This window comes from Xenopus tropicalis, chromosome 4, assembly GCF_000004195.4.
Source record: "Xenopus tropicalis strain Nigerian chromosome 4, UCB_Xtro_10.0, whole genome shotgun sequence".
NCBI lineage: Eukaryota > Metazoa > Chordata > Amphibia > Anura > Pipidae > Xenopus > Xenopus tropicalis.
In genome coordinates, this window is record NC_030680.2 from 21,802,115 (window position 1) to 21,946,293 (window position 144,179).

A 144,179-nucleotide genomic window follows, 5' to 3' on the forward strand; every position below is an offset into this window, starting at 1 on the left:
ACAGGAAGGTAAAAGGGGGCATGGCCGGCCAAACAGGATTGTAAAAGGCATTGTGCGTAGCGCAGACTGCCCCCTGGCCTTTCTCATAGTCTGTACAGGGGGTTGCTGCCATATATCTATGCCAGCATAGGTACCCCATGTATTACAGTACCATTTCATTGGTCTGGGCAGTCCCCAAATCTAATTTATCTCTATGATCTTGAACCCTAAAATATCCCTGCTAACTACAGCTTCAGGGCCAGCGAGGCACTGGGAGAAAACCCAGAGGCCTTCGCCAGCCCAGACCTGATCCCTGGCAGTGCTACCCCGCTGACCTCTGTCCACCAATCACACTGAAGTTTAGTAAAACGTATGTGCACTTGGGGGGAAGGGGGTTGGACAGGCAGCAGGGGCCCCCCGATCATGCCATTTAGTTAAATGTACACCTAGTTGGGGGTTAGGCGTGGGCACCTGGGGGGTGCGAATGCTCGAGGGCAGTGTTGGACTGAGATGCCAGGGGCCCACCAGAAAACCTCAAACCACAGGCCCATTCTCCAAACTATTTTTCTTCCTGTTCTCATTTAACCTTTGTTCCACTAGTCTATTTTCTTTACATACTATAATCTATTCTTCAGTCTTTTTGTTTCCAAGCAAAAAAAAGGGAATGGCCATAAAAGACCAAATGGTTAGAGGCAGGAGGGCCCACCGGGAGTTTTCCTGGCAGGGCCGCTGGCCAAATGGGTGCCCTAAGCAGAAATTTACTTTTGTGCCCCCTCCTCCAAATATTACGGAAGTAAAAATAAAATAATAAAAAAAAACAACTTCTATAGGGGCTCCACACACAGTGCCCCCATAGACAATGCCCCCATAGTAAGTGCCCCCAATAGCCCCCATAGATTGATTGAACTATCCGGGACAGCGGGATGCGCTATAAAACCCGGCGGGACAGTGTTGGGGGGTATGTTATAATATATAAAAATGTTTTTTTTTGGAGCAGCTGGGATGGTGCCCCCCTGGGAGTTGGTGCCCTATGCAGACTGAGTACTCTGCTTATAGGGAGCGGCGGCCCTGTTTCCTGGTATCCCTGTGGGCCAGTCCGACACTGCTCGAGGGCACAACCCAGTCCAACCCTGATTTCGGTTATGAGCTTAGTATCTGTCGGTGCCAGGGCCGGAACTAGGGGTAGGCAGAAGGGGCAGCTGCCTAGGGCGCAACGATTGAGGGGCGCCAGGCAGGAGCCTCTCCTGCCTTCCCCTAGTGCTACTTTGTCATTGCCTCCACCGCTTGTCATTAGCGGCGAAGGCAATGACCGATCTAATCGCCCCGCCCCCCCCTGCACTGCTTCCTGTGCGTTCGGGGGTGGGGAGGTGGGCGGAGTTGGCCGACCGGGTTGCCTAGGGCGCCCGGTCGGCTTGGCCCGCCCCTGGTCGGTGCCAAGGTTTATACAAATATACCAGGGCTGATTTACAAACACAGTTGCTAAGTATATGCAGTGGGACAGTGACAGTACTTACAGGTATAGGGTCAGCAGGGCCCCCCAGGTTTTTTTTCAGGTTCCCGCCAGTCCGGCCCTGGCAGAAGGTGTCCTTAAATTACTGATTACTGTGTAAAAAGGTTGGGGATTAGTATAGACCAAATGGCTACAAACTAGAGAGTTTAAGATGAACTACAGCAGTGTGAATAATATAAATGATGATGTGCTACTGAAATGCCGCACAGAAAATAACCCATAGCATGTCTTGAAGGGGAAGGCAGACAGAAGCAGAAGGAAATATTATATTGTGTAACAGCTGTTATATTGTTTAGATTGTCAGGATACACATTGGCCAACCCATGGCCCTCTAACTGTTGTGGAACTGCAATGCTTCCATCCCACCAACGGTCTCCTTCTTCAAACAGGGCGCCTTGAACTAAAGAGCAAGACAGTAAAGTGAATAATAACCACACGTTCTAGAATGCATTTACCCACCCTATTACATTATGGAGGATGCTGGGAGTTGTAGTCTAGCAAATGTGGGGACATGATGATTCACTAGATATCATGGGCTCCTTATATAGGCATGAAAGCCAGCCACAAAGAAATCCTGTGGTATGTAGATTGGTTATAGAGAAGCAAGAAAATGCATATGCGAGCAAAGCAATAGGGATGACATCAGAAGGAAGTGAGATCGTATGATCATGACTGAAAGAAACCACAAGTGTGTTAAAGAGTGAAGCTGTGCGGGCTGCAAAGCAAGAGAAGGAGCCCTGCCACAAGCATAGGAGGGGCCCACCTGCAATTTACAGAGCAGGAGGCTGCCAGGGAGGGAATAAAAAATCTATACTTAAGGGCTGTGACACACGGGGAGATTAGTCGCCACGTGACAAATCCTTGTCGCAGGCGGCTAATCTCCCCGAAATGCCATCCCACCGGCTAGAATGTAAATCGGTGGTGGGATGGCATACGCGGCGCAGCGACTTGCCGAAGTTGCCTTGAGAGGAAACTTCCGCGACTTCGGCAAATAGCGGCGCCGCGTATGCCATCCCACCACCGATTTACATTCTAGCCGGTGGGATGGCATTTCGGGGAGATTAGCCGCCTGTGACAAGGGAGATTTGTGGCGTGGCGACTAATCTCCCCGTGTGTCACAGCCCTTAAGGAAAACTATACCCCCAGAATAACCATCAGATAGTTTGTATCATATTAAGTAGCTTATTAAAAAAAACTTATGAAACTGGAATATATATCAGGAAAATATCAGTAAATATTGCCATTTTACATTTTTTCCATTGAGCTGCCATTTAGTGATGGGCTGTGTGCTCCCTCAGAGATCAGCTGACAGGAAGTAATGCAGCTCTGACTGTAATAGGAAGTAGTGTGGGAGTAAAAGACAGAATTCTGCCCATTAATTGGTAGATGTGCCCTAGCATGTATGTGTGCCTTGGCTTGTTTGTGTGCACTGGGAAATGTATGACCCCAGGGGGTGGCCCTTAGTACCTAAAATGGCAATTTTCTATTTAGGATTACCCAGTGGCACATACTACTAAAAAAAGCATATTTTTTTATAAAAAATATTTATTTAGATGAAGCAGGGTTATACATGAGCTGCTTTATATAAACTGCAGACCTAAATGTCCAAAACTGGCTCAGACAACCCAGGGGTATCAGAGTACATTCTGAGGCTGCTTATGAGCTTGGCCTATATTCCAAAAAGACAAAAAAATATTTTTATGATATTTCAAATAAAATTGAGCATATTGATTAAAGGGAAAAATTCAACAACAAATGTGACATATATGGTTGAATCCAATATCACCTTGCTGGTTTGATAAGCTCTGATGTGCACCATGTAGTAATAACAGGGGACAGTGTTGGAAGCTTTTATAACAGTGATTATTGTTGACATCAGACATGTTTGTTCATTAACAGCTTTTATTCCATTTCCCCCATCAGAATCAGACAGGAAGGCAGCAAGAACGTGGCTCTAGGGCTCTTATTTTATTTATTTATTGTGGTTTTCAAGTGTTTTGTCTTTCCTGTCTTGCTAACAGTTGGGTGACTGATGGCGAGGATACATTTTCATGATCCTTTCTCGTGACTTATCATTCTTTTTAGATTGTATTTTTTACTTTTTGTAAAAAAACAAAAATGACTGGTGGGGTGTAAGGGGGCGGGGTGGTAGTGTAAAGGGGGTGGAGATTAGGGAGAATTGTGAGAAGCAAGGACTGGTATTAGGTTGGGCCTCAGGCATAACTGGGAAGTCACTGAAGGAACTTGGCCCTTAGACGTGATTGTTGTTATTTATTGTGGTTTTCAAGTGTTTTGTCATTCCTTACTGTTGTGTTCTAGGGTCACTGACCCTAATAACCACTAGGCAGACTTATGGTGAGGATACATTTGCATTATATTTTTGTGTTCTACTTAAAAAATAAAAATATAAGGTGTAAGGGGGTGGGGTTAGGGTTATAACTAGAGAGGAAGCAGACCCTGCAGTTGAACGGGGGCCCAGAAGTGTAGATAGGGTTGCCCGGTTTTTGGAAGGCCTGGTTCAATACCTCCTGCCTGGTTTTTCAAATTCGGCAATTGGCTGATTGCTGCGGCAATCTTCATAGCCCTGCCCCCCTGACAGCAGTGCCCTGCTCCGTGATGTCACTATCCTCCCCGTGTTACATCTCCACCCGCCCCCTGGCCAGAGAAACAAGCCGGCAGAGGTGGCAACCCTAAGGAGCACATTTACTAATCCCCGAATCCGAATCCCGAAGGGGAAAAAATCGGATTGGAAACGAAAATTTTGCGATTTTTTTCATCGCTGTCACGTTTGTTTCGTATTTGTCATGACTTTTTCAGCACCGTCGCAACTTTATCGTATTTTGCGCGATTATTTTGTTGCCGTCGCAATTTTTTTGTATTGCGCTATAGTAAACGGCGGAAAAACCAATCCGAATGTTTCGCGACGGCGACGAAAAAATTGCCAAAAATATACGGTAAAGTCATAACGGTGAGGAAAAAATTGCGCAACATACGAAACAATCGCAACAGCAACGCAAAAATCGCAAAAATACTGATCATTACGAAAAAACGCTTTCGGTCCGTTCGTGGATTAGTAAATCTGCCCCTAAGGGGCTGATTTACTAAGACACGATTTCGAATCCGAATTTGCGACTTTTTCGTATTTTTTGCGATTTTTTCGGCGCCTTTACGTCTTTTCGGAAATTGTCGCGACTTTTTCGTTACCAATATGATTTGCGCGAAAAAACGCGAGTTTTTCGTAGCCATTACGATTCGCTCGTATCTTGTCGCAACTTTTTTGTATTGAGCGCTCGTAAGCGGCGGGCGAAACTTTCAGACTTAGCATGATTTTGAAAGCCTCCCATAGGGCTCAATGGCACTCTGCAGCTCCAACCCGGCCCAAGGAAAGTCTCCCATAGGGCTCAATGGCACTCTGCAGCTCCAACCCGGCCCAAGGAAAGTCTCCCATAGGGCTCAATGGCACTCTGCAGCTCCAACCCGGCCCAAGGCAAGTGTCCCATAGGGCTCAATGGCACTCTACAGCTCCAACCCGGCCCAAGGAAAGTCTCCCATAGGGCTCAATGGCACTCTGCAGCTCCAACCCGGCCCAAGGAAAGTCTCCCATAGGGCTCAATGGCACTCTGCAGCTCCAACCTGGCCCAAGGAAAGTCTCCCATAGGGCTCAATGGCACTCTGCAGCTCCAACCCGGCCCAAGGAAAGTCTCCCATAGGGCTCAATGGCACTCTGCAGCCCCAACCCGGCCCAAGGAAAGTCTCCCATAGGGCTCAATGGCACTCTGCAGCTCCAACCTGGCCCAAGGAAAGTCTCCCATAGGGCTCAATGGTACTCTGCAGCTCCAACCTGGCCCAAGGAAAGCCTCCCATAGGGCTCAATGGCACTCTGCAGCTCCAACCCGGCCCAAGGAAAGTCTCCCATAGGGCTCAATGGCACTCTGCAGCTCCAACCTGGCCCAAGAAAAGTCACCATACTGAAGCTTGAATGAATCCGAACGCTACGAAAAAATCGCAACATTTTGCGCAACTTTCGGAATGGCTACGAAAAAGTTGCGATCATTTTTCAAAAAATCGCCAAATACCGATCATTACGATAAAAACGCAATCGGACGCATTCGGCCCGTTCGTGGGTAAGTAAATGTGCCCCTAAGTGTAGAGGCCCAGTAAGGCTCTAATTAATAAGAAACTTCAGTATATCTTGGTAGAATAGGTCAATATACCAATAATTTGTGGCCCTAAAGTAGAATTGCTGTTGGGCCAAGTAACATCTATTTATGCCACTGAGCAGGGTAGTAGGTGTGAGGATTAGGGTAAATTGTAAACTGGCATTAGGCAGGATTGCAAGTATAACTGGGCCGATGGGGTAGCCTTAATTAACTGCCAAATACTTATTTAAAAATAATTAGAATACATTTTTGCCAATGATACACTGGTCATGTGGCAACCCCATTATATGATGAAATGCACTGGATCTTGCAATTACTTTATGAAATCTTCAGATTAGATTTGATAATAATTTGATATCATGCTTATCTTTCAGTTCAGTCCATCTCCTACTTGACTTCCAGGCGGCCATTCAGATCCCTCCCTGTTTGCTAAGGTAAGAGGGACCATAGCAACTAGATCACAGTTTTAATTCCAAACTGAAAAAATTAAATTGTCCAGAAAACTCGGGGAACGGAATATGACCAGTTGAAAACCATCATCCTACACTACAGAATGCTAGAAGTTCATGTTAAGGTGAACATCCCCTTTCAGAATACAATACACAGGAAGACTACAGTATGTACTAAAGGTCAGATCTAAACAAATGTTCAGAACCAATCAGGAGCCTGCCCCAGAGAAATAGAGCCTGACTCTCATGTATTAGGCAATAACAGTGCACTCTTTTTATTTCCTCCCCTAGGGACCCAGGAAGTGGCCAGTAGCATCTGTCTGTTACCAGTAAATGTACCAGCCCCCAAGCTTTATCTTGGGGACACTGAGTTCACTGATTAAAGATATACATAGTAATGTAGGTGATGAGGCTGAAAAAAGACATGGCATGCCTTTTGCCCACAAAGTAACATTTTTTCATAGAATTTCAAGGTAAATGGACGAAACTGGACCACCAAACACAGTTGTGGGCATTGCATCATAATGGTCGCTACTGTGCATTTTTGACAATTATGTTAAGTGGCGACTGCAGAGGGTTGCCGCCTTTTGAATACTAGAATATTGCCCGGGGTGGGCCACTGATGTAGCAGGAGTAGGCGGGTGATGTAGGACTGATGGAACAGTGATGTAAATGGTGGGCCAATGCAGTGAAAGGGTGGAGCAATGATGGAGCAATAAGCGTACATTAGTACGTCTGACACTGGCCCGAGCCTTGGCTGCTCCTTTACTGGCTTAACAAGCCCCATGGGGTCTGGGCCCTGTTGCAGTCACACCCCTGCCCCCCTGTTTTTGCACCATTGGCTCTCACACCATCTGATTCTCCTGTAGTTACCCTTTAGCAACAGCAGAATATTTCAGAAATGTCTTTTTTTAAAACTAGGAAATTTAACGTGAAAACTCGTGTTTTCCTTTCAGCATTTCCTAAAAATCAGTTTATTTGACTGTTACCATGAATGTGTTTTGTTTATTGTCTGACAGGCCTAAAGCAACTGCACAGCCATTACACAGGGGGTTGCTTAGTTATTTATATTTATACTTATGGAATGGAGCTTAGCCCTGGGAACAACTGGTACCAACTGATTGTTGTTTCCTAGTATAAAGCTACCCCCCCATTCTTTCCATAAACACATGAATGAATTCACTCAGTGTTCTCATTTACTTGAATTCTACAAACATATACTGAACTGCTCATCAATCAGAGCCGCACAGGGCCCTCTGCACCCTTGGGCCCCCCAGCAATCACATAATCTTTGTTCTGTTCCTGATTTCCAGCCTGTGATATAGTTGACTAGCGACAGTGGCCAGCTGGCTGTAACATATTTTAGTGTGTTTTAGGAATAGGCTGGAGGCGGCTTTATTTCACAGACACAGGGCAGCACCACAGAACATTCTTGTGGCTTGGGAGCTGCTGCTACTGCCACATGTTAAAATGATCTTATCCATGCCTAGGGCTTGTGGGTCTTTTGTTGCTTAGTGCTGAGCATCAATTAGCCACACCCAGAATGGACACACCAGCAGAACCTCGTGTTGCCACCACGTCGGTATAACACTGGCCTGGTCGTTAAATCACAAGCTAGAGCCTGGGTCCATAATACAAATTTACCCAGCGATATAGTCATGGAACTGACCTTCTCTCATATCATGTAAGCCAGGGGTGCCCAAGAGGTAGATCGCGGTCTACCAGTAGATCACTTTAAAGTTTTTGGTAGACCACAATGTGGGATGCCAATGCCATCCCACCACTTCTTTTTTCCCCAACATAACAGAGCTTTTGACTGCAGCCATACTGCTGTGTTGACCCTTATATAAAGTTATTGACACTTGTATAATGTTATGTAGGCATTATATGTGAATTTGACACTGCATTTATATATATATATATATATATATATATATATATATATATATATATATATATATATATATATATATATTGCTATGTGTATTTAGGTATTAAACATCAACTATTTTTATTAAAGTAGATCTCATGATGGAGGCCAGGTGGCAAGAGTAGATCACAGGGTGACAAACTCTGGGTACCCCTGATGTAAGCACATATGGCTTTATAGTCTGCTGTAGGAGGCATATAGCGTGGAATTCTCCAAAAAGAGACAGGACCTATTTTTATTTGGTATTGTCTCAATGTAATGATCCTACAAATCAAATATAACCCCATATTCTATAGTCTCTGTTGTCAACCTGCCCTCTTTGGCTCTCCTGTTCTTACTTTCTCATTAACGTTCTCCAGTGGTTCCCTTCTTAAATGTAGCCTTCTGAAGTATTCTAGACCCATCTCATATCCTCCACTTCAGTATACAACCTCCTCTGGCTTCCTATATACTCCTATATACTCACAGCCATCCACGTCTAAGTACAGACCACTTTTTCTTCACACTGTGTATAAGCTCTTCACACTATGAAAAATCCTTTAGACTTCACATCACAAAGGGCCATCTCCTTTTTAATGGGCTATTACATCTGCAGAATTATGCTTACTATAGGGATATACCAATGCCACCACCTTTTTGCCAGATATGAGAAAACCAAGTGTTTGTCCCTCTATGATGAAAACCCTTTAGAGCCCCATTTAGCAGTACACAGTCCAAAAATGCCATGGCACACCACTGACTTCTTCTAAGGGCATTGCACAACAGATTAGAGAAGGGAAGTGATAGATAAGCTAGCTGCCACCTAGCCTGGCAAGCAGGGCAACTTTAAAGGGCACTATTACCCTCAAATTGTTTCCCCCACCAGAGGTATGGGCTAATAAAGCCCCAACTTAGGTTGGGGGAAACAATAGCTTCTTTTGAAAAAAACAGCCCCTGCCAGTGCTAGGCTGTCCACACCAGGAGGGAGGTCCTGGTACAGTCAGCCATGTTGTGACACTCACATGTGCATATTGCGCGAGTGCCACAACTTGCTCATTACCTGTGTGTGATGTGGTAGGGTCCATTGGTTCCGCCACTCACGCACGTAATAAGCAAGCGGGGAGACGCGATCATTATGCATGAACACAGCAAATAACATGGCTGCCCACACCGGAATGGGGGGGCAGCCTAGTAATGGCGGGGGCTGTATTCTTTTTAAAAAGATGTTTACTGTCCCTAACTGGAATACGGGCACTAATTAGAAGAAACAATTAGAGGGTGATAGGTGCACTTTAAGGTACTAGGGGCTCAGGGCACAGATCTAAGAAATTTGTGGCAGAACTACCCTCAAGTAGGGGAACTTGAATACAATAAAACTGAGCTTTTCGCAGGAAGACAAATAAGCAGAACCTCACAACCCACCCCTATGTGTGACGCCGCCAACAAAAAGGTCTAGTAACCCTTAGGACAAACAGGATGTGTGTTTTCAAGTGGCTGACCAGTAAATGTTAGTTGGTTGCTATGAGTTACTAGACTAGTAGCAAACTGTGCACCTTCAATTTAATAACTCCTTAAAGATATAAGCTTGTGCTTGGCTGCATTAAGAGCAAATTATTAATACACAACTTCTAAACCAAAATTTGTTAAAGAGCCCCACACAAAACATAAATCCCTAATATTTCTATCACTGTAATCTGTTCAAAAAATATGAATAAATACCATTTTCATATGCTGAAACCCAGCTGCAAAACAGTTCTTCTCTTTCTGCATCATTTGAAATCCTGTCAGGGGAGGAGGGACTAAAGCATTGATATTACAATTTAAAAAAAGCATGCAGGACAGTCGACTGCTGTTAAGGTGATCATTCATATACCAATTACGATCTTTCCTGTTCCTCCATTGACGTCCAGGGCTCAATTGTCAGATATGGAGGTAGAAACAATAGGGATTGTACCTCCACCTGACGATTCAGCCCTAAGGGCTCTGGTACACGGGGAGATTAGTCGCCCGCGGCAAAACTCCCTGCTTGCGGGCGACTAATCTCCCCGAGTTGCCTTCCCCTTGCCATCCCACCGGCGAACATGTAAGTCGCCGGCGGGATGGCAGGCGCGGCGGCGCGATTTTGCGCAAATCGCCGAAAAAGACTCGCAAGGCTTTTTCGGCGATTTCCCGAAATCGCCCCGCCGCGTCTGCCATCCCGCCGGCGACTTACATGTTCGCCGGTGGGATGGCAGGGGGAAGGCAACTCGGGGAGATTAGTCGCCCGCGAGCAGGGAGTTTTGCCGCGGGCGACTAATCTCCCCGTGTACCAGAGCCCTTAATCCAGATATTGCTTGGGTGCGTGCGTGTATGACCAGCTTTAATTTTTCTTTTAAGTCTTAAGCTGGCCATACACGCACCGATAATATTGTACAAAACCTCATTTTGTACGATATTCAGTGCGTGTATGGCAACTCGGCTGGTATCGCAGGAAGCTGCTGATATCGGTCGACTCGCCGATCGGCCAGGTTAAAAGATTTTGATCGGGCGCCATAGAAGGCGCCTGACCAAAATCTGCCTTCAGCGCTGAATCGGGAGAAGGAGGTAGAAATCCTATTGTTTCCATAAGCATTATTTTTACTGGCCAATTAATGCACTAATAGATACATGGGTATATTGCATGACTGATGCTGGACATACCATTGTGTGCTCACTCTCGGTTAAACTGGAATAATAATAATGCTGCATTGCGGGTAAGAAATACGGCAGATTTTAGACAACTTTGCAGCTGTAAATGAGTGATGGCTAAAGCTGAGTTAAATCTGAATGTCTGGATGCACAGTGGTACGAAGGTGTGAGTGTTAATAACACAATAGCTCTCTGCACACACACACTCTTTACTTGAAGCAGGTAGGGGTTTTGTACACTGTGGATTTGTACTTTGCATTTTGCATTCTGCAACGTAAAATACAGAAGTATGAAAAAGTCCCCAAAACCACATCCTACTGAACTGCAGCGAGGAGGAGGAGGAGGAGGGTGTTGGGGGCACATTGTGTCAGAGCAGGAAAAGGAGAGGTGCAGCACCCTGACAACATAAGACAACAGGGCACCCACAAGGACACAGACAGGAAGAAAGGGGGCTATAGAATCACTGGGAGAGTAAGGGAAGAGGGGAGGAGAGGGGATGTATATGCCTTAGGCTACACAGCTATACAGAAGGGATACACACAGCAATATGCTCACAGGAAACCGAGAGATACAGCTGAAACACACACCACAACGGCAGCACTAGAGCAGACACTCTGTCACACTCAGCGACTAGGCTGGGAGACTGAAAGCAAGAGAAAAATCACAAACTTGCAAACCCGCATCACACACATCTGGAGTCCATAGCCCACGTGACGCACAGGGAGTCACCGCACCCTCACACACACACACACAAGCTCACAGACCTTGATCAAAATCACATGCACACAGTGACACCGTGACACCTCACTGATACAGCAACATGTCCGACAATGAAGAGGTTCTGAGAGAGGAGGGGTGCCAGGAGCAGACGCTGGAGGAAAGGCTGGAGGAAACCCAAAGGTAAGATGTCCTTTTATATATATAAATATATTCATTCAAAGGCGTAGGAGCAGATTTATCAGAATGTTCTGCGGCTCACTGCAGAAAATCCGCCCACTTTCTATTCATTCCTATGGGATTATTGAGAGTGTATGTATCAGTGGGTGAAAGCAGGAGTTTGCCATTTATTAAATAGGCTTCTAAATATCCCAGAATGAATGGGAGAGAATGGGTGAATTTGTCTGTGGTGAGCTCGAATCTCACATTTTGATAAGTCTGTCCTTAAGTGTCCATATATAAATGAAACGTATAAGTGCTGAGTCTGTATATGTGGGTCTGATGATCTGTTATCCATAATGCTTGGGACCTGGGGTTTTCTGGATAGGGGATCATCCTCTAATGTTGCATGAAGGCAACTAAAACCATGTTAACATGAAAAAACCCAGTGGGATTGTTTTGGCCCCATTATGGATTAATGCAGGTTAATTACCCTCGAGTATAAGGTACAGGTATGGGATCCATTATCCGGAAACCCGTTAACCAAAAAAGCTCCGAATTACGGAAAGCCCATCTCCCATAGACTCCATTTTAATCAAATGGTTCTGAATTTTAAAAGTGATTAGCTTTTTCTCTGTAATAATAAAACAGTACCTTGTAATTGATCCCAACTAAGATATAATTAATCCTTTTTGGATACAAAACAATCCTATTGGGTTTAATTAATGTTTTATTGATTTTTTAGTAGACTTAAGGTATGGAGATCCAAATTACAGAAAGACCCCTTATCCAGAATTCCCTCGGTCCCGAGCATTTTGGATAATGGGTCCTATACCTGTACTGTTTTGTTTTTTTTTACAGAAAAAGTAAAATCATTCAAAAATGAACTTTTCTTTTGTTGAAACGACACACTACAAGAAATGGCTATGCAATATTTTAGAGCTATTTGTTTAAAAGAAACACTATGAGAAATGGCGATGCCATATTTCAGACCTTTCTGGGAAACAGGTTTGAGAATATCACATCCCACTCCTACAGGTATGGGACCTGTTATCCAGAATGCTTAGGGCCTAGAGTTTATTAGATAAGGGGCCTTTCCGTAATTTGGACCTTTATACTTTAGGTCTAATAAAAATCATTTATACATTAAATAGACCCAATATGATTGTGTTGCCTCCAATAAGGATTCATTATATCTTAGTTGGGATCAAGTACAAGGTTCTGTTAATACTGAGAAAAAATAAAATTATTTGCTTAAAATGGAATCTTTGGGAGATGGCCTTCCCCTAATTCGGAGTTTTCTGGATATCGGATCCCATACCTCTATGTTTCAGAGTTACAAGGAATCCAGAGATAGGTCAAATGGGAAGGGGGAATGGAAGTCCGTCAGTCAGTGGTCTGGTATTTACAGAAACCTCGCCCATGGCGCACATTTTTGAATGGGTCACATGATTAGAATCGCCCCCTTGCCGCTTTAAAATCAACACGTGTAAGGGGTTAATAGGCAGATAGCAATATACTGTATATAATGAAGCATACATAATGTGGGCACAATATTTGCCCTGTCTAAGGGTTTAAATTTCTCTTTGATTTGTTGGGATTTTTGGGAATATAAAGTCTGATTGTTAAGGTGTGAGGGGGCAACGCTTCTGATTAGCTATTAAATCTTGCAATAAAAATATGATATCTAAGGAGAATATGTACATAAATATATAGGTTACAACAAGAGATCTTAATTAGCCATGTTAACTCTTTGTGCTACTGGAATACTGTACCAATTTTAGGGTTGAGTTTGTTTTTCTTATAACATGGACAGGAAATGTGCCGGGCGCCTGGTAACGTTAGCTTGGGATAAAATCACCCGGAATACCCACGAGAGAAGCTTTCTGGGGGAACATACATACTTTAGGTATGCATGGTATTACTCAGCAGGGGGGAGGTTTCATCGAGGTGGGAATACAGTTAGTCCTGAAGTCTCTAGCAAGAATTAAATGGATCAGCAGACTCTTTCCAATACTAGATCCAAAGTGTAGAAGTCCCTTTCATTCTGTTAGGTCAGGGGCTTCAAACGGCTGGGCAGGCCTCAAAGCTGTTAATGGGGTCTGTACCTGAAGGCCAGTTAGGATGACACTTGGGATGAATACTTCTCTGTAACATGTCATAGACAGTCACTATTTATTGGGCTGGTGGGGGGCTGTTTGGGCCTCTGTGTACTTGAAATGCCACGGCCTATTTTGACCTGTCTCGATGTATATATGTGCAGGGATCCAAAATAGGCCCTGGCATTTTAAGTTCACAGACCCAAACAGCCCCAGACAGCACACTAAATAGTGACTGTCTATGGCATCTTACTGCAGCCCAGCTTGTGTGGAAGGGAGGGTTCTGGGCAAATCACCTTGAGCCAATCGGGTGAGATTTTATGTGAAAACGTATCTGTTGTAAAAGCTATATACTGTACTTAACCTATAGCTGATTAGACTACTGTTATACATCTGCGTCCCTTATGAGGAAAGGGAGGTCTAATCAAATGTTAGACCACAAAGGGAAGCCAGCAGGCAAGACGGCTGGAAAGCATTTTAAGCGGAGATTGACAGCTCACAGAATGTCAATCTACCCAGATCGGAAACTGGTTGATTTTTTTTGGTTACACCTACTCAAGCTCTGGATTCTGGTAAATGCCAGAGGGGCTGCTGTAAGATGCCATAGACAGTCACTATTTATTGGGCTGGGGGGGGCTGTTTGGGCCTCTATGTAATGCCAGGGTCTATTTTGACTCCTAGTCCAGACCTGCACCCACTTTCTGTTCAGATGAAGCCCAAACCAAGCCTGCTTTGTTCCTCCCCCCATTGTGGGTTATTACAGGTAACGCCTGACAAATCTAGGGGGGGGGTCTTTTGTATTGTAGAAAGGGGTTAACGGTGCATTCTAGGGTTGCCAACTTTTCCGGCTCCTTACTCCGAGCACGGAGTGATCTGCGATTTCACAGGGCACAAGCAGGGGCGTTTTCAGGTCCTGATCCTGAGGCGGCTCCTCTGATGCCGCTCCCCATCACCCCCCCGGCGCTTACCAGTGCCAGAGGGGCCGTATCGCTAGTTTAGAGAATGCAATGGCGCTCGCTACACTAGCAAAGGCGAATTTCCATTTTAAAGAACAGAAATAGCGTTTTTTTTGCCGCCCCTGGTAACTTTGGGGGCGCTGCTGCCTGAGGCGAGTTTCTCAACTTGTCTTATAATAGCAGCACCCCTGGGCACAGGGAGGGGGCGGGTGGTGTCATCACAAGGCTGGGGAGGGGCAGGGCTATGATGTGGCAATCGTTGATTGGCCTTCGCCGCATCAATCTAATTTGGAAAACCAGACAGGCAGTTTTGACCAGGAAAACCCTTCTAAAAACTGGACAGGTGGTAACCCTTGTGCATTCCAATTTCAGGCTTAAAAAATTGCTAGCGCTCCAGTGACATTATTTGGGCTAATATTACCCATAATGCCCTTGAGATCTGTCTTGGGATAATATTGTCCCAACTAATAGCAGGACTAATCCTGCAAGCTTTGGGCCCAGATTTGGTTACGCAGGGGGTTACAAATAACTTATTTTTCCCCGACAGTCTCAGAAACAAAAGATAAGAATCAGTGGTTAGGATTTTGCTGTGAATTCCACTGCGTTTATTAAATGGTGTTCATACTTTTTTGCCTGAATTCTGCATTTGCCTCCGTTTTAGTGGGTACAGAGCCACAGGACTAATTATGCCTTGGACTAATTACTACTACACATGGTGCCTGTGTTGCAACGCGCTGGAACGCGGCTGACGGAAACCACAAGCCAAAACACTGGGGCTAAGGGGCCTGAAAAATTCTGCAGCTAAATACAAGTTTATAACAGTGTAGCTGCCTCAAAACACACGCATAAATAAGTAACATGTCTTAGTTTATCAGTAAAAAAAGGAATGTAGTTCATTCAGTGCAGGAAGCCTTTCTTCTATACATAACATATTATGTGCAGCAGTCGCAATGCTGCTCCCTCTGCCGAGGTACAAATCAAACATCATGCACCCAACTCAATGAAAGAGTGCCCCTAGTGGTCAGATTACCAGGAAACTGGCAGAAAGGGTTGGAGGGTGACATTTATGTTTAGGTTGGCTTCCAATAAAAGGCCTTACATTTTAAAAATATATTAATGTAATATTTGGGAGTTGGTTCCTTTATGGCAGTGATCCCCAACCAGTGGTTCATGAGCAACATGTTGCCCCCCAACCCTTTGGATGTTGCTCCCAGTGGCCTCAAAGTAGGTGCCATTTTTGAATTTCTGGCTAGGAGGCAAGTTTTGGTTGCATAAAACCCAGTGTAAAGCCAAACAGAGCTTTCTATAGGCTGCCAGTCCACATAGGGGCTACCAAACAGCCAATTATAGCTCTTATTTGCACCTCCAGGAACTTTTTCCATGCTTGGGTTGCTCCCCAACACAATTTCCATTTGAATGTGGCTCACAAGTATAAAAGGTTGGGGATCCCTGCTTTATGGGGACACTAAGCCTTCTTAAATCTTCTTTATTCTCTGCCTATGGATATAGCGCGTTGGCTTTACCAAACTTGCAACGTGTCTCCCCATGAGAGTGCCCTTGGCTTTATTAAGCAGGAACTCTGGGCAAAGCACAGTCAGACATGGGCGTGATCTTGTTTCACTTCTATTGCTCTTGTAATACATTTCTAATTAGCCATTATATTATTATACAGCACAACGGCTGAGAGCTATTCCGGCACTGGGGCTGGGCTGATATCAGCACTTTTTGAAGGATTTGGTATCGACTGAGCTAAACTGAAACTGAACCCTCAGCGTCATGAGTCTTTAAAACTCTGGACACCTAAAAAGCAACCATTTTTGTACAATTTCATTTTCACATTTTAATATCTAAATTAAGGTTCAGATTTGGTTCTGAAATTTCCAAAAATGAATCCATAATGGTGGCTTCCCTATCCACTACTGTCTGGAATTATGTACTTGCTTGAAGCTAAAAGATCTACAAGAGGTCTAGTCACCAAACAAGTGGAGATTGCCCCCATTGGTGGGCCAGCAATGGAATCAAGTGAAGGGCAGATCAGAGGAATTGGGTATGGGGCCCATTATTGTCCCTGACTGACTGGGATTTCTCCTCAACCCAGGTGACATCGTAAAAGCCCAACGAGATATCAGGAAATGGGATTTACTCCAATACATGGACTAATTCAGTGCAAATTCAGTTTATCACTTTAGTATGGCACAGGTTCCTAAACCTGTGGAAATGCCCCACTTGGGGGCCCAAAACAACTAATGGGACAAAACCTCAAAACCATATAAGGTGAGAATTAGTATTTGTTAGGCTTAGATCAAGAATGAATTCTTACCCTTGGTTTTTCTGGAAGCCCATTTGAAAATCAGGTAGGGAAACCATGGAACAATGTAATGGGCCATTTGAGGCTTTACTAATTAAATTTGGGAAGGGGCTTGGGGTACTGCATATGCAGTGTTGAGCAGAACATTTCAGCCCTTGAGCTGTAATAGACAGCATTCTCTGGAGTAGTAGGACGAATCATTCTATCCTGGAAAATATATTGTTAAATCTTATAGGATCGGTAATGTTGAAATGACCAAGACATGATAAATCGCCCCTGAGACTTTCTATTATTTAATACATGAATTTGTTCATATTCTGAATGCTACTCAATCAGTCCTTTGGCTTGTTCTGATGGGAGCCCATCCCATGTATCCACTGCGTGTAACAGGAATACTACTTCCCCAATGAGGGGCTACTCCCATCTTATAACTGCAAAGCATGATCTTTCCTGCTGGCACTTCCTTTTTATGAAATCCACTTCTGTAATGTATTATGTAGGATTGTGTTTCGTAATCTGTTAACCATTTGTTTATCTGGAGCTTTGATAGCCATTTATAGCCAGAGGGACTCATTTACTGATTAGACAACACTAGCCAAGACTGCCCTGGTGCAGAAACCTATAGCAACCATCTTTTATTATTCAACCAGCAGTAAACTGGTCAAAGCTTCCGGCTGACAGGTTGTGCAAATGTGCCCACTGCTAGTAAATGAGACCAACAACTATATTGCAGAATGCATGTATAGAATGTCCTGCATACACATACCGGTACCTCCCAACTGTCCCGATTTTCGCGGGACAGTCCCTCTTTTGACAGCTCAACCAGCAGTCTTGGATTATTACTGAAAAGTCCCTCATTTCCCTTTGATCTCCTGCACTGAAGCTAAAAAAGATACAAATTTAATTAAAAGTAGCTTTTGGCAGAGAGCCTAGAAATCTTAACGAGCGTCACCTGCACTTAGATACATTGTTTCTCACATTTAATTAAATAAAGAACAGAAAGGTAAAAAGCGCCCCCCTGCACTGAGATACAATTGTAACTAATAAGCTAAACAGGTCTCTTGGGGGAACCGAAACTTGCAGAAAAACTGTAATAACACATAAAACAGGACCCCAAAACCCCCAGAAATGTGTCCAAACTTTAAATAACCTGCCAAATTTAGTCAAAGGGGGGCGGTATTTAGGGGGTGCGGTCACAAAAATGGGCAGGGTCAAAAAAAAATCACTGCACGCAGCGCGCTGTTTATTTTTGTCCCTCTTTCCGTTTTCAAAATGTTGGGAGTTATGCATACATAATCTGTCTATGACAGCCTGGCTTTGGAGCTTGGAAATTCTTATGGTTGCTAACTGGCTGATATTTCACCGGCCTAGTTGTTATAAGTTACAGTTAATGTATTCGCCTGTAAATTTGTAATCCCTTATTGTTCCACCCCAACCTACTCCTCATCTGCCCCATTTCCCTCGCCCAATTGCCTCTTTATCCCAGCTCTACTAAACAAATCCCTGGTCTGTCCATTTACTTCACTGCCCAAACCTCTATTCTCTCTAGGCTGGCAATACCTTTATTTTATTGTCCTGTGTAAATTTCAAGATGGATATTTTGACCACCCTTACACCTATTGAAGTGATTGCTTTCCAGTAAATAGGGGCGACTGTGCCCTCATTGCCATTCTGAGGCAACCTGCCCTATGCAGCCCCCCCTCACCCACTGAGCTAACTTTTTCCACAACTTTAGGCACAAGGAGGGGCCACATTGCTTGTGCAGAGAGTGCAAAAGTCAAAAAAACTGAATTTTTGGCATCCCTGGTAAGTTGCAAAGTTGCTCGTGCAAGTTTCTCAACTTGCCTTGTGGCTAGGATTGCCACCTAGCCAGTATTTTACCAGCCAGGCCGGTAAACATGATGCTTGATGCTATAGATAGGGAAGGATAAAGGTATAGGAAGGCCGGTATTATATTCCAGAAAAGGTGGCAACCCTTATAATTATTGTTCTAAAGCTGACTGGGTTTAAATATAGACCCTGGGATTTCAAGTACACAGAGGCACAAACAGCCCCCCCACCAGCACAATAAATAGTGACTGTCTATGGCATCTTACAGCAGCCCCTCTGGCATTTGCCAAAACCAACAGCCTGCCAGTCCAGGCCTGAGAATAGTGCATGGGCACCATTGGCAAGGATGCTCTTCACATGGATAGCTGCTGGCATGGTATCTGTCCGATCAGCCCATGGGATACTGTGGTGGATCGGCCAGTGTATGGCTGCCTTTTGCACACTATACAGGGATGTACGATGGCAGTGCAGTTGCAAGAATGGTCAAAGCTGACCCCTTGTGGTGCTGTGTGACATAGGCAAGATATGTATGTACCAGAGCCCTGCCCATGTGTCATAGCTATAAGGTATCACTAGTCAGGGAGAGGGTATGTAAGGGAAAATGCTCCCTATTAAAATGAAACTTGTCTTGTGACAAAGATATGTCAGACTCTGTTTAAATAAATGTGTTCCACAATAATGTCCTGTGTTCAGATAAAATGCAAGTCCCAAATATAAAAAGCTCCACTGGGTGGAATAAGTAAAATAGAGCCCCAATAAAAAAGACTGACTAAATCCCATATCTGGGCATGCCCCCCATTCACCCCAGCCAAACCCCATTATACTTATCCCATTAGACTGGCAATCTGTGGGTTCTGGAAAATGCCAGAGGGGCTGCTGTAAGATGCCATAGCCAGTCACTATTTATTGGGCTGGGGGGCTGTTTAGGCCTCTGTGTACTTGAAATGCCAGGTTCTATTTTAAAATCCCAGTCCAGACCTGACCCCACCAATTCTCCCACAAGCCTCAACGCTACAAAGTCATTTACATCTCTTGAAGCCCCCCTACCTCTGCAATGGGGCCCTGATGGTGACCTTAGGGAGCTCAGAGGGAGGACAGAAGTGTACATGCCAAGGTAGAGGTTTTCATGGACTTTTTGCTCTCATACAGGAGATGGACATGTCAGAGAGTCTCCAGAACAGGACTTGTTAAATATATATATATGGTGTGTGCCTAGCAAACAAATGTAGCAGGATATTATATAAAAGTGTATGAATAGCAAATGAACATACAGTATATAGTTGCTCACTACCCCTAAATCCTCTACCTGCTGTTAAAATGCACAGGCTAATACACTTTTGACTCTCTGCTGCCCACTGCTGGTCAGTACCAATATTGCACCCAAAATGTCACATATATCATCAACATTTCAGACAACAGGTTTCAATATAGGAATAGGCACTCTGCAGCCCTACAGTATCCCATCAACTGTACTCACTTTATATTGGCATGTTGTATATTCAGAGGGGACCAAAACACAGGGACAAGAGCAGAGGTATTCAGATTTTTTGGGTTTAGGCATCCTTTTAAGGTCCAACATTTGGTCAGGGACCGCAGCAAATTTACAGATAAATGAAAATATTGTATTTAAGAGTTTCATGGATACCCAAACTAGAAAATAGGCAGTTACCCTGAAATTTTATTCTGTAGTCCCGGAAACCCCAATTTGACCCTGCTTTTACACCCTTCTCTACACATTTTGCACCAGAGATTCAATTTAGTAGAGAAAAATCTCTTTTTTGTATAGAACTGTTATTCATAGCAATGTTGGACTGGCCCACCAGAATACCAGAAAAACTCCCAGTAGGTCAAGGTATCTTAATTATCAGGCCTATATAATTGTCATTTTCCACTTCTATATGGGTACAAAGAGGAGAAATAGATGGTGAAATAGATGATACTCATAATAAACAGGTGGAGAAGTAATGGAAGAAAATGGATTTGCATTGGGGGCCCATGGGCTAAGGTTTCCTGCTTTATATTGACTAAAAGTAGTGCAGTTCTCCTTGCTGTACCAATGGCTAGGGCTAGGCTTTTTGATGCAATGCTCTGGGCTCCTAATGTGCCAACAAGAATAGTCACCTTTGCTTCCGATTAGTCTCTGCAACTTTTTAAAAAGTCTTTTGCAGCGACTAATCTCAACTATTTTTCTGCCATAGGTTACAATAGAAGTCGCTGCGACTAAACGCCTGCAACTTGCCCCGTGTGTCTTCGCCCTTAAGGTTGGGGAATACTAGAAGGACAGCACTATTGGTGCCATGGTTAGCAGTGGTGTAACTACTGGGGGAATGGGGGTGCAATTGTAGCCAAGCCCACACCCCCATGGGGCTCCTGTTACTGGTGATTAGCATTAGGTGCATTGAAGTACTGGGTTCCTAGGTTTGATTTCAGCCGGGGGAATTTTTTCAAGGTGTTTGTATTTGCTCTCTGTGGCTTTGTGGGTCTCCTCCTGGCACTGTGAATGTGATAGACACCATAGAGTGTTAAGCTCCACTAGGGCAGGGACTGGTGTTTAAGCTTGACTGTTAATGATGGATGATTATAATGTTTGCAACTTGTATTTATTAGAAGGGTTCCTGATTTTTTACTTGAGTGAGTAACCTTATGGTGTGTGCGTTACAAAGGGGAAACTCCCTGAGCTATGTTTGGTAGAAACAAGATCCTGTTTATGGCCTTGAGTAAAAGAAAAAGTCTGATTATCTCGCCTATTAAATCCTTTCCCCGTAGCTGCACATTTTTCTGTTACGCGTAACTCTCGACAGTGGCAAAGCCTATACCCTTTCATTTACCCCAGAATATTTTCTAAGACTAAATTGATTGCAGTTGGTTGGCTGATTGGTTATATTTATTCCACCTTACATCAAAATGTTTTTAAGATCTAAATCTTGCCACTGGAAAAGTTTTCCTGAGTTGACCAGATTGGGATGGTCTGACCATTGGGTCCCTAGGTAGGAGTCAGATCATACAGGGGCCTATGCAGACCTGGCGAGAAAGAATCAACGCACCTATATGTTCTTCAACCAATTAGATTTTCTAAATGACATTATAGACTGGCCAGTGTTCAGCCAGATATTGATTGGACAGGTGATCAAAAAGGCCCCCTATAGCCTCTACTGGCCCATGTATGGCTAGCTTAACAGAGCTTCCCCTGCAATTAAACTTCCTATATTTAAATCTGACAGTTTCAATGAGGATCCAAATCCAACCATAAAGCTGTCCCACTGCACTCCCTACTCCTCTATAAAAGTTATACATGAAATAATCAATGAAAATCCTACTGATCAAAAACTTCATTATAGGAGCAAACAAATCCACCAATGGGAATGCTCATTATCATCATTTTGTCACCTAGCAGCTATCTTTCATACAGAGAATATAGAGTTGTTTTTGCTTCATTATATTATGCTGAAAATCAAACAAGACTACAGCTCCCAGTATGCTTAACCTTGATAATATGGTAAAGTTTGCTGGGATTTGTAGTCCAGCAATATCTTGTATATTATTAGCGTCCCTCTTCCAGCCTCTTGCACATTCTTCAGTTAACTCTGTGTGTTTGAGACCCTGGGAAAGACGCACAATGATGTTATATTGGGAAGGATGATCCATGGGTGGGTCGTGCAGGGAGAATGGGACATATCCTCACATCTGGACACCCCCTCCCCATTACACACTCTGACCTAACCAATTATCTCAATGGCCCTGTGCTGCCACTTTAACTCATTCAATTCTATCTCATTCAGGCTAATGGCTTTGGAAAAACAATGTCAGCTGTGCCAGTGCTTTGCTTATACTTTTCTACATGTTAACCCCCATTCTTCTAAGGATAACATGAGGCCCCTGCATAATAGGACCCCCTATATTGGTCAGTATTTGTACATACTAAGCCCTTCCATTGTATAGCACTGTAGAATATGTTGGTACTTTAAAAGTAGAATTAATGTTAGATCAGGTCTGAACTGGGATTCAAAATAGGCCCTGGCATTTCAAGTACACATAGGCCCAAACAGCCCCCACCAGTCCATTAAATAGTGACTGTCTATGGAATCTTACATCAGTCCCTCTGGCATTGCCAGAATCCACAGATTGCCAGTCTAGGCATGATAGATATCCCTCCTTCTACTGTATATTGTTTTGGTGCCCCTGGTGGCCAATGAAGGTGTAACAGAATCTAAAAAATATAATTATTGGTATAAAATGAATGGAAATGGTCCCTTAATTTGTAGATATCTAGACATCAGGTTTTCTAATAAGGGATCCCACTTGTATGGGAACCATGTGTATAAATTGTATTTATAATTATAGCCTATGTCTTTATGCTGTAGCTCTTAGTAAGGGGATCCAGCCATTTAATAAAGAAATAGCAGAATGGGGTGCATTATTGGCTGTTTGCATTATACTGTTGCATTCTGTGAATTTAAATCTCCAAGCTTTTGTGTGACGGCCATGCACCCACAATGCACTACACCCAGCACCTATTTTATTCCTATCCCTTGTGTTATACTTAGTAACGGTCTCTCTCTGTCTGTGGCATGCATGACGCTTTGGAAGGGGGGCAATTTAAGGAGATGCTGAGATGGAGGGGACATCTGTGCCTGCCTGTGACGGACAGTGACATAAGGGCCGTTGGCCAAAGGGGTAACTTGCCAGCTCCGCAGATCTGAGCTCTGTGTCCTTACATGGAGTGGGGGGGCGGCAGGTGATGGAAGGAGGGTCAGGACACACTTACATGCTTGAGGCAATGGGTAAGGTTCTATAATTTCCCACTCCAGCTCATGTTTTGTCTTGTTATGAATATGGGTAGATGATTGCACCAAAAAGAAGTTGGATAGATTATAAGCTCTGCAGCACAGACCCTCCTCGCTCAGTTGCAAGTTTGTAAACCTAAAATGATTAAACTCAATATATGTCTGTCCCCTCTATTCCCTGCACTGCTGATGAGTTGTAACTGATTAACAGGCTTGTGAAGATGCATGCAATGCATTATGGGAATTGGAGTCTTAGCATGACTTTTGCTTTATTGTTCAGATCCAATGATATTCCCAAACAGGTCAGAAACCATTTAAAATCTGTATGGAATATATATATATTGGAAAATGGCCTAGAATTACATGTTTTTCCCTTGAGAGACATCCTATTCTTGATTTTAAGAACCCCGCTTGTAAGGGCACACCCACACGGCGGAGGAAGAGTTAACAGAAACAAGAAATAACTTCACTTACATGAATGTAATAATGGCTGAAAAGGAGGCTTCTATAAAGCCTTGAAGAGGTTAAATGGATTTGGCCATCCATTTGGCCCAACAGATGGTAATGTTTAAAAAGGAATAACAATAATACATCACTTTCTAAGAGCAGCTGTCCCAGCCCGGGGTGGCGGAGAGATGCATTCAGTGCAAAATGACCGGCATAGACAATATAAAGGAGATTTCATTGTTTAATTCAGTTTGTTCTTTACTAAGTGCCCTGTGATCATTTCCTTAGATGAATAAAAAATAAATATATTTTCCTAATGCTTGAAATGAACATGGTGCTACATTTTCCATCACAATTTGTCCTTAATTGTTCTGCCTATAAACAATATGCATTTGTAATGTGAGATCCATAGTCCCCTTCACTGGAGGGATCCCAGGCTGTCATTGATCATCTGCAGTCAGAAGCTGGATTCACTCATGATAGCTCAGTCTGTGTCTTTAAATGCAGTATAAAAATGCACTTTTTGCTACAAATATCAAATATGTCGGCTCTCTTGCCTTAGATCTCCGCTTTGTTATAGAATAAAGATCAGTAAATATTATCTGGACTCAGGAAGTAAAGCAGCCTCACATGTTCTTGCTTTTGCCTGACGCTGCATGGAATGTTTTGATTACCTGGGTAATGAGTATCCTATATTCCATGATTATCTCCCATTGATTTAGAGCAACTGAAGGGAGAGATGATCTATAGTAGCAGTGAGATAATACCTCTGGGAAGGGACTGTGGTTGTGGGATAGCAGGTATAGTATGGAGAGATGGTGCCTATAGTAGCAGTGGGGGGATAATAGCCTCTGGGAAGGGACTGGGGCTGTGGGATAGCAGGTATAGTAGGGAGAGATGGTGCCTATAGTAGCAGTGGGATAATAGCCTCTGGGAAGGGACTGGGGCTGTGGGATAGCAGGTATAGTAGGGAGAGATGGTGCCTATAGTAGCAGTGGGGGGGATAATAGCCTCTGGGAAGGGACTGGGGCTGTGGGATAGCAGGTATAGTAGGGAGAGATGGTGCCTATAGTAGCAGTGCGGGGATAATAGCCTCTGGGAAGGGACTGTGGCTGTGGGATAGCAGGTATAGTAGGGAGAGATGGTGTCTATAGTAGCAGTGGGGATAATAGCCTCTGGGAAGGGACTGTGGGTTTGGGATAGCAGGTATAGTAGGGAGAGATGGTGCCTATAGTAGCAGTGGGATAATAGCCTCTGGGAAGGGACTGTGGCTGTGGGATAGCAGGTACAGTATGGAGAGATGGTGCCTATAGTAGCAATGGGGGGATAATAGCCTCTGGGAAGGGATTGTGGCTGTGGGATAGCAGGTATAGTAGGGAGAGATGGTGCCTATAGTAGCAGTGCGGGGATAATAGCCTCTGGGAAGGGACTGTGGCTGTGGGATAGCAGGTATAGTAGGGAGAGATGGTGTCTATAGTAGCAGTGGGGATAATAGCCTCTGGGAAGGGACTGTGGGTTTGGGATAGCAGGTATAGTAGGGAGAGATGGTGCCTATAGTAGCAGTGGGGGGATAATAGCCTCTGGGAAGGGACTGTGGCTGTGGTATAGCAAGTATAGTAGGGAAAGATGGTGCCTATAGTAGCAGTAGGGATAATAGCCTCTGGGAAGGGACTGGGGCTGTGGGATAGCAGGTATAGTAGGGAGAGATGGTGCCTATAGTAGCAGTGGGGATAATAGCCTCTGGGAAGGGACTGGGGCTGTGGGATAGCAGGTATAGTAGGGAGAGATGGTGCCTATAGTAGCAGTGGGGATAATAGCCTCTGGGAAGGGACTGGGGCTGTGGGATAGCAGGTATAGTAGGGAGAGATGGTGCCTATAGTAGCAGTGGGGGATAATAGCCTCTGGGAAAGAACTGTGGGACAGCAGGTGATGGGGTGGGGGAGCACACACTGATGAGCAATGGTGAGAAAGACCTGAGAAATCCATGCCAAAGTCAGGGGTCGTCTTATATGCCGGGTACTTACCTGCGCCTTGCTTCCTTGTCTTCCTGGTGCGGCCTGCACGATTGTATTTTCGTTGCCACAGCAATGGGAGACACGCTACGCCGGGAGGCGCGCTACTGGAGACGCGGCGGGGGCGGGGATACGCAGTGCAGGGGAGGCTTTTCCACGTGCGGGCTCATGAGCAACATTAGGCCCTCTACTCCATGTTCTTTGGCTTTTTGGCAGGTTTAGCGGCGTGCTTACGCTGGACGCAATAGCTCAGCGCTGGCGTGGGGCTGAGTTTTGTAGTTTTATTAGATTCATCGCGGGAGCCCGGGAGGAGCGGAGGGTTCGGTTTTGCGAGCCACAGGGTGGTGAAAGTTGGGGTCAGTGCTACTGTGGCCATTTTGTCTGTTTCTACCATCTTGCCCTAATGTTGCTATATTGCCCTACTACTCTTGCTGTACTCTGGCAACAACTGGGCATTATAGGACTAAGCCAAACTTGTGATTTTCCTATGTGTCAGTGTCAGTTTGGACCACTTATTTTGGACAGTTGGTCAATGCAATAGAAGGGTTAAATGGAGGGGTTACATTCCCTTTAAATATCACCATTCTAACATCTAATATCAGCAAGCCAAATCTGCACACTACTCTCCCTATGTTACACAATCACTGAAATACAGCCGGCAGCTCTTATTGGACCATCCTTTAGAATCTGTAATTAAAGGAAACATAAACCTTCCCTAAAATCCTCCTTTTTGCGCCCCTTGGCTCTCCTAAATAGGCATAACAAACATAATTAAGTACTCAAAAGGGTTCTCCGAAGTGAATTAGCCTTACTAGTACTATATGAGACATCTGGCTCTTATCTAACATAGTGAGATTACTGTGCCTGCCGGTATAGCACTGCTCTCCACCGTCAGGGGAACAGATGTAGTGCTGTTTATGTATTCAAAGCCAGAAGAAATATGGCCAATGCCTTCAAAGATGCGCAAAGAGTTGGGTATACACAGAGGAAATAAAATTCCCTATGGCTCTAACGAGTTGGGAAAGAGTTTTATTGAGCAGTGTTGCTTTAAGAATTCAGTCTTGATGTTAATAAACTACAGTTCCCAGCATGCTTTGACCGTATATGCTATGAATTATAGTTCAGCAAGAGGGTGGGTCTTGCAGGGAGAGGGCAGGGTTTGGGTGGAAAGGGCAAGGGGTGTGGGAATAATGGACATGGTAAGTCAGAGGTATGACCCTGCATGTAAACTGATTTTTTTGGGGGGGAGCCATTCTGCTTGTTGGCAGGGACCACTAGTGAGCTAATAATTGGGATGCCTGGAGAGGAGGGCCTTGAATTAGGGTGATTTCCCATTAGTCGCTCTACATATCACTATGCACTAAGGTTCCCAGTCCCCTGGGGGAGAATAAAGCTGCAGTTCTACTCACTGACCACATGGTGGGACCCTCTGCCAAGACCTCCTTTAGCTTCCTGTCACATGTACATTGGCTACCTGGGTATCAGAAAAGTTCTGTGGCAGAAGGGGTTAATTATATATATGTCTGCGCAAAATGTAAAAACGTGGCTACATAAAAGGGTAAATATTTTGACTGCCCAAACACACTTAACCAAGAACAGATGTGTTGGATGGATCATTCCTTAAACTCTGCTGGTCGACCCCCATTCAATGCTGTCCTCCTTTGCCTTTGTAATTTGGTGTAACCCCCAACAGGGGCAGGGTAACCAACCAGTGACCCTCTAGCAAAGAGTTCTGGGAGTTGTAGTTTCAGAACAGCTATCTAACCCTGTATAAACCTAACCCCTTGCCTCCGCTGAATGGAAATATAAATCCATTAAAAGGTATATATAACCCCTGCAAATGGGAAGTAACTTACTGAGCATTTTTGGAAAAACCAAACACCCCCCTCTCCTACAGAGCTTCATTCCCCATGAAAATGGAAAATTCCAATGCAAAAAAATTGACTTTATTTCCAGGAATGCTGTTTTGCATACACAACTGGGACATAGCTGTAGCCACTGTTTATTCTCTCTCCCTAAGATTAATGGCATTTGTGTGGAAACACTTAGTGGGCTTTACAGATGCAGCTTAGAGATCTTGTTTTCTGCCATTATGTTTTATTGAAAGAGAGAGATGTTCCTGTAGGTTGGGGGGGGGCTCTGGTCTGTTATATAAACTTATCAGAACTTCTGTGTTTAGGCCAGTAGCCCTATGCTATGATAGTGAGCGCTATCAAAAGTGAATTGCCTTTGTGGTTTCTGATGCTTTGGCAGATATCCTCATTACTTATGCAGAAAGTATTGTCCAATCAGACTTTTTGTTTATTACATAGACTTTTAAACAATGTTTATTTACTACGTTGGTATGGTGGTTAGCACTATTGTCTTTTGAGTCAATATGGGTTTCTTTTGGGCTGAATACAGAGACAGAACCACTACGCATGTATTCTAGGACTTCTGGGTCCCCCTTACTGAATAGCAATAACTGGACCACCCATGGCTGCACTGGTACAGTAATTTGAGACCAGAATATTTGCCTATGAGATATATTTACCCACACATTCAAGAGCCCCATGGCTGGGGGGTCCTGAAAAATACTAATTAATGATGTGTGAGTTGACTTAAAATCAACAAAACCTATGGGTTTACCCTCAGGTCAGGTGGGTTAGGGCGACAATTGCAGGTTCAGGTTGGGTGTGGGTCAGACTGGGGAAGTACACTCCTGTTCCCAATGTTTTTCCCACCCTGCACATCACTAATGCAAATATCAAACTTGTGGGCGGGGTTTGTCCATTATGGGCATGGGGAGGGGATCATGGAAGAGGCCAATAACTTTTTATTCATTGAGGCTCTATCCTTCTTAGTAGCAGGGTCCACTGATAGGAAACCCAGGTAGGCAGTGGACTAATAACGTAGGCCCCATAGAGCGGAGGGCCCAGCTAACTAAAGGTGGCCATACACGGGCCAATTGTAGCTGCTGATATCGGCCCCTTGGACCAATTGGGCAGCTTATCGGGCTGTGTAGGGGCAGAAACGAGGGGCCTGCTCGACCGATATCTGGCCTGAAATTGGCCAGATATCGATCAGGCAGGTTAAAAGATTCAGTCGGATCGGGGGCCGCATTGGCTCGTTGATGCGGCCCCCAACCGACTGCGCTTATTTCAGTCGTTATATCGATAACCTAATTGGCCTAAATTTCCGATATCGCCCACCCGTAGGTGGGGCTATCAGGAGAAGATCCGCTCGCTTGGCTACCTTACCAGGTGAGTGGATCTTTACATGTATGGCCACCTTAAGTAATATGAGTCCCCATGATTTCTGACTGAGGCCCTTTGCACAGCTTTAGGTCAACAAAAATGCTAACACTCAGAGATTGCAGTTTATTGGGCAGCCAATACACAAATTACTGCCCTATTGTTCAACGTGATTGTCCTACCTACCTGCACTGTATACAGAACATACAAAGACAAGCAAACTCACACAACTGTGGCCTTATAGTCCTCTGTACTGAGGGGAAGGGGCTTCCTGGTGCCTGGTATCTGTCATAGGAGCTCCCATGCTCTATGTATTGTGATACCCCCTATCCTATGCCCTAGAGTGGCCAACTGTCATTGGCATGTCGTGCATCTGGAGAACCATTAGGTTATGTGACTGCTGAGCAGTAAGGAAGTGTAAATTCCACAGCCTAAAAAGGAACCCTTCCATAGCAGGGTTGCTCCACCCACATGTTGCTGGACTATAACCCTCAGTATATTATCGAGGGTGCAGAATCATGCATTTAACGGCCCAGCTCTACACTAAGGCGTTTGTGTGCATATAGTTGGAAGACAAATATTCAAAAATATTAATCCCAGTGGGTTACACAGTGCATTTTGTTTACCTCATTCCCCATATCTGCTGGATTTTGGTGTTTTTAATTAATACATTTCCTTTTACATTTGGGATTGAGGGGGTTTTCCTGAAGTGGGGTTAGGAATTCTCCGGCATGCTCTGTGTATCAGTGCTGTTCATCTTTTCACTCTAGTGGGCCTTTTATTTAGCATAACAACTGTGTTTTAATTATATCCCAGCCGTGCTGTAAATATTGTAGCCCACCAAAACCTAAACCTTCTTAGGATGGTTCTTCTAAATACTAAAACCTTAGGAGACCCAAAATATTACATGACCTCACAATACCTTAGTATTAGAGTGCTGGTAAGGTGCTTGGGTAAATGGTGTTTAAAGTGGTATGTAATAGTGTGTACCCTTTGTGTATTAAAAAAAAGTACACCGGTTGTTATCAGATATTTGGTTCAAGTTCGCTCAGATGACAAACCTTTGTTCAGGGCCCCGTTGGCTTATGACAAAGTTATCAGTATAAGAAAATATTGGTGAGAAATTCTAAACATCCCCATGAAGTCATGAAGGACTGGAATGAAGAAGGCACGCAAAAGTCTAATAAGTTATTTCTATGTATCCAATAGTAGAATGTGACTAATAATATTGGGCTAGGGTTGCCACCTCTCTGGTTAAGAATGAGGCTTGATGCCAACATTAATAAAAAAGTAAAGAGAAGAGAAGATAAAAGTAAAGAGAAGGATGATAATTGTAAAGGGGGGATAAATATTAATTTGGACTCACTACAGAATGATCACATAGCTCTAATCTTTATTCTGATTTTTATGTGTAGGGTAAATATAATGTAGTTTATATAACATCATCAGTTTTAAAAGCCCATGTCCAGAATTAGCATTCAACTGTGTCAAAAAGGTTTCCTTTTCATGGATGAAGGTCTCATTTAATCTTAACTTAAATATTTAGAGCTGTTAGAATTTTAAATACTGAGGTTTGAAACACCTACTTGAGCTAAGAGCATCACAACTTTAGATCATTTATAGGAAACTGGAATTTGACAGAAGATGGGAGCCACATGTTTTGGACTGCCAGAGTATCCTTAGTATGCTCAACGATGCACTTGGGCTCTCTACATGGAAGGGGACCCATGGCTTCTAAGCTATATGTTATGTATTGGCTGTATATCCCAAATGGTCCCAATTTAAATAGGACATCCCTGCATGATGAAAAGGGGTGTTTTGGCTTCTGTATGTAACCAGGCGCACCTAGGGTGGATCAGGGGATGGCCTAAAATGTCATGAATTTTATTTACAAATATTGGATGGCATGAAGTCTGTAGTTGTGACCATTCACAAACTCAAATATAATCCTTGTGCAGTTGGTCTTTATGGCTCATCAATTGCATCCAAGTTGCAAAACACAGAGTGCCGAAGCACAAGGGAGTCTTGAAAAGATGTTCCAGGTAGGGCTACAATTATTATGATATTTTGGGGAAAAAACTTTGTATTTGTTTGTAATTGATCTCTTTTGTATAATAAATGGTAGCAGGGAGGGGGCATATGCCCTGAGAACAGCCTAGTAATGATGAGCAAGCCAACAGGAATCCCAAATGCCAGGCACCAGCTTGTCTCCTTTCTGCAGTTAACCTCTTTTCTCCTGTTCTGTCCTTAGTGCAGATGCAGCCCCAGGTGATATGCCACCCTTAAAGTCATGCCACACCAAGGCTTGGGCCTTTTGTAACATTGCCACAAATCTCCAGGACCCATAGGTTTACCTACCAATTGTCTGGGTTCTAGTCCCTCATTTTCTATATAAGCACTCAAGGTCACATGACTAGGGTGGCATCTCCCAGGTCACGTCAAACGTCAGTTGCCTCATTAATGGTGATGTATTTGCACCAATCTCAACCTCTGGTGGCTTATCCGACCCATGTATTAGTGGGAGTCGGGGCAGGTTATAAAATGTAAGGTGATTTCTGGTTGGTTTGGTTGCAGGTTGTGAAACAGCAAGTTAGGTTCAGCCACTACAGCCCAGCTCCCACAATTCTGTTGACCTACAAATGATAACAAGGAAGGTTGTGACCTTTATAAAAGAAACTTATTGGTCAGGATAAGCTGAGTAGGTAGGCCAATGGTGTGGGGCATCTGGGGACACAAATTGGCAGATCAATGACAAAAAGGAGCTGGCCTTGTGGCTGGTTCTGGACCATTGTGAAAAAGAAGCAATTTCTGGAGCTAGATTTGGGGCAAATTGGGTTTAAGTAAGCGGGCCAAGAGCGGAACAAGCTGTTATTACTAATTTACTGGCAAGAAATGTCATTTCCCCAGCCATGGCTGGTGTTGTTTTAATTAGGCTAGCAAAATACGGTCTGGTTGGCAACCCTAATAACAGGCCAGTGAAACAAAATGCCTGGAACTGACCCTTAGCATTGACTTGTCGGTAAAGTCAATATACTGTACAATATTTTTGTATATCAGAAATACCACTTTTCCCAGATAAATTCCATTATGCTGTATCCAACTGGGGTAACTATTGGGGGTGCAGACCTCACAGCTGCAGGGGGAGAGTGGAATCAGTAAGTAAATGGGGGATTGGGAGGTGCCACTAGTCAAGAGGAGAAGATAGCTTGACAGTGTTTATTTTTATTGAGGGACCTGGAACTTACATATCTGTACATTTATCATCTGTGCTTAATACATACATTTGCAAATATATATATTCATTCTTTCCGAATCTGAATATTGCAAGTAAACGTCAAAAGTGACGCCAAAAGGCTTATTCAGACTTCAAATGGGCCTAAGCTGCTCTGACAGATTTGCCTGATTCCATAAATAATTTTCTCGAAAAAAGCACGTATTTTTGTTACAAGTGTGTCTGCCATAGAATAATCTAACTGACTAATAATAAATGACCAGCAGAATAAGTGAATTAATGTAACAGGGATTTGGCACGAGACAGGCCAATGACATGATGTAATGGTTACACAGGAGACACTCAATGCCTGGGGGTAATGAATAAGCCTGACAAAACAGTGGTAGGAATAAAGAAAGGTGCTTGTCTAGACAGGGGACGAAGAAGAGAGAATCCGCAATTTATATGCAGAATAGTGGGAACTAGAAATACTGGTCTAAAAAAAGGGTAAAATGGTCAAAACTCAAATGAGGGGAATGAAGGGGTAGTTCCCCTTTAATGTAACTTTTTACTGTAATGTAGACAGAGTTATTCTGAAACAACTGACAATTGGTCTTTATTCTAATTTTTGCGTTTCTAAATGTCTGTGTTGTTTTAAAAAAGAAATTATCTTTGTATTCAGCAACTCTCCAGTTAGGAATTTTAGCAGCTATATGGTTGCTAGGGCCCAGTTTACTCTAGCAACCAGGCAGTGGTGTGAATGAGAGATGGGAAAATGAATAGGAGTGGGACTTGAACAGAAAGAGAAGTAATAAAAAGTAACAACAGCAATAAAATTGTAGAGCAACAGTGTTTTGGCTGCTGGGGTCAGTGACCCCCATTGGAAAGGTAGAAAGGAGAAGAAGAGGAAGGCAAATAATCCCAAATCTATTAAAAATAAAAAAGGATCTTGTGTGTTCTCCTTGTGGTTACATGGATTTTACCTCCCACAATGCAAAAACATCCCGGCAGATTAATTAGCTCCTGATGACACAGACCTAACTGTACTAGGAAATTACTGGGATTATTGCAAATTCTCTCGCTATGGAATATGTTGGCGCTGTATAAATAAATGATCCATTCTTGGCCAGAGATATGAACTCCATATCATTGGGGAACAATGATCCACTTCTGGCATTTTGATAACTTATTCCATTTATGAGGTATTTGGGCTTATAAATAAGGGTTGCCATCTCTGGCAATTTATAAAACTGCATGGTGATGTAGAGCTGGGAGGGGTGGTAATGTCAGGGGGTGGGCCAATGTGATGAAAGTGAGGGGTGGCGGTATTAAGGGGTGTGGCAAGAACACACAGCGCCAACGTCATCACGTGTGCCCCTTTATCCTAGTGTCAGAGCTTTGCTTGGGTTTCAGACAGGGCCACAGAGATGTCAAGCAACCCCATGTCATGAAAGACATCATGATCAACAGCTTTTTTTTTAGACTTTGTTTCATGTTATTTAGTGTGAAAAGGAATTCAGGCCTAAAAAAAACAAGACTGGATCTCCGTTATGTTATGGGCTGGCTGATGTCTCTGCAGCTGCCATCAGTAATCATGTAAAACTACTAACTTAGCAGGGCCCTCCCCCCACATGGCCCTAGTTACTGGTCCACTGGTCATTTGGGCCTCCTGGGTGGTGGCCAGGCCCAGGCTAGCAATCTGTGGATTCTGGCAAATGCCAGAGGGGCTGCTGTAAGATGCCATAGACAGTCACTATTTATTGGGCTGGTGGGGGCTGTTTGGGCCACTTTGTACATAAAATGCCTGAGCCTATATTGAATCCCAGTCCAGACCTGGTGGTGGGCCCTGCCAACAATTAGAATAAATCCACAATTGACGTTAGTGTTTCGACCTGGCTGGTATTTCACTGGCTTAGCTGGTAAAACACCTGCCAAAGCTGGCGCTGGTATCCTTAAGTTTAGCCCCGGCCAGCCCCCGATTGGCCTAAATGCAACCATTTTCCTTTCACAATCTGCTCCATAACCAGCCCTCCTTCCATCTAAGCGCCATCGCCCTGTTCCTTTTATATCATTGTGCAGGTTAGAAAATGGAGTTGAACAAGGACTGCATTGTTTAGTGACCTCACCAAAGGAGTGGATCTTTACGTGTATGCTTAGCTTTAGTTGAGATCTCTGCATGGCTGTTTAGAAATCAGTGCAGCACACATCTCTGCTGATAACTAATGAATGACACGTGGACTTCAAAAAGGCCTTTACAAACAAGAAGCCCTGAACCCGCCACCCCAGAACTCACATGTTTTCAGGCAATAACATAGATATTACTGGTGCTTCCCACTGCCTTTAATCAATTCACAGCGTTTCAATGACACATGGAGGGCTTTAATTGTGTATTATTCTGCTTTAGCAAATGTGTTCAAGGCATAAAGTCTAAAGCTGGCCATACACGTGGCAATCTAACGATGAAACATTGTCAGATCCGCCACACACAGTCAGGGCTGAAACAGCAGATAAGGAGGTAGAAACAATAGGATTTCTACCTCCTTCTGCCGATTCAGCCCTGACGGCAGATTTTGGTCAGGCGCCTTCTATGGCGCCCGATCAAAATTTTCTAACCTGGCCGATCGGCGAGTCGTCCGTTATCAGCAGCTTCCTGCGATATCGGTCAACTCGCCAACATGCCATACACGCACCGAATATCGTATGAAACGAGGTTTCGTACGATAGTATCGGTGCGTGTATGGCCAGCTTAAGGTAGTTGCTATAATTCTGGCTATCCCAACTGATAATAAGCCCAACACACCATTCGTTTTTTATAACGTGCCACTAATTACACTCAGTTCTGTGCAAACGAATGAGCCCGAGCTATTGTTCCTTTCAGCTATTTTATGTTAATTTGGGCTCAAAGCGACTCCCTGCTGAGCATCTCAATAGACCCATGGACAAGAAGCCTGATGTGTATAGAAAAAAGGCGTCCCTGTGACCTCTGGGATATCTTATTTAGCTGTACAAGCAACGGCAAACACAAGGTAGAGATGCCACAACACAATGCCACCGAGCAAATGATCAGCGCACTTGGTGTTTGCCCCAAAGTGTAGCTGCTTTTGGCAAAGAGAATATATATGGAATTTGCAGCAGTTTTTTCCCCTGAAAAACCTAAATGGGTGATTATTATTATTAGGAACATTGACCTATTGATAAATATGTTACTAAACATCCCATAGAAATGAATAGAAAGTGGGTGAATTTTTCTGTGCTGAGCCCTAATCTCACATTTTGATAAATCTGCTCCCATACATGTTTTGGTGATATTTCCTATTTATGTGAAGCATAGTTGTTTATCACCTTTGTTTATGCTATTTATCACCTGTTTATCTGTAACGGGGAGAGGTGTGCTTGGGGATTTAAGTAGGTCTGCTGTGGCATTAAATATCTAAAGCTGTCCATACTTGCACTGATGATATCGTACCAAACCTTGTTTCGTACAATATTCGGTGCGTGTATGGCAAGTCGGTGAGGCGACCAATATCGCAGAAAACTGCGGATATCAGTCAACTCGCCGATCAGGCGGATTAAAAGATTTTGATTGGGCACCATTGAAAAAGCGCCTGAGCAAAATCTACCTTCAGGGCTGAATCGGCGGAAGGAGGTAGAATTTCTATTGTTTCTACCTCCAAATCTGACAATTCAGCCCTGAACGTCTGTGGTGGGTGGGAACGATCTCCGTTGTCGCAGGCGACTAATCTCCCCGCAATGCCATCCCACCAGCTAGACGTAAATCGTGGGTGGGATGGCATACGCGGCGGTGCGATTTGCCAAAGTCGCCAACGTTTCCTCTCAAGGCAACTTCGGCACCGCGTATGCCACCCCACCAGCCATTTACATTCTGGGATGGCACATCGGGGAGATTAGTCGCCCGTGACAAGGGAGATTTGTCGCGGCGACTAATCTCCCCGTGTGTCATGCCCCTAAACAGGGGATATTCCTCCACACAATCTCATAGCTTATCAGTGATATGCGAACCCCAGCAATAGCAAATGTGAGGTACCTCAGAACAAAGAATGTGAGGAGCAGAAGAGAAAGAGGGGATAGGGAGCTGAGGAATGAGGGAAAGGAGGGGATGGAGAGGGCTCTTTGGTAACACAGGAATGAAGCATCAGAGAAAATGCAGTTGCTGTGATACAGGGACTCCCCCTGAGAGTGTTTGTGGGGGGAGACACAGACAGAGACATATTGTCACCCTCCTCCCCTTCCCCAAACACAGGGGCAGGGAGGGTCTGGCTTCCTCTTACCTCATATCATCTCCCCCTGACTTCCCAGCAGCAAGGGAGGAGGGAGAGGGAGCAGGACCGTATAACAAAAGGAAAGGCAGCAGCTGAAACTTCCTGCAAACTAGAGAAAGGGAGAGAGAGAGGAGGACGGCAGGAACAGGGCAAAGGCAGAGATAACTGAGAGACAGACACCAACACACACACATTCTCACAGGAGATCCCAGTAGGTGTGGTGTGGGGGGAGAGAGGGGGGAGAAGCACATACAAAGGACAGAATAGGGCAAGGGGATAGGTGTGGAAGGATGGAGTGTGAAAGGGTGCCCACCTCAATCCTGAGGAGGAATTCCAGCAAGAAAAGCCTGCAGAATCTACTGAGGTGAGAACTGAGGGGATGGGGGGCACTAGAGAGGGATGGGGGGCAAGAACAAAGAGAGAAAGGAAGGCTAAAAGGTTAGACATGGGCAGAGGGATGAAATGGAGGGATGGGGATGTGGGGTGAATGGAAAAGAAGTAAAAGCAACAGTCAGGTAGGAAATCAGAGATTGGAATCCTGTAAGCAGAATAGATAGAGAAATTAATGGAATATGTACATGAATCAGAACAAAGAAAATGTGAGGAAGAGGAGCATTTGGTAGAGGATGTAAAGGAATGTGATCAGTGAGAGATGCGAGGACTGGGGGGGGGGGGGGGTAGGGGCAGGAGCGGAGAATTGGCAATGGGAGGTGAAGGTGTGTGACAATGTGCAGGGATTGGGGTACCAAGGTGGGATAGGGAATGCAAGGGTGTATGGAGGAGCAGTATCATGGGGTAGTATCTGCTGTGTGTGTGAGAAACAGCAATGCAATGAGTAGAGGTGTGTCTGTGTGCTGTGTGCGAGCAATTGTGTTTGTCCCGGCCCCATGTCAGGGCCCCACAGGGGCAATAGCACCAGGGATAATATGACCCTTTATATCTGTTTTACCCAACCAGCTGTTAATGTACAACTTCCTTGCCCTTCCAATGGCCAAAGTCCAGCTAGGGCATTCTGGGAGTTGTAGTTAAAACACAGAAGGTCCACTATTGGACTATAATAATTTACATGAAACAAACTTTGTACTCATAAAAACAATGAATGAATATTTGAAGGATTAAGGGAAAGTGTAGGATTCAGGTCATAGCTTAATGAATTCATCAGCAGCTTGTGTTATTGTCTTGAACCCTTCTCTTTAATTGATTGAAAGCTCTTAAGGCAAGGAAGTCCCTTGTCAGCTTACAGCTAAGCGTTAACTGATCTAAGCAGGTACCTCCCTTGCTTGTTTTGTTCAGCATTGCATTGTGTGTTTTTCATAAGAATCCCACATTAAAGGGGAGGTAAACTGATCATTAAAAGGTATATGATTACTTCATGGAATACCAAAGTGGTGAGTAAGTAATAGAGTAGCAAAATGATGGGTGGAAGTTCTGTAATTCTGTGTGGGAGTGAATACTGAAAATGAAGATGGAGTATTATTATTTTATTATCCTTTATTTAATATTGTGCCAACACAGCACATTACAGAAATCATCACATCAGTCTCGGTCCCAGGGGTGCTTACAGTCTATCTGTATAAAATAATATATAAGCAGCAGGACCAATAATACTGCTTCTAATACATGCAATACCTTGTAATTAGGCTAAAATGCCTGTGCCGTTATCTGCAGATCTAAAGATAATTTAGATGGCAGTAGGGATGTGAAATGGAATGCCTAGGGTGGTAGCTGGAGATCTGGTTCATGCTGAAGCTGATGGACACTGTGGAATGCAATGTATGTGGGGGAAGCTGGGTGAGTTTATAAAGAATGGTCAGTGTACAATGGAATGTCTATGGTGGTAGCTGGAGGTCTGAGTGTAGATAAACAGGATAGCCCCAGTGGAATAGAATGCCTGTAGTAGTACATGAGGTATGTGGACAATTAAAATGGATAGCCATTATACAAAATAATAAAAAACACAAATATAAAAGTATTGTAGAAATGATATTTATATTATAGAAAAGAAAGGCTATGGTTGTAGTTGGAGGTCTATGTTTGTGTCTAAAGGGGATCGTTAGTGTGGAATGGAATGTCCGTGGTGGTAGCTGGAGGTTTTGAATCTGTCGGTTTTGAATCTGTCTATAGTCTAAAAGCCACTGTTGAATGGGAAGCATTCTGGACTGAATTCATCTAAAGCAGAATGTCTGTAGTGGTATATGGAGGATTAAGCTTGGCTTCTGTGAATGCCCAAATGTAATTGCCTATGTTGATAAGTGAAGGTCTGGGTGCCACTGATCTGGATGGCCATAAGTGGAGGTCTGAATGCAGCTAAAATGGATGGCTTATGGGGAATAGTATGCTTGTAGTGCTGGATGATAATCCGTGTTTGGCCACATTAGAGCAGAATGCCTGCTATGGTAACTAAAAGTCAAAGTACAGGTGAAGTATAGTATATTTATGGCATGGAATGTCTGTAGTGGTAGCTGGAGGTCTGAGAACGGGTAAAGTGTATGGCCATAGTGGATAGCTGAAGCGTTAAGTGCAATGGGATTGAGCTGTATTAATGACCCTTTGTATATGTCTTTGGGATAACACCATTGATAAATTCCAGTTACCTATAGAGGCAATGTAGCTGTGTGCTGAAACATATAAGGCAGCCATGTAATGGGACTATAATCAGTGTTCTTGTCTCAATCTCCCCATTTACCAAAGGATCACAGACTCCTAATATCTCTCTGTTGACTATACAACTAAGGGCTCTGGCACACGGGGAGATTAGTCGCCCGCGGCAAAACTCCCTGTTCGCGGGCGACTAATCTCCCCGTGTGCCAGAGCCCTAAAGGTCCCCATACACGGGCTGATTATAGCTGCCGATATCGGTCCTTAAGACCAGTTCGGCAGCTTATCGGCCCATGTATGGGCACTAACGCTGGCTTTATCGACTTGTGCATGGGCACTAACGACGGGCCTGCCCGACCGCAGGTGGGGATATAGGGAGAAGATCTACTCGCTTGCCCACTGTACGTGGGTCAAAAATGAAATGGCAGGATTGTCAGTTTGGCCCATAATGGCCACTTTTAGACTGGTCCTACTGTTGGTCCAGCCCTATGTAGTGCTGCTGTGTGCTATAGCAGTTTATTCTGCCTGCAGCTTATAGATAAGGACCTTGTAGACAGTTTATGATAGTGATATGGAAGCAATCTGATGTGTCAGAGCACTAATATATCACTATATGATGCTGCAGAGCGCTCTGTACAACTATATAAACAGATATCATATTAGGGATGATGTGGTTACGTGTCAGATTCTTTTTCTCTGCTTCTCCCTCCACTAGAGAATGAATCATTGTTCTGCTCATGCAGATGGTTCTGTGCTTACTCATTTCTCAGCCTTTGCAGAGCATCGCAGAACAGAAGGTCTGGCCCACGTCTCCCTGCTCTTTGGGGCAGAGCGTCTTCATGCCATTCGACTGCCCCATTCACACAACCTTCACATGGTGACTGCAGATCATCCCTTCAGCTGCACACCTACATAGATCCAAACACTTCATGATTTAGTCGGAGTTCACAGACGTTTTGAAACTTTGTTCTTTTGGCTGAAGATTTAGGCAGGGACTTTATTAGTGGAATATGTATGCACTGTCTGTGCCGATTATAGGATCAGTGTTGACCACTAATGAGCTATGTCCAACCATGATCATCCTATGGGACTTTTATATGGCTAAATGTGCAGGTTAGCCATGTACTGAGCCAAAAACCTATTGATCCAACCAATATACCCACCAGCCGAGTGCTTAGATCACTTGATTAAAATGTACCCATTGGATACCTGTGTAAATAGATGACCCAGTGTATCCAAGAAGAAACCTAAATGGTCACTGGGTTGCCACCTTTTCTGAAGTAGGTCTATAATCTTTTACCGATTTGCAACAATGGCACCAAGTGCCATTTTTTACCAGCTGGATTGGTAGGTAGGTGCTTATTTTTGATTTCCTGGATTGGGGCAAGTTTTGGCTGCTTAGGAACCAGGTGTACTGCCAAACAGAGCTTCCTGTAGGCTGCCAGTCAATATTGGGTCTACCAGATAACCAATCACAGTCCTTATTTGGCACCCCCAGTAACTTTTTTATGCTTGTGTTGCTCCCCAACTCTTTATATGTAAAAAGTGGCTTAAGGGGTAAAAAAGGTTGGGGACCTCTTCTTTACATCAATGAGGTTCAGAGGTTCTGCATCAAATCTGGCATTTTCCAGGCCCTTCATTTGAAATTTCTTAGACTAATTGGTCTCAGAGCAATCAAGAGATGTTTATGGAAGCATAGCCATTATCCTTATCTTATAGTACATCATGATCCAAGCAGCAGCAATGCAGCTGTGGCTGCACTACAACTAATAAGGCTATTATATATATATATATATATATATATATATATATATATATATATATATATATATATATATATATATATATATATATATATATATATATATATATATATATATATTGTGGTCAACCAGCAATGCGATATGATAAGGCAAGGAATTTTTTTTCCCAGCCATGTTGGAATGCGTTGCAGGCAGCAGCACATAGTTTTTCTCTCAAAGGAGCCAATTCAGTTTAATGAAAGCCTTATCTCACAGTTTATCTCATAATAATTCCATTGGTGCCTAAGGGGGTTATATGAATCTGGAGAAACGGTTTTCTCTACTTAAATACAAATCTGTGTTAAAGGAATAGTCACGCTGACAGCAGCTTTTTGGTTTGGAATGGTAAGCTGCAGTCTGGTTGCTAAAGTCCCTCACCATAGCAACTGGGCAATGGTTTGATTGAGACTGGAAGATGAACAAGAGAGAGCCTAAAAAGATAGATAAGGAATGCTAAAATAATAATAGCCACTTTCTATCTACTTAAATTGGCTGGTTCTGACTACTGAAACAATGTAGCAGAAACCAGCTGTTTAATATATGCACTAAGAGGCATGAAAGGCATTGTGGGAACTGTAGTCTTGGCTGGAGGAGAGTTGGCTTTTGCTTTCATTGTCAGAACCAGCAGTGAGTGGGGAGAATAGCAAGGGACGGACAAATATTGCATTTAGCAGCAATGCCATTTACAATAACTTTTAAATCAATATATTTTCTGTCATTAGGTAAAATCTTATTTTGGGTTTACATCCCATTTAATTTGACAAAATTGATACAACGGCTCATAGTTCATTGCCAAGTGCAGACGTCCAGCCCCGGGAGCAGAAATACTCAGTTTGTTATGTTGTCAGCAATGAACTATCTAAAGGTTACGCAACTTCAATGGGCCAAGGATTCTTGTGCAACCCACATCTCATCTACTGCATCCTGTTATGGAATAACCACCCGGTGGGCTAATTGTATGCAGAGCAACTGTAGGGTATTGGGTGGGGGCAGTGCTCTGAATATCTCCTGATGGGAAGGTTAAAGGCCAGCAGGATACAGGCCCGTGAGAACACGCATGTGCATTGTGCCAGAGGTTACTCATTCCTGGGATGGACGGGCTGTGCAGGGGATTCCACTGATAATGTCACTATCACTGCTGCTACTACTCTCACTCCCACCTCCAGCTTTGGTATAATGGGTAGGCCAGAAATTTAAAAAATGGGACATTTTAGGGTCTGTGCTAAGTTATGTTTACAGAGATATTGACTAACCCAATGTCATTACCGTGATTATAGTTTAGTCATAAACATTTTAAAGCCTACATAGTAAAATTATATAAATATAGTAGGTATAGTAGAGAAAGATGGTGCCTATAGTAGCAGTGGGGGAATAATAGTCTTTGGGAAGGGACTGGGGCTGTGGGATAGCAGGTATAGTAGGGAGAGATGGTGCCTATAGTAGCAGTGGGATAATAGCCTCTGGGAAGGGACTGGGGCTGTGGGATAGCAGGTATAGTAGGGAGAGATGGTGCCTATAGTAGCAGTGGGGGGATATTAGCCTCTGGGAAGGGACTGGGGCTGTGGGATAGCAGGTATAGTAGGGAGAGATGGTGCCTATAGTAGCAGTGGGATAATAGCCTCTGGGAAGGGACTGGGCTGTGGGATAGCAGGTATAGTAGGAAGAGATGGTGCCTATAGTAGCAGTGGGATAATAGCCTCTGGGAAGGGACTGGGGCTATGGGATAGCAGGTATAGTAGGTAGAGATGGTGCCTATAGTAGCAGTGGGGGGATAATAGCCTCTGGGAAGGGACTGGGGCTGTGAGATAGCAGGTATAGTAGGGAGAGATGGTGCCTATAGTAGCAGTGGGGGGATAATTGCCTCTGGGAAGGGACTGGGGCTGTGGGATAGCAGGTATAGTAGGGAGAGATGGTGCCTATAGTAGCAGTGGGGGGATAATAGCCTCTGGGAAGGGACTGGGGCTGTGGATAGCAGGTATAGTAGGGAGAGATGGTGCCTATAGTAGCAGTGGGATAATAGCCTCTGGGAAGGGACTGGGGCTGTGGGATAGCAGGTATAGTAGGGAGAGATGGTGCCTATAGTAGCAGTGGGATAATAGCCTCTGGGAAGGGACTGGGGCTGTGGGATAGCAGGTATAGTAGGGAGAGATGGTGCCTATAGTAGCAGTGGGGGGATAATAGCCTCTGGGAAGGGACTGGGGCTGTGGGATAGCAGGTATAGTAGGGAGAGATGGTGCCTATAGTAGCAGTGGGGGATAATAGCCTCTGGGAAGGGACTGGGGCTGTGGGATAGCAGGTATAGTAGGGAGAGATGGTGCCTATAGTAGCAGTGGGGGGATAATAGCCTCTGGGAAGGGACTGGGGCTGTGGGATAGCAGGTATAGTAGGGAGAGATGGTGCCTATAGTAGCAGTGGGGGGATAATAGCCTCTGGGAAGGGACTGGGGCTGTGGGATAGCAGGTATAGTAGGGAGAGATGGTGCCTATAGTAGGATTATGTTGCAGGTTATGATATCTGCAGGAAAAACAGCCTGACAATCATCAGATTCCATCTTAACATGGCACTACAGGCTTCTATTTGTTACTTAATTTTCTATTGATACTGGTATGTCATTTACATTTAGGTTGTGGGTATGGATTTAATAGATTGTTAAATGCTTTTACATTTCCCCCCTCTGTCTGTTTACATTTCCATGCTAGAGTTTCTATGGGTTGGCTAGCAACTAAGTGGATGTAAGTTCCCTGCTTCCTTTGTTACTTGTTGGAGACTATTATAAGAGTTACAATGGTTTGTTGTACAAGAGCGCTCATCCTGCTCGGGCTGGCACTGTGCCCACATAGGTAAACTGTGGGCCAGGTTTAACTCTTCAGTGCAGTTAGCCCCACGTTGGGTCAGTTAGCCCTGACTCCCTGTAATATAGCTCCTAGGAAAGCTCAATTCGGGCAAACCACAAATCCATATTCCTTATTCCATCTTGTCTTTGCAGACTTACCACCCAGTGGAGCGTTGAGGATGAGGAGGAGGCAGCCCGAGAGCGCCGCCGGAGGGAACGTGAAAGACAACAACAGGATGGGAGTGAGGATGGAGAAACGGGAGAGGGCGTGACAGACGCAACCTGCCCCGAGACTGATGACCGGTAAGAGTGGTTTCTGGGTCACGGAAAACTTCTTCGGGACTATTTTGTGTCCAGAAACCATTTCCTCTTCCTTCACCAGCTATATACAATATATATATAATTTAATTTTCTGATCCGGTTGCCTGTTGACCACAGGTGCCATTTTCTGCTGGCCACAGTGACTTTTGGCCATTGGAACATGGTCCTTTGTTCAGATTGCAAGGTTATACATGGAAATGGGGTCATGGATATCAATGCACATAAATGATTGGTTGGTTATTGGCCAGCTGCTAAAAAATCCAAGGACATTCTTTATTTACTCTTTTTAATAGACATTACAGATTATTCTATCCCTGAACATTAGCCTCACATTGATGTACAATTCTTTTTTTTCAGTGTGGGGTTAAAGCCTGGGGGTCCCATGGAATGTGAGGAAGATGAAGGTTTCAGTGACTGGTCCCAGCAGAAGAAACTGCAGGAAGCATTCCAGGCCACTGAGGAGACAGGTGAAGCCAGGGCAGCTGAAAAGGAAGGAAGTGACTCCCCAACGGTTAAAAAAGACGAGAGTGATGAAGCACCAATATCAAGGGAGGAGGAAGAAGAGGATGAAGGCACATCCCGTTATGAAGTGACAGAGGTATATGAGGGTTTAAAGATTTGAATGGCTAGCATTTGGATTAACATTAAAATTATTGGGGATAGAGTGCTATAACCCAGATAACACACCCTGCCGGCCATATTTCTACATGGACACTGGCATAGAGAGAGAGAGAATTGCTACTAGAGGCCCCTGGTTTAGTTTAGGCAATCTGATTGCACTTGAATGGCACATGATCTCATCGAATATTCTATTCATATTGAGTGGCTCATGTATATTCATGAAAAAGAACAAACAATATCTGCCAGTTTAACTCTTTCAGGGCATCCATTCCACTCTATCAATACTTTCTGCATATTGGTTAATAGCAAACAGGGCACTTGTCTCCAGAAGCTACTACAAAGGGTGGGGGGGGGGGACTTCAGTGTCTGTTTAGAAAAAAATCAAATGTGGAAGGAGTGGGGAGTTAGCAAAAATATGTTTAAAGGGAATCAGAACAGTGGGGTAACTATAGGGAAAGCAGAAACTGTGGACAAGTAACATTTTGGTGGTGTCAATATTTTAGGACCCCCTCCAGTCCAAGTCTGAACAGGGATTTAAAATAGGCCCTGGTGAAACCAAGTACACAGAGGCCCAAACAGCCCCCCCCAGCCCAATAAATAGTGACTGTCTGTGGCACCTTACAGCCCCCCTGGCATTCCCAGTACCCAGAGGCACAAACAGCCCCCCCCCACCAGCCCAATAAATAGTGACTGTCTGTGGCACCTTACAGCCCCCCTGGCATTCCCAGTACCCAGAGGTACAAACAGCCCCCCCCCACCAGCCCAATAAATAGTGACTGTCTGTGGCACCTTACAGCCCCCCCTGGCATTCCCAGTACCCAGAGGCACAAACAGCCCCCCCCCACCAGCCCAATAAATAGTGACTGTCTGTGGCACCTTACAGCCCCCCTGGCATTCCCAGTACCCAGAGGTACAAACAGTCCCCACCAGCCCAATAAATAGTGACTGTCTATGGCATCTTACAGATCAGTTGACTACATTTTTCCCTTTGCCGATTAGTTAGGAGAAATATTCTTTATTATATAAATTCTAAGAACAACATATACAATTGTTGACTATCAGCTGATCTGCTCATAAGGACATCCAACCATTAGCGGCTCCTTTGGCAGCCTTTCTGGGAGCTGTAGTTCAAATCAGCCTAATTTGCCCGAGCTGTGCCTGCACAGAACATGATCATCCCATAATCCTAACTGCTCTAGTGCCTGATATGAGCAGAGCCTGGAATCTCACACAGGGGGCCAAAAGCTTAGAACACTAATCTCACAGAATTTGGCACCTCTGAGAAATGACAAAGCTCTGGAAGTGAGCCTCACCATCTCTACGTGTCTTCTCTTGCCAGCTTAGCGACGAGCCCGACCCCTGCAACTGTGAGCGGAGAAGCCCCGAGCCCTGTGAGCAAGATGAGCAGAACTTCCAGAGCCACCAGTGGGCAACAAGGTGCGGCTTTATTGCTAATCATCCCCATATTACCAAGTGGGAACAACAGGACACATGGTCCTCATAAGCTCAAGAGTCAGAACTCATTCATTAGACTTATACATGTAATTTGTGGCTGTTTCATAAAACAGATGTTTAGAGTTGGCTGCTAGCTTGCAATCATACAGCAGACATGTATTTCTTTTTTGCTGTTCTATCAGTCTTTGTTGCGAAACTACTCCTCCCAGGATTCTTAGCCAGCCAGCTGACTCATAGTTCTTCATGTTTGCAATTGGCCAGCACAGCTGGGGATTCACAGACCTGGGTGTAGCAATGGTTGATAACTAATTCATAGCATAGCTGCATAGAATGCAGTTCAGCCAACAACACATATTTAAAACAACTTCTCAGTGGAACCAAAGGGAACCGCAAAGTGGGTGGGTTTGGGGTGAGTAGGGGACATCCCCCTAATATGCATAAACTCATTATCTCAATGTTGGTAATTTTTTTTTCTAGTAATTCAGAGTCACACGTACATGAGGAGACATTGGAAGATGAGCCTAAAAGCCCAGAGGTACCAGAAGAGACCAATGCGGAGTACTCTGGCTATTATTCCTCTAAACAGCAGGTAACATAAACACCACCCAGGAACTTCTTACTTTGCCTTTAAATGGCTCTAAGGGCACTGGTACTTGTGGTCGATTCCTGGCATTTTGTGGCCTCTGTTATTTCCAGCTCAGTGGCAGCTGGCACAACACTGGCAATTCTCCACTGACTTGTATGGCAATTACCACACCCAGCTAGTACTAGGGCAGTTGTGGGTCAAGCATTTGTCACTTGACTTGCAGGAGCACTAGCACCATTAAAGCCTATGGAGGGGGCTGTTGCATAAAATTCCAGCTCTGCAGAGGGGCAGCAAAGTGTAGGGAAACTCCCTGTGTGTGCCATTGCCCTAAGACATAGCAAATCTGCCAGTATTACCAATTTAAGATTCAGGATGAAGGGGCAGTTGGCAGTGTTTTGTATTTCCTCTCCATTTTTATTGTTAATAAATTTGATTTGTATAGGGTGAAGCCATCATAAATGTCTTGTGCTGTTCGGTATTTGGTGAATGGGCTATATCCTGATATGTTTTATGGTACTGATCCCCATAGCTAACAATCTGCTTATGTACTGATCAGGACCAATCAGAAACACCCAGGGAGTGGGAGGCAGAGGAGGCAGCTGACCGCAGGCTGTCAGTGAGCAGTGATGGAGAGAGCGAAGGAACCATCGCAACAACTGTAAAGGTGAGACCCTGGCTTCAGCGTTACCCTCACCCCTTACTTACTCACCCACTCCCTCCCCAAAGTCCATGCTCAAAGGTGGGATTTGCTTCTGAGCCAGTTGATAAGGCTCTTCCACTATACTTATCTTTTGTTGACCATTAATCATAAAACTTCTCTTGAAAATGCTTCTGGTAACCTTTAGGGCGAAGACACACGGGGCGATTAGTCGCCACGACTTCAAAAAAAGTTGCAGTGACAATTTGCACGCTGAATTTGGTTGAGCGAATAGTCGCCGCGATCCTCATGCTCCTCTATGGTGAAAAGTCAACTTGCATAACTAAAAGGTGCGGCGACTAATCGCCCCGTGTGTCTCTGCCCTTACAAAGGTGTTTGCCCTGACAGATACAATAGATAGATGGCAGAATAGCCTTGGTGCTTTTTTTTAGAAAAACATAACTTCTTTGAAACTGCGTACCAATGCATGCTAGTGATTTGTTGCTACGGGTTACTAGACCTGATGGAAACGTGCTTGTTATAACCCCCAAAAACCACTCTTGCAGTGATAAAATTAAAATCTAAGCAGAACATAGTGAACTATATCCTAAGAATGGTCGCCCTGCATTTTGGCCTCTTTCTCTTCTCCTCGCTCAGCTAATGTCACACAGGGTGAGCTACAAAAAGTTCACCTTAACTGACATTACCCTTATTCATTTAAATAAAAATACCATATATTTCTTTGTAATAAAAGGTTTATTCACACAGTGGAGAAACGCCCATCACCCCCGCCCCCTGCCCTGTGCCTTTTGTCACTGATATACATGGAAACTGTCCCTGCTTGTCCCTGCTCAAATGTGCATTTTTGGCCCAAAAATTCAGACTGTGACATTGTCCTGCTTTGTAGCATTGATGTTTTAGACATCAATATATTTCTGATTTTGACTGAAGTGTTGGATTTCAGTGTCTGTGGAAAAATGTATTGTTTCACCTGACTCTGGGCGCCATGTAGACCTTGGTACTTGGAGCAGCAATGATAATGCCTCATTTGGTTTCAATTCCCTGATAATGGGATGCCCTGGGAGGATAAAAGATCTGAGCCTCCAACAGAATGAGGTTTTTCGGCATTTCCAGGAACGAGAGACGCTTTGTGGAATACTAATTAGGGCTTCTCCACTTCCTTTCTTCTGCGTGTCACCTCTTATTTATGTCTCTCTCCTCCCTCTGCAGTTTGTTTCCCCTGTCCTCTGTCTCTCCACTCTTTCTCCTAGTCCCTCAGTCAGACTACAGGGCTTATTTAATAATGCAGTTCAACGTACAAAGGGCAAAATTCACCAATGCACCAATTGCAGCACATTTTTTTAACCTAACATTTGTGTAGTGTTATTAACAATGTTAGTGCCAGCTTAAATTGGTGCAAGCCAGTTGCAGCCATTAACACAACCTGTTAAAGAAATCCTGGAATCAATGGTAGGTCCAGGCTGGCCCCAATTACTCATTCCAGGTTGCATCTATGGTTGCAACTACTTGACAAAAGTTGCAAAGGAGTGTATATGGGCTCAAGTACCTTTCTGAATAGTTTCAATGTGCACACACTTTTGCATTCACTTTAGCCCTTGCCCGCCACACTAATGTTCCTAATGAGTCCTTGCATCCTTTATCGCTGTCTCTGTTTACTCACCTTGCTCTTTCTCCTGTGCCTGACAGCTAACCGAAAGGACAGAGTGCCTGAACCGTTCCATCCAAAAGAGGTGAGTGACACAGTAGTCATTAGATAGTCCATCTTAAACTGCCCATACATGCCCGATATTTTCATACATAACCACCAGTTATGTATGACTCCTGGTCAGTCATGTCAGTCATGCCCTTTTGTCTTTCCAGCCATGTCATACTCACTTTCTTCCATTGTTTTGTGCGCCCATATTATGCCTCTCATTAGTTCACCTGGGCTTTTATTCTTTTGCCAGTGTCTAATGCTGCCCCTCCTATACTGTCCTTTAGCAACAGCATAAAGAAGAGTGAGCCACCTCTTCCAATAAGCAAAATCGATGATCGTCTGGAGCAATACACACATGCCATAGAGGTAGGTACCTAATAGAAGTGCTCTTGGCATTTTCAGGGGCTGAGAGCCACTACTCTTTGTTAGTACTCTCATATTGTCTCTAAGCAGCTGCACTGATTGGTCATTAGGTAACCCAAACACTAATCACTAATTAATTGATCACTGACTAACTAATCTACATAGCAGCTCGCAATCTGAACTCCTAGCTATTAAACCCTCGGTAAATGAGATATTCAGTTTTTACTCAGTTGCAACCTACAAAATCTCTAGCCTCACCCACTCAGTAGTCTCACTACTTTTCACTCCCCTGATAACTAAACAATCTGCTTCTTAGCACCAAGTGATCCAAGCTAAGCAGTTTATTCTCTTGTCTACCTATTCTGCTGATTCCTTCTCACTCGCTGAGTCAATGCCAGTACATTGCTGAGCCCATTTAGTCTCTGACAGCTGAAGAAATATACTCTTCCAACAAGTAGCATTAAAACTCACCTGGTCACCTTCTCATTGGCCAGCCAAACTATTTGCATTCTGTAGTCAGTAGCCAGTTAAGCTAGCCCCACTTGCAGTGGCAGCTGGCACCATCATTCTCTAACAACCCAAGACATATGGCTTGCTATTGAATAAATAGGCTGTTGAGTGGAGAGAAACTAAGAATCCCTGCTGTTGGCCAATGGACTCAGTCACTAAATAGCCAAACAAACTGTTCACATTCCACAGCCAACTAGCCAGAATGATTGAATTAGAAGCTACCCCCGCTCCGCAGTAAAAGGTGCCATTCAGCCTGTTAACTAGGTAAGGGGGCTGATTTACTAATATAGGGGCTAAATTGTATCAGTGAGGTTGCCAGTTGCATCCAATCAGTTTACATCAGTCTAATATAATATAATAATGAAAGCAACATTTTTATTGGTTGTTATTGGCAGATTAGCACATATGCTAGAAAATCAGTCCCAGGATCCTTAACCTTACCTCTAGAGACACTAATGCCACTTGTTTCCTAACCAAATAGCTGCTTGTCTTTGATCATGTTCTTTGCCAAGAGAATCAGTCTGTCTCCCTCACCAACTATACCACTCCCAAAGTGCCTGCCAACGGAGCCATGTCCTCTTCACAGAGAGCCAACCCACACCATTTCTTTTTGGCAAGCTCAGTAATTTACCCCTAATCAAGTGAGTCACTCTTTCATAGCCAGCTACCATTGTTATGCCATTAAAAGTAATTTATTAAGGCTCTTTTATTTATAGCCAACCCAGTCGCTCCATTTCTTTAGCCAAGTGACTTTAAAAAATGTATTTTGAATTGGCTTCAAAGCAACCAATGTTCCCAGTGCTGTAGCCCTAACATAAATGTGTAGATGGAGGGAAGGACACTTCCACTTGAATTATAACCCCTGTTGCCCTCATTCACAGACATCCGGTAAACAACCCAAATTGACTCGGACACCATCTTTAGAACTGCTGAGCCCTATAGATGCAGTTTCAGCCAAGAAGAATCGCTGGGAGACTGGGGATGTGACCTCAGCATCTAAATCAACACCCAGCAAGGTACAGTCCCACATTGTATGTATATATAAATATTACCTGACGTGTGTGGAATAAATAATGACATTATTTATTGGCTTCATGGCTGCATATGACAGGTGTTAAAAGAACAATTTAGAAAATGAAAGCAAATTTCTGATTGGTTTCCAGCACTGAATGAAGAAGTGCAAGTTTGTAAGTTAGTGTTAAGTTGGCCATATGCTGCAAGATCCATTTGTTTGATGAAGTCACTAAACGTGTGGATCTGGGCCCAATTTGGCCACTCATACGTTGGTCGTTGGCCCAGGGGACCAAGGGATTATTATATCTTGTGGACTGATTTCAGTATTGTTGATAATACAGGATACAGAAGGGATCGCCATTGGTGTGTCAGAAATGATTAGTCAGTGGGGCAAAGGGAAACCAGAAGACACCGCTCAGTCACCTTCTAAGCCAGCGGTAAGGTACCTTCTGTTTGTGTGTGTGTGTATGTGCGTATGTGTGTAAGTGAGGGCATGTACCTCAGCTGCTTGCTTTTCTCTCTCTACAGGAGGTGAGGCCTGGGGATGTGCTCAGTAAGAAAAATCTATGGGAGCAGACTACCAAGTCGGATCAAAGTGGGAAGGTAAGTATATCAGGGGCATTACTGTCACTAACCAGAATGGGGAATACAGGTGTTGGTAATTTAGACAATTAACAAATGCCCTGACACAAAATCATGCCCCTTAGGGTTCGGTTACAGAGCACTTGCGGCAGGCAGTCTTTAGTTGAGCCTTGTGTGTTAAGTGCTGCAAACGCAATGCCTGCCATTGACAGAGCTAAGTATACTTAGTACAGGGCTAAGTATTATTGGTGCTCAAGGCAATACTACAGCACATTACCTACCTGCCTCCATTACGCAAGTCATCCTCAGACAACATCCAACCACCCCCTGAGACACATGCCTCTTCTGCCTACCCCCTAGTTCTGTCCTTGTGGCATTGCCCTAAGCTCAGTCTTCATTAGATATCAAAATACACACATAGACATATGCACACTGTGTGCTAGCACTTTATTATAAATACTGTTTCAATGTCACAGTACATGGTTAGGGCCAAGTTTGGAAGACATATAGCTGGATACCACAGCAAGCCTTTCTATGGTCTGCAAAGTCCTCAGGAAGTGCATTACTTGAGTATGACATCCCAGTTGCACCCTGATTCTGACCTTACTTTCTGTCTGTCCCTCCCCCAGAGTCTGAGCGCTAGTAAGAAATACAAGTTTGTTCTAGCTGGACACGGGAAATACGAGAAGGTTTATGTGGAGGACCCTTGAGAAGGTAAGATGGGTTCACTTTATAAGTCCCTTCTTCTAGCCCTTTATACACTTTCTCATCTTCAATTTCACTTTCTGTTCCTTATACCAGCATCTGTCTTGTAAACCTGTATATTAAAGTTACACTAATCAGGGGTTTCATTTCTACTATAAACCTATAAACCTAGGTAGATGTAGGGTTAGAAAAAAGTATAGTCATTTCTTCCTGCCTACACGGGAAACGTATTTCCTGGTAATCATGGGATTTCTATCCTACTCCTTTCTGCCAACAAACAACAGTTTTGTCACTTTTTCTGACAACGAGACATGTTCTATAAGGCAGGCAAGTAATAATAAATTCACCAGCAATGGCTACAGTATCTAGAATACTCTTCAGGCAAAACTCTTTAGCACTTTAGAAGCAGAAATGTTTATGCAAAGCCAAAAAAACAGTTCTGAATTATAGGACAATACATAAATATGTGTTAAAAAACCCAAATGGGAAAATGGAAATGTGATGATATTAAACTAACATCACAATAGACCTATGGGGTGGAGGGGTTCTAGTTGTTTCTAAACTACACCTCAATCAATTTACCAGTAGTTGAATTGTAGTTGTGGCCCAGTAGCTTTCCAACCTATTCACTTTAGTGCCAGCCAAGCAGTGTTGGATTGGCCCACCTGGGTACCAGGAAAAGTCTCAGTGGGCACAGGTATTAATGGGACCTCTTGTATTGGTGCAGAGAGGGGCTGAGATAAACAGGTGCTGACTAGTGTTTTGGAAGTTCATGAATAAGGAGGCCATAGGGCCAAGAGTTTCTAGTAACTGCATAGGCAATTGATAAGTAGAGTGGGGACAATGCTATCGGTGGAGGGCAGTGGTGTAACACGCCTGGTGTACTCCATACCCTCTGGTAGGTAAGCCACTGGTAAAGGGGTAATTACTACTATTAACCTATATTATGGAAACATTCCATCAATATGTGGATGCTCTTTAAGCCTTGCTTGTTTAAACCAGTTAATTTGGTGGTTCATTTGTAGCCAACGGCTAGTGGAAATTTGTTTTCAATGTGAAGCTACTCACTGAGGGTTTTAGAAGATAAGGGTCAATGAGGCATGCTTGGGAATAGCGAGCAAGGTGCTCCTACTGTTGTCCCGTACTGATAGGTTGCAGCAATGCGAACTGCAAGCAGCCAGTCTCTGGTCTGATGATCTGATTGGTGTAGCATAGCTCTGAAGTGGTTATAACAGTAACTGTTTCATACGACTGCTATCCTAGACCTTGCTTGTGTTATCATATTTATCTGGGCCAAAGATGAATGCAGCGTAGTTGAGTGTATGTGGAGATTAGGGCATAATGAGACTAAAATGGTTACATATTTTGTCCAGAATTTATAATGGAACAAATGGCCTTTATTAGTCTCTCATTCCTGGACATCTCCTTCCTTCTCTCCTGCCTCCCCTTCTATTTTATCTGTATCCTCCTTGTGTATGCTCCACCCTGATGCCGTTCTGTTGAAGGTGGCAGCTGGTGGCGGCTTGTTTTCACTGATCCTCCTGCAAAAGAAAGCCGTTACTCTCCGTAAAGGCCGGGAGGCCGCCTCCTTTAACTTGCGAGCATCAAATCTGGGCCGGTGCAAAAGGAGAGGCAAACGTGAGCGCAGAAGGGGTAACTGGGGTGCAATCTCAGTTCCTGGCTTCTCTTGCCCTTTGGTGGATGTGGCCATGTGATATAAAAGGGCATCCCACATCTTGTTGGCCCGGGAGGTCCGGCTCTGTGGAGCTGCCTCTATGGATAAACCCTCATCCCCGCTCCGTTTCTCATTTGTCACCTCCGCTTGCTGCTGTTCAGGGAATTTAGGTTCCTCGGGTTCCACAGTTAGGTGTTTCACTAGCCTTGCCCAGCCTCCTCCGGGCTTTTTTCTTGGTGCCTTTGGTCTATCTGGGTTTTTTAAGAGGGTCATTACCTCTTTTTTTGGGAGTAATGGCGGCTCTGTAATTTGGGCAGTTTTAGGTGAAACTGTTACTTTAGAAGCTGTCCGACTGGATGTGGCTCCCACGGCTGAGGAGGAGTCTCTAGGAGCATTTACAGCACACTGGGAAGGGAGGGCGCCACCTGGTATCTCTGTTTCCCTGAGTCCAGTAGATAAGGTGAGCCGCGGAGCCTCCTTTGCCACTGTTCCTATAGAGATGGACTCATCATTCTCCATGGTCACTTGAATGGAAGGCACTTCTAACTGTAGCACCGTCTTTGAGATCGATGAACAACAACCTGGTTTATCCGAGGCATCTTCCTTATTTAAGGGGGGTTCTGGTAGTGTTTCTTTGGGGTGGCAACCATCAATGGCTACTTCTTTGTTTCCTGAGATGCATTTAATACTTTCTGTATTTGTGGCCCCTCTGAAAATCTGCACATTGTTTAGTTCTTCTGTGGGTTTGGACACTACCAAAGGTCCTGGCCTTTTTGGCTTTGTCACAGGCAGGATTAGCGTAGTGGTGACCCGATTCTCAGAGTTGGAGGAGGGCGTGACAGATGATTGGGGAAGGGAATCAGTGAATCCTGGGGAGAACTGCAGACAGCTGTCATGGTAACTGGACTCTTTTAATTGCACCCCAGTGGTGCTAGGAAGTGGGGTGCAGGCCCCCTCTGAGAATGGAATAGGAGTACTGGATCCTGTAGGGCGGGGTGAGGGTGTTTCCAGAGGTGGTGGAGAAGTCAGATAGTGGCTCAGACTCTGCTGCTCGCTGATGGTGAATGTGAAGCTGCGTTGCTTTGGGTAAGGCGATGGCACTCGGTGGGTCATTGGGCGAATCTGGAAGCGCGGCGGCAGATTAAGTGGTGGAGGAACAAATTTATGTGGCGATACAGGTTCAGGGCTCTCCAGGTCCCCTTCATTGACAGGCGAGAGGGTGGAGCGGAAGGATTTAGGGGGTTGTGAGGAAGGCTGCTGCAGGCCACTCCTCTTTGCAGCTTTGCGTAAAAGGCGCTGGAGCCGGGCATTGTCTTTGGAGGGCTTTGGTGCAGTAGGAGGTGGAGTTGGAGAGGGCGGCCCAGGATCTTCCAGAGGTGTCACTGTAAGCAACATGGTGCCTAAGGGGAGACAGAGTGTATGCGTTACATATAGCGCCGGTCATGAAATGAATGACTAACAATGGACAATTACAAAAACCTTATTTCTTGTTTTTTAGGGCACTGAAGCACATTCCAGGGACTCAGGCTTACCCTAGCGCAGGAACCTGCTGGGAGTCATTAACAAACAGAATTGTGGGACAGGACCACCTGCTTCCATAAGATCAATGCCGAAACCATTTTGCCTTAAAGGGAATGCCAACCTCAAAATAACTTTGCCTTATGTAATAATGTTTAGCTTATACTGTCTCTGTTCATATCCCTCCGTGGAGCTGCAGTCCGCTAACTGAGGACCTTCAATGAAACAATGCTTATTGTACATTATACAGCTCTCTTTAGGGAAACAAGGCTCACTGTCTGTCTTTGTAACTACTCATGAGCAGCTGTGAGTTTAAAATGGCTGCCTGCATAGACGGCAACCCACTTTTTTTTCATTAATAAGGCCTAACTTGTTTTTGGGTTCCTATTCCTGATCTATGTGTTGTCTAACTGCTCTGCCATTCCATTCAGCACAAACCTGGGGCACGTATATCAGGGCCACAAATTGCACCCTGAATAGCACAACAGTGGCTGGGTGCAGTTTATTTAGGTCTGAATGTATCCATGCCTCTTTGATATATGTGACCTCAGTCTACTTCGAACTGTGATACCGATTAACCTTTGCCCCCTGTCTTTAATGCATTTCCTCTGTACATTGATGTCACTTCCTGGGAAGCATGGCCGCTCCCTCTGTTATGCCAAGTCTTACTTTTTTTTACTACCTTTTTTATGCTTTATAAATAAATATCTGTCGCAATATTCTTTTATTCCTTATTGAATTCCCTGTGAGTGAGACAGAGCTGCTTGCAGAGCATTATGGGATACCCCAGGATGGCACGGAGATTCTAAAGCCTGATCAGGTGCAACAATTGTATGTGTCTCGTGTTATGACCACCCTTGCTATGTGCCCCAGTCCCTAAACCAGGGGTCCCCAACCTTTTATACCCATGAGCCACATTCAAATGGAAAGAGTGTTGGGGAGCAACATAAGCATGGAAAAAGTTTCTGGGGGTACAAATAAGAGCTATAATTGGCTATTGTAGCCACTATGTGGACTGGCAGCCTACAGAAGGCTCTACACTGGGTTTTATACAATCAACACTCACCTCCAAGCCAGCAATTCAAAAATGAGCACCTACTTTGAGGCCACTGGGAGCAACATCCATGGGGTTGGGGAGCAACATGTTGCCTCCGAGCCACTGGTTGGGGATCACTGCCCTAAACCAAGTAGCTGCTGAGTCTGACTATGCACAGGCCCTTGCCATACGCCAGGTACTTCAGGCCTGGCACCTTACATGACAGACCATAGGGGTCATTTACAAAGTACATGGCAGGGTGCAAGTGCAAAAAATGGGGACAAACTGCCATGTTTTTGCACACTTGCATGTTACTCTGCATTTTTCAGAATTGCCACAGATACAGCAAATAGGTTATGGGCATCGGTCTAACCCAGCACTAGATGCACAGCATAGCCAGACCCCTAAAGGGTGCACTCTTGCTCCGTCTAGTTCTCTTGGTGCCTGGAGTAAATGATTCCCTTTAATATGAATGCCAAAATGCCTTCAGAATGGTGCTTGCCCCTGGCATGCAGTTGGCCATTCCAGACCAGTGTGAAGCACTGAAGGGCCTATTCAGAATAGGCCCTGGCATTTCAAATACACAGATGCCCCCCAACCCACTAAATAGGGAGTGTCCTTAGCAACTTACCGCAGCCCCTATGGCATTTGCCAGAACCCACAGATTCTTCTAGGTTTGATCTGTTCCTTTGGCTGTAGGTTTGGGGCTGTGGGACCTAAACCCAATGTTTCTATCAGTGAGTTACCCTTTTCCCTGACAGATTGTCAGTCCTGGCCTGGAAACACTACATAATTCCAAAATTAAATAGAGGACCAATTGTAACTTGGCCTAAAAATATTACTGCATGTCTGTATGCTACTGGCTTGCCTACTACTGATGAGCAGGCTTCAAAAATGAAAAAAAAAATATATATTTTTGGAACAGACATTACATATCCCTATATTTTTATACTAGTGACAGTTCCCCTTTAATGCCAAACGAAATGGAACTGTGCAGGGAGTGTGCAAGCTGTGACAGTGAAATTTATGGGCAGTTAAAGCCATAAACCGTGACTTATTATGTTCAGGGGAGATACAATTACATTGTGCAGACTGCGGCTTTTCCCCTTTGTACTGTTCCACTGCTCAGGCTTCCGTGGGGGGTCCTGCAGGGATTTAATGGCAGCCTCTGCTGTTTGCTCTCCCATGAGCTCTGAAGGGAGCAGGTCATTGGTTGGAAATATTTTCAGGCCCAAATAGATCAGAGTTGCTCAGAACAAGCAACCGAAACTGCACACTGCGATTTCAGATAAAGAGAAAAGTGGGCAAGTGAGAAGCTGTGGCCTTTATCATCATCCAATAATTATCAAGGCTATAACTTCTATATGGGCACCCAAGGGCCTGTGTCCAGAGTGGCCTTTAAGGGCAGTGGTGTAACGACATGGTGCCGGGACCCCCTGCGGTGTATGTTTGGAGGGGCCCGGTGTGTACCAAAGCCTACACGTCCCCCCCGTGTGTGTTCACTCGCTTACATGCACACGTGTCTGCTGCACACACATTTTCAGTAGCTATAGAGAAAGCACACCCTGCAGTCCGGGCCCCCCTGTTCCCTGGGCCCTCTAGCGACTGTGGGGTCTGTATCCTCTATAGTTTATACCACTGTTTAAGGGGGTACAGTCCATTCAGGTCTGGACTGGAAGTCATAATAGACCCTGGCTTTGCAAGTACACAGAGGCACAAACAGCCCCCACCAGCCCAATAAATAGTGACTGTCTATGGCAACTTACAGCAGCCCCTCTGGGATTTACAGGAAGCGGATCCATTTCTCTCAGCCTGGCCGAAAGTGGGTATATGCTTTGTGTAACAGTTCAGTGTAAAAATAAAACTGGGTAAAACAAACAGAGAAATAAAAAATATTTCTAATACAGCTACTTAGGCAAAAATGTAATCTATAAAAGCTGGAGTGAGCAGATGTCTAACATAATAGCCAGAACTCTACGTCCTGCTTATAGCTCTCTAATCTCTTAGTCAGTGACTTTAGGGGGGGGCACATGGGACATAACTATTCAGTTATTCAAATGCAAACTAACTGAACAGTTATGGCCCATATGCCCCCCCCCCTATAGTCACTGATTGGTTACTGACTGCTAAAGCTTAGAGACCTGTAAAGGAGGAAGTAGTGTTCTGGCCATTATGTTAGACATCTGCTCACTCCAGCCTTTATAGATTACATTTTTGCCTAACTAACTATATTTTTTATTTTGCACAGTCTGTCTATTTTACCCATCTTCATTTTTACACTGAACTATACCTTTAAGGTACAGTTTCCTGCTGGATCCAGACTGCCGCTGAGCCGGCTATGGTGCACACCGTGCCAATTAGCTATTCACGTCTGCATCCTGAGAGCATGAATTAGTTCATCCTGCTGTAATCTGAGCCCCCTCTGCTATGCGCAGAGCCCTGAAAATAGTTGCCGGAGGCTAGTTCTCATGATCTGGGGGGCCCCCTGATTGAAATAAGAGCTCTGGGACCAGAGCGAAAGAGCCAAGAATCCCAGGAATCGGAAGAATAAGCTTATGGGCTATTGGAGAGCTTTGTATCAGCACCCACAGAGATGTTATTTAGCAAGGGGTTACCTGAACTGCTGCCCTGCAGCTGCTATTTGGCTACTGAGAGCTGGAGTTCAACGAAGTCTGCATAGGCAAAGTTGGACATCTCTGATTATACAGGCCCTAAGGGCCAAGTATAGAGAACTTGGGCTTTATTCCATTTCTTTAATCTTTGCCACAGACCTGAAAAGGCTAGAATGAGCGTAGCGCAATTTACTATTGCAATAAATGTGCAAAAACAGGATTGGACCAATTTTTTACAGATGTGCAAAGTATAGAAAGATCCACATGTGTAAGAATGAACCAATGTCCCGCTGCTAGGTATATCCAGAGGCACAGATGCCCAAATGGACCGCCGCCAAAACCCAAGGGAAACAAATGACCCAATGAAATGCTAAAAGGGGGTTATTCACCTTTATATTAACCTTTAATTAAAGTTCTCCAGCTTCGGATTTCAGCAGCTATCTAGTTGCTAGGGTCTTGTTTATCTTAGCAACCAGGCATTGGTTTGAATGAGAGTGAAAGCTGGAAAAATGTTGAAGAGGAAGACAAAGTAATTTAAAAACTATAAATAATAATGAAAACTAATTGCAGAGTTGCCAGGAATAGGAAATTCTGCATTAAAGGTGAAACACCCCTTTATTGACAGATCTGCAGAGATGGCAGTGATGTAATTTAGCACTGCTGCGAATATGCAGATACAAGGGAAGCTCAGTTCATTATCAGCACAGATGTACTAAGGCTGGAATGAGCCAATTATACTGCACCAAACACTCCATCATTCTATCCATAAACACTCTATAATTCTATCCACTGCCACAAACACTCTATCATTCTATCCACTGCCACAAACACTCTATCATTCTATCCACTGCCACAAACACTATAACTCCATGACGTACTGCAACAAACCTATTAACAGTTGCAACAAACACACCATCACTCTTCTATAACCAACCTAAAACTCACTATTATAATATCCAGTGCCACAAACACACACTATCACTCTGATATACACTGCCATTGTCTATCTTTCTAATAACCACTTCCTCAAACTCAGTTTCATTCTATCCCACTATAATTCTATAACCATTGCCATAAACATACACTATAACTACTGCCAAAAACACTGCATCATTTCAAGAACCTCTGCTACAAACATACTAATATTCTATCCATTGCCATTCTATCCACTTTCCAGCATTTTTCTGTTCCTTGCTCTATACCCAATACTGCCCCTGCCATACTCACTGATACAGAACTGTGCCTATAGCTGCAGAGCATTGCTCTATACCCAATACTGCCCCTGCCATACTCACTGATACAGAACTGTGCCTATAGCTGCAGGGCATTCCTCTATATCCAATACTGCCCCTGTCATACTCACTGATACAGAACTGTGCCTATAGCTGCAGAGCATTGCTCTATACCCAATACTGCCCCTGCCATACTCACTGATACAGAACTGTGCCTATAGCTGCAGGGCATTCCTCTATATCCAATACTGCCCCTGTCATACTCACTGATACAGAACTGTGCCTATAGCTGCAGAGCATTGCTCTATACCCAATACTGCCCCTGCCATACTCACTGATACAGAACTGTGCCTATAGCTGCAGAGCATTCCTCTATACCCAATACTGCCCCTGCCATACTCACTGATACAGAACTGTGCCTATAGCTGCAGAGCATTCCTCTATACCCAATACTGCCCCTGCCATACTCACTGATACAGAACTGTGCCGATAGCTGCAGAGCATTCCTCTATATCCAATACTGCCCCTGCCATACTCACTGATACAGAACTGTGCCTATAGCTGCAGAGCATTCCTCTATACCCAATACTGCCCCTGCCATACTCACTGATACAGAACTGTACCTATAGCTGCAGAGCATTGCTCTATACCCAATACTGCCCCTGCCATACTCACTGATACAGAACTGTACCTATAGCTGCAGAGCATTGCTCTATACCCAATACTGCCCCTGCCATACTCACTGATACAGAACTGTGCCTATAGCTGCAGAGCATTGCTCTATACCCAATACTGCCCCTGCCATACTCACTGATACAGAACTGTGCCTATAGCTGCAGAGCATTGCTCTATACCCAATACTGCCCCTGCCATACTCCCTGATACAGAACTGTGCCTATAGCTGCAGAACATTGCTCTATATCCAATACTGCCCCTGCCATACTCACTGATACAGAACTGTGCCTATAGCTGCAGAGCATTGCTCTATATCTGCTATTTGTGCCTCAATACCCTGCCATGTAAGGTGCGCAGAAACAGGTGCTGGACACAGATCCCTAAAATCACTGATATTCCACATGCATTATTAGGATTACAAATGACAGTTTGCAGCATATCATGCATATTATGAAGTGACATTTCGGGGTGCATATTTATTTGGGCAGTGTATAATGAGCTTTCAGCCCTATTCAGACATGGAGCAGTTTTCCTCTCTCTAGGAAGGTTACTCCCCACTTCTCAGCGCTCATTACGCTGCACCTATGCCAGCGATACATCTGATCCTTACGTTTCCTTAGGTGCCGATCCCAAGTGCTCCCCAGAACCCTAAATCACTTGGAGTTGAGATATTTCTACAGAAAAATGCAATGCCTTTGTCCCAGCACCCACTTTCTAGATGCACCCAACAATGTGTTGCTGGAGCCTCAGGCAGTGAAGGGGTTAAATGGGGACAGCAAGTGCTTTGCAGTTATTAGGTGGGTGTCACTTACACCTCGGTGCTCCCACAACTTTTCCGCATGCAGACATGATAAATTAGCAACCCCTTCCCCGAATCATTTCAGGATTTTCTCCCTTTTTACCTGCACTGAGAGGTCAGGGTGTGTAGAGCGTCTATGCCCAGCTCCCTTCATCCATCTGTGACTGCAAGGGGGGAAAAAAAACGACCCCCACACCTGGGGTAGTGAAACTGAGACCTGGGGTGGGGGCTCTGGAAAGGTCAGAAGGGGGGGCAACTACCCAATGCTTTCTGTAAGGCTCTGGCCCCCCCTGCTGGTGATGGACCGGAAACCATGGGTTGTGCATGTTAGCAAGGAAAGCTTCTCAGAGTCTTGTGCAAAAAGCTAACACTCTAAATAACCCCAAACAGAATAAGAGAAAGAGGAATGTACTTCAGACCAGCAATGCATTTAGCCTATTATGCTTGCTGCATGCCAAGCTATGAAACTCTTTGATAAGCACATTAGGCCATAGGTACCCATATTATTGCATGTTGGGCCCCTCCTGAGTATTAAATGATAATGGGCATTACCCAGGCTCAGACTGGCAATCTGTGGGTTCTGGCAAATGCCAGAGGGGCTGCTGTAAGATGCCATAGTCACTATTTATTGGGCTGGTGGGGGGCTGTTGGAGCATTTGCGTAACTGAAATGCCAGGGACTGTTTTGAATCCCAGTCTGGACCTGGCATTACCCATAAGGCCCACATGTCAGATCCAACACCCAGATATTTGTATCCTTTCCTTGTATACTCGGTAGCTGATATTTCTAATAATACGCAACAAACTGTAAACAGTACAGAACAGTAATGGGGTGTACACTAAGCCCTATATAAAGCCCCCCCAGATAAAGAGAAGTCCATACATCTTCTCTAGAATAAACAAATGCATAAGTGGCAGGAATAAATATAATGCAGACATGGGCCCCCCAAAAAGTCTAAACCGTGGCCCTGTCTGTGGCTGTTACTATACTACAACCAGGCCCGGACTGGCAATCTGTGGGTTCTGGCAAATGCCAGAGGGGCTGCTGTAAGATGCCATAGACAGTCACTATTTATTGGGCTGGTGGGGCTGTTTGGGCCTCTGTGTACTTGAAATGCCAGGGCCTATTATATATCTCAGTCCAGGCCTGACTACAACTCCCAGAATTCCACTGGCAAATCTTGGCCATGCCAAGTTAACTATGCAGTAAGCTGGTTATAATGCAGTGCCCGATGTCTGCCTTGGGGGTAACACTGGGGGCTTGGGAATACACAGACCAGTTAGTATCCTTATTAATGCACAATTTCTATATATTTTGCCCAGGGTTTAGGGTGGGGGCCATGTAACCACTTACTGAGCACTCTGCTCTATTGATAAGCAGCCCCCATAGAACCAGAGGGACCAAAAATGTAAGCTCCTGAGGGCACAAAGTCACAGTCCCTCAAAAAAATGGCATGTTTCTATTGGCTTTCACTAATATATTGTGCCACGAATGTGACCACATTGCCTCTGCTATGGCCAGTATAGCCACAAACGACATGGCACCTGGGCCCAAGTCCGGACTGAGACCCAAAATAGACCCTGGCTTTTCCAGTGCACAGAGGCCCAAACAGCCCCCCCAGCCCAATAAATAGTGACTGTCTATGGCATCTTACAGCAGCCCCTCTGGGATTTGCCAGAACCCACAGATTGCCAGTCCGGGCCTGTCTGGTCCCTTGTGGAACAATTGTTAGACATGTTCCCTATAGAAGTCAGGGATGTACTGCCTGGGACCTCCAGTACTTGTTAAATTGGATGTCTCTGCCTGTCCAGAGGCATTCTGGGAGTGGCAATTTATCAACAGCTGGAGGGCCGCAGGATGGGCATCACTGATTTATGTAATGTATGTGCCCATCAGAGGGGGGACTAGTGGGCATAAAAGAGCAGAAGGTACAGGTATGGGACCCGTTATCCAGAATGCTCTGGACCAAGGGTATTCCGGATAAGGGGTCTTTCTGTAATTTGGATCTTCATACCTTAAGTCTACTAAGAAATCAATAAAACATTAATTAAACCCAATAGGATTGTTTTACATCCAGTAAGGATTAATTATATCTTAGTTGGGATCAAATACAAAGCACTGTTTTATTATTACAGAGAAAAGGAAATCATTTAACCATTAAATAAACCCAATAGGGCTGTTCTGCCCCCAATAAGGGGTAATTATATCTTAGTTGGGATCAAGTACAGGTACTGTTTTATTATTACAGAGAAAAGGGAATCATTTAACCATTAAATAAACCCAATAGGGCTGTTCTGCCCCAATAAGGGGTAATTATATCTTAGTTGGGATCAAGTACAGGTACTGTTTTATTATTACAGAGAAAAGGGAATCATTTAACCATTAAATAAACCCAATAGGACTGTTCTGCCCCAATAAGGATTAATTATATCTTAGTTGGGATCAAGTACAGGTACTGTTTTATTATTACAGAGAAAAGGGAATCATTTAACCATTAAATAAACCCAATAGGACTGTTCTGCCCCAATAAGGATTAATTATATCTTAGTTGGGATCAAGTACAAGTACTGTTTTATTATTACAGAGAAAAGGGAATCATTTAACCATTAAATAAACCCAATAGGGCTGTTCTGCCCCAATAAGGGGTAATTATATCTTAGTTGGGATCAAGTACAGGTACTGTTTTATTATTACAGAGAAAAGGGAATCATTTAACCATTAAATAAACCCAATAGGGCTGTTCTGCCCCAATAAGGGGTAATTATATCTTAGTTGGGATCAAGTACAGGTACTGTTTTATTATTACAGAGAAAAAGGAAATCAATTTTCAAAATCTGAATTATTTGATTAAAATGGAGTCTATGGGGAGACAGGCTTTCCGGAATTCGGAGCTTTCTGGATATCTGGTTTCCGGATAAGGGATCCCATACCTGTACATGGAAAGTACATGGAACAATCTCCAGCAGGGAGGGGTACAGATAAAATATTAGGGGGTCTATGATGCCCACAATAGTGATCTGATTAACAGAGCAGGGAATGTTGCTAAACAGGGTTATTTTTTTTATTTTCTGGGCGTGATTTCTTTCTTAGGTGAGTAAAAACAGGGTTAAAAAAAGCCACTGCCCCCCACCCCCTTCCCTGCAGAGAGGGGCTCAGCTTATTATAACCGCACTCCCTGCACTCACACAGGGGGACATCTCCAAATTCTGCTGTCCTGGCCCGGCTATAATTAGGGAGTAAACTGAGCCCCTTCCCCGCACCGCGCCCCCTCCCCACCATAACCCGGCTCAGACAGCTGCTCCCGGCTCCGCCCCTCCCCTGCGGTGCCTCCCGGGGGGCGGGGGCGCGGATCACATTTCGGTATAACTGCCAGACATAACAGGCCCGGGGGGCGATTGAAAAGTCTCACAACTGCTGCGACCCCCAGTGCTGCTCTCTCTCGGGCCTCAGGTAAGGGAGGTAGGGTGGAATAGGGGGGCTTGGAAATTACCCCTCAATAGGGACTGCTAAAAAGATAATGGAATCATTTCCCCCCAAACAATACTGAACCTGCTAAAGGAAACAAAATACTACTGCTTCCACAATGCCTCAAGGAGTTCATGTAGGATTCTGGGAGTTGTAGTTCTACAGCTGCTATAGTGGCCAAGATGTTGCATAGAATATACTGGGACCCACAGCCAAATTGTTTGGGAATAAGAACAAACACTGAAACTGCTTATCAGTCAGTGCCCCCTGGGCCCTTCATTTCTCTTGGGCGCCCAACAACTGCTTCTGCTGTACCTGGAGTGACTTTAAACTTTACGCTTCACCCTGGCACAGTAGCACCCCAGGAGCAGCCTCTGCCAACCTTACCCACAGGGCACTGCCACCATTACAATACAGTACATAGCCTGCCATGGCTTGAATTAGGGAGCCCCATAATGCCCAGCTTTGCCATTCCCAGATGATATATATATAGGGGCTTGGTAGCAGATGGTGCCCACCATAGCAGCTGGGTTTAAGGATGTCAGGCTAATGCTTGGCATAGATAAACTCTAGACGTGTGCCAATGGGGTATGGCCACCTGTTTAATCTGGATTAAATAAGATTATCTGTGTACATATATCTGCCCGCTGTTTCTTTCTATAGCATTTCCATTGAGCCACTATGCCTGCTCAAATGTTCTGTTATTCCAGCAACAAATATATTGTATTAATACATAATGATAAGTGCAATGTGGCTATAATTATCATTACCTATCCGTGGGTTGGTTTCTACCTTTATCAAATTACCTTGTTATCTGTCTATATATCTGTGTCTATCTCTTTAATCTGTCTATCTCTATAATCAACATCTATCTATATCTATCTATATCTATCTATCTATTATGTACAGGGCTGCCCCAGTCCTAAATGGTTACATTCTTGTGACCAGGAAGTGAGTAGCATAGTCCGAAATAGCTTTTTCCCATTGGCTAGAAACAAGTAGAAGAGCACATAAGAATGATATTGCAGACTGTTACTCATGCTGATGTAATGGGTTTAGGGGCAAATAGATGGGTGCTTGCAGACCATATGTTGGGTGAACTAGGGGGTATTGGGGGTTAGTCACAGTGTGCAATAAAATTCTATAGAATTACTCACTAGAAAAAATGTAGGGATTGGGGGCTAAAGTAAACCTCCTTAAAGAGCCCTGTGCATCCTTATTAGCCATTATGGGATGTGTCTATATTCTGGGTGAGGGCTATTTTTGCTCTATGTGTGCCATAAATAAGGGCTGAGCAGACAGACAGGAGGTGAGGGGCCACTAGCAGCTGTTAGTCTTGTCATATGGTGCTGCTGCCTGAACTCTATACTGTGCCCCTCTGTATAATGTATTGCTGCTGCCAGAGGGCAACTCTGTATAACCCCATGAGAGCCCCAATATATTTTATATATGTATATATATTCCATTTTGGTTGTTAACTTTGGCTGCCTTCTCAGTTTAACTCAGACAGCTCCCTCTTGTGGAGACATTGAAGTAAAACTGGAAAATGCCTTGGCTCTTCCATACAATAACCTTGTAGTTGGGGGGTACCTATCCCTGTGTTCCTTATAAAGAAACGCCTTCTGCTGAGAGTAAAATTGGCGCAGTGATGTCAGGCAGGGCCACATGGCTAATGGCGCTTGGGACCCTATTGTGCTGCCCAGCTGAATGGCTGATAGGGACACATACCTTGCCCAATGCACTGAAATAATCTCCCTTTTCCTATACATTACCAGGGAGCCAATAACTTCACCTTTATTCCAGATCATGACGACAGCCTGACCTACATATTTCCCTGGCCATAAAGCCCTCCCTACAGGTTCCCATCACCTTTAAAGGGCATTCCCTGGGGTCCTGAAATAGACAAGAATGCCCAGTTGTCCCCCACACCCGCCTGGCCATCTCATGTAACATCTGAGTCACGCAGCCTTCTGATCTTCCTTGCTGAGAGAGGGCAACCTAAAATAGGCAGCGGGACACAGTGTCATTCCCATCTGTCCGGCCCCACACTTGGCAAGAATTTAAGGCATTATGCCCAAGAGCCATGGAACAAGCCCCTGGGTGCACCTTCCAAATTGGCTTACGTCAGGCATATAGAATGCAATATATTACTGGGCCATTATAAAGAGGAATCATTATTAAAATATAAACCCAAAAAATCAAAATAAATTGCAAATATAAGCAACTTTCCTATATTTATTACACATTTTTCATTTTTAGTGTTTTGTAGGTTCCATTGCTATTGAAATCAGTCTGCCTATCTCTTTTTCTGCACTGCTGGTTACATATGTTGAAACAAAGTAGTCAGTCTTGTGGCTACTGTTTTATTGGTACACGGGGGGGGGGGGGGGGGTGCATTGGGCTAAGCTCTGTTCCATATATTCTAATGGTTATAACCTGATGTACTGGGTCTCAGGTATAGGCATATGCTTACAGATTGAATTTCTTATGTCCCTATTGCTGCCTCTCTCTGCAGCCCTAATGCTTTCCCACTTCAGCCATTGCTTCCTTGTGTGCCTGAACCCATAGAGATACAGTGTAGGGCATTAGGCACGAGGTCTGTTGCTCTATAGATTGGCTTCTTGGGTATAAGTATTGATCAGTCAGTGTCTTCTAATACTTTCAGAAATGTATCAGTTATTATATATTATTATATAGTATTAAGGGGAGTCTTGGGGGCAATACATGCAGAGACTTCACTAGACCCTGCATGGTACATCTTTGGGCTCTCTTAGGGCCACAGTTCCCCAGTCTCTCTCATACATGTTCAAAAGAACCCTACTTGGCACATTGCCCACAAGGGTACATCATAAAGGTGAATATAAATGCACAAAGCCAGGTTTAAAGGGCATGTAAAGCCAAAAAATAAATTGTTTGCCTATTGAAAATAAATGGTCATATACCAAAATCCCTTTATTATCCGAATCCCGTGGTTTTGAAGCTATTTGTATTTATAATTGCTATTGAAAACCGGATCTGTGATGGCTCTGACTTTTGTAAACAAGGTAGCAGAAGCCGGCTGATTATCAGACCTACTTGCGCTACATTGTTTCAAAGGGCAGAACCAGCAGTGCAGAGGAACCAATCTTCTTTTCTTGTGGTTGCTGCCTCATTTTAAATTCCCGTCTTATGCCCCTTTTGTTTCTTTGCAGGTGACCAAAAGCCATCATGTCTGACACAGAGGAAGTGTAAGTTACCCCTGAGCTTTGTTTGCAATAAATGTAGATCTCATTGTACATACCCAGGCAGTCCCTGCCATTATGGGAACACTATAAATATATATACATTGTACTGCAGAGTGACTGTTGTAATGTAAAGGCAAATACAATGAATAAATGTTTGTAGAAGCCTTAACTTCCCCTTGATATAATAGTAGTGAGAGTGCTGCCCCCTAGCTAAAAGTAGGGCTGGAACTCATGCCTCAGATGGTTAAACTAACCAGAATCTTTTTATTTTTCTTCCCCCCTTTCTCTATTGCCCCTGCTCTGCTGCCAACAGTGAACAGGTGGAGGGTAAGTGAGCGACTGTATTGTAAATAACTGTGCCAATAGTTACCATTAAGGCTGATAGCGTTTTCTTTAATCAATTAATTTTATCTCTACTTATTTCACTCATTTCTTTCTAACAGCAGGGACAGTCATCTTATTAATCTCCTGTCTCATTCCTTCACTTTATCATTTTAGCTGATCATTTCTGCTTTTCAAATTCTCTCTCCCACCAGTTAACTCAGTAACTCTCCATCCTACTAATAGGTTGCTCAGCGCTACTTATGCTGCCACCTGCTGGACTGTATCTGTAACTGTAGTTTCTGCCTGGGGTCCAAACGCAGGAGCAGCCAGACGTGTCTTCTAGTTTTATTGTGCCGCGTCTTTCTGTTAAATTGCTGTTAAACCCTTTACTGCCACGGCCTGACGTATAATATTATCTAATATTTCTATTATTACCCCAAATAAGACATTATTGCTCACTAATATCCCAGCTAGTAATATCTGCAGTTCTAGGCATTGTTCTCTGTAATTCCAAGGATTCATTCTGGATTTTTCTTCCTGTAATCCCAGTATATTGAGCCCTATAGTTCCACTGAATAATATTCTTAATAACCAACCTATTACACCTATGATCTTCATTATTCATTTTTATATTTCCTTTGAATTCAGCCTATAATCCAGACATTCATTCACATAATTACAGTTCAAGCTTCCAGTAACCTAGACATTAACCCCTTTAATACTGCTATTTTTATATGTTATTTTTTAAATAAATCCCTAAATTCCTACTGTTCTGTATACACCTATATATTAACCATTATAATGCCAGTTCTCTATTACCCAGCTCTAAGTCCTGCTTGTTTCCTTATTTTCCAGCTTTAATTCTCTATAATTACAGTTAACTCTCTCTGTGCCCAAGATACTGACCCCATCATTTCAGCTATAGCTCCCCATAACTCTTATCCCCATACTTGAAACGATTCCAAATCTTGGCTTCTAACCAAGTGTACTCCCTTCTTTTCCCCCCCTCCGTGTCACCTACGATTTACTGTTATGGTTCAGGCAGTGAATGAGTTAACAAGCTTAGCCTTTCTGTGTGTACCTGTCCCTATGTATTATTGCTGTGCTGTGTGTAGGCCAGGGGTGTCCCGGCAGCTGCTGAACTACAGCTCCCAGCATTCTCAGACTGAGGATGGGTGTTTCAGACCAGCAGCAGCTGCCCAAACCCCTTATGTAAATTGGTTGCTTTTGCTATAAAGTCCAACATATTCCTTTGTTTTTCTGTTTTTTGTTTTGTCGCCTCCCCAAAACAGAAGAATACGAAGAAGGTAAATGGGTGAAGTGATCCCCCCAACTCCATCTTTCAATCTCTAATTCTAGAATGACGTTACTCCCTATCTGACCAATAAAATGTCACTAATTTCTATGAACCCTTTCTATGCCAGAAGGATGTGCAGTACCGAGGAGATCATATCTTTTATATCACAGCCATGCAATTCCAGCTGTGCCATTTACAGGTGTACGCAGCCCACAATCTCGGCCTTTCTCAGAGGCCATTTTGACTTTTTGCCTCATTATAAATTTTATTGCTGGGAAAAAAAAGATTTATAGCTCATAGTCAATGGAACATGGCAGCAAGGTGTTGCAGGCTTTTCTCTGGCAGTGAAAGGGTTGTATCCTCTATACTCCCCACTTGTACCAGCCTTTCAACAATGCTAACTTGGACCCTGGTTTGTGGCCTGTCTAGGCCAGCCATGGTTTATAATGAGGTGTGTGTTTGAAAGAGCGAGGGTCTGTCACTTTGCTACATCCACAGTCTCCTGTATGTTATAGACAAGGGGGTCAAGGGTCCCAATGTTTAACTACCACCCATTACACATTCATTGTAGGGGGCCCCAAGCTACGGAGACCCTCTTGTTAAAAAGCATCGAGACTGTGGATTTGGACAGACTGCTCTTAAGAGTTTTACTTCCTAAACCACCTTTCCTTAACTCATTCCCTTCTTTTTTTCCCCCCCAAAACCGGGATATATTAACCTGTTAACTACTGAATAGAGCATCCTGGAGTAGGTCTAACCAGCATGTCTTCTTTATTTAACCTGCTGGCTGCCCATGTTATGTGGGTGCCAAAGGGTTAAATGCATTTGAGAACACGAGTGTTAGGCTATGTGCCTACAGGGTACAGGGTGCCTCTCAGCAGCGGGTACCATGGCACCAGGTTGGGGCCCATATTTCCTTTGTGTGACTCTCACCCTCTGCGTCTCTGCGATGTTGTGGCCGCTGCGCAATGCTAATGTTTTCTGCTTTGTTTTTTCGCTTTCTTTGCCTCCCTCGTCATATCTCACTATGCGACCCACAGAGGCACAAGAAGGTATGTTGTGTGGTCCCTTTGGACATTTGCATTTGTTTTACTGTGGGAAGAGGGGTGAGGGGAGCGTTCTCTTGCATGGAACATAGCCTACATGTATCTGGCACTAGTGATAAACTGACACTTTCATCTTGTGGTGGCCCTGGGACCAGCCTTTGTGGCCACCTTGAAAGTCCTGCCTTTCCTGTGAGATACTCCGACTCGTACAGTCATTAGTTACTCTTGTCTTACCTTGCACCACACATTCCTGGGCCCCTTGGTGTCTGGGGACAATGCTCCGCTGGCATTTGTGCCACCCTATTATTCTCTTCTGCCAGTAAGGGGCTAGCTGTGAGCTATTCTGTGCCTTGTCTTGCTTTCTTGCTTCTCTAATGCATTTTCTTCTCCTCCTTCTTGCTTCCCTCGCCTTCTGCAGAAGAAAGCCAGGAGCAAGGTATGTGACCGGACCCTTCTTTCATCCATAATGCATTCCTTACTATGTATTCCTCTACCACTATCTATACCTGTCAGTTGATATCTGTTGTAGTATAAAATCAGTCTTAGTGCCTTCAGGCCTGTCTGTTGAGTTGGGTAAATAAGCCATTAGTTATCTGCCCCATTGGTGGCTCTGTCTATGAGACTATCATTGCTGTCTGTGCTAGTAGCCTGCTGTGCCATTCCAGCTCACTGTGCCTGAAATGCATCTTGCGGCTGGAATGTGCTAACATGGAGATACAGCCTGCCGACCTTGTGGTCAACGCATTGCATGCTAGGATAGCAACCCCAGAATGTTTTATATTATATTATAACTTACAAAGGGTCCATAAGGTGGATCCATAGACATCAGCTAAAAAGAGATGACCCGTATCCACTCCTGACATTAATAAGTCCTGAGTCCACCATATGCCTGACCATAGGCTAACATGGAGTGGGGTCTGCAAGTGTCACAACTGGATCATTATCATCCCAGCATGCAGATAGTTGATGGCTCGTAAGGGGTTTAAAAGATATTAGAAATTTTATACTGCCTGCTGAGCTGGTGGTCCAATCTTCTACCCTGACTTGACCCCATAATGATATTCTACTATAGTACATATTGTTAGCTTTAGGGATAAGTCACACAAGGTACCCCCACTGTGTGAGAGTGTGAGGGTAACCACAAGTGGCAGACACAGCTAGTGTTTGGTGAAGCAGTTACCATGCCCTGTATCCCATAGGACTCAACTGCATAATGGCCTTCTGGAACTCATTGCATGGCAACCACAGCACCAAATGCCCTTGTGTCCTAAGTCCTTTGGGCAATGGCACAAAGAAAGCTTTAAGCTGCTATGACAACTAACTAGGAATTGACAAATTTATGCCAGACACTTTGGCTAAGGCACTAGGCAATGATTATTTGCTGAATTCAGTGTATCCATAGATTGAGGAGATAACCCTTAGCATGTGCATAGTCAGGTCCAGCGTCTGGTTACGACAACTGTTCCATAGGGTCCATAGTGTATAAACTGAAAATGCAATGTAAATAAAATATACATGTCATTATGCATGGTTTCAACATGTGCAGGAGATTCATCCCAGTCAATAAAGATGATGCATTTCTGTAACTAGGGACCTAAAACAGTAGAAAGCAACACTGGGTTCCAAAGCTTATTGGGTGCAAGTTATATTCTGTCTCTGTAGCTTTGCTTTCTTAGGTCTATTGACCTGGCATATGGGGTATAGTCTCAGCAGCCAAATATGCCCTTGCATTGTATTGAGTTAAATGGAATCTGCCTGTTACAAGAGGTAAAAAACGCTGGTGGAGACTATGCCCTGTGTGCCGTAGACCTTACATATAGATAGGCCCTGTTGTTGAAGCCATGCGTTTTGGCATTCATATTCATTCTGTACCAAAGTCTTCAGTTTGGCTACTAATTGGTTGGCAGCATTTGCTGCTTGCATCCCGTTACAATCCGCCTAGTTCTAATTATGCGTTGGCTTTTATGGCCTCCCTCTCTCTCCTCTCTTTTATTCCGACCCGCCTGCTTCCTAATACCCCATTTGCCCCTGCACCTTCTGCACTCTGCTTGCTGCTTGAACAATGCCTGCAATACCTGTGAAGAAGAAGAACCAGTTGTGGAAGAGGCACCACAAGAGGAGGAAGCTTATGGGGAGGCTGAGGAGGAAGGTAAGAACATGAATACCCCAGTCTCCAGTAGGTTAATATGGAGAGATGTATTCTTTGTTCTACTTGAGGGATATTTTAGCAATGAGTGTGTAGTGCTGGGGTCCTCAGCCTTAGTTCCCTAAACCTTTACAGGTCAACACATGTGAGTGTTTTTCTTCACATTAAGCTTAAAGGTTGACACCAATTCCATAGACCTAGTACAGAAAATGCCCAATAAATACAAGCAGTGGAGATGCCTTATTTACATTTATAGATACCATCTTTATAAATGAATGATTAAAATAGGTTTATATAGGAAGCCCATTATCCTTTACATACCTTATCCAATGGAAACTTTGCCCTAAGGCCAGGATCCTGCATGGCTCTTCCTCTTTAGGGTGTCAGCAGCGTGCTGTATGCTTATTCTGCATGGCTGCTGCATATCTGCTTTAAATATGGCAAGAGGTGTATCAAGTTCAACCCTTCCAAGTAAACCCAGCACACACAACCCACACCTACCAATCTATACACTCACATACATAAACTATATATACAACCAATAATACTAACTGTAGATATTAGTATCACAATAGCCTTGGATATTCTGATTGTTCAAGAACTCATCCAGGCCCCTCTTATAGGCATTAACAGAATCTGCCATCACTAGGAAGGGCATTCCCCAACCTCACTGCCCTCACCGTGAGGAACCCCCTAAACTGCTTCAAATGGAAGCTCCATTCCTCTAATCTAAAGGGGGGGCCTCTGGTGCGCTGTTTGTTTTTATGGGAAAAAAGAACCCCCCCTATCTGCCTATAATCCCCTCTAATGTACTTGTACAGAGTAATCATGTCCCCTCACAAGCGCCTCTTTTCCAGAGAAAACAACCCCAACCCTGACAGTCTCACCTCATAGCTTAAATCTTCCATCCCCTTAACCAGTTTAGTTGCAGTCTCTGCACTCTCTCCAGCTCATTAATATCCTTCTTAAGGACTGGAGCCCAAAACTGCACTGCATACTCAAGGTGAGGCCTTACTTTTACATAGAGAAGGTAGCCTCACTTCATAACATCTCCATCCTATCTTAATGCTGGAAGGAAAGTATTAGCTGGCCAAAGGATATCCATAGGGGTTGGGGTAAAGCTTGAGTATTGAGAAGAATCTTTGATGAGAAGGCTACTGAATGATTTCAGGAATAAACAATGTAAGATGAAACTGTGTGTGTGAGGAACACAGTCTGGTACGAAATAGAGACATGCATGAAAACCAAAGTTCTGTGCATGAGGAACCTCTAGAACGTGGCACTTCTGTCTTCATAAACTTGATTTCTTATTCGGGAACCAAGGTGAACTTAATAATTTCTTTTTAATTGCAGAACATGGTGAAGAATATGATGGTATTTGACTTCCGCTCTTTATCACTTTTTTAAAAAAAATATATTTTTCTCTCCCTCGCTCCGTCTAACTCTACAGGTTGGGCCAAAGCACTACGATTGTTTAGGACCTAAGCAGTTTTTTTATACATTAGGTTCACCTCTAGGTTGGTGGAGTCCGTTGCTCTCCGTTGTCTGCTTTTATGTAAACCCAGATACAGGAGGGGGAGTTAAGCTGTACCAACAGTAAGGCCAAGTAGATCATCCAATCGGCAGGGACAGTATGAAATGCACTTCTTTATGGAATGCTTCTGTATTACTTGAATTGCTGTGTCTTGGCAACCATTGCCAGAGCATAAGTCCCCTGATTTCACATTATTTGTTACATATATATTACTAGCCAAACTGCATAAAGATTTTGGAAGTTGCAGCAACATAGGTCCCCCATAAATTTGCACACATACATATTTCCTGTAGTTTCCAGGGATAATGGTTAATAGTCTAGGCCTGCACAATATTCAAAAGCAGATAGGAGCAACGTGACTTCCCAGTCCTGCTTAAAAGTAATGTGGAGTTTTGGCCAAACCTGTTTTTTTTTCCTACCAAAACGATCCTGAGATTTTTTCCCCAATTTCTTGTGAATTAACTGTTGGGGAAAATATGTAGAACATTATTGCAATGTTCTGCTCACCAACACATCCCCACTCTTACACCTGTGTGTGCTGTTTCCTTTCAACACTTTCTACAATCCTTCTTCCCATTCCAACCACTTGCTGTGTGAACCCTCCCCCACCCCAGCCAAATTCACTCATGGGATTGTCTACTCTCACCCCTAAATATATTTATGGTTTCTTCTACTCAATCCAGTTCATAACTGGTCCAGTAGCAAGGGCCCTGTACATACTGCCATATTCCTATTATCATTATCATTACTGTAAGGCATTATGTTATCAATCTCCTTCTGTTCCTCACACAGACCTAGACCAGTGATGCCCACATTTGACTTAATTGAAAGATATCAAAATGAAACACTCTAAAACAGAGTATTCTGATAGGTGACTTCAATCAAGTCCTATCCCATCATCATGATTCTGCCTGTAATATATCTGTGTGTCCTTTATATATAAGACACTATGGGCTTGCATGTGATAGAAGTGTTTCCTAAAACAGACACCCCTTTATAACAGACAGGAGTAGCCTTTGGCTATGGCTGTAGAGCTCCCTGTAGCTCTTTTAAACCGTATAAAGATTTAGAGTTTAATTCTATGGTTTCCATTTCTACTCCGTTACCCTTTTCCCTTGACTTACACATTCTTTCTCTCTGTCACATTCCATTACCTCTGGATGAAGATATAATGTCTGTTCTCCTTACATTTTACTCCCCTCTTGTTAAATAACTAACGTTTCTTCTTTTGCTCCTGTGGAAATTTAACAACAATCTGTCTGACAGGTCAAAGGTTGACTGTGGTCATTTAGCTGACTCATTCACTGACCATTAAGTGCATTTCGTAGGATTGCCAGATCTTAGTGTTGTGGTCTTCTCTCATCTAATGCCTTTAGTATGGTTTAACAGTGTGGAAAAGCATCTTGTGATAATACCCCAGGTGGGGCAGCACAAGCCCGCACACACCTTACTCTTGCATTACAGTCTATACTGCATTGGAATTTTAGATGTAATGCCACATTTGCCCAGTGAAATCAGCTGGAAATGTAAAGACCAGGTTGAGTGAAAACCGAGGGTTCCTTACACAGATGCTTTTCATTTACTGCATATTCTCCAGTATCTGATTGTTAATTTGTCATGCACCCCCCTTACTTTCCCTGCCTGCATTATTACCCCTTCCTCCGCATGTCTGATGTGTTTGATGTCCTTTTCTAACTTCTCTCTTTCCTGTTCTTTCCATATCCAATGTTCTTCAACAGAGGAGAAGCCAAAACCCAAGTAAGTGAATATTTCAAAATAACTTATTTCTCCATAAAGATGTCATCCTGCTGGCCTTTAACATATCAATCAAAATATGGATGAACAAATCCACTGATCAGGCCATAGGGCTGCATGATAAAGAAATATCGGCAGTTGCCTCTTCCTGGTCATTTTCATGATCTCATGCTGACCTCATAGATATGTGGTAACAGAGGTCATCATCCTATGGTTTCTTATAAATAGAAAACCTTGAGGTTTAGCTTATTGGCCTACTTTGTTGTACATAACAGCATACCTATCACTAAATTGCTCTGGTAACTAGTATGGCATCATGGCATTTTCTATAGACAGTTTGGTAACACAAACCCCGACTAGCCAAACATAGATGATAATTTAGACAGGAATGACAACGGAGAATGCATCATCTTAGATATACCATAACTTTTATGATTATGGCCTTATACGTAATGTGCCCAACCATTTTTACTCAACACTTCATACATAGCATAACAATAAAACTTTATTTCACAAGTTGTCATGCTAAGACACCAGCTATTAGGACTTTCTTCTGTCCTACCCAAATACATAGTAACATAGTAAGTCAGGTTGAAAAATGACACACGTCCATCAAGTTCAACCTTAATGCCCATATATAACCTGCCTAACTGCTAGTTAATCCAGAGGAAGGCAAAAAACCCATCTGAAGCCTCTCTAATTTGCTGCAGAGGGGGAAAAAATTCCTTCCTGACTCCAAGATGGCAATCGGACCAGTCCCTGGATCAAAATACTAAGTCCCCTTGATACTTGGTGTTGGCCATGTTGAGCAACAAGAGAAATGTTCTCCAGCAAACATGACAAAAAGAGTTCTCTAGATAAGCTTAGAGTTGTTTTTGGAGAATCTTTTGGAGAAATTCCATCATTTTATCAACTTGCTTAATTCTTTCCCTTTTGTGTTCTAGACTGACAGCCCCTAAAATCCCAGAGGGAGAAAAAGTAGACTTTGATGTAAGTAGCACAACTGAGGCGAAGATAGCATTGACTAGGAATAATAACAGACTAAAGGCGGACAGCTCGTAGTTCCGTCGTAATTTCAATCTCACAATTTACAATATCTCACCATTTTTCTTTCAACAGGATATCCAAAAGAAAAGACAAAACAAAGACTTGATTGAACTACAGTCTCTGATTGACACACATTTTGAGGCCCGCAAGAAAGAAGAAGAGGAGCTCATTGCCCTGAAAGAAAGAATTGTATGTGATACATTATCAAACCTTGTGCTCTGGGATACTGGGAGCTCTGCATGCCCGCCTTTTCATGAATTGTAAAGTTTAATTGTGCATTGTTTTGATAGTGTTGTCCAACTTCTGGGGCCCTTAAATATCCCTTGGAGGGTTACATCCAGCCCACAGCTGTTAGTTGGACAGAAATAGCTTAGGACATGCTTTTCACTAATGGGAAATGCTAAGCCAAAGAGAAAGTTCAAGCAAACTGTAATACATTTATAAGTCCACTGGGTAGCATCCTTGTGCCATGCTGTTTTGAAAAATCCCATTCTGAAATACTTTCCCACATTTATATATACTGCAAATTCGCTGTAGAGAGGAAATGAATATGACTATTGCAAAATTGAAGCCTCCAGATATTTTATGTGCATTTGTACAGGGTCGATAAATGCATGTGTATGCACACAGTCCTATAAAAAAAGAATAAGATTATTCCTGAAGTTCCCGCTCTTCCGTTGCTTGTCCTCCTCTTTGTAAACCTGAACATCTTTAGCAGTACTGAAGATTTGTCCATGCCAGGGTTTTAGGACTGTGGTACTAACTGGCACATATTCAAGCTAGTGATATGGACTAGTTTACTGGGTGGGAGCTAGCTCCCCCTGTTATTAACATGCTTTAACAATGTGCCAAGACTCCTGCAAAGCCATTTTTAAGCAATGGGAATGAGAGAAGTCCACCTATCCTCATCCTGTCAGTTGGTGTGCCTGGTGCTGGTATCTTGCCAGCTGAGATAACTGCAATAACTTGCACAGTCCTGTCATCAGGGGCTTTGGCGTGTCCTGTTGCTGAATGGGTATGCTGTCCTTGTTGAACTTGAATTCTCACAGTTTAGCACCTTGTCTGGTTTTGAACGATGACTGATTAACCTATCTCTGTGTGATCCTCAGGAGAAACGCAGAGCCGAGAGATCTGATCAGCAGAGGATCAGAGCAGAGAAAGACAAGGAGCGTCAGAATAGATTGGCTGTAAGTATGGGGGGCCAGAAACAGAATCCCCAGTGATATAAACCCCCAAACTGTGGGGCAGTTGCATGAAGTGTTCAGCTTGGATGAGTGTTTGGGTGAGACCTGGTTAAATGCTCTCTTAGAAAACCTTTAAAAGCCCAGCTTAAAGGTCAGTTTGAGTGAGATTTGGGGTAAAAACTTTTACTAGCTTACATATTCTTGATTCTCTTATACACTGAAATTTATATATAGCTGTACCCTCGTTATAAGCTAAGGGGGGGTGGGGCAGGGGGAAAGGTTGGACCTTAAAAGAAGCCATTACATTGACAAAGCCAACAACCACTGCCATAGAATGGTCAATTTACAATACTCTATTTCTTGATATAGGAAGAGAAGGCAAGAAGAGAGGAACAGGATGCCATCAGGCGTGCAGAGGATGACATGAAGAAGAAGAAGGCTCTGTCCTCCATGGGTGCCACATACAGCAGCTACCTGGCTAAGGTGAGGAAACCTGAAGTTCAAAAGCAATGAATGGGCAATAGATACTTATCATGACATGTTATAGAGTAAAATATGCAGCTTGCCCATTTGTCTGTCTTCATCTGTTCTTTAAAACTATTCAATTGCCGCTAACTCTTAAAAGTTCAGTAATGAACAGAAGAGCTTCCTTGGTCTCCTGATCTCCAAGAGGTTCCTTGACCTCATTTTTTTTTTTGGTATCTTACAGGCTGATCAGAAGAGAGGCAAGAAGCAGACAGCCCGTGAGCAAAAGAAGAAGATTCTGGCTGACCGTCGCAAACCACTGAATGTCGACCACATGAATGATGACAAGCTCAGGTAACTGGGATTTGTCTAGTCCCTTATACAGATACAAATATCCCCCCTTCCCCCGGCACTCAAACTCCTAAATACAACCTGTGGACTTTGCTTTTGTGTAACACATATGTATTAGACATGGTTGTGCACAGTTTAATGAGGTGCTGGATAACAAACAGGGTGTCATGTTTATCAAGGTAGTTGCTCCTAAATAAGGTTTAAGTGGGTTTAGAATCTAACAACATGGAAATCGATTTAGTGAAAATAGGTCAATGTTTTAGTCCTCGCTTCTTTATTTGTTGATCACAGGGAAAAGGCAAAGGAAATGTGGGACTGGCTGTACCAGTTGGAGTCTGAAAAGTTTGAGATGGGAGAGAAGCTGAAGAAACAGAAATACGAGGTACAGTAAGAATACTATTTGCAGACAACTTTGAGTTGTACCTTAATGCACCATTTATTGCAAATGGCTGCCCTGTCCACTGTAGGTGGAAGCAAACCTGGCCACACATGGGCCGATATAAGCCAACAACTTGGCTCCTCCAGACCAAGTTGGCTGCTTATTGGCCCATACATGAGGCCTTCTTGACTGATACATGGCTGAAAATTGGCCATATGGTTATAAGACAGGTTTGAAAACTTAATCAGTTGAAAACCACATTAGTCTGTTGAGGTCCTTTCCTGAAGGTTCTGTTGGGAAGTACAAACCCAACATTCCTCCAGTATGAAAGGGTTATTATGGAGTGCATATCAGTTGTAGTTTGCTGCAAAGCCATGGGTTTGATACCACTAGTCAGTGCCATGTTATACATATGGATATAGCTTATACCTGTAATGAATCTACACGGGGTTCTGTAAGCAGAACATCCAGTAGTGGGCTAATTATAGGCTACGCATTGTGTATATTTAGCTATAGTAGCTGAGAGGCTATTTAAAGGGTATGACAGTGCAGGTGCTCCTCCATTTATAGAGGATAAAACTGCCTTGCCATAAATCATCCATAGATTATACTGCATCCTGTTGTCATCCTGTTATAATGATTTATCTGTCTCTGGATACGCCAGTCTGTTTCCTATTGTATTATGTTTGATGTTAAATTACAACTCCCAGCACCCGACCAACAGCATATTGGGGGATGCTGTTTAACAAGATCTGGAGAGCACTAAGTTGTCCGTGCCTTACGTAGGATCACTCAAAGAACGAACTGGTTATTATTTATGCTTCCACGAAAGTGGTCTTGTAAATAATTCTATTACTGTCATCAAGTTCTAGAGAACATTCTGTTTGCCTGTAGATTCCTTCCTTCTTGTTATATATATAGCCTGTTCAAGGTCATTTTGGAATATGCCTGACTTATTCTATGGAACATTCAGTAACAGGAACATTCCATTAACATTCCATAAATAGAAGCCTACCAATAAATCACTAACTGGATGCACCAGGCTCCTCAATGTGTAATCCCAGCTGTCCACCAATGTTATGTACCATCCTGTGTCTATCTGTAGACTGCGCAGTGCAGATACAGTGTTATTAGTCCTGCATAGGGTAAGCAGTGCAGAGTAGTGCAGAAAAATAACTCTGGAAAAACAGGGGGGAGAATAATCATGTGTGCATAGATGCCTCTTGGTCTAGTACCTATTGCAGTCATTCAACCAAATAGGATAAGTACCTGACTATTCCTTGCAGAAGGTTTTAGGTTTTGCATTTTGCCCTGTTACACTTCTGCAATCAAAGCTCCTCTCTATGGTTTTCAATTATCCAGAGCATGATAGACAGTAATTAGCAGTGGTAAGTCCAAAGCAACTAGACTTTCTTCTATAGTTTTAAACACATTATAACCACTGATCCAAGTCGCTCTGCAATAGAAGCTTCTCTGTGGTCATGAAATCCAGGTCATGATAGACTAGTAGCGGTAGGTCTAAAGCAACTAGTCTTGAAAACATATAACCACTGATCCAAATGGCTCTGCAGTAGAAGCTTCTCTGTGGTGTTTATACATCCAGGTCATGATAGACTAGTAGTGGTAGGTCTAAAGCAACTAGTCTTGAAAACATATAACCACTGATCCAAATGGCTCTGCAATCGAAGCATCTCTGTGGTGTTTATACATCCAGGTCATGATAGACTAGTAGTGGTAGGTCTAAAGCAACTAAACTTGCTTGAAAAGGGTTCACCACTCATCGGAGAAGCTCTGCAATAGAAGCTCCTCTTTATGATGTTTATTCATTCAGGTAATGGTAGACTATTTAGTTGCTCGAGTAGTCTTAAAAACAGTTCATCCTTCATCTGAACAACTCTGCAACAGGAGCTCATTTTTATGTTGTTCTTTCATCCAGGCTGTGATAAACAGTATTTAGTAATGGTAAAAGTCAAGAAACTGGACATGCTGAATAATCTTGAAATGTTTCACCGCTCTTCCTCAGAAGAGTATTGAAAGGTTTTCGGTAGTACTCAGCAAATGTTTTAGACTTACCATTATTATAATACTAACATTCTGCTAGGCTTCAATCATACACAAATGTATATGGCAATCACAGGATAGTTACAGAACAGTATATACTGGGTAACTCCCTCCAGTGCCCCCTTTTCACATCATTATCGGTTTTTCTTAGATTACGACTCTGCACAGGAGAGTAGAGGAACTCTCCAAGTTGTAAGTAGTGATACCCCTTCAGCTGGGGATGCAGCACAGAAATGTGCACTCAGGCATGTCACAGGCATAGAAACTGGTACGACTGGGACTGGGGTTGGAGCAGAGACACAGTAGCACGGAACATAGCACAGTGGCACACCAGGACTGCAAGCACCTGTTGGATAGTCACATTCACCATGCTTTAGTGTGAAGCAAGGAGGACAATCATGTCTTTACAGGGAGCTTTTATCTAACTAATAATGGGAATAGAGTTAGGAACATAGGCTGGTTATTTTCTAGATCTAGAAACAAATATATAAATCAAATAAAGCTACAGAAGGGAAAGGTGTCTTGCGGTTCTGGTGCCAGTCACTTCATTTTACGGGAATTAAGTGGAGGGGTAAGTGTCTCTGCTGTTGGCCCCAGCCCGGGTGTTATATCAAGGTAAGTAACTGTGTTTTGGCCCACACGCCTGAATATGTGTATGTGTGTTATGAGCACAGTCACGGCACGTCTGCCACTCTCTACTTTCACAGATCGGAGCTGTGTCCTAGTAAGAGGAGATCAGGTAACAGGTTTCCAGTATAAATCCCACAGCCCTTAAAAGAAGGTGTGAGGGTGCAAAAAGTGGGGGAAATTAAAAAAAAAGAAAAAAAAAAAAGACTCCAGGATAAATGGGATATATGTTGTTTTAACAGATTACAACCCTCAGGAATCGTATTGATCAGCTGCAGAAACAGTGAGTAGCCCACCTTGCCCTGGTACTCACCTTAGTTCCATCGCACCCTCCAATTCCAGCTCATACCTGTCTATAGGTCTCCCAAAATTCAGCGCAGTCCCAGCCTCCCCTCCATTCAATCCTGATTTTTAACATTCCTATTCCTCTAAACTTGGAAACTCCATGCTTTTTGCAATCCAAACCCCAGCATGCCTCAGCTCTTGTTCCCAGTATTTCCTTGGGGGGTGGGGAGAGGAAAGTAATACAACCCCAAAAAAGACTTACTCCACTTAATTTTTCCCTAAAGCCTCGTGTTCATCAATGAGTTTGCTCCTTCTGCATTTGTCCAAATCTGGCAGCATGAACATAGGATGCAACTTGATTGAAATGCGACTTATCATGTGATATGCATTTTCCATGCAACAAAGTCTATAAAGAAAAATAAATCTGGACAAATTGGTTGCATGGAAATCATATACATTTTCATAAGGATAAAGGGAGATGCAATTCTTTATCCTTACGAACACACTGACCTGTAGCCTGCTGCGACTCTGTTTGCCTCTCCCAGACAGATACCACAGGTTGCATGGACCCATGTGTTCGAGACTGCATTATAGTGAAATGATAATCGTAGGGATCAGAATTGTGTGAAAAATGTAGATGTGCATGAGAGCTACAGCCTCGATCAGAGGTTCTAATAGAGCCACACCAGTCCCAACACATATTGAAATAGGCAACATCTATGCTGGACCAGCCCAACGTTACAAGTCAGGTGGCTGGGGCCCACCAGAAGACCTTAGACATTAAGTCCACTCAACAAAGTTCCCTCAACTCTCCACTCGCCTTCTGTATTCATTTTACATGCACTCGTCTCATCTTCCCTCAATATCTTCTCCCAGTTCTCTCCTACAGAAATGAGCAATGACCATGATATAGGCAAACAAAGCAATGCGGCTGATGAGCAGAAGGACCCACCAGAAGTATTCCTGGTACCCTGGTGGGCCATTCCGACACTGTTACCGGTTAAACACATTCAATTTGAGAAAATGTCTACATGCATTTCTCTTACCCAAGCCCATATGGAAAGCCTTCAGTATGCAGTTCCTACTTTTTCATTGCTCAATAACTGATGCTTTTTGGTTTTAATGGAAATTTATAGAAAATTAAAATAAACACAAACCCTACTTAAAAATAAGTAGATACCACTTGAATAACTAGGTCTGCTTGACCCAGTAAGAAGCTCACACCTCGATTTTAAAAAGAAATATGTGACCCAAAGCTAAGCCACAGGGGTCCTATTGCAGTAGATGAGCTAATGTTCCCACCAATATCCATACAAAGGCAAAGACAGTCCCTGATTAGGCTTAACCAGGACAAGTTACATTTTGGTCAACACATTAATCCAGCCAATCATTATACCAACCAGAACATGTGCATGGTACTATACTCATCTCAGTCCAAACAAATCTCTGCATAACTTCTTTCCATACTCCTTCCCTGTGTGATCCAGACTCCTTCCCAAAGAGCATTGCAATGGCGTGCTGAATTACAGTGGTCTTTGGCATGACCCATACTTGCATATCAGCCCTTTGCAACTTCCCCGTCCCATAAGTAATTATTATAACAGATCTAACAGATGCTCTGCAACTCTTAACCAAGCAATTTATAGCACCTCCTAAACAGGCAAAAAGCTTAACATTAAAAACTGCGCTCTCTTTTTGCCTGTGCCAACCTTACATGGGTATGAAGCCTAACTCCTATCGCTTATTGCAGCCACTCCTAATGGATACTCACCAAATTGCAGCTATGGTATGATATTGATGCTTACCATGATATCATAGACCAAATGAGATATCAGGGGGCCTAATGGGAGAGTTGTGACTAGCTGATATCTTACCAATGTGATATCAGCAGCCTGACCAGATATCTCCAGTTTAACCCTATGTGTCGCTGAAGATGAGTACGTGAACTAAGCGCTAATCATTCACTGACTCTTAAAGCAGGTACAGTATGTACTTCAGACAAAGACTGTTGCTGTCCTCAACCACAGGTCTCGCTTATTCATAAACCAGCTATACTTGTGGCACTGCACAGGTCATATTGAAAAGCCGTGCCAAAAATACCAGCTGCTTATAGCTTTCTGTTGAAGGGGCAGCACATGGCAGAACTGCATTTTTTTGGACCAGTGCCTGTCTGTTTAAGCGAGTCCTGATGGGTATTGCCAATGTGATGGCACCAGCCAATGTCTAAGTTGAGCATGCCTTCCACTGGAAGGGGGGCAGCTAGCATGTGGGGATGTACAGACTCACTCTCAGACTAATCCCAGAAGACTTGGTAAGTGGCTATGCCTGGTGTTGCTGTGTGATTTAAGGGGGGAGGGATCTGAGGAAAAAAAGGTTGATGCCCTCAAACACAGAAAGGATTGAAAGAGTATATCCCCACCTCAATTTATTAAAATATCTTGGCTTAGAGTACCACTATCTACAACATACTAAAAAAGTATTATTGAAGTAAACTACCCCTTTAAATCAGAGCAGTGACAGTTTCCTTGCCCTGCCTTGAAGATGCTCTTTCTATTACTTTCTGTGCTGGGGTTTCAGACAGCAGCCTTAGTTGTGACTAATCACTGTCCTTTTGTTTTCCCCCATAACAGCAGCAAGAAGGCAGCTGGAGGCAAAGGAAAAGTTGGGGGCCGCTGGAAGTAAATCAACTCGAAATCAACACCCGGTCCTCACAGAGAGCAGCCCCTTTCTGCCATTTCTTCAGTACTCGTTTAGGAAGCTGGTTCCACTCCATGCACCCTCAAGGGCCATTTCCCTTTTGTGCCACCAAGTTCTCTCTGTGGACTGCTTTATTATCTCTTCCCTTTTGTAAATAAAGTGTGATGCTTCTTACCCCAACAACCTGCTGGCTACTGGAACACTTTATACAGACATTAGCCCATAAACCTACTTCCACACCGTGAAGTTGACAAAGAAAAGGACAGATTAAGGTCGGAAAGGCATGTTTAGTGAGGAAGCCATATTTTAGGGTAGGAGAAATGTGTTCTGCTATGAGATATGGGGATCTAAAGATGAACGATGGTAGGTGGTATAATAAATATACAGTAAGATTAGTAGATTAGGCATGTTAATTATACTATGTGGTCTCTTATTTCCTTAGCTGAAGGTAAGCACAGTAGAATATTAACTAACACAACCTATTCAATGCATTAAGGCTCAATCCATATTATTCAGCAACAGAAAACCACTGGAGCCTGCATTCAAACTTTCTGGCAAATTCTATTCTTACAAGATACATTCTTATAGACATTATAGCAAGCTCCAATAACTGGCAGATGATTGTCTGCATTCGCTGTGCCCTGTAAATCATTAAACAGTTCTCATACTGATAAAGGTGTAGTTGTGCCTATATCTAATGACTGGGTGGGGGTGGTCCTTTTTAATGCCGTTGCAGTTCAGAATTGGCAAAATAGTGGTCTAGTCAGTCATTTTCCAGGATAAACATATCCATAACCTACATTGCCACTGGTCTGCCAAAACATATTATTTCAAAACTAAGGGTACTAAGATACAGTTAGTCATCTCTTTGCTGCTAAGACAGCCTCTGTTTTTGTGGGAAGTCTTTCCAGTAGATGTTGGAAAATTGTTAAACATATTTGCTTCCCATCATACAGAAGAGTCTGGGCACTGGTGTTGGGTGCGCTAATTCATCCAACAGGTGTTTAGTTGGGTTGAAGTCAGGGCTCTGTGCAGACCAGTCAAGAACTTTCACTCCTATCTCTACAAACCCATTCTGTATGGTCATTCTATTGTCGACAGGGCAAAAAGTCCTATCAAACTGCCACAAAGCAATAAGAACTGAATGTCATGGTATGTACATAGAGGCACCTGTGTAGGCAACGACGGCTGTGGGTTCGACTCTATTAATTAGAATGGGTGTCTCAAATTTTGGCCATCTAGTCTACAAAGACTCAACGGACAAGAGACAGTTTGAGTAAAAATCTCAAATACCAGGGAGAAATAAATAAAACCTAAACTACAGTTTGGGAATATTTTTCGAGCAGTTTGTTTTTAAGGCCTTACTTTTTAGAACAGTCACTCCAAAACTGTGAGCCGGCAGCAGAGCCAGGTGGGCTTGGCTCAGGCTAAAAGGGATTTAAGAACATGATGATGTCAGCAAATGAGCTCAATTCCAACACAGAGCACATCCAAGACAATTCTCCAGATAACTATAGAAATCAAAGGAAAATGTAACAGTATTAACACTTGGAAAGAAGCACAGCACTGGTCTAGATTAACAAGTCCCCACTAACTACACCCATACAGAGAAAGAAAGTTCAGCCCAGTCACTCAACAGGGCACATCAATGGACAATATGGTTTTGCTAACCACATACAGTCCCTGATCCAAAAACTGCAACAGCTGTCTTAACAATAGATCAAGTGCTTGGCCTACTAACCTATTTTATATGTGAGTCATGTAAGACCGATTTACACATCTAAATGGGTTCTCTGAAAGTTGTAGAAATCAATGGAAAAGGTTCTATCACCTTCTCTTATGGTTTCCTGGAATCGTTGCATGTTTTCTGTGGTCCCACACAGGTAAATTCCATCTTGCTCAGTTTTTATGCTTTCCCAGAATTTAATATATTTTGATGCATTCCCCTGATGAAAGTAAAACCAGAGCCTTACTGCACCATCTAGTCTTTTAATAGCACACACATTCTTTTGCAAAAAAAGTGAAAAGTGAAAGTACCAATAAAACCTCAGTTTTGAAGTTATCAGCATGAAGGAATGGGAGCGGTACTGTGGGATACTCTATCAAAGCAAGCATGTGTTTTGTGCAAGTAGAAGAGTATAACTCACTTGCAGAGACAAGCGCAGGACACTGCAATAAACACCATTAAACAAAAACACTTGCTAAAATGAAAGAACGCTGCCATACCTGTCAGGACACACCGTGCAGCCCAACCTTTCATCAGCGGTCCCATAATCTGACAAGATTACAAGTATAGGATGCCCGAAGGCCAAAAGATCAAATTAAAACAGCGGGCATAGGCGCCGCCAGTTGGGGGACCGCATCAATGAGCCAATGCAGTCCTCGATCCGACAAAAAAATCAGACCTGCCCAACTGAGATCGAATTGGTCTAAAGGACCAATATCGGCAGCTGAAATCAGCCCATGTATGGGCACCTTTAGAATATCTGGATCATCAAGCACATTTTCAGGCTTTCAGTGTGTCTATTTGGAAACCCTGAACTAGAGCCTATGGTTCAGCCATCTGGGAAACAGGCACATTTATGCCTGTTTAAAGCTATCACCCCCCCCCCCCAATAAAGTCTAGTCTCCTAAAAAACAATGCAGCAGTTATAATTAACGAATAACACAATTCTTGAAAAATGATACCATTTTATTACAGCACAAAAGGAGAAATGCCCTTAGGGCTATTACAAAACTGCCACAAATTATTTACAGTCTGTAGACAAAACAACAAAAACAGCCTTCTGGAAAATGGTATTTCTTATGGTGATGTTATCTCCTCAGGTCATAAGTATGCTTTATAAATAAGTATAAATATTTAGCCTTTGTTGGTCGACCATGAGAAAGGGTGTGTGTGGAGAAGACTCCGCATATAAAAGGTGATTAGTGCAACACCCTTAGTGCACTGATTCATTGATTTAATATCACCACCTTCTACCTGCCAGCATGTATAGCAAAAAAAGATATATGTCATTATCTTAGGGGCTGATTTAGCAAAGGTCAAGACAAGAAATGTAGTTAGAGCTCAGCCTTTTTTCCGCCATTTGGGATCTTTTTCAAACTAACAAGACCCATTCAAACCAACAGGCATGGCAGCAACTGAACGGAAAGGTTTCTATATCTCGACATGCCTCAGAACTTCTTGAAAGATTATTCTAAAGTGTTTTCACAAAGTACAGGTATAGGACCCATTATCCAGAATGCTCGGGACTAAGGGTATTCCAGATAAGGGGTCTTTCCGTAATTTGGATCTCCATACCATGAGTCTACTAAAACAACATAATAAAACATGAATTAAACCAAATAGGATTGTTTTGCCTCCAATAAGGATTAATTATATCTTAGTTGGGATCAATTACAAGGTACTGTTTTATTATTACAGAGAAAAGGGAATCATTTAACCATTAAATAAACCCAATAGGACAGTTCTGCCCCCAATAAGGGGTAATTATATCTTAGTTGTGATCAAGTACAGGTACTGTTTTATTATTACAGAGAAAAGGGAATCATTTAACCCATTAATAAACCCAATAGGGCTGTTCTGCCCCCAATAAGGGGTAATTATATCTTAGTTGGGATCAAGTACAGGTACTGTTTTATTATTACAGAGAAAAGGGAATCATTTAACCATTAAATAAACCCAATAGGGCTGTTCTGCCCCCAATAAGGGGTAATTATATCTTAGTTGGGATCAAGTACAGGTACTGTTTTATTACAACAGAAATAAAGGAAATCAGTTTTAAAATTCTGAATTACTTGATTAAAATGGAGTCTATGGGAGACGGGTTTCCGTAATTTGGAGCTTTCTGGATAAAGGGTTTCTGGATAAGGGATCCCATACCTGTACAAATCAAACATAACATATTAGACGAATAGAGTAAAAACTTTTGATAAATCTGCCCCTATAGACAGTGCAGAATACTGGCAGCCATTTTAACCATGATCCATCTTTGTACAAATGTTTTACACAAAAATACTTTGCAATTTAAATGACCTTCAATTATAAATTTAGATAAAATTTAGTGTTGAAAGCTGTTCCTCCCTTTTCAAATGTTAACATCATAAAAGCTTAACTCCTCACAGAGCAGGTATTTCTATTTACTCTTAAATATGATTCAAAAATATAAATGAAAAAAAAAAAATAAACAGGTTAGAATGGTCATAATTAATTCATGCAGAAAGAATTAACAGAATAAAAAAATTATATACACATAACATGCAATTTCATATTTCCTAAATTTAATTAAGGAATAAATATTCCAAAAAATGCTTGAAAATATATAGAAACAAAATCACAATACTGTTATGGAAGCTGTATTAAGCTAGCAATTTCCCTTTTACCATTAAAAAAAATTCTTTATCATTTTCAAAACCTCACAAAATTAGGCCTAATTCCAGGCAGTTTCACTCTGACCGGGGAGTTTATGTTCCTAATCAAATGGTTTCTTATTGCTTCAATGTGAATTTAGAACCATGTAGAGAAACACCTAGTTCAAACAGAAAAACAACAAAAATTACCTCTTTGGATTACCCAGCAGAGAATAAATAAGAAAATGTGTGAAATGAAGCCACGCAATATGCCACCTATTTGGAGTCACTGCACGGCTCAAAAGTGGGGAGAGTAGACAAACTAACCCCATAAACAGTGATCATTAAAAGAAAAATATAGCCCCCAATTGTTACAAGCTCATTCAAGTTGGGCTATCCAAACTGCCAAAAAAAAAAAAAAACATACATATTTTTACCCAAACAAATCTAATTACGCAGACCATGATAATCTGTCTATGATCTTTATGATCAGTTTCCTATTCTAGAAATCACAGATTATCATGGTATCACAGGCTCTTAGTGTCGTGCAACCACTCCATCACCTTGTTCTATCGTGAAGAGATTCTGGAACTCTGCTTTCTAGAGAATCTGTGCACCACCCACTATGGAAGGCACACATGAATGGGTGGAGAATAAATTAGGACACTCAGGGCATAGATACTTGTCATCTGCTTTTCAAGAAGAGTTTATGGTTGAAAGAAATCAGTATTTTCCCTACTATGATTTCACACAGCCCTAGCAACGCACTTTTCCAATTGACTTCTGCATTGTTGTCCAGCTGATAACTCCCTTTCCAACAATTTAAAATCAAAGCACAAAAAGACCAGGGCACATTGTCATTGAACAACCCCTCCTCCAATAACATACACTCGTATCTGCAGATGCACCACTTTAAGAAACAAACATGGTGTATTTTTATACAGAGGCTGGTATTGATCACTTTCCCATAGTCCTAGGTGGTGCCTTGGCCTTGCAGCCAAAATGGCATCCCCATATTCTGAAGAAAAGTACCCTAGGGTGATTTTTTTTAAAACAGTGACCCAGCACCAGGATATAAGGTTAGTAACTGCATTTACAGGGGAGAACATACACACACTATTGCTGCTAAGTGTACTACAGCAGGTAAAGGAATGGATGATATTTTCCAAGTTCGAACAATTTGTGGAACCATCGAACAAACAGTTTTCAAGAAATCTCTTGGTCAATTCTGTCTCTGGCTTTCTTGAAAAAAAAAATTAGAATTGATTTGCTTATATATGATTTCTGCCAATAGCACTTGCCCATCTAATATCTGCAATACTTAAATGCCCCCTACAGTGCAAATAGCTTTAAAGGACTGAGAGCTACACGTTTCTGGCTTGGCACAGGAAACAAACCTGTAATACCTGCCTATAATACAAGTTCATCAAAGTTCAAGTTGATGTTGGTTATAGAAAGATGCAAAATCTCTTGTAATGTGCGGTTTGAAATACTGTTTCTGTAGTTTGACTTTAGGTGATTTAACTCTGAAAATGCCCTCTCACATATGTAGGTACTGCCAAACATAGAAGTCATTTTGAGTGCCAAATCCCTAAGGTTACGGTATTTTTCCTTAGGAAGAAGTCTGAAAAAGGGCACTCCTAGTTCTTCCCTCGTAGCAAAGAACAGGTCTGCCTGTAGGTCGCACAATTCCATGTGATACTCCATCCTTTCACTTATTATATCTGTCGTAAGTGGATTATTATACAGTTTGAAGCAAGAATTGATTTTGCTGAAATCCTGGAATCTTAGATTGAAATTTTCAATCAGGACTTCTATTTTTTCCACAAACTTGCTAAAGTCTAAAAAAATATTGCATTCTTCATACTCCCTGTAGAGTTCGTTACAAGACTCAAAGTACGTTAAGTCGTTGCTTATCAGGTTGAGTTTCAGCAGCATGAGTTTGTTGCTAAACACGGAAACGTGAGTGTACAGCTGTGTGATAAGTTGGTCCTTGGCTTCAATATTTTTCTTCAGGGAATGTAAATAGTGTGTGAGGTCTGTTAAGAACGCAAGAGAACTGAGAAAGTCCTCATTGCATAGACTTTCTGTCAAGATAGGGTCGTAATTTGTGTCCTTCAAAAACAGATAAATCTCCTTTCGCAGGCTAAAAAATCTAAACAGACATTGTCCAGCGCTTGACCAATAAGCATTTTTGTGCGAATCAAAGTCACCATAAGCTGCACTGAGTTCATCCAGGAATGTCTTGAACTTCTTTTTTGTTACGGCTGTTATAAAACCTCTCTTTTCTAGAATAAAATTTGAAATCTTTACGACAACCTCCATAACATCCGACATCTTGAGTAAAGTCCCGATCAACATCTCTTCGTGCATGATGCAGTGCAACACCACGCAGTCTGCACCTTCTTTCCTTAACAATGCAGAAAGACCAAGGCTTTTTGCAGTCATTGATTTGGAACCATTAGTCATAACACTTGTACATTTATCAAACCCCCCATATTCCAAGAGGGAACTTTTAGCCTCATTTAGAAGGTCTTCTTCCTTTGCCGTCTTGGGTAACGAAACGCATTTTAAAATATCTTCAGAAATATTAAAGCCATCATCGATGGCACGAATAAAAATAACCAAAAGATCTGTTCCACAGGAATCCGTGGTCTCGTCTAAAGCGAGGGAAAAATAGCAGCAATTTTTTAGAATTGCATGCAGTTTTTGAGTGATCTGCTGATGCATGGCAGAAACGCGCCGGGCAACGGTTTGGGGCTGAAGGGAAATTGAATCAAATTTTGCTGCCATTTCTTCATTTCCAAAAACTCTGGCCATTTTAACGGCACATTCCTTAACAACATCTACACTGTCAAATGCTTGTTTTCTTTTAACAATTTCCTCACAGATTATAAAGGATGCTTTCAGTGCGGCAGTATCGGTTGCAGTTTCTATGCTTGTTACAGTCTCCTGCTTATTCAGTTTACTCCTTAATTCATTCAGTATAGCCATTCTATGGTCTCCAGTATACTGGGAATATGTTTTTTCGTGTAGAGAAATATAATGTCTCTTTACATTGTATTCTTTGCAGACTGCCAGAATCTGAGAACACAATAAACATAGTGGTTTCCCATTGCATTTAACAAAAAAATAATCCAACTCCCAACGTTCTTTAAAAGAACGATTTTCGCTGTCCACCTTTCGATGCTTTGGCGCGCTCATTTCTTCTAATTGGGACCATACAAGGGAAGATGGTAACTCTGTCAAAATAAAAATATATAGAATTAAAAATAAATGTAAGAGTGTTAACGTTATTGTTCTGCAAACATTGGACATATCCCAATTTTTTTCAGGTTCCTTAAGGGCACTGGCACACTGCACAACTGCTAGCATTTTTTCACCTGCAAGGTGGGAAGGAGGCAAAACACTTGGAATTTCCCTTTCACTACACTTCAATTAATATTATCTGGACCTGGTCAGTGCAATCGCGATGACTGGACTACACAAGTGATTTCCAGTCACTCTATACTATCGCCTGTCTGAACCCTCACTCCCTAATATATATTGCATTCACTGAGAAAGGATTCAGACAATTTCCATGCTGAAATGAATCATTCCAGTGTAGAAAAATAAAGCGAAACCCTAAAGTTTATGATCTGTAACGATCATTACAGTCCAGTAAGATTTAGCAACACTTGATAAATCAGCCCCTAAGTGTTTTCTTTCAGCATAATGCAATGATGAGCAGTTTCCATGGCAGTGAAACACTCATGATGGTAGATCTTCGCTAAAAGCAGCCCCATATATTGAGCCTCTGCATTAGAGTCGTCATCATCAAGACTAAAACACAGGTCTACTTCTGCCAGTCTTGGGATGTATGTCTTATTTGTTAGAAATCCCAAGACTGGTAGAAGTAGACTTGTGTTTTTTCTTGATTATCTCCACGAAAATAAATGCGAGCTACAGTCTGTTTCAGATACAAGCATCTGGAAATTTGTTACGCGTATAAACGTTCTTCACAGAATATATCCTATTTATACCCTTCCAAAATAACTGCATTCAAAACACATGTGCAACGTGTCCTTTATATAAAAAGAGAAAAAAATTAGGCTATGAAAATTTTTCTTTCACACTAACAAAAAATTGAATAGACATCTTGCCATATGGGCCTAAAAGGGACAGTATACCCCCTTGTTCAATGCAAGTTCAATGAATAGGGCTCGTGCTGAAAACACCTTTTGCCAATTGTAAAATCTACAGCTTTCTTATTTCTTGAGCTGAACAGTACATTACACTGTTGCACGTGAATTTGCAGTGTGCAACACCTACAAATGTAATGGGGAGTAGTTTAAGGCTTCATTCTATGTAACGGAATGCAGTAGAACTCAAAAGAACCTTAAAATATCCATATGTACTTATACCATACTGGTTTGTGTAGCATCCATCTAAAGCTGGCCATACACGCACCGATACTATCGTACGAAACGAGGTTTCGTACGATAGTATCGGTGCGTGTATGGCCAGCTTTAGATGCCATACACCGTGCGTGTATGGCATGTCGGCGAGTCGACCGATATCGCAGGAAGCTGCTGATATCGGACGACTCGCCGATTGGCCAGGTTAGAAAATCGGCAGAAGGAGGTAGAAATCCTTTTGTTTCTACCTCCTTATCTGCTGTTTCAGCCCTGACTGTGTGTGGCGGATCTGACGATGTTTCGTTCGACCGATGGTCGCATGAAACATCGTCAGATCGCCACATGTATGGCCAGCTTAAGGATGTTCATGCAAGAGCCAACAAAACCTACAAACTCCAGACTGAGTCGGCAGCTTATTGGTCCGTGTAGTCTGCCCGAAAACTGAAAATACATCTATCAGACTCCACATTGGGTGAGGACAGCATCAACATGTTGATACAACCCTTTTCCAATAGGTAAGTAAGTAAGTAGAGTTTTATTTTCATCCCAACAATATACTTACAAGTACAGTGGGACGAAATATTGTCCTCTTGAATCGAAAAAAGGTGCAATACATAACTATAATTACTATAATAATAAAAAAATTAAATTAAAAAAAAAAAATCACAGAACTGTGCAACACAAAATCAGTGCAGTGGTAAGGTAAAATGACTAAATGAATAAGCAGTACAGTACAAAATAGTGCAATATTGTAATTATTGGAGAGGGTAAAGCAGCATTATAAACATTGTGTTTTTTCTACTTCCTTTCAATTTTGCAATCCAATAAATGTGCAAGTTTATGCAAAAATGTGATAATATTCAAATAATTATGACTGTAAACGTACACACTTATAACTAGATTAAATAAAAGAAAAGTGTTATATACAATATTATATAGTGTTATCCATGTGCTGAGCCAGATCAGGTCCATGTAAAACTGGCCATACACGTGGCGATCTGACGATGTTTCATGCGACCATCGGTCGAACGAAACATCGTCAGATCCGCCACACACCATTCAGGGCTGAATCGGCAGGTAAGGAGGTAGAAACAATAGGATTTCTACCTCCTTCTGCCGATTCAGCGCTGAACGGAGAATTTTGGTCAGGCGCCTTCTATGGCGCCTGATCAAAATTTTCAAACTGGTCCGATCGGCGAGTCGACCGATATCAGCAGCTTCCTGCGATATCGGTCGACTCGCCGACATACCATACACGCACCGAATATCGTACGAAACGAGGTTTCGTACGATATTATCGGTGCGTGTATGGCCACCTTTAGGATGGACCTGATCTGGTTCAGCACATGGGTAGCCAATGGCAGCAAACTGGGCATCCGATAATATTATAATCTTCATTTTTTTGTGCTTTTCAAATTGTAATTGTAATTATTTGACTTTTTGTTTAGCAGCTCTCCACTTTGGAACTCCAGCAGGTTGCTAGGGTTCAGTTTACCGTAGCAACCAGGGTGTGAAACAGCGACTGGAGGATAAATAGGAGGTAAGAAATAAAGTGTAACAGTAATATGGTACTCTCAGTGCAATAGGTTTTTTAGCTGCCGAAGTCAGTGAACCCAACCTGAAAGCTGTTCATAAACTAAAAGAAATAAAGGGCAATTGGATAATATACTATCTATCTATATACATATATATAATATAACATTCCATTAACTGTGTGCTTGCTGTGGCTGTACTACAACTCCATGAGTTTCCCATTTCGAGTTTTGCCTCCTAATCTATAAACAGACTAGGACACCCAACATACCTCAGAACCTGTGCCGTAAGGGATGCTGGGAGTTGTAGTCTAGTGACAGCTGAGGTCACATGTGGAGGCAAGCTGGGCTGCTCTTCCTTGCATGTATACAAGCATGCGTCTCTGACTGTAGGCAAAAGTATATGGCTAAACAGAGCTAAAGATTTTATAAACAAATAAGGAATAGTTTACACAGAGACAGATACCTTAGACTCCATATATGTATGAATACCCCAGGTGTGGCCCCCTCAGACCGCCAATTTGAGCCCCCCTGCAGCCTGTAGCTCTATAAAACCAACAGTACCGGCGGAACAATGTAAATAATCCCCACAGGAAAACACAGAGCAGCGTCCAGGCTCCGGAGCGGGAAGCTTCTGCGCATGCGCTTAGACCGTCGCGTCACCGCATAATCAGCCAATGGGATACAGAAGCCAAGAACAGGAAGTTCCCTGCACCGCAGGGCTATTGGGGCATGGGGTCCTCCGATGCTGTGGGTGGCGCTGTGAGCTTACTGCTACCACTGTTTGCCCTCAGTTTCAGTGACAGGTTGCGAGTAGGACACGGCAGAGATGGCAAGGAAGGTGATGTGAGTATTGAATGGCAGTGCTCGTATGTGTGTTCCCTTCGCTGTGAGCCTCAGTTGGTGTTGTTTTAAAGCTACCAGCCCTTCACTCTTCAAGATACAAATATATACGGGCTAAAAAGCATGCTGGGACTTGCAGTTCAGGGGTCCTAGGGTCCCAAGCTTAAGAGAAAGGGCTCTAGAATCTTCTGTCTGCAGGGTGTGTGGGGGATTCTGGGAGATGTAGTTCTACATCCGCCTCAGAGTATAAATTCTGGTTGGTGGCCTATGATCACATCACCATGTGTGCAGTGCCATGTGTTGCCTAGAGTAATGTAAACATCACTACCAAGAAGCAATAATGGAGCCTTTCACCACAAAAGGAACAGTAAACCCATAAAATGAAAGTGTATAAAAGTAATTAAAATATCACGTACTGTTGCTCTGCACTGGTAAAAGTTGTGTATTTGCTTCAGAAGGCTACTATAGTTTATATAAATACCCCGCTGTGTAGCCCCGGGGGCAGCCATTCCTGCACTGGTACAGCTGGGGTGTTTGCTACAGAAACCCTACTATAGTTTATATAAATACCCTGCTGTGTAGTATGGGGGCAGCCATTCCTGCACTGGTACAGCTGGGGTGTTTGCTACAGAAACCCTACTATAGTTTATATAAATACCCCGCTGTGTAGCCCCGGGGGCAGCCATTCCTGCACTGGTACAGCTGGGGTGTTTGCTACAGAAACCCTACTATAGTTTATATAAATACCCTGCTGTGTAGTATGGGGGCAGCCATTCCTGCACTGGTACAGCTGGGGTGTTTGCTACACAAACCCTACTATAGTTTATATAAATACCCCGCTGTGTAGCCCCGGGGGCAGCCATTCCTGCACTGGTACAGCTGGGGTGTTTGCTACAGAAACCCTACTATAGTTTATATAAATACCCCGCTGTGTAGCCCCGGGGGCAGCCATTCCTGCACCGGTACAGCTGGGGTGTTTGCTACAGAAACCCTACTATAGTTTAAATAAATACCCCGCTGTGTAGCCCCGGGAGCAGCCGTTCCTGCACTGGTACAGCTGGGGTGTTTGCTACAGAAACCCTACTATAGTTTATATAAATACCCCGCTGTGTAGCCATGGGGGCAGCCATTCCTGCACTGGTACAGCTGGGGTGTTTGCTACAGAAACTCTACTAAAGTTTATATAAATACCCCGCTCTGTAGCCCCGGGGGCAGCCATTCCTGCACTGGTACAGCTGGGGTGTTTGCTACAGAAACTCTACTATAGTTTATATAAATACCCCGCTGTGTAGCCCCGGGGGCAGCCTTTCCTGCACTGGTACAGCTGGGGTGTTTGCTACAGGAACCCTACTATAGTTTATATAAATACCCCGCTGTGTAGCCCCGGGGGCAGCCATTCCTGCACTGGTACAGCTGGGGTGTTTGCTACAGAAACCCTACTATAGTTTATTTAATAAGCTGCTGTGTAGCCCCGGGGGCAGCCATTCAATGGAGAAAAGGCACAGGCACATAGCAGATAACAGATAGAACACTATTATATTCTACAGAGCTTATCTGTTATCTGCTATGTAACCTGTGCCTTTTTTCCAGCTTGAATGGCTGCCCCCATGGCTACACAGCAGCTTATTATATAAACTATAGTAGTGTTCCTGTAGAAAACACACCAGTTTTACCAGTGCAGGGCAACAGTACGTTATATTTTAATTACTTTAAAGCTCTTTCAATTTTTGGTGTTACTGTTCCTTTAAAAGCCTTATTAAATGTTTTTTTTTTCCCCCTCAGATATCCACTGTACCAGCTGGGTAACCCGCAGCTCCGCGTGTTTCGAACCAACTTTCAGATGACTTTAGTGAGGCCTGGCAGAGAGCAGCCACCAGACACCGCGCAGTTCCGAATCCCTCTGGAGTGAGTTTAACACTATCTAACTAAAGCCTAACCAAAGAAATAGGGTAGATATGTTATAATTATGTTTTAGGCTTCTGTACCAGTCCAAGGTAACCCCGGCCCTTTAGCAGGGCAGATCTGAGCCCCCAAAGATGCCCCCAGTAGCCCCCCATCTTCTTTTCTGCTGATTCACTGCATATGCTCTGTGCTGCTGTCACTCACCTGAGCTTAGGGACCCACTCACAATATACTGTATACATAGAATATAAATGTCATAATATAAGACTGAGTAGAAAATAATACAGATTATTTCTGCATGGCAACTCTGAAACGAGTGCAGTTAGCATCAAAAATTAATATCCAGCCCTGTAGCATCACCCTCTATGACTCTACATTTTTCTGCTTGATAATTTGCCACCACTCCTAAGCTTAGCATCTTAGCAGCTGCTCAGAGCACACTGAGCATGTGCAGTGTCGCAGACACTTCTAATAGAATCCAAGATGGTGACCCCCTGTGACAACTTTGACATATTGGATCATTTCTGCTATAGAGATGTTGAACCTTTAGGGGTGGTTCAATAACTTCAGCATATAAAATAGGGCATTGCCAATTTGTAAGGACCCCCATGAATCTCAATCGAAAAAGAAATATGCAGCCCCACAAAAAAACAAAAGTTTTATATAATTATATGAAAAATGAAGCCCATTTGTACTGTTGCTAACAATAGTCCACCTGTACCATACTAAAAGTGAAATTAAAGGGGAACTTTCGTTCAGTTTTGTAATGTATCCTTATCAGTACATAAGGACATAGACATCTACCTCCCTTTGTTATTATGGTCAAACATTGGCCAATCAAACTGGCAGCTGATCAGGCATAGTAAATTATATCCGCACACATGGACAACCAACTAACATTGTCTCACAATCCTGTGCAAATACAATGTTTGGATTCTTTTATGCTGTTAATGTTTTTTTTTCTTATCCCAGGATGACCAAAGCAGATGTGCAGAATTACCTCCAGAGTATTTACAGTGTGCCTGTAGCTACTGTACGCACCCGCATTCAGTACGGTAAGGCATTGAGCTTTAGGGCCATTGATTTAACAACAAGTTACTTTATTTACTATTTCTTTGTCTCGTTAGAAGGGAAGAAGCAAATATGATATACTAGGACTGATTTACTTTACCCTAGGGAGAAGCTGCTAGAGCACTAAAGGTGGCCTTACACACACCGATATTATTGTACAAACCAAATTTTGTATGATAATTGGTGCATGTACAGTGGGAGGTGTGGTGACTGATATTGGAAAAAGCCTTGGTTATTGGTCGCCTCATCGAGCTGCAGGACTGCAAATGTTAATGTTAAATTGTTAGATAGGGGTAAGAATTCACCTGCATATCTAACGATTCAGCTCAGCATGGACAACAATCTTTCTTGCGGCCAATAGTCATGGGAAAGACCGTAATTGTAACGTGTATGGCCACCTTAAGGGCTCTGGTACACGGGGAGATTAGTCGCCCGCGGCAAAACTCCCTGCTCGCGGGCGACTAATCTCCCCAAGTTGCCTTCCCCCTGCCATCCCAACGGCGAACATGTAAGTCGCCGGCGGGATGGCAGACGCGGCGGGGCGATTTTGGGAAATCGCCGAAAAAGCCTCGCGAGTCTTTTTCGGCGATTTGCGCGAAATCGCGCCGCCGCGTCTGCCATCCCGCCGGCGACTTACATGTTCGCCGGTGGGATGGCAGGGGGAAGGCAACTCGGGGAGATTAGTCGCCCGCGAGCAGGGAGTTTTGCCGCGGGCGACTAATCTCCCCGTGTACCAGAGCCCTAAGTGTGTGCCCCTTTGTGCTCACTTGCACCCCTGGGTGAACTTGTAATTCTGAATAACACACAAGTTAGGGGGCGGGTGGGGGGATGCCTGTTTGCCAACTACCCCCCCACCCCTATTAGATCAAGCTCTACCAAACGTAGGCAGGACTTGATCCAAGGGGCATACCGCAGGTCTTTGATCTTCAAAAAGGAGCACAGAGGTCTGTGGCTACACATACAATGCAGGAAGTCTTAGTTTTGCATTCCAAACAAGTTCTGCATCCCTCAGGTAAATTGTTGTTCATTTTTTTTTAACACCAATCTATCACACGTACCAACAAGGAATATGGGAATTATAGTAAGATGGGCAAAAGTTAGCTCCAGTTCACAGTCACAGCGAAGAATATTTTTCCTATCAATATTCTTCAATATTCTGATGAAACCTAACTAATGAAAGCTCCCTGCTGCCTGTTTGGTATGGGTTATTCAGCCTTGGGTGTTGCAAGTCTGTATTTTTAATTCAAATGTATAAAACATGCCTATATCTCCTGTCATCTAGGTAGCAACAGGAAAAGGAACCATTTGAATCAGCGAGTCAAGCGCCCAGATTACAAGGTGGCATACGTGCAGCTGGTAAGTACTATGCTAATGCCTCCCACCATCAGTTTGCACTTGATGCCCTGCGATTGGTAACATTTATTTTCTTTACTTTTTCTAAACCGTCGTTGCTAATTAACCATAAATGAATTTACCATCATTAGAAATAGAACACATAAATAGTGCTTCTTTATTCTTCTTAGAATTCAGGCACACATGTATTTCATACAATTTCCATAAAATCCATAAGATTGGCTGTGCTTCTTTTGCCCTTAATAATGATTTATTTGTCTGACTACACTCTGATCCGATTGACAACACCTCATTAGCTCCTCCTCCTGAATGCTTCCAGCTATTTATTATTTTTAAAAGAGAACACCCAAACACAACTTAAGCTTTGTGAAAAGTAAACATAATTTTAAGCAACTTTCAAATATACATCTGTTAAAAAATATGAAGCATTTTTTTTTTAAATGTAATAATATGGTTTGGAAAAGTTCCCTAAACCCTGCCCCCTGTTCTCCTGCTGATCTGGCCAACTACTTTGACACTCAGATAAAATGTAATAGTAGTCAACTTTCCTCAGCCTGCATCCTCCCAATCCCACAATTCCCTGCACACATGATGTCCATAGGCAAAGGAACATTACAGTGTGATGTGTTGTGGGTTATGTAGTTCCTGCATGCTCTCTGTAAGCTGTGGAGAAATTGTTACAAATGTTTTAGTCCCTCCTCCCCTGCCAGGATTTCAAATGATACAGAAAGAGAAGAAAGATAATTTTGCAGCTGGATTTCAGCTTATAAAAATGGTATTTATTCATACTTTTTGAAGGAACAGATTAGTGATCGGTATGTTAGGGGTTCCTGTGTTGTGTTAGGCTCTATAACAAATTTTGTTTTCGGAAGCCAGAGTTCCCCTTAATGGTTTGCCTATACTTGTAGCATCATTTTTTCCTTGGTGCTATAACAGCACTGACAAGGCAGTTGACTGCATGGAATACCTTCACTAAAGAAGTGAAAATTTGGACACCTTTGCCATATATAAAGCAGATAGCACCAACATACTCCACGTGGCTGTACAACAGAAGGGTATATACATCAAACATACAAAATATAAACAGTACCGATGGATACAGGAGGCAAAGAGGCCCTGATTGCCAGAGCTTTCAATTAAATGCCATTTATCTCCTAAAGGGCTGCAATGGAGCAGTGCTAGATATAGAAAAAGTTCTTGATTTCTAAAATTTAGTTATGTTTCCTTTATGCAGTGTTGCTGTGATACTTAACCATGGGTGGCACCTTGTTGTTCTAGGGAAGAATGACCATTAGCTACCCTGAGGTGCTCTTGGGAGTAAGCAGCAGATCCTGTTCTATCTCATTGCTGTCTGACTTTATAAATATACCTGGTTATTTGTAAAGGTATCCATACACGTCAAGATTCGCTCGCTTGGCGAGGTCGCCAAGTGAGCGGATCTTTACCTGATATCCCCACCAACAGGTGGGTGATATCGGGGAACATGTAGGCTAATTCAGTCGTTTGGCCAGATATCGGTCAGGCATGCCCCTCGCTCCTGCCCCTACACGGGCCGATAAGCTGCCGAATCGTTCCAAGGGACAGTTATCGGCAGCTACAATCGGCCCGTGTATGGGCACCTTAAGATGTAACAATATGTTAGAAGGCCAGATTATATTAAAGGGGTGGTTCACCTTTTAATATGAACAGGTATGGGATCCCTTATCCGGAAACCCATTATCCATAAAGTTCTGAATTATGGCCATCTCCCATAGACTCCATTATAAGAAAATCATTTTTAAAACTGATTTTTCTCTGTAATAATAAAACAGTACCTTGTACTTGATCCCAACTAAGATATAATTACCCCTTATTGGGGGCAGAACAGCCCTATTGGGTTTATTTAATGGTTAAATGATTCCCTTTTCTCTGTAATAATAAAACAGTACCTGTACTTGATCCCAACTAAGATATAATTACCCCTTATTGGGGGCAGAACAGCCCTATTGGGTTTATTTAATGGTTAAATGATTCCCTTTTCTCTGTAATAATAAAACAGTACCTGTACTTGAACCCAACTAAGATATAATTAATACTTAATGGAGGCAAAACAATCCTATTGGGTTTATTTAATATTTATATGATTTTTAGCAGGCTTAAGTTATGGAGATCCAAATTACGGAAAGATCCCTTATCCGGAAAACCCCAGGTCCTGAGCATTCTGGATAACAGGTCCCATACCTGTAATAGAATGTCCTATTCCTAGCATTTTTCAATTGGTTTTCATTATGTATTTGTTAAAGTTTTTGTATTATTTGCCTTCCTTTTCAGCTTTTATATGGGGGTCACTGACCCCTGGCTGTTAAAAAAAAAACAAAAAAAAAAAAAACTTTGCTCTGTGAGCTTACACACACTTATATTTTTATACTTCTTATATTTCTTTTTCAGCCCCCCTCCTATTCATATTCCGGTCTCCATTCAAACCACTGTCTGGTTGCTAAGGTATACACGACCCTAGCAACCAGATAGCTGCTGAATAAAAAGCTTTATAACTGAAAAAAGCATAAATAATAAAACATGAAAACCAATTGCAAATTGTCTCAGAATATCATTGTCTCAATCATAGTAAAGTTAATTTAAGGGTGAACAACCCCTTTAAATACTGTCATTCAGAGGCGTGTGGGGAGCTGTTGGACAGGCTAAAGCCAAAAAAATCCATAGGAAGTTTACAGCCTATAGGCAAATTATGTTGTCTGTGGATGAGCGGCTAGTACAATCTTCTGTGTTAATCAGACCATGCCATTCAGTAATAGAGATGGGCTTCTCATATAAGGACTGTTGTACTAATATGTATATATATTAGGCTACATTGGCAGAAGAAATAGTGACTGTAAACCCTTTGTATAGGGATCCACTATTTTGGGATTTGGCTGAACCCTGAATCCTTTGTGATTCGGATTGAAGATTCGGCCGAATACCAAACCTAATCTGAATCCTCGGTATAGAAGGTGTAAAAAGAACCTCAAAAAAATTTCAGCATTTGTTGTTTTTGTGACAAAAAGTCACATAATTTTAAGAATTCGGTTTGGCCAGGACCATGGATTCAGCTGAATCCAAATCCTGCTGAAAAAGGCAGAATCTTGGCCAAATACCGAACTGAATCCTGGATTTGTGCATCCCTGCCTATGTATATATGGCACTTTTATTTTTTACTGCACATATATGGTTGCAGTATCCGTGCTAATGATATTGTGCCCCTAGGTAGCTGCAGTCTAGCACACACTCGGGGAGAAATGCATTCCAGGAATGAAAAACATTGCAACAAACTGGCCTCTGTGAATGTCCACAAAACTGTCACAGTGAGGCGCTGTCGCATACTATGTGGCCGGGCCCGGCATTATTACTTCCATGTAACTTGCAGGCATATTCGGTGTTGGGCAGGGAATTTCTTGGCAACGTCTCATCCCTGGCATACTGAACTTTTACGTCAGGACACTTCTCCTTTTGTTTGCTTTCCTCACAGTTTACAAGTATTATTTATCCTTGGCCTAGTGCTGTTTACATCTAGCATTAAACTTTTCCTGTTCCAGTTTGTATTGCATCTGCACTAAGCACGCTACAACTGTCTTTGTTTATCTTACATTCTAGTGCTTCTCAATAGGCCGGTATAGAAAAGAATTGGAATATTCTGGCAGGACCTAGCAAAGCTGCAGATGGGCCGACGTTTGTGACAGATCCTGAGCCACAATGTTTGCTGCTTTTTGTTGTTTTCCTCCGCTGTGCAGCAGTTTAGTGCAGTTAGCTTCTGTATAAAGAGGCTTTGGTAGCAGCTTTGTAGTGTTCTTAAGGGAGAGTCCACTTAACCTGCAATATTTGTATGATGTAGTCTGTTATTCTGAAGCAATCTCCAGTATGTCTTCATTGTTCCCGAGCCTGAACCTTTTTGCTCTGCATCTCCAACAGCTTGGACTGTAAACTGTTATCTGGTTGCTAAGTTCCACTTTCCCTAGCTACTGGTCAGAGATTTGAATTTAAGGTTTAAAGAGGAAACAAAAAGAAACCTGAATGACAAGGTCAGAAGTTAAAACCCCAACTGCATCAGTATATCTGTGTTTGCATCATACTAAAAGTTAATTCTCTGGCGAACTTTCCCTTTAAAGATGTATCTGGTGAGTTAGAGATTAACACTAAAGGTGAGAGCTAAGGCCTCAGCTGCACAGCCTTTTGATTTGTGGTGTCCTCTTGTAACAGTATGTCATGTACTGTATATTTTTTGAACTGGTGCCCAGCAAGTCTTATCCACTGTTCTTAAGCCGGCCATACACGCACCAATACTATCGGACAAAACCTTGTTTCGTATGATATTCGGGGGCGTGTATGGCGGCTCGAAAAGGCAACCCGATTTCGCAAAAGGCTGGCGATATCGTTGTCTTGTCGATTTGGCAGGTTAAAAGATTTTGATCGGGTGCCCGAGCAAAATATACGTTCAGGGCTGAATCCGCAGGTGAAGGTAGAATTTCCATTGTTTCTATCTCCGTATCTGACGATTCAGTGAAGGGTGGGAACAAACTTTTGTGCAACCACAAAATCGTTATTGCTACGTGTATGGCCACCTTTATTTCAAGTGGTGATGACATAGGCCCAAGGTGGGCCTAATAAAGGAGGCAGTCGGTACAGTGGAGGGTACCACAGCAGCACTATTACATCTGAGCCCATGGTTTGCTATTGTGGGACTGTAAGTTTATCGGCACAGGGGTATTCTCCACCACTGCCCTCAGGAGTGACCTAGTGCCCTTCTCTGCCTTTTATGGCTTTAAATACGCACATGCAATGGTGGCAGGACAATCCTTTGACCACTCCCTGTGCTTTCAGTATTGCACTTTTCATTCCTTTATGTCAGGAGCACTAACAGGTAGACGTGGCCATTTTGACTGCTCCTTGTGCCATAGATCTAAAACCATCTCTTAGTAGCTCTTAGAGTGCCCTTATGGGCTGCATATTGAAACCTTGGGAAGCTGTTTCTTTAACACAGTACGTATGCTTCCCCTTCTATAATACAGTCTTCATGTAAATGCTCCATAACTTGCGTTCTAAAAGTGCCCCCGGCGTCCCGCAGTTGTATGAAGAATCTTTTCCATGTGCCAAGTCACGGTTCTCCACTTGATAAAAGGCCGTAACATTGTTTAGTTAAATCATTTCCCTTCCGCAATCCTTAGGCCACATTAATAAGTCTTAAAAGAACTGTATTTTACACTGCTTCAAATAGCAGGCACCTTGGGTTTATTAAGGGTTTGGTATACGTAATTATATAGTGCTGACATTAATGGGACAAAAAAGAAAGGGGTTTTGTAATGATTTTAAAAAAACATTGCGCTTGCAATTGAACGAAGGCTTGATGTCTATATTACCTCTTGATGAAGGGAATGTTCAACCACTCACATCAGTCCCTGCCCTGTAGAACTTACAGTGTAATTTCCCTATCACTGACGCACAAATGTACACTTACGTGTAAATGCCTGCTGATTCGTTGCTATAGGTAACTAGACCTGTAGCAACCTTGCATATTTATTATATAACCCCATTAGACTGTGGGGGGGAAAAACCTACACAAATGGGGTAACAGCAAATACCTGCCTGAACTGAAACCAACCCTCTCCCTGCCATGTTACATTCACACTTTGTGTGTGTGGGGGTGGGGGGGGTGGGTTGTCACATCTTGGTTGATCTTTTCCTAAGATCATGAGAAGTGATACAATTTGGCACATATGGAGATCATTTTAAATTGGGCATTTTTTGTTTTCCTAAGGCGTTTGGTTACAGCTGACCTTATTTTTACAATTGCTGTTCAAGTTGGTGGGGGTGAAGGTTTTTCTGACCGTGATTTGTCACTAATTTCTATAGAAATTAGAAGTCGCTGTAGAGTGTATAAAGCCAAGGGATCAAAGGCCAAGTGCTTATTTTCCAAGATCCATGGCTCTTGTGTCTGGGTAAATATATACGTATATATTTATTTAAAGTTTATGCACAAGGGATGGAAGGGTGCGCTGTTAGAGTATATAAATCATTGATCCCCAACCAGTGGCTTGTGAACAATATTGTTACTCACCAACCACTTAGATGTTGCTCCCAGTGGCCACAAAGCAGATGCTTATGTTTGAATTCCTGGCTTGGAGGTGAGTATTGGTTGCATAAAAACCAAGGGTACTGCCAAACAGAACCTCCTATAAGCTGCTAGTCCACACAAGGGCTACCAAATAGCCAATTACAGCCGTTATTTGGCACTACCATAAAGTTTTTCATGTTTGTGCTGCTTCCTAACTCTTTTTTTATATTTGAATGTGGCTTACGGGTAAAAAATAGTTTGGGGACCCCTGATATAAATGAAAGAAGCCAGAGAAGGAACAAGGTTAGAACAATCACCACTACATCCATACCTCTTATAAGATTTGCTCAGTGCCCATTAGGGAGAGTCAGCACCCTCACACAAGTCTCATAAATAGAAATTAATGGCACAACAGAGCTGGTGCAAGAGGGGGGACGCCTGTTAGTTTACTACATAAAACTGCAACCTTTTGGGGGCATATCTGACAATGTAGCATGCCAAAGAAGGAACGCCAGAGTGGCCAAGACATGTTGATGTTGAGGGCAGGGAGGGCTAAGTCAGGCCCCTGACTCTCTATAGAAGTGTTTACTGGAAAGCTATAGTGCACATTGTTAGGGTCCCCACCATGCTGGCTCTGCTCTCTCAAAACATGCATGTTTTTCTTTAAAAATTGGGTGGAACTCCAGCTCTATTCTTCTTCCACCCACCATAATGTTGTTTATCCCACAAAAAATGTACTTTTGTGATGGTCTCTGTCCCCCTGCTGTTTTGCACTCATCATAACCACCCGCAGAGGTGACCTCCACTCTAAAAACTGGCACTTCTGGCTTTAGCCCTTGGGCTGTTTTTCTCCAAACCCCTCTACCCTCTGAGCAACTTGACAGCAGCTCTTGCACTTCACAGCCTGGAAGTCAAATGATTTGCAACTCCAATTTTCTTGGCTTTGAAAGTGAGAATTAGGTTGTAAATTGATCTGTGTTTACCACTGACACGACTCCTGGATTGAGTTAAAGACTGTCCTGAGTCAGCTGAGTGCTTCCTGTGCTGCGTCAGGGTACTGATGTTTCCTAATCGTTTCAGTGCATTTATTTGCCTCCTCATTAGCTCCTTGCCTGCAGTCTGACACTTCTTTTCCTTTAACCCCTGCTACTCGATTTCAGTCGATTTCAGTATTCAAATTTTAAGAAAGTACCCAAAAATGATGGCAACCATTATCCCTCATTGACTACCCAACTATTCCATTAGGTTATACTCCATCATTCTTGCATTCAGGACATAAAACTGGGAAATACCACCTCCTTTGAAAAGAAAAGTATGAAATATTACTGCATTAAGGTAGCCATACACAGTTGGAAGTTTATTGGCCTGTGTATAGGGCCCTCAGATGGGCCTACCTGAACAATATGTGGCAGAAAATCAGCCAGATGTTTATTGGGCAGGCGTTGGGACAAGAAGCACACCGGTGTGTTGATGTGGTCCTCATCACGTTGGCCTGAGACCGAACTATGGGATTAATCCATTATCGTCTATCTGGAAAAGATCCGCTTGTTTGGCGACCTCGATCTTCCAGTGTATGGCCACCTTTAGAGGGGAAACACCATTGATTGAAGCCTAGAAAAATTTTAATGGGGCATAGAAACCCTCAAAAACAACTTTTAAAAAAGATGTCAGGAAGAAAATACCACATTATTTCTATAACTATAATGAACAAAGCATTACATACCACAAGCATATAAAATGCAACCCCAATGTACTGCTAAATGTAGACATATGGCAACCATCTGAATTCAAGGCAGACCTCTTTTGTTAATGTATAATCACAAGAAAAACACAGTATACGAAAGTGACGATGACACTTTGAAAGCATAATACACAAGTAGTCTGCGGTTCTCGCTGCAATAAACCAAACAACAATATGTTTTCGCTCTCCTTTATTGCTTGCATCAGCGTGAGTGCTACCATGTTATTCATCTACTCCCATTGCTGGTAACTGTTAAGACAATGTTTCGATTTATTGCTGATTTGCGGGAAGGCTCCTGGTGGTTGACGCTCTTGCAAAGTATGATGGTGCAGGCTATGCTCAGCACAGACCACAGGTCAACTCTTGGAAAGGAGACCTCCATTGTTGCTCAGAATACATGGCTTGTATTGCTTCTCTCTGACTGTCCCTGTGCAACTTGGCCATCTGACAGACCACAGGTCACAGCTTGAAAATGGGACCCCAAATGTCGCTCAGAAGACTTTGCCTGTATTGTTTCTATTTCAGTGTCTCTGCTTATCTTCCTCATCTTGCACAAACCACATCAGTTGTTGGAAAGGGGTCCCCCAATGTGACATAATAAGTGGCCTCCACTGTCGCCCAGAAGATGTTTCCTGTATTGTGCAGACATTAATTTCCCTTCAAGTGTCTCTGCCAGAACTTGCTCATTTGGCTTAACCTGGCTCAAGAGATATAATGACTCTGAACCCCAGTTCTGGTAAAATTGAAACAGTGATACAATCCAGACAAGTGTGTATTACTAAAATGATCATATCTAAATCTACCGCCATAAGTATTAAGGTCAATTCATGCTGCAGATTCTGCCCTTTCAGTCCCTGTATCTGCCCATGTATGAGCGTACTTGATTGCTATCTGTCCAAAAATTGGGTAGATATCAATTGGGCAAGTTTTAAAAATTCCATTGGACAAGGAGGATGTTAGAACATTTATGCAGTCCTCATTCAAAAAGTCTTTGTGGGCCCCAATGGATGATCAGATTATTGGCCCTAAGGCCAACAATAAGATCTGCCCAATTTGGGCAGCATGTACGTGGCCAAAATGGGCCATGGCTCTGCTCATTTAATGAAATCTGGCTATGTTTGTCCTCCATTATAATACAATAAAAAGAGAAACTTCATTGCATTCCATTGTGAGTTGTATTTAAAAAAAAAACACCATTTTTTGAAGGTATTGTTTTCAAAATGAATAAGAAATACCCAAAAAGCTTTATGTCATGGAGCTGTATTGTTCACCCCCTTGAGATCTGCTTGTAGATCATGTGATACATTGAGGGGTCTCTATAATTAGGCTAACACTGTCTATTAACAGTATCTCATCAAATGAGAATCTTTTAAGGTGGCCACACACGTGGCGATGTTTCGCACGAAATATCGTCAGATCCGCCACACACAGTCAGGGCTGAAACAGCAGATAAGGAGGTAGAAACAATAGGATTTCTACCTCCTTCTGCCGATTCAGCCCTGACGGCAGATTTTGGTCAGGCACCTTCTATGGCGCCCGATCAAAATCTTTTAACCTGGCCGATCGGCGAGTCGACCGATATCAGCAGCTTCCTGCGATATCGGTCGACTAGCCGACATGCCATACACGCAGGTTTCATACGATAGTATCGGTGCGTGTATGGCCAGATTTAGGGTGAAGACACACTGAGCTACTAGTAGCAGCTACTTGTTGTGACTACTAAAATACACAATGCTGATCATTTACTGATAGCTGTCGCTATGTGTGTTTTAGCAGAGGCAACTCTCAGGCTATTTTCTGGTGTTTAGTAGCTGTGAAAAAATAGCTGCTACTAGCAGCTCCGTGTGTCTTCTTCAGCCTTGGCTTTGAGGTTTCAGATTTTTCCTGTGCAGAAGCACAATGTCAATATTCCCTAATTGTAAAGTATGAGTAAGATAAAGAACTAGCAATACCTATGCAAAACCAACAAAGTCCCGCAATAAGGACCTTGGGGACATGCAGTCGGGCTTACTTCATGGAATATTTTCTCATGTTAGTCAGTTAGTTTGCAAGGCCTGAGAAAAAGGCATTTTGTCATTGTCCTTTGGGGTTACAGGTCTGGAGTATGGAAATTCTCCAGCTTTCACACTGTAAAAAAACCTACCCTGTAGTTCACTTTCCCACAAGTCCCCCAATGTCCAAGGAAAATTTTCCAGGCCATCAAGAAACTATTTGATGAGCCATCAGATACATCTAGGAAATGAGCCACAGGAGAGCTTTCTGTATATACATACACATTTTATACATATAACTGTACTGGAAATTTCCACTAGGCTACTAATCAGTGACAAGTTAATAATCTGGCTGACATGTAAAAAGTGTTGTTTTTCTCTTTCCCAAACTCTTGAGTAAACTAGTAACTTCCCCAGGCCTGTGTATGTGCACATTGCTGTTTTATTGATGGCAGGGCCAAGGGCAAAACTGCCAGCTGTGTCTGGCTGTCAGTGGCTGCTGGGAGTTGTAATTCAAGTGCAGCTGAAAGACTGCAGTTTGGGCATCAATGAAAAATGCTATGCCGCCATCTTAACTCTTACAAAATGGGTGCACTGCTTGTTATATTTGATGTGGGAGCACCATTCTATCAAGCACCAAGACTACCTATACAACACATTATGGGCGATATCTAAGGGTGAGCAGACAGCGCTCCAAACAATTTTCCAAAATGTTCTTTGAAAGCCAGTACAAGTTGATTGGCTGTGGGATTATCTTTAAGAAAATGTTCTTTTTGGTCCTATTTAAAGGCATTTATATATATTAATTTATAGTTCAGGTTTGTATTGAAACATTGGGGAACCCAACAATCTGACACTTCCTTCTCTCTCTCTGTTTAGGGCCAAGGGCAGACTTTCCAGTTCCCTGACCTGTTCCCTCAGAAGGACAAGACTCCAGAGTCAGGTACTTTTGAGGAGGTGGAGGAGGAATTTATGGAGAACGAGAAGCAGAGACAGAAAAATGATCCACGTCGGGGGGGACTGAACGACTGGTTTGGACTTTAGACTTTTGGATTCAAATCAGATGCTCACAATTTGGGGGATTTACATGGCCAGACGCTTCCCTGACCCGACCAGGCCAAGATGAACATGCAGCCTGTTGGACTTCTCCGTCCGGTACAATCTATGCACAGACTGGCCTCCCCATGGATCTGCAGAAGATTACTCCTTAACCAATGTAGAACATTTATGGGTTGACAGTGGACTTTATAAACATATGAAATATCAATTGAATTGTTAAAGTCCAAGTGGAAGGGTGGAGAGGAGACCAGCATTGTCTGTTGGCCTTTAGCAGCAAAACAAAGAGGCATGTACACAGATAGCAGTGGAAATAACATACCGTAAGGCAAAATCTACACAACAAACACCAGGGACATTATTGCATATGTGCCACACTCGCCACCATTCCCATTATCTACACAGGAATATCCCTAACACCGTTCCGCTTGTTTTTCCACTGGAGGAAGGCAAAAATTCAGAATAAATGCATTTATTTCTTTTGTTTTCTTTATAATGAGGGGTGTTTCATTTTTTTTTAACATGTAACTACTGTATAAACTACAGCAAAGAAGCCTCCACAAGCTTTAATTTATGGGCCACTTTCTCTTTATATTCAGCTATCCATAAAGGCTTCTTCCTGGCGTTAGTGCATCTCTTCCTTTCTCCTGTGTGCCGTTACATGCCCATACAATGATTTTGGTTATTGGGGTGTCTAACAAATTGCACCCCCCTGTGCGCGTACCAGTGCCCACAACTGAACTCCTATTATGAGTGATTTCTAACTACCAGTTTTTACTTACAAATAGTATATGGACACAAAAATTTATGTAATACAGCCCAGTTCTTATCAACTTTATATATGCGGCTTTCATTTTTATATAGAATTTAAAATAATTCTGCCTCTTTTCAACCTGCAACTAAAACTGGTTTTTAGGTCAATGCCCAGACTGGCAATCTGTGGGTTCTGGCAAATCCCAGAGGGGCTGCTGTAAGATGCCATAGACAGTCACTATTTATTGGGCTGGTGGGGGCTGTTTGGGCCTCTGTGTACTTATTAAGAATCTCAGTCTGTACCTGCTTCATCCAATAATGGATCAGTTGTAAGACTTTATTGGTATTATTATTTCTTTATTGCTTATACAGGTATGGGACCTGTAATCCAGAATGCTCAAGACCTGGGGTTTTCCGGATAAATGGTCTTTCCGTAATTGATTTGTCTACTAAAAAATAATCTATACATTAATTAAACCCAATAGAATAATTTTACTTCCAATAAGAATTAATTGTATCTTAGCTAGGATCAAGTACAAGGTACTGTTTTATTATTATTATTATTATTATTACAGAGAAAAAGGACATTTTTTGAAAAAAAAACTTTGAAAAAAATTACTTGATTATAATGGAGTCTATGGGAGATAGACCTTCCTTCCTTAATTGTAACTTAGCTAGGATCAAGTGCAAGGTACTGTTTTTTTATTATTATTATTATTATTATTATTACAATTACAGAGAAAAAGGAAATTTTTTGAAAGAAAAACTTGAAAAAAAATTACTTGATTATAATGGAGTCTATGGGAGATAGACCTTCCTTCCTTAATTGTAACTTAGCTAGGATCAAGTGCAAGGTACTGTTTTATTATTATTATTATTATTATTATTATTATTATTACAATTACAGATAAAAAGGACATTTTTTGAAAGAAAAACTTGAAAAAAAATTACTTGATTATAATGGAGTCTAGGGGAGATAGACCTTCCTGTCATTCGGATAATGGGTTTTCCGAATAACATTGTAACTTTCCAGCTGCTGCCTGGTTGTTAGAGCAATTAAGCCTTAGCAACCAAAAAAACAGGCAGCAGCTGGAAAGTTACAATGAACTGAGGAGTTGATTACAAATACAGGTATGGGATCTGTTATTCGGAAAACCCATTATCCAGAAAGCTCCGAATAACAGGAAGGTCTATCTCCCATAGACTGTACTTTAATCAAGTAATTTTTTTTTTTCCGAAAAATGTCCTTTTTCTCTCTAATAATAATAATAATAAAACAGTACATTGTACTTTCCAGCTGTCGCCTGGTTGTTAGGGCAATTAAGCCTTAGCAACCAGAGTGCTGTAAACATTCCTAGCCTGACAGTTGCAGTTTGTCTTAGAATGCCAATGTCTAAATCTTGTTAAGTCATTAGAAGGTCTCACTAGGGAATGTGCCATGAGCATTGTGCCCCCTCTGTATTCAGGCTTTCCCTTCTGGCTTTGCTCTAACTGGAAAATGAGGGGAAGATTAGGAGTGCAGAGTATTCTGCTCGTCCCAAACAGAAAGAACAGACGGGGCTTCCCTTAATTTTCTGGTGACAGTTTGTGAGTGCTGGGGGTGGTGGTGTTCGTGATTTTATGTGCGGTTTGGATTTGGAGATGGGGTTGGGCAGCCGGCCAACTCGTTGCAGATCCGGCTGCCTCTTATTAAACCATATGGATTCAATTTGACATTTTTATTATTATTTTTACAGGGCTGGTAACAGAAACCAACTAAAAGGGACGCCTAGGGGAAACGGCTGGAGAAAGAAATCTCTGTGAGCCAAAGGGAATGAGCTTGTGTGTCCATATCTCTTAAAGGCAACACATAAAGCTGCAAGTACACTTGTATTATACACTTAATCTCATCCCCATCTTGTTCCTGTATCACATTCACCTACAAGCTTTTCAAGAGGAAAATATACCTTATTTGTATTCAGCCTTTAGGCAGTACCCATTCCCTTTGCTCCATGTACTGCAATTACCTTTGCTGCCATGTTGCTTTTATCATCCAGTCCATATTCCATAAGGCAGTGGTATTCAACCTTTCTTACTTGTGAGCCACAGTCAAATGTAAAAAGACTTGGAGAGCAACACAAGCACCATAAAAGTTCATGGAGGAGCCAAATAAGGGCTAAGATTGGCTATTAGGCAGCCTCTATGCACACTATCAGCTTACAGGGGCTTTATTTGGTAGGAAATCTTGTTTTTATTCAACCAAAACTTGCCCCTAAGTCAGGAATTCAATGATAACTACCTGGTTTGGGGGCACTGAGAGCAACATCCAAGGGGTTGGGGAGCAACGTGTTGCTCAAGAGCCACTTCTTGGGGGGTCACTGCCATAAGGATTGGATCACAAAGGATGATTAATTAGGGAGGGTAAGTGCTGGGTCCACAATATAAATCAGAACTAGGGATAAAAATTCTGGTATCAACCCCACTCGTGTCAGGCTTTTCTCAGCCCCGTGTGGCCTAAAGCCTGACTTATAAGTGGGTTTGCTACCAGGGTTAATGAAGATCATCATTACCAAGGTCCATCTGTCATCACTTGATGTGCATTTATGAGAATACAACTAGGGGGTCATTTATAAACACTGGGCAAAATTGCACCTGGGCAGTAACTCATGGTAACCAATCAGATCATTGCTATCACTGTTCAGCCTGCAGCCGGCTGGAAAAATCTAACCACTGATTGGTTGCTATAGGTTACTGCCCAGGTGCAATTTTGTCTAGTGTTTATAAATGAGCCCCAACGTTGTATCAAGGTTTTTACCGCATGTGGATGAAAGATCAGCTGCAGCATTACCACACCTGGCCAACAGATGTCCTCGCTTGCTTTCTAATGAAACACAAGTCAGTGTGTGGTTTTACTGGTGTGCATTGAAGCAACGCAGCAGCAGCCCCCGCGCACTACTCAGTAATAAGAGATCTGGCAGCCGGCTGTGTGTGCGGTCTCCTGTCCCGGGCTTCAATGCGTACAGTTCCCTGAAGAATCAAACAAGCCATGTTTAAAGGACGGGGCCATATTTTCAGTAAAATGAGAATGGATTTTAGGGGCAGAAGAGGGGACTTTGCCTTCTTCTGTCAAGTATGGTACTTGGTGTCCATCTTCAGTTAGAGCTGTCCAATTTATTACATGTAGTAGGCGTGGGCCAATTATATCCTGTACAGCATGTAAGGGGGCCGGATTAAGTTAAAATGATGATGTCATATAGTGAAGTCTACAAAGACTGACCAGACTGGGGGCCATATCCGGCCTGGGGGCCTCCAGTTGGACAGCCCTGTTGTAGACAGTAATGATGCGCGGCCACCCTTACGCACCACTTCTCAACAAGGTAATATCCGATAATATCAGAGACTTTCCAGTAGTTGTGTCACATGAGAGGACCAGGTAAGGTGAGGTTTTCCGGATAAGGGATCTTTCTGTAATTTGGATCTCCATAACTTGAGTCTACTGATAAATCATTTAAATATTGAATAAACCCAATAGGTCTCTTCTGCCCCCAATAAGGGGTAATTATATCTTAGTTGGGATCAAGTACAGGTACTGTTTTATTATTACAGAGAAAAGGGAATCATTTAACCATTAAATAAACCCAATAGGGCTGTTCTGCCTCCAATAAGGGTAATTATATCTTAGTTGGGATCAAGTACAGGTACTGTTTTATTATTACAGAGAAAAAGGAATCATTTAACCATTAAATAAACCCAATAGGGCTGTTCTGCCCCCAATAAGAGGTAATTATATCTTAGTTGGGATCAAGTACAGGTACTGTTTTATTATTACAGAGAAAAGGGAATCATTTAACCATTAAATAAACCCAATAGGGCTGTTCTGCCCCAATAAGGGGTAATTATATCTTAGTTGGGATCAAGTACAGGTACTGTTTTATTATTACAGAGAAAAGGGAATCATTTAACCATTAAATAAACCCAATAGGGCTGTTCTGCCCCCAATAAGGGGTAATTATATCTTAGTTGGGATCAAGTACAGGTACTGTTTTATTATTACAGAGAAAAGGGAATCATTTAACCATTAAATAAACCCAATAGGACGGTTCTGCCCCCAATAAGGGGTAATTATATCTTAGTTGGGATCAAGTACAGGTACTGTTTTATTATTACAGAGAAAAAGGAATCATTTAACCATTAAATAAACCCAATAGGGCTGTTCTGCCCCCAATAAGAGGTAATTATATCTTAGTTGGGATCAAGTACTGGTACTGCTTTATTATTACAGAGAAAAGGGAATCATTTAACCATTAAATAAACCCAATAGGGCTGTTCTGCCCCAATAAGGGGTAATTATATCTTAGTTGGGATCAAGTACAGGTACTGTTTTATTATTACAGAGAAAAGGGAATCATTTAACCATTAAATAAACCCAATAGGGCTGTTCTGCCCCCAATAAGGGGTAATTATATCTTAGTTGGGATCAAGTACAGGTACTGTTTTATTATTACAGAGAAAAGGGAATCATTTAACCATTAAATAAACCCAATAGGACTGTTCTGCCCCCAATAAGGGGTAATTATATCTTAGTTGGGATCAAGTACAGGTACTGTTTTATTATTACAGAGAAAAAGGAATCATTTAACCATTAAATAAACCCAATAGGGCTGTTCTGCCCCCAATAAGAGGTAATTATATCTTAGTTGGGATCAAGTACTGGTACTGCTTTATTATTACAGAGAAAAGGGAATCATTTAACCATTAAATAAACCCAATAGGGCTGTTCTGCCCCAATAAGGGGTAATTATATCTTAGTTGGGATCAAGTACAGGTACTGTTTTATTATTACAGAGAAAAGGGAATCATTTAACCATTAAATAAACCCAATAGGGCTGTTCTGCCCCCAATAAGGGGTAATTATATCTTAGTTGGGATCAAGTACAGGTACTGTTTTATTATTACAGAGAAAAGGGAATCATTTAACCATTAAATTAACCCAATAGGACTGTTCTGCCCCCAATAAGGGGTAATTATATCTTAGTTGGGATCAAGTGCAGGTACTGTTTTATTATTACAGAGAAAAGGGGAATCATTTTTAAAAATTTGAATTATTTGCTTATAATGGAGTCTATGGGAGATGGCCTTTCCGTAATTTGGAGCTTTCTGGATAACGGGTTTCCGGATAAGGGGTCCCATACCTGTACTAGGCAGGTTTCCGCTCAGCCGTTCTCTTTGAATATCAAGGGTGTCAGTGACCCTAACTGTCCGTGCATTTTCTACGCACTTCCTGGTTTTATTTAACCCTAGAGTTGCCGATTCAGTATAGTGTTACTTGTGACTATTTTTCCCTCTTTAAAAAAAAAGAAAAATCAAGCTCTTTATTGGATAGAATTTTGGAAAACTTGATGCAGGTTATAGGGATTTTTCTTTCAGTACATTGCAAGAAAAACATGTTAGTAGGAAATTCACACTTGGGGAACATCATGTGAAGACAATTTGCAGTTGGTCTTTGTTTTAATCAAACATTTTGTGCTGCAGATCTCCAGGAAGCTGCTTGTGGCTGCTAGCAACGAGGGAGACCAGAAGATGAATAATAAGAGAAGGCAGAAATTAAATTAAATCATCCGTACCTGTTATAAACTCATTTAAAAATCTGAGCTGTCAATCATATATTGCCTGCCCCGCCTCTATGCCGCAGGCATAGAGGCGGGGCAGGCAATATATGATTGACAGCTCAGATTTTTAATTACAATTACTTTCATTTTCTATCCGGCACTTTCTAAATGCCCAATGCATAAGATTTTGGGGTGATTCAAAGCTTGCCTTCACAAAATGGTGCCTGCCTACTGGCTGTGACTGTAAATTCCAAGACTGAAAGAAAAAAAAAAAAAGAAATAATTCATACAGTAAGTAAAGTTTATTTTTCTCCACTAACATGATAGCAAAGGATTTGGAATTATTTCTTAGGGTGATGTGTCCCCTTTAAAAAAAGGAAAGTGCCATTGACTTCTACATGATCTCAACAGGTTTTAGATGGCGTATTTATTCTTTAGCATTTGTTGCACTTTTGTTGCATGATAAATGGAAAAAATGTGGGGGTTTTTTTGCAAGTGCTTCCTATGTTGGAATCAGCCAGTTAGAACAGAGGAAATGTGTCAGTGACTCACAGCATTGAGTGTGTTGGTTGCGGCCAGGGAAATCATGTTAGGTTGAGCAGCTCACAAATATACAAGAAATGAAATATATTTATTTCAACTCAGGAACAGTTTATTTTAATAAGGGTAACTATTCCCAGCAATTATGATTTTCTCTTTTCCGGATCAAGCCAGTTAGATAACACTTTACATTTTAGACTATAGAGGTGCAATTAAAAATTATCTCAAAATATCACTTTGTCCATTTGAAGTTAACTTTCCCTTTGAAGTCTTTGAGCTTTATTATGGTTTTTTTGTTTTTATTACAGACCCCTTTTCCTCCCCAGCGGTCACCACAAATGAGGCAGATTGGAGGCCCTGAAACCTGGTGCCAATAAACCTGGTATGAACTGTGATTTGATTGGCTGTGGGGCCCAGTCTATACAAAGCATTGCAGGCACACAGTGTACAGATAGAATACACAGAATATGGTTACATGTTAGCAGAAAGTCATTGAATTGTAAATATTCCCAGGCAGCAATGCATCAGATTTCAACAGATATTCAGACCGGGGCTTTCAAGGATAAAGAGAGAAAAAAATAAATCAAACATAGTGAAGAATATATACTTGTACATTTTAGCATTATGGCGATGAACTTTTCTTAAAGCACATGTAAAGCCTATATTTTCCTATAAAGTTGTACTGCGTATATCTCTTCTGTTGCCAGCACCATCACATTTTCCTACGACAAATAGCAGCTTTTACCCAGTGGCCATATTCTCTCAAACACCATCATCAATGACGTTTCCACCTGCAAACAGCACATGTGCGCTGTTAAGTTCATGCAATGAGGAATGCAGGCTTACACAGGCAGAATTTACTTTGGTTTGTAGATTGTATGCTCTTTTGGGCAGGGCTCTCTTCACCTCTTGTATCGGTTATTGATTGCTTTATATGTTACTCTGTATGTCCAATGTATGAAACCCACTTATTGTACAGCGCTGCGGAATATGTTGGCGCTTTATAAATAAATGTTAATAATAATAATAAATTCTGATGAGGCACTGTAATGGTTAAGCTGAGCTCAGGAAAAGAGGTTAGCAGAAAAAATAGGAGCAGGCAGCTAGAGTTTCTATGGGAACCAGCAATGCCATCTCATCATTAGCTGCTAGACTGGAGGGCATGTTTAGTAATCGGGGCTGAGAAAAACTGAGCATGCTCAGTAGCCAACAGCCAAAGTACATTCCTAAGGGAGGGAGCTGAATGGGTTAATGGAGAAGAAGGAACATTAAAGGGATGCTGCAGTCTTAAGGTCCCCATACATGGGCAGATCCACTCGCTTGACGATGTCGCCAAGCGAGCGGATCTTCTCCCGATATCCCCCACCTACGGGTGGGCGATATTGGGAGAATCCAGGATAATTTGATCTTTTGGCCCTGGGGATTTCAGGCCAGATATCGGTCGGGCAGGCCCGTCGGTAGTGCCCATACACGGGCCGATTAGCTGCCGAATCGGTCTAAGGGACCCATATCAGCAGCTAGAATCGGCCCGTGTATGGGGACCTTTACTATTAACAACTGGAGTGGCAGATATTTACAGATTTCAAATATGCTGTTCACTGATTAGATATATTTAAACCTTCACAATAGCAAGACAGGCAATGGATAGTGTTTGTGGCCAATGGCTCTACACTGGGCCCTCATATGATCTGATATATGGGCATAGCTGGCCATCTATAAAAAGCAGGCTGGAACAAGGGGTAGGCAGAAGAGGCTTGATTCGTTGCGGGGGCGGGATGAGTGAGACTGTGTGCGCGTATATGCGCCATGTTGTGCAGCGAGAGGAGAGGCCGTTGCTGAAAGATTTCATATTTGGCCAGGGGGGCTCTCAAGTAATGGGACAAATAAGGCTGAAGGCAAACAAAGGGGTAGGATGAATGAGCAGCCAGAAACTGGTAGTGGGAACCAACCAATGGCCATGCAGACTGAGCAGTAGGGGTTTGGCACGTAGACACGTGGGGGGATGTTGGTGTCACGTGGGCCCAATGGACTAGGGCTAACCAATCGGGCAGGGTACCGAGCCAAATAGTATTGCTTTGGGTGCCAATACAATACAATTTGTCCCACTATTTGGGGTGTCACCTCATTTACCTTCTGCACCGCAGTTTACAAATTGCAGTTGCCAGTACAGAGTGTTTTTTCTCCCCATAATTCCAGCGTCTCTGTGGCCACCGGGGGTAGTTGTGTCTGATGCAATTGTGGCTTATGCGTCAAAACTGACACAGCTGCTCTTGCGAATCAGAGGCAATTGCAGTGTCCGGTTGCCATTATTTCTGGTGTTTGGTGTGAGAGTGACGTGAGCTCTTTTGGCTATTCCACGCAGGCCGCAGTGGGGACCCTGGAGCTGCCGACTGGCTTGGAGGTGGCAGTAGCTCCAGGGCTCCCGTGTCAAAAGGCAGCGGAGAAAGGGCAGCAGAACCAAACCCAGGGGCACCATATTGATGCAATCTACAGTGATTGTAATTGACCATTAAAAGGTTTCTGTGTATGCCCAGCCTTATGATGCTTTAAGAATACTTGTGTATTTTTTACTCACTGTATATGTTCCCTTTACTTGGTAACATAAACCTACATAATCACAAACAGAGAAAAGTGATCGTTTTGTCTCTGTGAGAACTTTTTCCTTGCATGAAATATTTGTGACAGAGAGAAATTCAGTTTCCAAGAATATTAGTGCAATGCACACAGGGCCGTTCCACTGCTGAGATTTTCCTCTGGGAAAAAGACAGTGATTAAACGGGGGGGATCTCTGCTGATCTCTTTACATTGTTGTCCTTGGAAAGCACTTGACTTAGACAAAGACTTCAAAGTTTTCTGGCTTTAATTTCCTGTGAACCAAATGTAACTATACCTATACTGTCCCTTATAGTCCCTTCCCAGAGTCTATTACCCCACTGCTACTATAGGCACCATCTCTCCCTACTATACCTGCTATCCCACAGCCCCAGTCCCTTCCCAGAGGCTATTATCCCCCCACTGCTACTATAGGCACCATCTCTCCCTACTATACCTGCTATCCCACAGCCCCAGTCCTTTTCCAGAGTCTATTACCCCACTGCTACTATAGGCACCATCTCTCCCTATTATACCTGCTATCCCACAGCCCCAGTCCCTTCCCAGAGGCTATTATCCCCCCACTGCTACTATAGGCACCATCTCTCCCTACTTTACCTGCTATCCCACAGCCCCAGTCCCTTCCCAGAGGCTATTATCCCCCCACTGCTACTATAAGCACCATCTCTCCCTACTATACCTGCTATCCCACAGCCACAGTCCCTTCCCAGAGGCTATTATCCCCCCACTGCTACTATAAGCACCATCTCTCCCTACTATACCTGCTATCCCACAGCCCCAGTCCCTTCCCAGAGGCTATTATCCCCCCACTGCTACTATAGGCACCATCTCTCCCTACTATACCTGCTATCCCACAGCCCCAGTCCTTTCCCAGAGTCTATTACCCCACTGCTACTATAGGCACCATCTCTCCCTATTATACCTGCTATCCCACAGCCCCAGTCCCTTCCCAGAGGCTATTATCCCCCCACTGCTACTATAGGCACCATCTCTCCCTACTTTACCTGCTATCCCACAGCCCCAGTCCCTTCCCAGAGGCTTATATCCCCCACTGCTACTATAAGCACCATCTCTCCCTACTATACCTGCTATCCCACAGCCACCAGTCCCTTCCCAGAGGCTATTATCCCTCCACTGCTACTATAAGCACCATCTCTCCCTACTATACCTGCTATCCCACAAGCCCCATCCCTTCCCAGAGGCTATTATCCCCCACTGCTACTATAGGCACCATCTCTCCCTACTATACCTGCTATCCCACAGCCCCAGTCCCTTCCCAGAGGCTATTATCCCCACTGCTACTATAGCGCACCATCTCTCCCTACTATACCTGCTATCCCACAGCCCCAGTCCCTTCCCAGAGGCTATATCCCCCCACTCTACTATAGGCACCATCTCTCCCTACTATACCTGCTATCCCACCAGCCCCCAGTCCCTTCCCAGAGGCTATTATCCCACTGTTACTATAGGCACCATCTCACCCTACTATTACCTGCTATCCCACAGCCCCAGTCCCTTCCCAGAGGCTATTATCCCACTGCTACTATAGGAACAATCTCTCCCTACTATACCTGCTATCCCACAGCCCCAGTCCCTTCCCAGAGGCTATTATCCCCCCACTGCTACTATAGGCACCATCTCTCCCTACTATACCTGCTATCCCACAGCCACAATCCCTTCCCAGAGGCTATTATCCCACTGCTACTATAGGAACCATCTCTCCCTACTATACCTGCTATTCCACAGCCACAGTCCCTTCCCAGAGGCTATTATCCCCCCACTGCTACTATAGGCACCATCTCTCCCTACTATACCTGCTATCCCACAGCCACAGAGCCACAAGAGCACAGTATAATTCCCATTCCAAGAATCATGATCATGACTACTGGTCTCTGAAGTGATAAAAACTTCTGATGGCCTGTACTTAAAATAGCTGGAGACATTTGTTCTTTTTTGGTTTTCTTCAGCTCTGCAAATGTTTCTAGATTTACCTCCCCCTGTATCATTACCAGTTCTTGTAAAATGTTGGAAATATCTATAGATCGATTTTGTTGATTTCAGTTGCTGTACTTAATTATCCAGTGTACAAACCCTGCGACTGTCTTATTAAATTCCATTTCTTCTTCATTTTCATTTTTTTGCTCTGGGGACATTAGGGGGCATTAGGGGACATTAGGGGACAGTTAAAACAACAGCGGAAAAGACAAATCCTATGTAACAAGATCAGCAAACCAAATTAATTCTATAGCCCACGGTGTTTCATAGAATTCATTATACAGAACCTCTAACACCTCAGTGACCCCATCTTCATACTGCAGAAGTACTGACCATCTGGGTTTATAGTCATGTCCTGGCACAGTCCTGTAAGGCCTCCCCCACTGCTTTAACCTAGACCTGTCCTTCATAGATCTTATTGGAGTTTATAGACTGCTGGTAGTAGAATCACCATTATTCAAGCATCCAATGGCTAGGCAGTGCAGGCCCTGCAAGAAAATAATCAGATACCCCCAATATTGGTAAAATATTCACTTACCATGCTATAACTTGATAAAGGGGCATATTAAATAATGGAAGCACAGTAGTTTTGTAGGTGAAATAGGGTTTTTCAGTGTCTTAATATATGAACAGAAAGGGACACTGATATCCCTTAAGCATTTAATAAATAATGTGCAGCATTGAATAGAAGATAGAACTGGAGCAAATATACCTTTCCTCTAGGTATGAGCCAGATCCACAATTTGGTCAACGTCCCCCACTTATTGCTGGATTTGGCTCAGCTCAGCTGAACTGCAATCAAACTGGTAGCCAACAACTGAACATGCTAGTTATATATTTCCACATGATAACATGGTTTGATCTTTCTCAAATATGAATATTAAAGTAAAAGCTCAGATTTGGTTTGGTATTTTGGATGAATCTTTTGGTAATCAGCCCAATCCAAGAATTGGATATTGGTTGCATTCCTGCTTTCTTCACTGACCTTTCCAGGCAGTGCCAGGCTGAGTGCCAAGGGTGCCCAAGTGTTAGGGGGGCCTAAGGCAAAGCCCCATTTACAAGCATCTTTCCTTAGCCAAAGATGACAAGTGGGGGTGGTGTGGATCAGCCATCTACTGGAGTTTGAAGGGGGGTTTGATGGGTAGAAGAGGTGCCTTGCGTCCCACCGCCTCTAGTTCCAAGGTATAATAAGATTGGGTATAACAACCTATTCCTGCACAAACTGGTTCATTCCATAAGTCAGAGGTTTGGGGATGGGGGTATAAGGATAAATAAATACAATTCCAGTTTTTATTACCTTCAGTGCTAAATGCAACAGCAAAATATTTGTATTTACCAACTTCCAGAATTTGGGACTGTTCTACAAAATCAGGGTCACTGGCCATATGCTATCTGTAGCCTTGTCTGTATTTCTTGTCTATAACAGTTTACATTATATCAGGGCTTATGGGGGTTTGTAACCCATGTTACCCCCACCCCCCATGGCACCTGCCTGCTCCCAAACAGAATGAAGCGCTGCTATAGAGACATATTGGCATCTAAAGTTACCCCATGTGACTCAAGTGAGCGAAAGACATAACAATATAACAATAGCAAATTAAATCAATTCCATCCGATGAAACGGAATGTTATGAAACACAAAAATTGGTTTACGTGGCTTTCAGGCACATTCAAAACAAGATTAGATTATCAGCACAATTATAATAAATAATGGTGACAGTTGCCCTTTAAACATGGCATATTTGGCATGCCTCAGCTATCAAGGGAAATAATATCGAGAACGTAAATGTAAAAGAGTATTTTATATAGCTAGGAAATTTATATAAACTAGCAAATGATGTATAAATACAGTTTTCTTGGAACAGTTATAAAACATTGTCCTACCCAGTCAAATCCAAATCCCCAGTCTCATTGCTTTTTCTTTTATCAAACAGCTCAATTGCACCCGAAATCTGACCTATGTCATCTCTCTTGGGCCTGAAGGGGTAGTGCTAGCAAAGCTAGCTTTAGAGTTTTTGCTTAAGATGTTTTAAAAAGCCTGTGCCAATGCCACACATTTGAATCAAGGCCCGGACTGAGATTCAAAATTGGCATCTCAAGTACACAGAGGTCCAAACAGCCCCACCAACCCAATAAATAGTGACTGTCTGTGGCACCTTACGGCCCCCCTGGCATTCCCAGTACCCAGAAGCACAAACAGCCCCCCAGCCCAATAAATAGTGAGTGACTATGGCACCTTACAGCAGCCCCTCTGGCATTTGCCAGAACCCACAGATTGCCAGTCTAGGTCTGGTTGAATCTGATGTAACTGAGCTGCGCTGGGCACAACTGTGCCTGATTTGACAAAATTAATTTACACAATTTCAACTGTATATAGTGTTATAGTTATAAATGGGCCCTGTGGAGTTTTGTGTTCCCACCAGGTTGCCTCATGGTATAACGTACGTCAAATCTTGCCTTGGCATTGATGGGCTTGGCATCATTCCAGTTTGACCCTTATAGACAGATACAAATGCACTGCACCGTGATGTTCCTTTCACATGCGCAGGGGATTGTGGGATTTGGAGAAGGCAGGCTGAGGACAGGCGACTACTGTTACATTTTAAGTCTCAAAGTAGTCAGCCAGATCAGCAGGGGAACAGGGGACGGGGCTTAGGGAACTGTTCCAAACCAAATTATTACTGTATATACTCGAGTATAAGCCTAGTTTGTAAGCACTGAAAGCTGAAAAAAGTCATCCTCATCTTATACTCGAGTCGGGTGCCATGGGTCCCTCCAGATTAGCACCCTCTGTCCTTTGTGTGCAAATTAGGCCACCCGCAACCAGACCCTCCAGTGCCCTGGCCCACTCCCAGTCGCAATACTTATTCCCCCTTACGTGTCCTCCGGGAGCGGGTCTGCTGCCAGTTTGCCAATGTGCAATGAGCGTGGGGTAGTACTCATATTGTTTTTGTTGACCCTCTTCTCCGCTTACAGAGCTAGTTTATGGTTTTGCTTTTAAATAAATATTTTAAAAACATACCACTGATGCCTCAATTAATGTAATTTACTGGTTTTTATTTCGATTATTGAAACTTAGCAGTAGCTGCTGCATTTCCCACCCTAGGCTTATACTCGAGTTAATACGTTTTTCCAGTTTTGTTAAGTAAAATTAGGTACCTCGGCTTATATTCGGATCGGCTTATACTCGAGTATATACGGGTACATTACAAATCATGAAAAGGCTGCATATTTTTTCAATTGATGTATATTGCAAAGTTGCTTGAAATTATGTTTACTTTTCACAAAATCTACATTGTGTTTGGGTGGGTTTCCCCTTTTAGGTGAACTGTCAAGTGTCGCCTCAGGGGTCCTTACCGCCTGAGATGTGCAGGTTGATGACCCCCCCCCCGCACCCCCTGGGCTTCGTTTTTTCATGTCAGAGGGGATGAGGGGGGACCAAATCGCTAGTGCAGAATATTGGCTCTTTAAGTTACAAAGAGAAGCTTTTCAATTAATTCTCCTTTTATGCAAAACAGGAACAATCAGTTTTCACTTTTTAAATGCTTTTTCCTGTATAACGGATTGGTGCGAGTCCAGCTCGATATCTCTGGGTGATAGACTGGCACAGACCTTACTTCCTAACAGCAGCAAAAATAACACTGATCCCCCGTCAGTCATTGCTCTGGATGAATTTATTGTCACGGCATGACACATTCCTTGGTTAATGACACTGACCCTGATGGTGCCAGTTCCATGAGCTATGCACATTGTTATCCAATGAAGAGATACACAGAGCTGAAGTCATATTAATTATTGAGCGAGGAGGTCAGAAGCCACCAGCCGGACCTCTCATGTCTCTTCCTCTCTTTTATTGCTATTTCCTCCCTTCATCTCACTTCTCAGCTCAGCAATCAGGGCAGTTAGGGACTGTTTTCCAATGGAGGCTCTTGTTAGTGTGACTCTCCGCATCTTTAACTATTCAGAACAAAGGGTTCCGTTTACTAACAGTTTGTAAATTTGCCCATTTCTAGTAATTAAGACCCAGTGGGCAATTTGAGCCGTCCCCGTGCCGTGGGGATGCTTTTCTTCAGCAGGGACTGGACCTCTTGCTACTAGAGAAGGAAGAATGCAGGGAAATTTGGCAAGAGGACGTGTTGCTAAAAAAACCGTAAGCTGTGCGAAAGTTCATCTTTCAGCAGGACAGTGATCCCAAAGGCAAGGCCAAAGTAACACCAGAGCGACTCATGTATAGAAAGGTGAATGTCCTGCGATGGCCTGACCCCAATCCAGCTGAGGATCTATGGCACTATATGAAAGTCAAGTGTCAGCCGACCAACCTGAACAAACTGGAGCAGATCTGCCCAGAAGAATGGCCTGAAATTACTCGCGCACAGCATGAAAGACTTACTCCACGAGGCTTAAAGCTGTTGTTGCTGCCAAAGGTGACTCTCTACTAAATAGAACTGGGTCTGAACAGAAATGAAACACACTGGGGGCTCATTTTCTAACACATACGAACAATAAATGCAACAATTTGATTGGCTGCCATGAGTTACTGGTCATGGTCAAATTTGACCAGTGTTGATAAGGCAGAAGGGGCACCTGCTTATGACGCACTGATAGGGGCGCTAGGCAGGTATCGCTAATGCCTACCCGTACTCGGCACTCTCTTGCCACCTGTCACCTCACAAGGAGCGGTGGCCAAGGGTGCCTGGTCAGCTTGGTCTGCCCCTGCTGACCCTTCATAATATATGATAATATAATACTAGCCCAGGGCAACCACAAGCTTTTACCAGGGAAGGTCTGTGCCCCCAAAGATGCCCCATAGCCCCCCATCTTCTTTTCTGCTGATTCCCAGGACATGCTCTGTGCTGCTGTCACTTACCTGAGCTTAGGGACCAACTCACAATATACTGTATATATAGAATATAAAATGCTCAGTAATGAGCAATTCATTCAAATTCACATTACAAGCAGCTCAGAAACCAGTGCATTCTGTATCAGAATTTAATAATCAGACCTATAGTATCAGCTTCTACAACCTCATTTTCTGCTTGATGATTTGTGACGACCCCTAAGCTTTGCTTCTCAGCAGCTGCTCAGAGCCCACTGAGCTTGTGCAGTGCCACTGACACTGAAAAGACTAACAAGCTCCAAGATGGCAAGCTGATGTGGAGAATTTTAAATGTTTGGATCTTTACTGATCCTCTCTCGTGGTACAAAAAGTTTTCTATATAAAATACAGCATTTCTAGCCATATTCATCGTTAGGCTTTAGTTCTACATGCCCGATCTACGCTATAGATGTTCCTGGTCTGCCCAAATCCCACCAACTTTCTTTGGATATTCATTTCCTGATTTAATTTGCCCACAACACCAAAGAGTCTCAGTGGAAGGAAAAACTTACCAAGAACATATTATATTGTTAAATGACTGTGTATTGAATATTTTGTTGCAGATTTCCAACCTGCAGCCTTTAGCTGTAGCTGAACTGCAAACATCATCATGGTTGCTCGTAGCTGCCAGTAGCTGAAGTCCAACAGTACCTGGAAGGCCACAAGTGATCTATTTCATTCCAACTCTTCTTTAAACTTTAGCTCACCTCATTCTCAATGGAATGTTGTTGGTAATGGCTGTGCAATAGGGATAGTAATAGTATTTCTGCTATGGACTGAAAAGACCTGTATGCTGAGTAGGTCCCACCACTGACTGAAGCTCTGGGAAGGAGCCACCCTTACCCCAAGCACGTGGCACAATATTTCCTTATGTACACACACACACACACGCGAGTTGGATAAAGGTTTGTTAACCAGGGACTATTCTCATTTGGACTTTGTGCCGGTCACTGCTTATCACAATCCCTTAGTCAACTTTTCTGGGGGTTTAACCGGTTCAGTGCCATGTTTCGCTTTTAGGACACAGACTGATGCAGAGCTCTCAGCAGAGTGTCGCCTATTCTTTATCATTGGAAGCAGTGAAAACTGATGAGGAGGATCTTGACTGCTATGGCTCTATACCACGGCAGGGGTCAGAGCCAGGTCTGGACTGGCATTTCAAGTACACAGAAACCCCCCACTAGCCCACTTAATAGTGACTGTCTATGGCATTTCACAGCAGCCCCTCTGGCATTTGTCTGAACCCACAGATTGCCAGGACTGGTCAGAGCCCTAATCATGGTCCATTAGTTATCACAGGCTCCCTTTTCAGCCCTTCAACCAGGGCAAGAACTAGGGGTAGGCAGAAGAGGCACAACAGTATGGGGAGCTTGCCACATACCTCTCTGGTGGCCAAGGCATCAGCTGAAAATGAACCCCTTTTTGGGGGTAAAGACTGAGGGGATGAAAGAGAGTAAAATGGCACAGTGCTTAGGCCCCACCTGGCTCTTTACACCTCTAGCAGTCTCTTACCCATCTTTGAGTATATTGTACATGGAAGATACCCATACAAGGTCACACCTAGTTCCTTAACATCTCTGGAACGTGTTGGGCAGTATAACGGTAACAGATTTAAATGAAATCAGTGCAGCCCTGCAACCTGCATTTATTAGAATTGAATTAGAAATTCTATAGTAGCTGTAGTTATTGCAGAGCTTTACATTGGGTCACAGATGCCTGACGTGTTCAATGATAAGTTTTGCACTTGATTAACTCAACTCAATCAAACACCGTTTTTGCTGATTGTCAGCATTAGTTTTATAGTTACCTGCCAATCAGTTAATGACTAATTAATGGCTAATCAAGTTGCTGACTGGCAGAGACCTGGAAAACAAACAATTCTGCTCTCTCGGCACGAGGAAAAGTCTGCAAATGTAACTGTCACATTGACTGTATGACAACTGCCAGACATCTTTTCACAATTACACAGATTTTTAACATTTTCTTATGAATGGGGGCAATATTTTTGGTCTGTGTGCCCCGTGAGCTAAAGTATCTGTCTCTCTAGTACCGTATGTGTTCTTTTGTTGGACTTTGATTATTTGAGTAGAGGATTTCTAGGAAAAGTAGTTGGAACTGTCTCGTCAGTTACTTGTGCAGGAATTTCATACAGTGCTTAATTATCTGCAGTCATATTACGGGTTTTATATATAAGTATATATATTTTTGGTATTTTTATGGAAGCAACTTTCTAGCTTCCAGTTTAAAGGATTAGAATTCCCTCTTATTTCAACATCATTTCAATAAGCAGGGTCGGGACTGAAAAAACTTTCTGCCTGTTTTTTTAATTAAGAAATATATATGCTTTTACATGAGTTATTGCACTAAATTTGAAATTGAAGCCAGTTTCAACGTAGAGCTTCCTGTTTGAAATAAACCACTTCCTGGTTCTGCCGAGCAGGGGGGAAGCAAATGACCAGTCTACAGATAAACCCTCTGTATATTCAGCTGCTCCTTAATTCAAAGACTGCAGCTAAGATTAGGGAGGTCTGAGCACCATGTCTACCTTTGCCGGGGCTAAATATGCCCCCTATGTGCTGGGTGCACGTGGCGTCACTTACTGTGGTGCGTGATGTCAGTTCCACAGTGCGTCGTGGCACAAACCCTTCACTCTGTCGCCAGATTTCCCCAGGAAAATGACCCTGCCCTTTGCACAAATGACCCTGTTTATAGGGTGTTTATAGAGAGAGAGAAGGGGAATTAATTCAGCAAAAGACAAAAATTTTTTTCTATAAGTGCTTTATAATTGCAATCAATTAGGAAATATAGATTTTAATGGAATTTATTTTTGAATGAGTCCAAAAAGCCAGTTTTCCCCTGCCAGCTCCTGGGGATCAATAGAGGGTTTGTAGCTCAGTGGTTTATTCCATATGCAGGTGGCTTTTGCAGTCAGAAGCCCTGGAACATGGAGCCCTCTTACCTAGCACTGCCAGTTTACAGCAATAGACTTTGGAGGGCATTAAGCCCAGGTATTATCTGTGGGGTTTGCAAGGACTGTCTAGTTCAAAACCGTTTGTCCAATTTTTAGAAACCTAAAAACTTGACAGAACTCTGTCCAGATTGACATGCAGTTTTTCCAAAAAACGTGCTGTTGTCTCATAACCATGACCCCTGACGTCAGTGGCCTGTCCATAAATGCCACCTTCAACCTGTTCTACTCCAATGTCCAGACAGTCTACCCATCAAAGATGGCAACCCAAGGCATCCATAAGCTTAGATCTCTTGTTTTTACAGCTGCTGGGACCTGGTACTCACAGGGAAGGTAAATCTTATTATGTGGTGTGCGGCCAGAACTAGGGGTAGGCAAAAGAGGCACGTGCCTAGGGAGCAACAGTGGGGTTGGTGCTAGCCATGTACCTCTTCTGCCTGCCTACACCTAATTCAGGCCTTTGGTGAGAGAAAGGGAGAGTCCAGTCCCTGGCAACTCTTGCCACCGCACATGGAGAGGGGGGCTGAATCCAGAGTGGTTGTTGCAAGGCCTACTCACCCCAAGCCTTCACTTAAATCTGCCAAAAATATGCAAGTTTAGAACAAAGATCGTTTTAGGAATAATTCCATGTAAATCAGAAATCGATTTTATTTGGATGAATGATTAACGTGCCGCATCAGTTGGGCAATACTTTAGCTGTTTGTTACACCATCTATTTTAGGTTACATTTTTATTATAATATAGATAATACCATTTAAGGCAATGTGTACCTGGTCTTAATTTGTGAAGAGTTGTGGGTTCTTTTTACAATTTAAAGAGACGGTGATACTTATGTGCTCATTATATCTCAAGTATTATACCTTCCAGTTGTACCTTTCAAACTGTACAGCTTTAAAGGGGATGTAAAGGCCAAGCTGGAAGGTGTTCTGGGACATCAATATGTGTGAAATTGCCAATGCATTTAGCTTGTCATGTGTTCTGGGCTATTCTACCTGGAATTTGCACTGGGATACTATGAAGGGATCTGTTTGGAAAATGTCTCTAATTACCTTCAGCCTGCGCTTTGCCCTTATTGATTTTGCTCATGGTGTCAATTCTGCGAACAAAAAATTTTGCCCCAGGGTGGCACATATCGGTCCCTTGGACCGATTCGGCAGCTTATCGGCCTGTGTAGGGGCAGGAACGAGGGGCATTCCTGACCTATATCTGGCCTCAAATTGGCCAGATATCGATCGGGCAGGTAAAAAGATGTAGTCTGATTGGGACCGCATCGGTTCGTTGATTCGGTCCCCGAACCAACTGCCCCATTGCCAACATTATAGGTGGGGATATCGGGTGAAGACCCGCTCACTTGGCGAGGTCGCCAAGATCTTCATGTGTATGGGAACATGTGATGAGTGATGCTATTAGCTATGGGGAAGCCATGCCCAACCAGCCAGTAACCTGAATTAGAGGTGGTTTATTGCGCTGAACCAGCCCAACTGGGCCCCTCTACTCACTGCTCTGGCCCCTAGAGGACAATGCCTACAATTTGGAGAACACTGAATCCAAGGAATGCTTTGCAGAAAAAGCTTGTTGGTGCTCCATGTGTATTGATCTTATCTTCAGAAATGTCAGAGAATACCCCTGTCTTTAGTAAAATATTAAGTGAAGTCCAAACCATGTGCAGCCGTTCTAACTGTGCGAGAGGTGATAATGCCTGGAAGAACAGACTCTAAATACAGGTCACTCTACTGGCAGTGAGATACAATAGTGAACTTGTGACAAAGCAGCCAATTTTTACGTGAACAAATTAATGCTCTGTCATTTCTTGTTTTTTACCCCACTGCCCTTGAATTTCTATAAGTCTAGGAACGGAGCAGTGAAAGGAATGGTCAATCATGTGAAGTGTAAAGGAATGACAATTAGTGCCATTAGTGGTGATCCCAGATAAGGCAGTGTTTATGAAAGAAGGTAACTCCATAGTAACACCTTTAAGGTGGCCATACACGGGCGATTTCAGCTGAAATTGGGCAGATCTTGATAGGGCAGGTCTGATTTTTCCATCGGATTGGGGACCGCATCGGCTCGTTGATGCAGTCTCCGAACCAACGGCGCCTATGCCCGCCATTTTAATTTGATCATTTGGCCCTATGGCCAAACAATAGAATTAACCCAATATCACCCACCCGTAGGTGGCCATATTGGAAGAAGATCCACTCACTTGGCGACCTTTCAAACAAGCAGATTTGACAGTGCATGGCCACATTTACTTATAGCGTCATGTGAGAAGAAGCAGCTCAGCCAGAGGGATGTCCTAAGGGTGTGTGCGAGATATAATAGCTATGCACCCCAATGAAGGATTGTCCATTGCACAATTAGGAGGTAAAATATTGGACATATCCAGGATAAAGTGCCCTTGCAGACACTTGCACAACAGGAGTAGGAGTGGGACATGAAATCAAGAAGTCATTGGTACTGCTAAAGTACAACTTCCAGCACCCACTAAAGGCCAGAGTCTGTCCCAATATGCTGCAATATGTTGTGCCCCATCGAAAGTAAAGGAGAGAGGATCTCTGCTTTAGAACCTGGATGTTTTTTCCCTTATCATGTTCTGTACCCAAAGTACCACTGCTGACATGGCCAATCTTTTGGAAGTTATATTTAGTCTTCAGGAAAATCCCCACAGCTGTTCACCAAGGACCAGGAAATCCTATCCAGCTGTTCTGCTTTTAGAAGCACAAACAACCCTTGGATGAGAAGGCCCTCTATTTTTGGTAGCTGCCAGGTGGATTCTATTGACGACACCAGCGATCTTAAAATGATGGCACCAGCAGATATACTTCACATACCTTAATATTTTTATTTTTTGAGTAATTATATATGGAGGAAAGACACACTTTAGAAAGTAAGGCCTTTAACATCTCTATAAAAAGCCATAGAAAACAAGATCCAAGAACAAAATAGACTGAAAATTCTTGTATCAATGGCCTCTGCACCTGCACAGTATGAAGTACCAGGGTAGCACTGGCCTACCAAAGTGCCAGAGGATCTCCCACTGGGTCCAGGACCTGGTGCAGTGATCCCCAACCAGTGGCTCGGGGGCAACGTTACTTACCAACCGCTTGGATGTTGCTCCCAGTGGCCTCAAAAGCTGCTTATTTTTGAATGTCTGGTAAGAAGGCAAGCTTTGATTGCATAAAAACCAAGTATAATGCCAAACAGAGCCTTCTGTAGGCTGCCAGTCCACCTAGGGGCTATTAAGTAGCCAATTATAGCTCTTATTAGCACTCCCAGGAACCTTTTTCATACTTTTGTTACTTACCAACACTTTTTCCATTTAAATGTGGCTCAAGAGTATAAAAGTTTGGGGATCCCTGACCTGGTGGATGTCAGCATAGGACAGTTCTCATCATCCCATCCTTATTTTCAACATAGGCCTCTATAAAAGACATGTACTGTCTGTGAAAGTAGGTCCAGGATGCCAGGTTTTGTGGTGGGCCCTAGACCAAGTCCAACAGTATTGATTCTGAAAAGATAAGGTAATCAGAGACAGTATTCACCATGTTCTTACATTTATTTGGAACAAGTGGTAGAGAGGCAAGGCGAATCTGTCCTACCTCACATTATAGTCCTGTTGATCTACCAACCTAAGGCGTGGTGCAGGGACACCTTGAAACCTAAGGTCTAAATGCAGTGATATGCCAAATGTTTTATTTTTGGACATACCACCTAGCACCCAGGCTTAGGTTGGTGGAGGTTTGCATACAAACTTTTTTAGTAGGACTTGAAATTGGTGTAGGATGCTGGACATGTATGACCTTGTCTATAGGTTTATGGATCACAAATATCAGCAGGTTAGCAACACAACAATAAAATTATATTATTTTGCCCAAGGCAAGTACCTCTTGTCCCGGCTCCCATTTGCCTCACTTGGCCCAACCACCGCAGCAACAGCAGACAAACCACTACACTTAGAAACTATCATTTTTTTCTCATTACTTCATTTTTTTTACATAGTTTTCTGTGGTATTTCCTATCACATTTGATTTATACGTCAGTGGTCTGTTTATTCTGCCTCAACCAGAGCGCTTATCTCTCCCAGACTCTTCGCTAAATTAGGCAAAGTCCTCCCTGGGCAGCAGTGTAGTAAGCGTTCAGCTAAAGGTAACTGATCTTGCTCTGTGAGCTTAAGGGGGGGAACAAAAATCCCTGCTATAGACCAAAGGAGGCTTGTGGTCAAGGAAACTAAAATAGACCCATGGGTAACAGAAAATATACTTTCCCCGTGCCACAAAAATGAACTTTCCAGATTAAATGACTTTTTCACTCTAAATATTCACTGCTTTATATAATATTACACCTTGTTTTCGGGTATAAACCCTAGGTTAGGTTACGGCATATTAAACTATTATTAAAAGCAAAAACCTTGCTGTGCTATTTAGGGTCATTTGCAGGTTTTCCCAGAACATGTCAAAATTTAACAAAAGCATAGCGTGCCAGTTTTAGAGATAAAACAGGGTTTTGTTTTTTACAGTAGTTATTTGAGATTCCCACCCAAAGAAAAGGCCATTTTAATCAACAAATAACAATTGTGCCTTTCCAAATACTGATATAGAAATTAACAGAAGATATCAGTGCTGAGAAAAGAAGAATATAGGGGAAGGGGAAGAATATAGGTATCACCAAATTGTATCTGAGCTTTGGACAGAAACCAGTAATAAGCTGTGTATGGGTAAAGGGTGGTAGCCCAAAAGGTTCTATTTGGATCTGTTCTGAGGGGCTTAGTGTACAGGTCGCCCTTTAGTTTGAGCTTTATTGTAGGCATTGTGGCAGAATGCAGACCCCAAAAAATAACTCTACGTATTTTGTTGTGCTGCATCATCGGCCTTGCACATAATGGAGGTAAAGGAAGCCAATAAAGGAAGATCATAGCTCTGGTTTTTCTTCTCTGTAACTCTTGCCCATTGTCTAACAAGATGTGTATATGGCCATCTAGTGGTGTGCGCTGATGCCTTGTTGTTTCAGAATGGTTTCCATTGTAAAATCTTTAGCTACTGGTTCTTAGCTCTTCTTTGACTTTTTACTTACCCTCCAGCCTCTCATTTGTTGCGGTTGAGTATTTAGCCTCTACCTGGCTTTCTCATTTGAGCTCATTTGGTATTTTGCTAAAAGCAGAGCTTCTCTCTTGTCTTTTTTGGTCTTTGAGTGTTAATTCTTCAGACCAGGCCCTTGTTTATATATTATATTTGATGCCCGGTTGGGTATTGAGTCGAGTGTTGTCAGTTGTTCTCTGGCTACACTCCTAAATGGCCTTCAGGATGGACCTACATTATGCTACCATGGTGTGGACCATTCAACATGGTGGGACCATATATAGGGATAAACAGTTCAGAGACCATTGAGTAGTACCAGGAAGCTGGTTCCAACAAAGGAAACTATACTTTGAGCAGACCATGTTTATTTATAGCATACCAAGCTTAAGTGTAACAGCCTCAGGTTTTGCTTGTTTATAGGTTTCCCAAAGGAATACATTCATTTTGTTTAGTGTAGCACAAGAAAGGCCTAAGTAGGGCTTATTTATAATGTAGGATATCTCCTTGGTTTTGTAAAGGGCCCAACATAATAAATGAGTGGGAAAAAATAGACATGATATCATGCACATGGCTGATGTAATGGAAGTAAAATATCTGATGTAATGTAGGTGGCTGATGTAAACTTTAAGCAAATATTTCTGATTTATTCGCTATATACAGAGAATTCAGTCATGTGCTATTTGTGTGTGGCCATTAGATTAATTTCCTTCTAGCTAAAGGCAAACAAAGACTTAATATGCACAATAAATTCCCTAAATATGTTCTCAGACTCTATAGCTGTCAAAAGCGCCCAAAGCAGTTGGTTGGCTGTAGTTGTGAGAATATCTAGAACAGCACAAGCGTGACCCCTCGGATCTCAGCCTAACTGAATGGGGTGTGTATGTACAGCGTTATTTTAAAGAACTACAAGAATATGCAGGTATTAATACAGAGATTAAGAAGCACATTTATGATTGCTTGGAGCACTCATAAAGAAAACCCAGTGTGAATCTGCCCTTACATGTCCAGTGATAACAGACATAAGATGAAGGAGGTCCTTGCCTCTCAGAGCTTACAATCTAAGTGGGTGGATATAATACAGACACACAAAAAGGCACTGGCCCTTAAGAGCCAAGACTGGACTAGATAATGTTATGGGCTCCAAAAGGTAGATTCTGAGCTTATTTTTGAAGAGGCTAAGGGCTCTGGCACACGGGGGAGATTAGTCGCCCGCGACAAAACTCCCTGTTCGCGGGCGACTAATCTCCCCGAGTTGCCATGACCCGCCATCCCGCCGGCGAACATGTAAGTCTGCAAAACATGTAAGTCATGTAAGTCGTCGGCGGGATGGCACACGCGGCAGCGCGATTTCCCGAAATCGTCGAAAAAGAGTCGCGAGTCTTTTTCTGCGATTTCGGGAAATCGCGCTGCCGCGTGTGCCATCCCACTCGGGGAGATTAGTCGCCCGCGAACAGGGAGTTTTGTCGCGGGCAACTAATCTCCCCCGTGTGCCAGTGCCCTAAAGGTGGCCACACACGTGACGATCTGCAATCTTTTGAAAATGAAAGATCGTCAGACCTGCCACTAACCTTCAGGACTGAAACGGCAGATAATGAGGAAGAAACAATAGGATTTCTACCTCCTTCTGCCGATTCAGCGCTGAAGGCAGATTTTGCTCAGGCGCCTTCTATGGCGCCCGATCAAAATCTTTTGACCTGGCCGATCGGCGAGTCGACCAATATCAGCAGCCTCCTGCGATACCGGTCAGCTCGCCGACTTGCCATATGCGCACCGAATATCTTACGAAACGAGGTTTCGTACGATATTATCGGTGCGTGAATGGCCAGCTTAAGAGAGTGTGAGTGTTACCTACAGAGAAATTCAGGGATGGAATTGTAGAAGAAAGAAACAGCAAGTTAGAAAGGTTTAAGGCTAGATATAGCAGTGGGTGTGGAATTGTGGATGGTGTAAAAAGATGGAGGCTCTGAGTAACGTGGAGAAGATGGCCAGGAATGCACAGGGAAACATGTGAAGAGATGTAGTGAGGAATGAAAGGCTTTCAATGTTTGCAGAAGGATTTTGTATGCTAACATTGCTTAAAGGAACAGTAACACCGAAAATTAAAAGTGTATAAAAGTAACTAAAATATAATGTGCTGCTGCCCTGCACTGGTAAAAGTTGTGTGTTTGCTTCAGAAAGTCTACTATAATTTATATAAATAAGCTGCTATGTAGCCACGGAGGCAGCCATTAAAAGGAGAAAAGGCACAGGCACATAGCCGATAACAGATAAGACACTATTGTATTCTACAGAACTTATCTGTTATCTGCTATGTAACCTGTGCCTTTTCTCCTTTTTTCCAGCTTGAATGGCTGCCCCCGTGGCTACACAGCAGCTTATTATATAAATTATAGTAGTGTTACTGTAGCAAACACACCAGTTTTACCAGTGCAGGGCAACAGTGCATTATATTTGTATTACTTTAAAGCTCTTTCATTTTTTGGAGTTACTGTTCCTTTAACAGGCAGTCATGCTAAAGATTTACCCAGGGATGAACAGGTTGCCTCTTAGGAGAGAGCAGGAGGATTCTATAAGCAGAGTCCAAGATTAATTGCAGGGGAGAGAGGTGGGAGTCTGGGAGGCCGGTTAGTAGGACATTGCAGTAGTCTAAGTGGGATAGGATAAAGGCATGTATTAGTGTTTTAGTGGCAATATAGAGAAGTTACAAATGGCAGGCTTTGGCAGTGGCATTAATATGATTGAAAAAAAGGAGAGGAACTGGTCAAATATTACCCCAGGGAGTGTGCAGAATTAACAGGGTAAATGGTCCTGCCATCAACAGTAATGGTAAAAGGAGAGGAAGGGCTAGGTTTGGGGTATATGGACTATCTAGGAGACTAAATATACATTTATCCCAAGTACTACTTTAACTGACCTTTTTAGTAGAGGTCCCTCAATTACTGTTAGGCCATTGCTGAAAAGGTTTCCCTCAGTTTAGGGAATCAATCTAAGAGTCAGATAGAGGGATCTGGTGTTTATGTTTATGGCCACTAGACGGGAGCTACAATGTCTGCAACCCAAATCTAAATTCTAAAGCAGAATTATACTCTTTCTAACATTCAATCCTTGCTGTTTGTTTTGGGCACATTGGCATTAGGCAGGAATGGCCCAGTCTGAACTTCCGAACTACAGCTCCCAGCATTCTGAAGCACCAGTCCTTGACAGCAGAGACAAACAGTTGGAACTAAAATATATCAAGTTTTATCTCACCTCACCCCAAGCAGTTGTGGAATTTTCTCCCAGGGAGTCTGGAATAGCTAATTCCGTAAATATATCTACGATGGGAATATTTTAGCGAAGCCTGTTATGTACTGCTCTGACCATTTTTTTTAAACAAAGGTAGATTGTTGGGCAAGTGAGAGAGATGGATACACCGGGTGTTCTCTCTACTACTGTTTAAATGAATCAGAATATTAATTGAGTGTGAGCAAAACCAATATATCCATAGACTGCTGAGCACAGGGGGTAAGAGAATGCACATTCTATTTTGGTATATTGGAAACGAATATAGTATTAGAGATAATCTTCACTTTAGTTTCCCTGGGGGGTTCCTCGATTACTGGCAAGTTTGTGTGAGAGTTTGTGTGGGGGAGAGTTGCTGTTATCCAGATCCTGTTATCCAAAATGCTTGGGACCTGGGGTTTTCCAGGTAAGGGATCTTTCCATAATTTGGATCTCCATAACTTAAGTCTACTAAAAATCATTTCAATATTGAATAAACCCAATAGGATTGTTTTGCCTCCAATAAGGGGTAATTATATCTTAGTTGGGATCAAGTACAGGTACTGTTTTATTATTACAGAGAAAAGGGAATCATTTAACCATTAAATAAACCCAATAGGGCTGTTCTGCCCCCAATAAGGGGTAATTATATCTTAGTTGGGATCAAGTACAGGTACTGTTTTATTATTACAGAGAAAAGGGAATCATTTAACCATTAAATAAACCCAATAGGGCTGTTCTGCCCCAATAAGGGGTAATTATATCTTAGTTGGGATCAAGTACAGGTACTGTTTTATTATTACAGAGAAAAGGGAATCATTTAACCATTAAATAAACCCAATAGGGCTGTTCTGCCCCAATAAGGGGTAATTATATCTTAGTTGGGATCAAGTACAGGTACTGTTTTATTATTACAGAGAAAAAGAAAATTAGAATAGAAAATTAGAATTATTTGCTTATAATGGAGTCTATAGGAGATGGCCTTTCCCTAATTTGGAACTTTCTGGATAAGGGATCCCATACCTGTGCCGCTAAAATCATACAAAACCTAGTTTTGTGCGATTTTTGGACTGTGTGTGGGCTCAAAATTATCGCCCCAATAATTTTCGCATGAAAGAACCAATCACCATGGTAGTCTACACATGTATTGTGTATCGGACGATATTGGGGGGCCTACAATAGAAGTCACTTTTGTACAATTGGTGCCTGCCAACTATGCCATATACAGAACATCCTCCCATTTGTTATTTTTACAGCTTTATCCTACAATTTCAGTCTGAATGTTAGTTTTAGATTGTTGCATTTAAACATACGACTGTTATACAAGGTTTCATACGATATTGTCGATATTATCGGTGTGTGTATGGCCAGCTTAAGTTCTTAAAACTTACACTATTCTCTTATCTGTTTTTTTCCCCTTGAATCTACTTATGGAATGAGCACTAAGCTCTGAAATACATTGTATATCTCTTGTAATTGTTATAGAATTCTCTTTGGGCCATGAAAGGGGGTACTGGTAACTTTCCCACAGGAACACTGTACAGGGAGGGCAGTAAATGTCATGTAGGGTACACACCGAGGGTGTGATAAAAAATATTAATTTCAAGCAAATACTGGTTCAAGGTGCGAGAGAAGAAAGATGAGGAGATGATAATGGAGGGAGGGGGTGCGGGATGAGATTCCTGTACAGAATAGGTGTGTGTATGATCTCCTTCACTCCACTCGGCCTCTTCTACTCACACCTCCTTGTCATTATCACTTCAACAGAAACTCAAATGCTCCTCCCCCAGCAGGACTGCGGCTACAGAAAGCTCAGCCACCTGTAATGTGGGGCATTGGGCAAGTCATAGCCCGTATGAGCCCTTCCTCTAGGCTTGATCCTCTTTCCCCAAATTCCCAGGCAACTTCTTTTTTTTTCCCTTCTGAATGCATTCACATTTATCAGTAGGAGCTGCCATACTGCTTACCCTTAATAGGGATGATCAAGCCTCCAGAGAGTCTGCATAAAACTGCTGTAGTTTCATAAAATATTTTTCGAAGAAATGTAATTTTGTGCCTGCGGTATTTTATATTAATACAACAGGATGTTTGTTGTCAAGACATTGTTTATTTGTAGGTGCTGGTTGGATAGATACAAACTATATATTTAATTTTATGGTTACTGGTCCTTTAAGTGGACAATAATGGTTCCTTAGCTGTATTATTTGGCACCAGAAATGACCCCCTCTATGATTTCCATTCCACTTTCTGACCATAAACCTCTCAATATCCTCCCTTTCCCACCTGCTTTCCTCTCACAGTGTCACTAATCTCATTTCTACTGATCTCTCTTCTCCGGCATCGACTTTTTAATCTCACCTTTCCTCAGTTAACCTTCCTACGAGATGAGAAATCAATTCCGCACTCTCCTTAAATACGTATGCCCCCTGCTGCCACAACACAAATACCCTTCTAATTTGCACCCTTGGCTAAATTCCCAGACATTGCTGCTCCTCTACCAGCCCAGGTTAAAGGAAAACTATACCCCGAACAATGTAAGTCTCTAAAAAAATGTGATACAAAAAGCCTGCAAAGGGGTAGGACCTAACCAACCCAAGTGGGCAGCTAATATCAGTGGGTACTAATGGTATTCCCTGTACTAAGATGAATTCTGCAAGGACATTCTAAGGCAGGGGGGTCCCCAACTTTTTTTTACCCATGAGCCACATTTAAATGTATGTATGTATAACTTTATTTATAAAGCGCCACAAGGATACGCAGCGCTGTACAATCTTACAATATACAAAATTACACACAGGGAGGACAAGTGATATAATAAATAAATGCAATAAATATATATAAATGCACAGGGAGTAAGTGCCATGTGGTATGAGGCACAGTAGGAAGGAGGTCCCTGCCCCATAGAGCTTACAATCTAAGCGTAAAAAGAGCAACACAATCATAAAAAGGTTCTTGGGGTGTCAAATAAGGGCTGTGATTGGCTATTTGGTGGCCCCTATGGGGACTGGCAGCCTACAGGAGGCTCTGTTTGGCAGTACATCTGGTTTTTATACAACCAAAACTTGCCCCCAAGCCAGGAATTCAAAACTAAGCTCCTGCTTTGAGGCCCCTGGGAGCAACATCCAAGGGGTTGGGGAGTGACATGTTACCCCTGAGCCACTGGTTGGGGATCACTGGTTCCTTTAAGGGAGCGTCTTGTTTTAGGCAAACATTTGGTCGGGCCCCCTCTTAGCTCATAATACGATCACACCCTTAAAATTACAGACATTTAGTTACATAGTTACATAGGGTTGAAAAAAGACCAGAGTCCATTAAGTTCAACCCTTCCAAGTAAACCCAGCACACTTAACCCACACCTACCAATCTATACACTCACATACATAAACTATAATACAACCACTAGTACTAACTGTAGATATTAGTATCACAATAGCCTTGGATATTCTGATTGTTCAAGACACTACTCTATAGTTACAGGTGTCACCAAAACGGTAACTGATCATTTACACTTGAATTTCAGCCCACCCTGTCGCTGCTTTAGGAGCCCCTAGGGGGTCACTGCTTTAAGTCAGATAGAATTCCAGATTCCCTATGAATGTGTTTCCATCTCATCTAAAGAGAATTACATTAATTAATATTTATTACTAGGATGGGAACCCATTAGGGATGTGTACATTAACCCCCCGTGTCACCGGTATTTGCAAGCAATGATGTCACAAACGGAGATGAATAATAAGGCCCTGACACCTTTCTGTTTTAGTCAACTAATGTAAATTAGGATAAAATCAATACATTTAATTGTAAAGTGAGCAGATTGCATATGGTGGGTGCAAGCATGAGTCAGTCAGTCAATTATTCTAATCTAATTTTTATTTTTTTAGCTTAAATGTTGTAGTGCTGATCAGCATCCCAAAATCTCCCCCTGAACCAAGGCCCAAGCCCTGTTCTCTGGCCTTTGGCTCATCTTGACTTATTCTGCCCACTCCCCATTGGTTGGCTGTGGAGGGGGCACTGCTTGAAGCAAATATGAGCGGTTAAGGTGAGAGACCATGCATTGGGGAGCTTTGGTGGGGGCCACAGAGCAGCTGGACCAAGGGTGGGCAAGAAAAGGCCCTAGTTAACCCAGGGCCGGATCTAGGGGTAGGCAGAAGAGGCAGCTGCCTAGGGCGCAACGATTGGGGGGCGCCAGGCAGGAACCTCTCCTGCCTACCCCTAGTCAGTTTCACGTCACATTGCACGTCGCAACGCGCAACGCGCAACGCGCATGCGCGCCAAAACCAGAGGTGGGGGGAGGGCGCAATGCA

General features: G+C 43.0%; 5 protein-coding genes across 35 annotated transcripts; 3 read left to right on the plus strand and 2 right to left on the minus strand.

Moving 5' to 3' along the window:
• Positions 1 to 11,077: 11,077 nt before the first annotated feature.
• lsp1 (lymphocyte specific protein 1) lies at positions 11,078 to 56,366 on the plus strand. Of its 2 annotated transcripts, none has more exons than XM_002938897.5 (13): positions 11,078 to 11,574; positions 44,097 to 44,246; positions 44,622 to 44,862; positions 46,225 to 46,322; positions 46,818 to 46,929; positions 47,483 to 47,590; positions 49,271 to 49,314; positions 49,565 to 49,646; positions 51,035 to 51,169; positions 51,509 to 51,604; positions 51,696 to 51,770; positions 52,379 to 52,463; positions 55,628 to 56,366. In XM_002938897.5, exons 1-12 carry the CDS (start codon positions 11,495 to 11,497, stop codon positions 52,457 to 52,459), a joined length of 1,302 nt encoding a protein of 433 aa, XP_002938943.3. In that variant the 5' UTR covers positions 11,078 to 11,494; the 3' UTR covers positions 52,460 to 52,463; positions 55,628 to 56,366. The 2 variants fall into 2 exon arrangements, with proteins under 2 accessions (XP_002938943.3, XP_004913526.2); XM_004913469.4 differs by lacking the exon at positions 11,078 to 11,574 and adding an exon at positions 36,742 to 37,074.
• LOC101734280 (uncharacterized protein C6orf132 homolog) lies at positions 52,178 to 62,186 on the minus strand. Its single transcript, XM_004913468.4, has 2 exons — positions 62,105 to 62,186; positions 52,178 to 55,529 (listed from the first exon to the last, which is right to left on the minus strand). The coding sequence occupies exon 2, from the start codon at positions 55,522 to 55,524 to the stop codon at positions 53,863 to 53,865; it is 1,662 nt and encodes a 553-aa protein (XP_004913525.1). The 5' UTR covers positions 55,525 to 55,529; positions 62,105 to 62,186; the 3' UTR covers positions 52,178 to 53,862.
• A 3,170-nt stretch (positions 62,187 to 65,356) lies between these two features.
• tnnt3 (troponin T3, fast skeletal type) lies at positions 65,357 to 86,559 on the plus strand. 28 transcript variants are annotated; one of them, XM_012960736.3, is made up of 17 exons: positions 65,357 to 65,451; positions 68,658 to 68,693; positions 69,004 to 69,017; positions 70,307 to 70,321; positions 71,352 to 71,363; positions 71,776 to 71,793; positions 73,441 to 73,506; positions 74,857 to 74,877; positions 76,777 to 76,795; positions 77,737 to 77,782; positions 77,912 to 78,028; positions 78,949 to 79,026; positions 79,393 to 79,506; positions 79,733 to 79,842; positions 80,131 to 80,221; positions 82,431 to 82,471; positions 85,822 to 86,559. In XM_012960736.3, the coding sequence occupies exons 2-17, from the start codon at positions 68,674 to 68,676 to the stop codon at positions 85,871 to 85,873; spliced, it is 834 nt and encodes a 277-aa protein (XP_012816190.1). In that variant the 5' UTR covers positions 65,357 to 65,451; positions 68,658 to 68,673; the 3' UTR covers positions 85,874 to 86,559. The 28 variants fall into 28 exon arrangements, with proteins under 28 accessions (XP_012816190.1, XP_012816191.1, XP_012816195.1 ...); XM_012960737.3 differs by lacking the exon at positions 82,431 to 82,471 and adding an exon at positions 83,149 to 83,189; XM_012960741.3 differs by lacking the exon at positions 74,857 to 74,877.
• Positions 86,560 to 90,283: 3,724 nt separating this feature from the next.
• LOC101734469 (general transcription factor II-I repeat domain-containing protein 2) lies at positions 90,284 to 96,821 on the minus strand. 3 transcript variants are annotated; one of them, XM_018093301.2, is made up of 2 exons: positions 95,198 to 95,241; positions 90,284 to 93,480 (listed from the first exon to the last, which is right to left on the minus strand). In XM_018093301.2, the coding sequence occupies exon 2, from the start codon at positions 93,440 to 93,442 to the stop codon at positions 91,649 to 91,651; it is 1,794 nt and encodes a 597-aa protein (XP_017948790.1). In that variant the 5' UTR covers positions 93,443 to 93,480; positions 95,198 to 95,241; the 3' UTR covers positions 90,284 to 91,648. The 3 variants fall into 3 exon arrangements, with proteins under 3 accessions (XP_017948790.1, XP_012817654.1, XP_004913527.1); XM_012962200.3 differs by lacking the exon at positions 95,198 to 95,241 and adding an exon at positions 96,732 to 96,821 and having other exon boundaries at positions 90,410 to 93,480; XM_004913470.4 differs by lacking the exon at positions 95,198 to 95,241 and adding an exon at positions 96,634 to 96,802 and having other exon boundaries at positions 90,410 to 93,480.
• A 128-nt stretch (positions 96,822 to 96,949) lies between these two features.
• On the plus strand, positions 96,950 to 112,829 carry mrpl23 (mitochondrial ribosomal protein L23). Its single transcript, NM_001114207.1, has 5 exons — positions 96,950 to 97,013; positions 98,793 to 98,915; positions 99,885 to 99,967; positions 101,266 to 101,339; positions 112,030 to 112,829. The coding sequence occupies exons 1-5, from the start codon at positions 96,997 to 96,999 to the stop codon at positions 112,192 to 112,194; spliced, it is 462 nt and encodes a 153-aa protein (NP_001107679.1). The 5' UTR covers positions 96,950 to 96,996; the 3' UTR covers positions 112,195 to 112,829.
• The last annotated feature ends 31,350 nt before the right edge of the window (positions 112,830 to 144,179 follow it).

Coding starts and splice junctions, on each gene's coding strand:
- lsp1 (XM_002938897.5), top strand. CDS start 11,495: ATGTCCGACAATGAAGAGGTTCTGAGAGAGGAGGGGTGCCAGGAGCAG. Junction 46,323..46,817: donor AGCCACCAGTGGGCAACAAG/GTGCGGCTTTAT, acceptor TTTTTTTTCTAG/TAATTCAGAGTCACACGTAC. Junction 51,605..51,695: donor AGTCACCTTCTAAGCCAGCG/GTAAGGTACCTT, acceptor CTCTCTCTACAG/GAGGTGAGGCCTGGGGATGT.
- LOC101734280 (XM_004913468.4), bottom strand. CDS start 55,524: ATGTTGCTTACAGTGACACCTCTGGAAGATCCTGGGCCGCCCTCTCCA.
- tnnt3 (XM_012960736.3), top strand. CDS start 68,674: ATGTCTGACACAGAGGAAGT. Junction 73,507..74,856: donor TGGGGAGGCTGAGGAGGAAG/GTAAGAACATGA, acceptor TTTTAATTGCAG/AACATGGTGAAGAATATGAT. Junction 82,472..85,821: donor GTAGAGGAACTCTCCAAGTT/GTAAGTAGTGAT, acceptor CCCCCATAACAG/CAGCAAGAAGGCAGCTGGAG.
- LOC101734469 (XM_018093301.2), bottom strand. CDS start 93,442: ATGAGCGCGCCAAAGCATCGAAAGGTGGACAGCGAAAATCGTTCTTTT.
- mrpl23 (NM_001114207.1), top strand. Junction 98,916..99,884: donor CAGTTCCGAATCCCTCTGGA/GTGAGTTTAACA, acceptor TTCTTATCCCAG/GATGACCAAAGCAGATGTGC. Junction 101,340..112,029: donor AGGTGGCATACGTGCAGCTG/GTAAGTACTATG, acceptor CTCTCTGTTTAG/GGCCAAGGGCAGACTTTCCA.